The 118903-nt window shown below is 54.3% G+C and overlaps 37 protein-coding genes across 37 annotated transcripts; 19 read left to right on the top strand and 18 right to left on the bottom strand.

Moving 5' to 3' along the window:
* Positions 1-3540: 3540 nt before the first annotated feature.
* Positions 3541-5491, bottom strand: BDZ83DRAFT_8306 (uncharacterized protein). The gene is made up of 2 exons (XM_060515944.1): positions 4274-5491; positions 3541-4211 (listed from the first exon to the last, which is right to left on the bottom strand). Exons 1-2 carry the CDS (start codon positions 5306-5308, stop codon positions 3657-3659), a joined length of 1590 nt encoding a protein of 529 aa, XP_060371931.1. The 5' UTR covers positions 5309-5491; the 3' UTR covers positions 3541-3656.
* Positions 5492-11683: 6192 nt separating this feature from the next.
* Positions 11684-12820, top strand: BDZ83DRAFT_759525 (uncharacterized protein; the record flags this gene model as incomplete). Its single annotated transcript, XM_060515144.1, has 2 exons — positions 11684-11695; positions 11878-12820. The coding sequence occupies 2 exons, from the start codon at positions 11684-11686 to the stop codon at positions 12556-12558; spliced, it is 693 nt and encodes a 230-aa protein (XP_060371930.1). The 3' UTR covers positions 12559-12820.
* A 4506-nt stretch (positions 12821-17326) lies between these two features.
* On the bottom strand, positions 17327-19691 carry BDZ83DRAFT_645837 (uncharacterized protein; the record flags this gene model as incomplete). The annotated part of the gene is made up of 3 exons (XM_060509890.1): positions 17327-17625; positions 17731-19402; positions 19470-19691. The coding sequence occupies 3 exons, from the start codon at positions 19689-19691 to the stop codon at positions 17327-17329; spliced, it is 2193 nt and encodes a 730-aa protein (XP_060371929.1).
* Positions 19692-22413: 2722 nt separating this feature from the next.
* Positions 22414-23921, top strand: BDZ83DRAFT_564304 (aldehyde dehydrogenase; the record flags this gene model as incomplete). The annotated part of the gene is made up of 2 exons (XM_060503626.1): positions 22414-22889; positions 22943-23921. 2 exons carry the CDS (start codon positions 22414-22416, stop codon positions 23919-23921), a joined length of 1455 nt encoding a protein of 484 aa, XP_060371928.1.
* A 1205-nt stretch (positions 23922-25126) lies between these two features.
* On the top strand, positions 25127-26737 carry BDZ83DRAFT_746275 (uncharacterized protein; the record flags this gene model as incomplete). Its single annotated transcript, XM_060513243.1, has 1 exon — positions 25127-26737. One exon carries the CDS (start codon positions 25127-25129, stop codon positions 26735-26737), a length of 1611 nt encoding a protein of 536 aa, XP_060371927.1.
* Positions 26738-26999: 262 nt separating this feature from the next.
* BDZ83DRAFT_746274 (helix-loop-helix DNA-binding domain-containing protein) lies at positions 27000-27546 on the bottom strand (the record flags this gene model as incomplete). Its single annotated transcript, XM_060513242.1, has 3 exons — positions 27000-27048; positions 27104-27302; positions 27435-27546. 3 exons carry the CDS (start codon positions 27544-27546, stop codon positions 27000-27002), a joined length of 360 nt encoding a protein of 119 aa, XP_060371926.1.
* A 402-nt stretch (positions 27547-27948) lies between these two features.
* On the top strand, positions 27949-29472 carry BDZ83DRAFT_658988 (inosine triphosphate pyrophosphatase-like protein). Its single transcript, XM_060511048.1, has one exon. It carries the CDS (start codon positions 28375-28377, stop codon positions 29215-29217), a length of 843 nt encoding a protein of 280 aa, XP_060371925.1. The 5' UTR covers positions 27949-28374; the 3' UTR covers positions 29218-29472.
* Positions 29473-31401: 1929 nt separating this feature from the next.
* Positions 31402-33177, bottom strand: BDZ83DRAFT_564383 (family 47 glycosyl hydrolase; the record flags this gene model as incomplete). Its single annotated transcript, XM_060503634.1, has 1 exon — positions 31402-33177. The coding sequence occupies one exon, from the start codon at positions 33175-33177 to the stop codon at positions 31402-31404; it is 1776 nt and encodes a 591-aa protein (XP_060371924.1).
* A 1190-nt stretch (positions 33178-34367) lies between these two features.
* Positions 34368-35269, top strand: BDZ83DRAFT_563958 (small-subunit processome; the record flags this gene model as incomplete). The annotated part of the gene is made up of 2 exons (XM_060503592.1): positions 34368-34463; positions 34538-35269. The coding sequence occupies 2 exons, from the start codon at positions 34368-34370 to the stop codon at positions 35267-35269; spliced, it is 828 nt and encodes a 275-aa protein (XP_060371923.1).
* A 203-nt stretch (positions 35270-35472) lies between these two features.
* Positions 35473-37679, bottom strand: BDZ83DRAFT_7422 (uncharacterized protein). The gene has a single exon (XM_060513104.1). It carries the CDS (start codon positions 37559-37561, stop codon positions 35675-35677), a length of 1887 nt encoding a protein of 628 aa, XP_060371922.1. The 5' UTR covers positions 37562-37679; the 3' UTR covers positions 35473-35674.
* A 1306-nt stretch (positions 37680-38985) lies between these two features.
* BDZ83DRAFT_714841 (FAD dependent oxidoreductase-like protein) lies at positions 38986-40150 on the top strand (the record flags this gene model as incomplete). Its single annotated transcript, XM_060511676.1, has 3 exons — positions 38986-39008; positions 39063-39670; positions 39729-40150. The coding sequence occupies 3 exons, from the start codon at positions 38986-38988 to the stop codon at positions 40148-40150; spliced, it is 1053 nt and encodes a 350-aa protein (XP_060371921.1).
* A 361-nt stretch (positions 40151-40511) lies between these two features.
* Positions 40512-42685, top strand: BDZ83DRAFT_597015 (uncharacterized protein). Its single transcript, XM_060506881.1, has 9 exons — positions 40512-40850; positions 40918-41004; positions 41071-41238; positions 41296-41667; positions 41720-41799; positions 41859-41872; positions 42023-42115; positions 42176-42297; positions 42356-42685. Exons 1-9 carry the CDS (start codon positions 40683-40685, stop codon positions 42497-42499), a joined length of 1248 nt encoding a protein of 415 aa, XP_060371920.1. The 5' UTR covers positions 40512-40682; the 3' UTR covers positions 42500-42685.
* Positions 42686-43992, bottom strand: BDZ83DRAFT_597008 (cytochrome c oxidase biogenesis protein Cmc1 like-domain-containing protein). Its single transcript, XM_060506880.1, has 2 exons — positions 43519-43992; positions 42686-43294 (listed from the first exon to the last, which is right to left on the bottom strand). Exons 1-2 carry the CDS (start codon positions 43673-43675, stop codon positions 42954-42956), a joined length of 498 nt encoding a protein of 165 aa, XP_060371919.1. The 5' UTR covers positions 43676-43992; the 3' UTR covers positions 42686-42953.
* Positions 43993-48744, bottom strand: BDZ83DRAFT_597006 (uncharacterized protein). The gene is made up of 3 exons (XM_060506879.1): positions 47741-48744; positions 47437-47630; positions 43993-47375 (listed from the first exon to the last, which is right to left on the bottom strand). The coding sequence occupies exons 1-3, from the start codon at positions 48481-48483 to the stop codon at positions 44380-44382; spliced, it is 3933 nt and encodes a 1310-aa protein (XP_060371918.1). The 5' UTR covers positions 48484-48744; the 3' UTR covers positions 43993-44379.
* BDZ83DRAFT_597004 (uncharacterized protein) lies at positions 48745-49231 on the bottom strand. The gene is made up of 2 exons (XM_060506878.1): positions 48925-49231; positions 48745-48861 (listed from the first exon to the last, which is right to left on the bottom strand). The coding sequence occupies exons 1-2, from the start codon at positions 49103-49105 to the stop codon at positions 48764-48766; spliced, it is 279 nt and encodes a 92-aa protein (XP_060371917.1). The 5' UTR covers positions 49106-49231; the 3' UTR covers positions 48745-48763.
* A 551-nt stretch (positions 49232-49782) lies between these two features.
* Positions 49783-51780, top strand: BDZ83DRAFT_7564 (UTP-glucose-1-phosphate uridylyltransferase). The gene is made up of 2 exons (XM_060514738.1): positions 49783-51402; positions 51462-51780. Exons 1-2 carry the CDS (start codon positions 49954-49956, stop codon positions 51528-51530), a joined length of 1518 nt encoding a protein of 505 aa, XP_060371916.1. The 5' UTR covers positions 49783-49953; the 3' UTR covers positions 51531-51780.
* An 844-nt stretch (positions 51781-52624) lies between these two features.
* BDZ83DRAFT_645827 (Lipin/Ned1/Smp2-domain-containing protein) lies at positions 52625-57096 on the top strand (the record flags this gene model as incomplete). The annotated part of the gene is made up of 5 exons (XM_060509889.1): positions 52625-52675; positions 53273-53475; positions 53969-53996; positions 54578-55169; positions 55235-57096. The coding sequence occupies 5 exons, from the start codon at positions 52625-52627 to the stop codon at positions 57094-57096; spliced, it is 2736 nt and encodes a 911-aa protein (XP_060371915.1).
* Positions 57097-57768: 672 nt separating this feature from the next.
* On the bottom strand, positions 57769-58698 carry BDZ83DRAFT_746263 (transcription initiation factor IID, 31kD subunit-domain-containing protein; the record flags this gene model as incomplete). The annotated part of the gene is made up of 1 exon (XM_060513241.1): positions 57769-58698. The coding sequence occupies one exon, from the start codon at positions 58696-58698 to the stop codon at positions 57769-57771; it is 930 nt and encodes a 309-aa protein (XP_060371914.1).
* An 895-nt stretch (positions 58699-59593) lies between these two features.
* BDZ83DRAFT_746262 (histidine biosynthesis trifunctional protein) lies at positions 59594-62258 on the top strand (the record flags this gene model as incomplete). The annotated part of the gene is made up of 2 exons (XM_060513240.1): positions 59594-62006; positions 62065-62258. 2 exons carry the CDS (start codon positions 59594-59596, stop codon positions 62256-62258), a joined length of 2607 nt encoding a protein of 868 aa, XP_060371913.1.
* A 1105-nt stretch (positions 62259-63363) lies between these two features.
* Positions 63364-65044, bottom strand: BDZ83DRAFT_714835 (mitochondrial-processing peptidase subunit beta; the record flags this gene model as incomplete). The annotated part of the gene is made up of 5 exons (XM_060511675.1): positions 63364-63751; positions 63803-64488; positions 64544-64621; positions 64678-64803; positions 64892-65044. The coding sequence occupies 5 exons, from the start codon at positions 65042-65044 to the stop codon at positions 63364-63366; spliced, it is 1431 nt and encodes a 476-aa protein (XP_060371912.1).
* A 764-nt stretch (positions 65045-65808) lies between these two features.
* Positions 65809-68867, top strand: BDZ83DRAFT_564521 (raffinose synthase Sip1; the record flags this gene model as incomplete). Its single annotated transcript, XM_060503647.1, has 6 exons — positions 65809-66467; positions 66578-66776; positions 66830-67043; positions 67112-67384; positions 67432-68568; positions 68635-68867. The coding sequence occupies 6 exons, from the start codon at positions 65809-65811 to the stop codon at positions 68865-68867; spliced, it is 2715 nt and encodes a 904-aa protein (XP_060371911.1).
* Positions 68868-69020: 153 nt separating this feature from the next.
* Positions 69021-70394, bottom strand: BDZ83DRAFT_746259 (uncharacterized protein; the record flags this gene model as incomplete). The annotated part of the gene is made up of 5 exons (XM_060513239.1): positions 69021-69725; positions 69792-69916; positions 70027-70218; positions 70301-70314; positions 70375-70394. The coding sequence occupies 5 exons, from the start codon at positions 70392-70394 to the stop codon at positions 69021-69023; spliced, it is 1056 nt and encodes a 351-aa protein (XP_060371910.1).
* Positions 70395-71914: 1520 nt separating this feature from the next.
* On the bottom strand, positions 71915-72663 carry BDZ83DRAFT_564372 (adenine phosphoribosyltransferase; the record flags this gene model as incomplete). The annotated part of the gene is made up of 2 exons (XM_060503631.1): positions 71915-72060; positions 72138-72663. The coding sequence occupies 2 exons, from the start codon at positions 72661-72663 to the stop codon at positions 71915-71917; spliced, it is 672 nt and encodes a 223-aa protein (XP_060371909.1).
* Positions 72664-77309: 4646 nt separating this feature from the next.
* Positions 77310-78330, top strand: BDZ83DRAFT_7072 (uncharacterized protein). Its single transcript, XM_060511543.1, has 4 exons — positions 77310-77364; positions 77471-77618; positions 77949-78181; positions 78312-78330. Exons 2-3 carry the CDS (start codon positions 77501-77503, stop codon positions 78059-78061), a joined length of 231 nt encoding a protein of 76 aa, XP_060371908.1. The 5' UTR covers positions 77310-77364; positions 77471-77500; the 3' UTR covers positions 78062-78181; positions 78312-78330.
* A 484-nt stretch (positions 78331-78814) lies between these two features.
* Positions 78815-80866, bottom strand: BDZ83DRAFT_563986 (uncharacterized protein; the record flags this gene model as incomplete). Its single annotated transcript, XM_060503594.1, has 4 exons — positions 78815-79391; positions 79451-80104; positions 80168-80391; positions 80477-80866. 4 exons carry the CDS (start codon positions 80864-80866, stop codon positions 78815-78817), a joined length of 1845 nt encoding a protein of 614 aa, XP_060371907.1.
* A 582-nt stretch (positions 80867-81448) lies between these two features.
* Positions 81449-83272, bottom strand: BDZ83DRAFT_596941 (Pex12 amino terminal region-domain-containing protein). Its single transcript, XM_060506877.1, has one exon. It carries the CDS (start codon positions 83095-83097, stop codon positions 81682-81684), a length of 1416 nt encoding a protein of 471 aa, XP_060371906.1. The 5' UTR covers positions 83098-83272; the 3' UTR covers positions 81449-81681.
* Positions 83273-85192: 1920 nt separating this feature from the next.
* Positions 85193-87104, top strand: BDZ83DRAFT_714829 (uncharacterized protein; the record flags this gene model as incomplete). The annotated part of the gene is made up of 3 exons (XM_060511674.1): positions 85193-86128; positions 86177-86460; positions 86519-87104. 3 exons carry the CDS (start codon positions 85193-85195, stop codon positions 87102-87104), a joined length of 1806 nt encoding a protein of 601 aa, XP_060371905.1.
* Positions 87105-87841: 737 nt separating this feature from the next.
* On the top strand, positions 87842-91221 carry BDZ83DRAFT_759501 (importin-beta domain-containing protein; the record flags this gene model as incomplete). The annotated part of the gene is made up of 2 exons (XM_060515143.1): positions 87842-88006; positions 88069-91221. The coding sequence occupies 2 exons, from the start codon at positions 87842-87844 to the stop codon at positions 91024-91026; spliced, it is 3123 nt and encodes a 1040-aa protein (XP_060371904.1). The 3' UTR covers positions 91027-91221.
* A 124-nt stretch (positions 91222-91345) lies between these two features.
* On the bottom strand, positions 91346-92493 carry BDZ83DRAFT_714827 (zinc-binding dehydrogenase; the record flags this gene model as incomplete). The annotated part of the gene is made up of 3 exons (XM_060511673.1): positions 91346-92181; positions 92256-92394; positions 92461-92493. The coding sequence occupies 3 exons, from the start codon at positions 92491-92493 to the stop codon at positions 91346-91348; spliced, it is 1008 nt and encodes a 335-aa protein (XP_060371903.1).
* Positions 92494-94236: 1743 nt separating this feature from the next.
* Positions 94237-96167, top strand: BDZ83DRAFT_6842 (uncharacterized protein). The gene is made up of 2 exons (XM_060511237.1): positions 94237-94792; positions 94854-96167. The coding sequence occupies exons 1-2, from the start codon at positions 94358-94360 to the stop codon at positions 95799-95801; spliced, it is 1383 nt and encodes a 460-aa protein (XP_060371902.1). The 5' UTR covers positions 94237-94357; the 3' UTR covers positions 95802-96167.
* A 39-nt stretch (positions 96168-96206) lies between these two features.
* Positions 96207-97897, top strand: BDZ83DRAFT_596932 (nitrogen permease regulator 2). The gene is made up of 3 exons (XM_060506876.1): positions 96207-96415; positions 96528-97016; positions 97109-97897. The coding sequence occupies exons 1-3, from the start codon at positions 96373-96375 to the stop codon at positions 97873-97875; spliced, it is 1299 nt and encodes a 432-aa protein (XP_060371901.1). The 5' UTR covers positions 96207-96372; the 3' UTR covers positions 97876-97897.
* On the bottom strand, positions 97898-100273 carry BDZ83DRAFT_687187 (tRNA synthetase class I). The gene is made up of 3 exons (XM_060511277.1): positions 99837-100273; positions 99327-99767; positions 97898-99260 (listed from the first exon to the last, which is right to left on the bottom strand). Exons 1-3 carry the CDS (start codon positions 100076-100078, stop codon positions 98036-98038), a joined length of 1908 nt encoding a protein of 635 aa, XP_060371900.1. The 5' UTR covers positions 100079-100273; the 3' UTR covers positions 97898-98035.
* Positions 100274-100583: 310 nt separating this feature from the next.
* On the top strand, positions 100584-101246 carry BDZ83DRAFT_645813 (CybS protein; the record flags this gene model as incomplete). Its single annotated transcript, XM_060509888.1, has 3 exons — positions 100584-100740; positions 100806-100823; positions 100894-101246. 3 exons carry the CDS (start codon positions 100584-100586, stop codon positions 101244-101246), a joined length of 528 nt encoding a protein of 175 aa, XP_060371899.1.
* A 602-nt stretch (positions 101247-101848) lies between these two features.
* BDZ83DRAFT_596926 (uncharacterized protein) lies at positions 101849-104996 on the bottom strand. The gene is made up of 3 exons (XM_060506875.1): positions 104295-104996; positions 103921-104238; positions 101849-103862 (listed from the first exon to the last, which is right to left on the bottom strand). Exons 1-3 carry the CDS (start codon positions 104673-104675, stop codon positions 102042-102044), a joined length of 2520 nt encoding a protein of 839 aa, XP_060371898.1. The 5' UTR covers positions 104676-104996; the 3' UTR covers positions 101849-102041.
* A 2784-nt stretch (positions 104997-107780) lies between these two features.
* On the top strand, positions 107781-109925 carry BDZ83DRAFT_564031 (histone acetyltransferase subunit 3; the record flags this gene model as incomplete). Its single annotated transcript, XM_060503600.1, has 2 exons — positions 107781-108249; positions 108418-109925. The coding sequence occupies 2 exons, from the start codon at positions 107781-107783 to the stop codon at positions 109923-109925; spliced, it is 1977 nt and encodes a 658-aa protein (XP_060371897.1).
* A 1599-nt stretch (positions 109926-111524) lies between these two features.
* On the top strand, positions 111525-114840 carry BDZ83DRAFT_596916 (urease). The gene is made up of 5 exons (XM_060506874.1): positions 111525-111616; positions 111726-111812; positions 111885-113071; positions 113135-114026; positions 114110-114840. Exons 1-5 carry the CDS (start codon positions 111596-111598, stop codon positions 114428-114430), a joined length of 2508 nt encoding a protein of 835 aa, XP_060371896.1. The 5' UTR covers positions 111525-111595; the 3' UTR covers positions 114431-114840.
* A 980-nt stretch (positions 114841-115820) lies between these two features.
* BDZ83DRAFT_787002 (HMG box protein) lies at positions 115821-117660 on the bottom strand (the record flags this gene model as incomplete). The annotated part of the gene is made up of 2 exons (XM_060515656.1): positions 117210-117660; positions 115821-116672 (listed from the first exon to the last, which is right to left on the bottom strand). The coding sequence occupies exons 1-2, from the start codon at positions 117354-117356 to the stop codon at positions 115821-115823; spliced, it is 999 nt and encodes a 332-aa protein (XP_060371895.1). The 5' UTR covers positions 117357-117660.
* Positions 117661-118903: the final 1243 nt, after the last annotated feature.

The raw sequence follows: 118903 nt of genomic DNA, 5'->3' as shown, positions 1-118903 counted from the left end.
TGTCTCCATCCAATTTACCGAATTCCTGGGACGGTTGATGAAGTGTCTCTGCAGACCAGACCGGACGTGGACTCGAGAGGGTGGGGGCTGGAAGAGGAAGAGAGGTTGAAGGCTCCACACCCAAGGCGCGCGAGCAAGGGAACGTTGCGACTAGTGGTCCATGCAGGCCTAGTACCCGTTGCCGTACGGAGACGAAAGAGGGTACGGACTACGGTACGGAGTGCGGAATACGCACGCACCATTACCCGTGATTCGCACCATGGGATGGGCATCCAAGGCACGCCCCCTCCCCCGGCGCGGGCTGGTGTCTGTCTGTCTGTCTGTCTGTCTGTCTTGTGAGCGTGCGGTTTTGTGATGCTTCAAGCAAGCAGGGAGGTTCGTCGCTTCGTCACTCCTTCCGGGCCCCTGGTCACGGTGGTTCCCTCTCCTCTCGCCGAGGGCTTTCTATCTTCCCGGATTCTGGAAAGCAGAGGATCAATCACAGGTCCGCAATCGCATTCCCGTCACACACCCGCACCGGTCAGCATTCTAGGTCAGGATGAGCATCCCATGAGAGCAAAAGAGGGAGGGGGAAGAGATGGGGGGAGGGTGAAGAGAAGATTCCCTCCAACCCGTCAGCCGTTCCCTTTTTTTTTCTTTGCAACATTCGTCAAGGGGAACCCCCCGCTCGATCAGATGAGACGATGGATCATGAATGCGCTCCATGAATGCGATTGAGATTGTGAGATAGCGCGCGCAATCTTCGGGCCCGCACTCGACTACGACGCAAAGACGACCACGACGATGATGATTAAACCTTTCATGGACACCAGGAATTGTGAGACAGCATTAAACCGAAGCGGATTGACCTCCGTCCCCGCGTCAAGCCGGCTGCGAAAAGAGAGAGAGAGAGAGAGAGAGAAAAAGGCGAAGTGATGTTCCACTAGGCTAGACGTAGTCACGTCCGGAGTTGATTGCATAATTCCGGCCCGTCTAACGTTCACTTTTTTCTTATTCACATTCGCCCTATCCACGCTATCCTACCCGATGCCCAATGCTCAATGCCCCCATTGATCGGGGAGGGGACTCTCATCACCCGTCATCATCTTGCCTCGGATCGAACCTATCCCGTCAACGGCCGAGAGCTTGGTTTGCTGCCAGCCCACCGCGCCACTGCCGAGAGGACACACTTTACAACAACGAATTACACGGAACAGCCTCTTGCCCTATTATACACTTTTTTTTATTTATTTTTTTTATCTTTTTTGTACTACACTACCTAAACTTTGCTGTACTGAATGACTTGATTACTTGCTTTAACTTTCTTGGGAGATAGAGATACAGGGTGGTAGGTAAGGTAGTAAAAGACGATCGATGACTTACAGAATCTCATTACCTACTTTACCTGCCACATTTGATCTCCCGGCAAATTCACCCAGGCATCCAGGACAGGACAGGCCCCCGGAGATTCGGAATTTCTCACAGCTTTCCCACTTCACGTGAGTGAGCGTCAGGCTTCAGCGAGCAGCTCGCGAGATTTTGGGAGCAGGACATGGGCAAAATGGGCAACACAATGGGACAAGAAACCTATTTCTCCGGGAAGCCGAAAATGCCAGGTCTTGGCGGCAAAGGTCAACAATCACAGAGTGCGCGGAAGCCGCTCTGCGGGGCCGCCGGCTGGGGTACCCACCACTCGCGGTCTCTTTCACATTCCGCCTCTTTGAGTCTACCTATTGTGTACGGAGCAGGCAGAGACGGAGAGAGAGAGTATCGTCGTCCTGACGTCGCTCCGCCCCCGTCTCCCCATCATCATCATCTCTCTCTGTCTCCCCCTCCTCTCTATCCGTACAGATACACATCAGGGTCCAAAGCGGACCATCACCAAGGCAGCGCGCAGGCAGGCAGGTAGGCAGGCAGGCACTGAGAGTCTGGCAGGCAGAAAAGTGTACCTACTCCGTATCCTACGGGGATGTCCCAGGGAAACATCAATGAGGATCTCTTTCCCTTCTTCTCGTCTCCCATCTTCCCCCACCCGTGTCACCCTTTGCCTGGCGCGCGCCGCCGCCGCCATGCTTGTCCCTGCGATTTTTTTTACTCTGGCCCTGTACGGCGTGCGGTGCCTTGTGTCCCCTTGTCGAAAAGGCACTGCGCTAGATATGCCCCCCTCTGCGACAGTGCGACTAAACCCCCCATAACCTTGCAATGCCTCTTTACGGTTACTGCAAAAAGCTATGGGACTCCTCTCTCTGGAGTCTGACCTCTGTGATCCTCTTTCCCTCTCCTCTCTCTCACTCTTACTCTCTCTGAAGGGCCCCCAGTGATGGGCATCCTTAAACACTTTCTTGCTACGATCCATCCCCCCCCCCCTTCCCCCGTCCCCTTACCCCCCTTGACCCTGAACGGACCCGATATCCACTATCCCGTCTGAAAAGGGTAAAAGTTTCGACTTCTCAGGTTGCGGAAAAGCAGCACGTCGCATCCGGGCCAGAAGGGCCGCAGACACGGCCTGGCTGTGGATGTTAGTCGCTCTACTGCGTACTCATCGTATGAGGACTCGAAGCGGGTTGCTTGAATAGCGTACTTTTCTTGTCGGTGGGGTATCCACCACCCACCCGCGCCGCTGTTGAGGAAAGCCACACCCGCAACCGCAGCGCAGGGCACATCTTTCTTCTCTCCCTCCATGCCATACCATCTGGTCTGCCTTTCCTGGTCTCCGGGTCCTTCATACCCTTCCCACAGCCCAATCACCCTCGTCTTCGCCCGTCCCTCGGCATCGGGGTAGGGGGGAAGAGAGAGAGCACGGACGGGGCGCCCGTTGAAGAGGGCTAGCCCCCCGGGACCCTCCCTCCAGCCCGACATGAGGCATGAACATGGGTTTGATGTGACGAACAAGGCGTGCTAACTCGTCTCTCAACTGTTGTCGTAATTGCTGTTTGGCAGTGGTGTAGCAGTAGAAGAGGAGAACAAGTCGCTTTATTTCTCTTGGCGTATCCTGATGACGATGGCATGAATGGGCCAAAGTACGGATAGATGAGCTGTCTTGCCATTCCATGGTCATGAGACGACTCCGAGCGTAGTCTCGTTACATTGGGCGCGTCGGCGAGTGCGAATGCTGCCTTGGTCCCGAGAACTCGGAAATCCTGCCTGGAGGTAGATGAGTTGTGAGCCTTGCCCCATGCCCACAGTGTCATGACGGGCAGGCGGAATGGACGAAAGATTCGCGATGATGGCGAAGGAAGATCACGACTGATGTAGTTGGCCTCGTGTGCACAGTGATTTAATGCAAGGTAATATTTGATGAGTGTATGTATTTGAATAAATATTGCAAATGGCACAAATGAATATAGACAGTGAAATGTAAATGTACGCGAGATAATGATATGCGGAACCCAGAAGAGCCCTTGCCGCCGGTCGTCCTCCTTCCCCTCCCAGTATGAGAAACCATACGAAATGAGTGGTATCTTTTTCAGCAAAAACAAGAAATCCAAGATCAAGCCAAAAGAAAATTGAATGCAAAATGACAAGGAACAATCTATACGTCGTCTCAGCCGCTTGGGCTCGGGAATAGCATGCTCAGGCCCACCTCATACGAGGCTACCATCGGAAGAAGTGAAGGTCACCATGACTGGTGGTGTTGATGTGTGCGTCGTAGATCTTGTCTGAACCCTGATGATTCTTCAGGCCAACTTGGGCTTGGGTACCATGCGTGCTCTGACGGCCCTAGGCTTCGCTGGCGCTCTTTTCCTGGCAGGCTGCTTGCCCTTGGCCTTGCTGGACGAGGATGCCGCCTCTTCCTCAGGGCTCTCCTCCTCCATCTTGATCTCTACTTGGCGGCCTCGTGGGCGAGCTCTGGCCAACGTCTTGAACATGGGTTCTTCGTCGACACCGTCTTCGGGATCCTCGCCACGGTACTCATATATTTCATCGAGTATCTGTTGTCGCCGCTCTGGGTTCTGCCCTAATTCGACTGTGTCGTCAAGCAGAACAGCGCTGCTTGTGGCGAGGTTCCTCAGGCGGGTTTGCTGCTTCTTCGTTCTCCGCGACTTTCCTGGCTGGGTAGTAGGCTCGGCCGTGTAGCCCGAATCTACCATGCCACGCTCGACTGCCAGGTACTCGACGTCGCTTGCGCCCCACGCCGTTGTTTGTCCACCGCCGAGCTCCTTAAACTTGCGGTGGACCATCTTGAAATAATGCGCATCGACGAAATCGAAAGCCATTTTGAGCTTATGTCTCTGGTACCTTGTTAGTTATGTTGCTCACAAAAAATTAACCCTACACCATGAAGATGACTTACATCTCTGAGTGACCACTCCAGAAAGTTGGATCTTCCTCTCGTCACCTGCATTTGCAAACGTGCAGCAGAGCTTGTCATCCCGAACCTCTCTCTGTGCTCGCCCGCAATGATATCCCACATTCCGTTACCCTTGCCACCTGAAATAATCATGTCCCTTTGACGATGGAAGAGAAAGGCGACGTCTTCAGGGCATTCCGGCTTGACGACAAATTCATCGGGGAGCGAGTTAATATGCGCCATCTCGTCATCGGCAGTCGGCTCTTCAGACGATTCTGCCTCGGACTGTTCCGCTCGACCTCTGACGCGAGGAGATCTTTGGCAACGGCCCGCTGCTTGTTGGCTATTTTGACGGGCTCGGGTAGGCCCCCGAGCGACTTCTGGGCGTTGTATTTGTGTGCTTGGAAGGGCGTATCCCATATAACGTCTCCTGGTAGCTTCAGACTTGAAGGATGTGATATCAGAGTCCTCTACCCAAGTGTGAGTCTGCGGCTGGGCATAGTACTGCGCCTGGGCTTGCGAAGGATGCGGAATTTGTCCCATGGACAGCTCGCCCATGATAGGCTGCGGCTGCATCATTTGCTGCTGGGGTTGAGACATGTAATAGCCGTGGGGTGGCACCTGAGGGGACAAGGAGCCCTGGTCCGATTGAGGTTGCGCGGAAACTGTATAGTTACCAAAGTAGTAGTCTTCGGGAGGTTCGCGTTCGTGCTCAGGTTCTGCTTGGATGTAGTTCATCTCGAAATGACTCTCGGTTGTGGGAGGGTTCATGGCCATCGGGGAGCCAACTTGGCTCTGGGGAGCACTCATGGCAACAGTGTTATGCCAAGCCATCCTGGAGGATCCGGAAGGACTCGACTGGGGCTGCATGGGAGCCATCGCTGATGGGTACTGGGGAAGAGTTGTTGTTTGTTGCATGCAGGGCGAGCCGCCACCAGACACTGGAGTCAACATGTGGGATTCACCGAGTTGCGACTGATGGTTGAAAGTTGTGACCTTGTATCTGTCAGACACACCTGGACGGCTACTCAAGGACATATATATATCGACTTACAGCAAAAGGGGGGCTTCTGAGGTCTGGATAGATTGTGGTTGGAGGCTGTGCCACTGAGGTGCGCCTGCTGGGCATGGGGTCTGATAGTCCGTCTGAATGCATAGTGGTTTGTTCGACGTAGTTCTGGCTCGTCATGATCAAGTGGACGACCAAGAGGAGTTGTGGACAGTCGAGGTAGATGTGGAATGTGAAAGTGAAAGTGTTGAGGTTGTGGAGGGTGGTGTGTAAGTGGCAATGGGGATACTCCAAAGACTTGGATGTAGGCAAGAGCTTGATAGTCTGTGGTTGTGTGAAGCTTGTCTTGTCTTATAAGAGGATGGGAAGGGGGGGAGATGGACGGTAATAAAGAATTCAAAGAGTCACTGAAGTCTGCCTCTCCGTAATTGGACTTGTCAAGTGGGATGGATGAGAAGAGAGCCTCGCGAGGACGAGATGGCCGCGGCCTATTAATGACGAGCGAAGTGGACAGCGATGGTGCCGATCCAAAGGTTTGTATTTTTTTTCGCAAGGGGAGCCTGCCAGTCGAGACGATTTGAACGAGTGCCACTCTCCAGGATAGAAAGCAGCGGGGACCATCGCCAGGGTTCGAGGAAGGGACAGGGGGAAGGATAGTGTACACGAGGTACATGAGGCCGTTGTAGTCTGGAAGGTAAGGTAGGTGTAGGTAGGGTCGGCACACAGACCAAGAGAGCAGGAGGCGAGGAAAGCAGTAGGAGGGGTCAGGCAGGACAGGCAGGGCAGGCACAGCACAGCACAGCACAGAGAAGAGAGAGAGGGACAGCGACAACGATAGAGACAGAACCAGAGGCAGAGACAGACTTGCATGCGGGGGCATGGATGTTGATGGTTCCTCGCAGACGATAGCCGCCCGGGGCTGGTATGTACGGGTACGCAGTAGTGCAACTCTGTAGATGCGGGTCGATTCAGTCGGCCGAGCAGCTCTGGGGCCTTGTCCTGGGGCCCTGGGGGCGTGTGTCTGGAAAGACCAGATAGAGCGAGGGAAAGAGAGAAAAAAGGGCATGGGGCGTGTGTATCCACAACTCCATGGACGGGGGGGGGGGGAAGAGCAGGGGATAGAGCGAAAGATTCTGAGAGGTTACCATTGCCAGCAAGAACCACACCTCACACCTATCTACATACACGACAGAGTAGTGGCAGAGCAGCAGCAGCAGCAGCAGTCCCGATGACATGACAGTCACACTCGCAGATGCAGTCCAGCCCAGTAGGCTGTATCCGTAGCGATGTTACAGCCCACCGGAGCAGAACGTCTCCCAGTCTCCCAGAAACTCGTCCAAGGTACTCCGTAGAGTAGTTTGCTCTGTCTCATCTCTGTCTCTGGCTCTCGTCTGTCTCTTTCCGTGCGGCCGCCTTGCAGCGCCTAAATGGGTGACAGGTGTGGGACGGGTGGGGAAGAGAACGACTGATAGAGCAAGGCTCAGCATAGTTGAGCTTGGGACTGAGTCCGATCCTCTCAGCATAAGATACTAACCTACCATTGCACTTCTCGATTATTTCGAGTTGCCAATGAGAGTGGCGGGGGGCGGAAGTCGGTCGCAGTACAATGCGAAAGGGACAACCGCTTTTTTCTATGGCCTGGCTCATCCGACATTGATACGTCTTTGTTTTTCTGAGAGCCCCTCTGCTTCGACGTCCAGACCTACCAGCATCTTCTCCTCACTCGGCTACCTAGGACTTCGTCAAGTAGAAGGAGGAAAGTTATCGGGCTGATTCGTACTTACGTGAATGGCGCGGACAAGCAGGTAGATGGGGTCTAGAATATATTAAACGTCCATTGGCGATGGAGACGCTCGATATGTGATGCTTCTCGTTCGCGGACGAAGAATCCCGGAGGAGGGGGGGAGATGAACGTTGACCTGCGCCGCATGAGCGGCCTTCTCTGATGGGTCCCAGATCGTACGGGTGCACGGTACACAGCTTGCTCTATCTCTCTCATTTTCTGTAAGGCAGAGCATGTCAGGGGTTAGCATCGGCCATGGGGTCTGATTTGGAGGGAAAAAACACAAATCCTGCGATTCCGCTGCTCTGATTCCCTTGAGCCATGATGAATGTACCTGGATAGGGGCGGGAAGCAATGTCTACCTGAGCCATGATCCTTGATAGCATTGTGTCCTGGTAGTCAGTATCCGAGATGACAGACTTGGGCAACAAGGCGGCATCTGGGAAGTAGTGTAGCACGGAAGCTGTAGCAAAAGAAACGACACGAACACAGACTAACTCATGCTAGGGTTGTGGGATGACTTGCCTCTTTCTTCCCCCATTCACAGTACGAGGACCTGTTGCTTGGGACAACCCCACCAGCCGGAGGTTACAGTGAATGGTAGGGCTCTCGCTGTACTTGTAAAGTGCAGGATCGAATTGGATTTACCGGAGTTGTGTTGTCAAAAAGCAATGTTATCAAGTCTAAATGCTGGAAGGGTATGGTATTTGGTGTGGAAGAAATGCAGACTTGAATTGAAGTGTGGGTGACTGTAACAGGACGGTTGACATTGTGACGTCTGGGGGCTATCAATCTGCATCCGAGTTGCACATTACGCACGCAGTTACGCACGTAAAGGACCCGGATATGCCAAAATTGACGTGGACCATTACAACGGGGTTGCCCCGGGACGGGACTGAGACGGGTTTGCTCCCGTGGTGGATCAGTTGATAGACGAGAAAAGAGGAATCAAATCGATCTTGACGCTAGATTAGTGGTTGAACTCCCTGCTCTTAGTGCATCTCTGTCCGATTGGAGAGAGACGCGGACGGAGTATAGAATCGAGGAAGTCAAGAAGTTTTAGCCATTTTCCGGCGACGGCGGGTAGGGCAATGCGAGTGCCAGTCCGTGAGGTGTGCTAATACGTGTCAAATAGCGACGATGGCGTATGTGGAGTGCAATTGTATAATAAGTTGAAGATATCCGGAGCATAATTCCGGGACCCAGGTAATGAAATGGCCATCAGACTAAAGTAGTTGGAATGTCACGGTAATCAAAGTCGCCAAAAAGGCACAGTACAATAATCAAAAAGAAAATGAAGGAGAATTAAGAGGATGTGCTACACTCGATGTCAGGAGCTGGCGCTGGTCGAGGTTTCGGTTCCGGGTCGAGTTCAAGATGGGGGTTGGTGAAGAGAGAAGAGAGGAAGAGAGGGAAAGCAAAGGATGTGTGAGTGAGGTGAGCATGGACTCTGGACTTCGGGGGTCAAGCCAAAGAGACTCAACAGAGGGCAACGGCCGAGTCCACGGGTGTCATTGCATGAACCATGTGATTGGCTCTATGAACGGCCGCAACGGGGTCGACAACCTGGGAAAGCCGGGGGTAGGAAAAGGCAAGTGGGGACGTTCATCTTGCGGTACGTATCTGGCGTATGCCTGCCTCATTCTCATTCTCTTCCTCATTCTCGTCCAGGTCCTACCTTAGGTGAGTCCTTCTTTCCGTCCCGACTCCCTGCGGCCTTCCTGCCTTCTTGACTTCCTGCTGTGCGGCGTGCCTGCCTTCCATTCGACACATGCGACGTACCGCAGCTGTAGGTACCCAAGTAAGTACCTACCTACCTTACCTTACCGTGCTACCTTACCCGTCTGTCTGCGTGCGTCAACTGTGCCGCCCTCGAGCCGGGTCCGCTCCTTTATCTTCTCCAGTCCAGGCAGATCCAGCTTCCTGGAGTCCAGAATGAAGATAACTGACTCTTCCCGACCGGCGCATTGTTGCCTTGATTTCAATCATCACACGGTCAATGAGTCTAAGAGCTGACATGTGTCCTTACCATCAGGTTCTTTTCCACTTGTGAAAACCTTGACTCAATGATAAGTCAGAAACTTAGAATCTCTCCCGGCGGCACTTCGCAAGGTACCTTACACTGTGACTCTCCTCTCTCGCGTCCGTCACATTTGTCTACTTGCTATCAGTTTCGTGGGCGGGACCCCTACGATAGCTAAGGGTACCGTTGCCGAAATCTGCATTGCCCTAAGGTCTGGTCACCTCAGGCCCTCCCTACGCCAAGAGTCGCGGAACAGAACGGCCAGTGCCCAGCTGCCCCCAGCACCACCAGGTGAGAATCTTGGAGAGACAGGGGTGGTGGGGGTATCCCTAAGATAGACCTCTGATGTTTGGGCGTGTGGGTTTTGAGGCTGCAAATCCTCGGACAAAGCGGGGGCTCAGTTTTCCATAGGACTCGCTTGTCGACCTTTACTCCCCGTCGCTGGGTGTGACCGGGACGCGTCCCGTCAACTTGGAGTCTTGGACATTGTTTGAGTGGGCACCGAATTGGACCACACTGGAGTGGGCTGGAGTCACTGGAAGAACCCGGGCTCTTCAGGATGGAATTGCTTAAACAGTTATCCGAGAACTAGGTACTCGTTGAAATTGCCTTCTTTCTGGACTACCTTGCTCTTCTCTTCCCAGCAAGCAGAGAGACATGCTCATGTCAGGCCATGGCTCTTTAGAAAAAAGAAAAGACTCAGGGGGTTTCCCTTGCCCGTGCAGAACTTGTTGCAGCATCGGTAAACACGCGCCGGTGGAACAAAGCTTTCACATTGTCTCGACCCTCGCCTCCCGCCATGAACTCGAGTCTCCATGTTATTCCCATTCCTTGGCCACGGCGATTATTATGCGATCAAGCCACTGTCGATCAAGGCAAGCATACATACTCCGTACAATGCCAGGCCATGCCCCCTGGTATACGTACTCATCTAAACTAGCATAGTGAAGGCAGTGATGGCATACGGAGCACTCTGCTTTGAACTGGGCAGTCCCCGCAATCTTAATGGACACGGGACCAGCAACTTCATAATGAGGGCGACAGAAGATTGGACAAACGAGCGGGAAGAGGCGGGAACCGTTCGATCTGGAGGGCCCATAAGCATAAGCTGCCGCCCGCCACGATCTGAGATCCATTTCGTGCCACGAGAGGGTCGCCGCATAATCTGGCTGACCGGCACAGACACCATTTTCTTTTGTGAATCCTCGAGTATCCCGCCCGTACCTTCGTACAATGGATGTCTTACCATGGGGATGGAAGTCGAAATTGGGGGGGGGGGCCTCGATCACAGACTCGACTCTGAACTTCTGAAGAACCGGTTGATGCCATGCCTGCCCCCACACAGCGGGCTATCATACGCCTCCCCCCTACCTGGCTTGAAGCTCGTTCGAAAAGGGTGAGTTGCCACAAGGCAAGGGAAGAATGGGCTGACATTGACTGCGATGCATGCAACTCTGAGACCCTCAACCATGCCTTTTGATTGAGCAGGAAAGAACAATAGCCACGTATGGCCGCCGGTGCGAACAAGAGAAGAGGAACGCGACTTCGCTGCAGAGAGGGAGGGGGGAAACGGACGCTGAGCCAATACGCTCAGTTCTCATCTCTTTCGTCGTCAGGGATATCCTTACACGGTACTAGTGCGGACCCGACAGTCTGGTTCGCGCTACTTTAGCGGTCAAAACTGATGGAGCCCACGCTCAGGCGAGGCTATCATTGGATCGCCTCGGAGGCATTTTGTCAGGGCTACCGGGATCCATCCAGAGCCTGAGGCCACAATTACACTTCCTCTTACACCCCCCCCCCCCTTCTTACTTTGAGCATGTACGTACTCCGTACCTACCGTCAACTTCCTTTTTGTTCACCCTACCCCTACTGTGCCTTCTCCACTTCCACGAGCACACCTCACTGGTCAGAAGCCGATCCCATTCTTCGGACTTAGCGCGCGTCTGTTCTTTCGAATTGAAGCTTAAGCACATTCAACCACTCACGGTGTCGCTAGTGACTCCCAGATAAACCATTTTCACTACCAACAAGCGGCCAGACTTCATCACCAACAGCAAACGGTCAACAGAACGCAACTCCTTAACCGCGATATCACACACCCACCCACACTCTTCTAGACTTCCCACGCCGCCGCCTCGAAGCTACCTGTCATCACACGCATTCTCCCACACCACCTGCGCCTTGCTGCAGAAACGTGCCCCAACTCTGTTGCTCCTGGCCGCTCCCTTTCTCGATCCCATGGTTCCAGATGCGGGTACTGTACCGGAAGCCATGACGCATCCTTGATGAGCCAAGTCGAGCTGAACCTGTACGTCCTGCTTTGAGGGGAGAAGACACTGAAGCCGTCCCCGCCTTCGCGTGCCGGCCCTTCCTCGCGTTCTTCAGACCGATGGTACCTTGCAGATCACCGTTCTATGGATAGATGCCGAAATAGAAGGCTGAGGTGCATTCTGATCCCTTGGCCCTTCTAAGCCTCCAGCCTGTGCCACGTTGAGGTTGGAGGAGACCGCTGTGCCGCCTTAGCCTCTCAGTCCCGCTCTCTTCGACATTTCGTTACCATGATATCTCCCATCCGGTTCTAGGGACGACCGCTAGATGAGTACCGAGGTACGGCATCAGAAGCAGGCGATATGCCCGCGAGCCCGAGGTCGACTCTCTCTGCTCATGGTCGCTTTTCGGGTCGTCGACTTTTCCAAAGGAAAACTTTACCGGCCGCAAACAGCCTAATGAGGAACTGTCCGTACCCCCATTCCCTGGAATTTTACGCTCTAAGCGCCCAGGTCGCATAGTTCGTCGCCCCCATTGGCCGTCACTGCCTCATCACGCCGTTGGTCGCGTCTGTCACTGTCCCAGACGCGGTTATGGGCGTCCATATTGATGACCTGGGTCCAAATCAAGCCAACACTGCCTCATCTTCGCCTGGAATTTTGGTTTGCGTTGCATTGCGCATTCTCATGCATTTTGAGCGCTTCCGATCTCTCGGGTCGCGAGGGCAGCTGGTCTCCGGCAAGCGTCCTACTGGATATGCCAGGAAACAGGTATCCACCGCAAAGCATCGTCTGCTAGGGCTTGGTACTGCAAATTGTCCCGGTCCGTCTTCAAGCAAGTCAACACATTCGGGCGGTAAACCAGTATCAAATCAGCCGAGAATAAACGATATCCTTTTGCTGGGACGGGGTGACAAACTGTCTGGACGTGACAGCCTCCATCTTCATGCCAAGCCGTGCTATGGATTCGAAAGCCCTGACCAGATGTGTCCGCACAAGGCACCGAAGCACGCTGAGACTGACAGCGATCTTGCCGCTCGCCATGTGAGCTTTTCGTCCGAGATTTCCAGTGGGCAGTGGTTCGATGACGCTTGCCGTGGCTGCACCGTGCAAATCCGAGACTCCACCGTCCATTGCAATCAACGAAGTCCAACCCCTCCCCCCCTGGACGAGGACTTGCTGGCCATTCCTGGGGCACCATGAGAGAAGCCCGAGGGTACAAGGAGATACACCACGAGACTTCTTCCACTCTCTCAAGGTCTCTCTCGGCCACATGCGGAATAGGACACGCTCCACGCTGGGTTTTTGGGCATCCATTCGGCTTCAAGGGCATGGGCTCTTTGCGGCTAGAAGCGTGTACCATGGAAGTCCGTACTTGGTCCTAAACCTTGGGCAGCTTTCTTCTCACTGAAGAACTGCTCAATCAAAGCAATCACGGTAACTCGTTTTGGGAAAAGGCGCAGCGATGGTAGCTGACAGCTGGGTTGTCGGACGGCCTCGCCCTCCCGTCGGACTCTGATCTGAAATTCCCATAGGCAAGCCCTGCTACACCCACGCGAGGTTTTGATGCACACAAATACTTCCTGGGGGACGGCGCCCTGTATTCGTGGTGTCTACCTGCTCGTCAATGATTGGAGAAACGAGGCAAACCACCCATCTTCAGTGATGGTGGTCCTCTTTAACCTGCTGTCACCATCACCCCCGGCTTCCGCGAATCAAGGACGGCACAACCGGTCCGCGGCGTGACGAGGTTCTGCAGTTGTCATGGATTGCCATTCTCCGGGACTTCGCCGTTCAGGAGAGGGGGTGGACATACTGGAAGCCGTGGTGGTTCTGTGGAAGAGCTGCCACGAGTGGTCCAGTGTGGACAAAGGCGGGCGTTAGGCCCTCCGCCGGTTGCGCCCGTAAGAACATTTTCCTCCATGTCGCATCTGGAACAGCGGCAAAACGGTCCCCGTGGAATGAAAGAAATCCCTTCTGCCCCCCTTTCCAGGGTCCAGCTTTGTGGTTGCTTGGGAATGTCGAAACAGACAATGGTCTGAAAGATTCGCAAAAGGCGCAGCCGCCACCACCAATACCACGACCTCACCCATCTGCAGGATGGGCATACGAAGAGGGGAAGCAAAGCGTCTCGAATCCTTCGGCAATTAATTTCAGCCCCCAATGCTGCTCATCTCTGTCCCGTATCATGTCTCTACCCGAGCCGTTGACTGCGAGGCTACAGCCAACGGCCGTAACGATTGCTCCGGGCGTTTCAAAAGCCGCTGCTGGTGTGCGCTCTCTTGCTACGCCTCTGTGGGGATAATCAGCACTATAATCTGGACAAGAAGCTCGAGTGTACATTACCGGGGAAGCTCTCCCATCCGATCTCGAGTTGTGGGTAGGGCGGTGTTGAGTCAATTTCCAGTCTGGCCCACTCCCAGCACTGAACTGGTCATCACTACGGATACTACCCCTCGTTGAACGAAGATGGCTACTTCGGCACAGTTTGGTGACGGATATTGGATGATGTTGTTCTTGGTACAAGATAACGCCTCGCGAGGCATTCTCTTTCTATTTGGCCTTCTACCTTATAGCTCATTGATCACGTTGTTTTGACTGGTCGTCAATCCGCGAGGCCACAACAGAGGCCCGAAAAGGCGGCCAAGTGCCTGCAAAGCCCCCTCCTTGCTACCCCGGCGACTCCGGGTATCGGCGAAGACGAACTCGCTGCCAAGAAGAAATTTCCATCGGCAATCCAAAAGTGTACAATTTTCGTGGTCGAGTTCAGAAGCTATCGTGAGGGCGTATTAGGGTGCCCAAGTGGTCATCGCCGACAGTCCCCCAGTACATAAGTATTGAGGCCTTTGAGGTCTCTTCCTGCACCCCAATATTTCGGCCGCAGTATTGGAGCTGATGTCGGGGTGCAGGATCCTCTGCTATTTTCTGCAATCCTCCTCTTCCGCATCTACAGCATTCCCGGAGCTGCAGCTGCGCCGCTTCAGCAGTCAAACGGGCACTCTCTTTCAGCTTGTCTGCAGGAACAAGGCATTCAAACCGTCATGTCAACTTCCCGTCGAACTTGTTTCTATTTCGTATTCTATCCTATTCCTATCTTGCGGTAGAAAGCGTCCCAAGTGGCGGAGCGTCGTGCCCCACGCATGAGGCTGTGAAGCCCTTCTGCGTGGGAAAGAAACGCCATTAGCCAACAACACCAACACCCAAATAGCCCCCAACGACTTCCGACAACGCCCAAAGCAGAAGACAGAACAGCCCCTTCGTGCGCCGATCAACGAGAGACGACGGAAGCGCACCAGGACGCTGTCGTCTTCTTCTCTTTTCGTATCCACAAGCATCAAACAAGCGCAGACGTCCCATCAAGTACGTTACACACACTTGAAGCCATGGTTTCCACATCCACTCGACAGCCCCCTTCCTCGCCTTCTTCCTCCACACGATCGAGAATAGTACCCAGACAAGACGCAGCCCGCCTCAATCTAAAGTTAATCCCAGCCGCCACTCCCGCTGCCACGAGCGGCGCAGAACCACGAGAGGAAGAGAGAGAGATAGAGGTATAGGGAACGTTTACCGCAGGCTGTCGGTAAAGTCCATCATGACTGGTTCTTTGTTCGCCAGGCTAGGATCCCATCAGTCTCGGGTAACGTGCAATGATTCGTCCCCTTTTCCATGATGACTCTTTTGCCTGATATTCTGCCTGATATCGATCCCTTCGCCAGACCGAAACGGCCTCGATCACAGGGTCAAGGCCGAGCGAATGAAGATGAGAACACGACGAATCAGAGCAGTAAGACCAACTAGACCAACATCCCCCACGCCCTGGTTCGATTCTCTCGTCACCTCTTGGCTCCCCTTTATTTTGGGAGTGGAAAGTTGACAAAGTAGACGAAAGGTGTGCGTCTAGACCGGGGAAACCTGTCCATTCTTGCCTTCTTATTCGACGGGGAGTGAACAGAAGGCATATCTCTAGTCACTACCATGATGGAGATACCGGGCGAACGCCTTCGTTCTCGTCCAAGCGAACCATACCCCCCCCCCCTTCCCCTTCCCCTTCACCCCATGATGCCATCGTCTCGCCGCCCCTCTAGCCAGCCCTACGATTCCTCTCTCAACGATGAAACAAGCGCCGATGGCGATGTTCCCAACGCCCTCGAGAAAGAAAGATACTTGTCAAGCTTGTACCGATACAAGATACAAAGCCCAGAACCCTCTCCTGGACTCCTTGACTCCTCAATGATACATTACCTCCTTCCAGCAGAGCAGGGCGGAGAAATGTCATAATTGTCAGATACTTGCTTGTCCCTTCCCATCCCCACCGCCGCGCCGTGACGGCCACTTGCGGCCGTCGAACGAAACGTAACGTAAAGGGAAACCTGGCCAGTGTGCCTATACCATTGATCATACATCGTCATCATCAGGCCTGTTGGGCCGTCACATATGCGACCCGCGGCTCTCCAGCGAATAGGAGCTACCTCCGAGTTACTGTCTGAAAAGATTTCAATCTCCCTTTGTCAATGGAGTCCTTTACGAGGAGGGGGTCTAGAGGGAAGAAAGCCCTCGGACTTTTCTCTCGATATCCGCTCCAATGTGACTCTCATCACCTCGTGTGATGATTGGAAATTGATTACTCCCAGGCCCGAGGACCTATCATTGACACGAACATGCCCATCGCCATCATCATCGTGATCATCGTTAGTCCACTTCGTGATCGTGGAGCAGAGCTATGGGATACCATACACCGCCCCCCCCCCCAAATTGCGTTTCTGATAGGGGGATTTGAATAGGGGTCATTGTCGTTGAGTTGTTCGCCTGCTGACGCCCGCTGATGCCTGTGAGCCTCGACGGCACGATTGATTCCCACGTGAAGGTCCAATTGGGGAGGGTATGACCAATGTCTTCCTAACGGAATGTATACAGCCTCGGTGTCAGTGAGGTCACGTTCGCTCAGAGTCCGAAGTAGAACCAAAGGGGACATCATCGGGATACTGAATCATCCCTAGAGGCACATCACAAAACTGGCTCAGTCATCTGTTGTGATTCTGGAGGTGGCATTATGATTTTCCAAGTTGACCATAGTTGCGGTAGAAAACCTTTGTAGTAACACTCGAGGTGTATAGAGGACAGTCGTTACATGAGTAGATGTTGTGTGTTTCATTCCTTTCCAGACAAAGACATCAGGAGCTGTATAGTGTAGCGAAGCATGCCTGAATTAATCTTGTTTATTTCAAAACTCAAACAAAGCTACAGCTAATCACGGCGTTCTTTTGCGCAAAGTGTGTGCCCATGAGAAAGAAACCTACACCTTCACCCGCTATTGCCAATGCTTTGATGATCCCAGAAAGGAGAAAAGAAACCAGACACTAGAGCCTCCGAGGAAAGAAATGAAAACGTACAAGACGACCGCCGAAACCGAAGCCGCAACCCGATGTCGCCTGATCATGTCGTGGAGCTCATGGTCGAATATACGCGTGATTATACCGTCATCAACAGACTATCAACAGACTGTGCTAGGAAACCCGAAATGTAAAAACATGAGGCAATAAGTGTAGTGTACCAACGAGAATCGCTGGTTGGTCGAGAGCTTCCATTCTGGGATACCAATGGCAAAAGCAGGTGTATAAACGTAATGGAAAGATTTCCGTCTTTCGCTGGTCCAAATATATCCGGTTGCAATGCAGTCGCAATGCAGTCGCAATGCAGTCGCAAAGCAGTGATGTCGCGCACCTCGGAGCATGGAAGGATCGCTGAGAGCTGCAAACCAAGTCACTCATCCCCGGACCCCAACGGAGGGGCCCAATACAATGTCTGCCGAAGGGGCATTCACTCACTCCTTTCTGGCAAGCTGTGATCGAGCTGTCCGCCGCTTGTTCGCAGATCTTGAAACTTGCCCCCACGCATGCGTTCTGCCTTCGTTCGTACTCCTGTGGGAATGTTATAATGTAGTGGCTCTCCCATATCATATCTATGGCTACTTCTATGCGCCCTCAAGAGGTTGCACAAAGTTATAATTGAAGTCCAAGAGTCCGTCCAGCATCCAATGCTGTGGGTCAAAGAAATCGTAGTTGGTCTCGCCGTAGCTCATGCCGCTCAGCATGCTGTTGCTGGGTGGTTGACTTCCGATCCCGCCAGAGTTGCCAGGAGTGAGAGCTCCATTGGCAGCGAGCAAGCTGTTCGCTTGGAGTCCTTGGGTTGCCGGCATAAGAGTGCTGTCCAAATGGGTCGATGACGCTGAGGACTCGTTCGCTGAGTCTGGATTAGTAGGTTGTTTCATGGCTATTTCGGGTGGCACGTAGGTCAGTCATCACAGTCACACCGAAGAGAGACGTGGATGCAATGGCTCGAGCACTGGGTGGGAAGGGGATAGAGCTTTATAATTACCATCAATTGAACCTCTTCCTTGGGCTTGGTATTCTTCCCTCCATCGCCAGACAGAGTCAAATACAAGACTCATACTATGGCGGCAGCGCACCTTGAGCTGCAAGGTGTCGTCAATGAGTAGTGGTGAATCGTCGTTATCATAGGAAGCCGTGCTGTTGTTATCGAGTCGAGCTCCGTTCCACATTTGCACCATTAGCTCTGCTAGACGCCACTGCAGGTCGTTGTTCACGACGCTCGTAGCGCGAATGGCGTTGATGGTCTGGTGGAAGAGATTGCGACCACGATCGAAATCAATCGTTTTGGCAAAGAACGACCGCATGAGCTTGAGTAGGGCAAAGCCCGCCGCGATCAACATCTGCTGGATGTAATTCGTCGCATAAAGTAGAATTGTTCCGGGAGAGTTCTGTCCGGGTGATGTGACCTTATCGACCTCAAGGATGTTATCCAAGAAGCTTGTGGTAGCCCTCCAGAGACCCATCAGATCATCAATGTAGCCAGGCGTGGTACTCGAGTCAAAGAAGCCAGCCAGACGCAGATGGAGCGCCGCGGCTCGCATATGTAAGTTGACGATTGGCCCCAGATGCTGCGAGAGGACCGATGCCTGAAGTTCGTTAAAGTCCTTTCTGTAGACTCTCATCAACATGGCTCGATGTTCGTCACCGGCAACCCCACGAGGATCGCTAGCGTTGCTGTACATTTCCTTAGACACCTTGTCGCAGAATCTTTCGACTTGGAGTCTAGCCTCCAATTCGGGCGTCAATCGGAAGGGACCATCTTCGCCTCGTCGAACGGCCAAAGTCCAGTCATACAGGGTCGATGCCGGCTGGCCGTAGCCAGTACCAATAGTCTGAGCTACAATATTGCAAACAGCCCATGTCGACACACGGTCATGCAGTTGCTCTTTGTTGAGGTCGACCGATACTCTAGAGAAGTCTTGACTATGGTTTGGTCTGTGTAGGCCAATGCCCGTCGCAACCTTCATCATAACACCACAAAGAATGTGAGTAGGGTCCGCACTTGTCGTGCTTGTTGGTAGAGGCCAAGTGCATAGCAGACACAGAGCTTTGACGACAAAGTAGCTGCTGGGAACGTCTCCAATGGTTGACCACAGCAATCTGGTCAGCGGTCCAGATATCGATGTCAACAATGTAGTATCTGCGCTATACCGGCGAGCAGCAACCGAAATAATCGACCAAAACAGAAGGGCATGTTGTTGGAAGTACTGATCAGGCGTCTGTTGCGGATTGAGGAATGGCAAGAAAGGGTGGTAGTAGGCGAAGAATTGGCTGAAGAGCTGATTGACTGACTCCTCGGTCAGACGTACGTTCTCCAGCTCGTGGGTGTAGCGTGGTAGGCTGTACGACCCTCCTCTCTTGAGGTGCAACAGCGAGGATACAGCCTCGTCGGAGCCCATTAGAGAAGGGTTTCTAGTGTGTGTGTACACGCTTGTCGCAACCGGGGATTGGAGGTCTTGTTCGTCCTCGTCGACGGTGTAACCCTGATTTTGGGCGCGTGCGATGTTGCGTCGCAACCTGTCGATTTCCTTTTCCATCTCGGCGTGCTTCGACCGCTTGCCTATGCGCTTGAAGTTGGACTCAATCTTACAGGAAAGCTTGAGGCGGTTACACCGTGAACAGCTCTGGAAAGGATCTTGAACAACATCGCATCGCAACTATTGCAGAGGAAGCTTGGTTAGTGGGGTGACTCATGTCATGATTCTGGCCGGTGGGTTGACTCACCTTCTGTTGTCGACACTCGTTACATGCGCGCTTGACGCCGGGCTGGCGCTTTTTGGAATCAGGCTCGCCATTGTCATCGTCGTGACCGGCATTGCTGCCCGGACTGCTATCGAGGGCCATGCTGCTGTGCTTCCTCTTGGGGGGCCCATTGGGCGCATGGCGGGCGCTCATGGGACTTGTGGGCGAGACGGGCGTCGCCCCGCCGGCAGAGACGACGTCCATGCAGGGCACGGGGGACGGACAGTCGCGGTGAGACAAGACAAGACACGGCACAGGCGGGCGCGGGTGACCCCTCCCGGGCCGGGCGTGGCGTGAGGTGCGAACGGAGCTCGCAGGAAGAACTCGGCAATCGGAGATGTCCTGGACGGTGAGCGAGACTCACTGGGGCGGCGGTCCGGTGTCGCGACGTGCGTGTTGGAATTGTTGATGTGAGGTGGGAGCTGGCGCGGCCGAATGCGGAGGCGGGGAAGAAGGTTGATTTTTGACCTGAGGAGCGAGGCAAGATTTGCAGTGGGAAGGTGGAAGGGGACCTCGTTGCGCCTGCCCAGCCGTTGGACTTTTGGAGGGGGACCAACGGGGTGAATGGCTGGGAGATGTCATCCCATTGGCTGGCTCGATCTGCAGTTTCCCCGCCCTTCACCTTCTGTGCTTCTGCAGCGCGCGGGGTGAGTGAGAGAGTCTGTGAGAGCACTGAGCAATTCTGCCAGTTTACACATGACAACTGCCTAACCGGGAAAGGCGCATCGGGAACTCGGACCCGACTTGTACCGGTTCTTGAGTGTTCTTGCTCTTCCAATCTGCCCAGACCGTGCCCGGGCTGCTGTCAGAATAGTGCACAGACAGGCGGGATACTCCCCGGCACCCCAACTTCCAAGCCTCCGACGCAGGAGATAGCAATCCGGACTGACAAAGATAGCCAAAGTCGATATTGACGATACCTGCTGGTCCGATATCGTCCTCTTTCTCTGCCTTTATCCACCCTCACTTTCCCTGCATCTGGAGACCTGTTCCCACGCTGTCCACTGCAAAGGTAGAGTAGCCAAGAGCAAGTCTCCATTCATGACAAGACAGAAAACCCAAAAGTGGAAATCCTAGGTGAAAATTGGGCCGTTAGGCAGGTGAGCACCAGCCTGAGTGGCTGTTCTGAGGTCAAAAGGCGTGGGACTGTGACTAATCACATATTGCGGCCCTGGGATGGGCAAGGTGCAGTGTGCAGTTGCTGCTGCACGCGTTTGGCCTTTCCTTCCAGCCGTGGGCGTGGCAGAAACTCAAGATTAACCTGCCGAAGAAGCTCATGATCAGACGAACACACGTACCTGAACAATTACGTGGAGAGACTGACTCGCCGCTTTCCAGAATCGAAATTGCTTTTCTTCTCTGTCGTCGTTCCCTTCCAATTTCTCAACTGCTCATCTTCAACATCGCCCACATCACATCACCACCGACAAGCTGCAGCAATGCCCGAATCCGAAGCCAAGAAAGCACCTAAACCGCCTGTGAAAGTCGGGCTGGCACTACCCGCCGTCTACCAGGGACGCGGCTCTTACACTGAAAGCTCAAAAGGGGTCCGGGACGTCCAGTTTGTCATGCCGGGATCGCGATTTAAGCAAGGTGGGCGAGGCTTTGTTTCTCGATGCCCGTCGAGTCACTCGGGCAGGTCGGAACTGATCATTCTTGCAGTCGATGTTCTCCAAGTAGACTCAACGGCTACGTCGCAACCCTTTATTGATCCGGCTGTCTTCCAAAAATGGAGTGGCAGGCCTTGATATCTGCGTCGCATCAGGTGTCTCTATAGAAACTCAAGCCCGATCATATCGTATGCACTTTCGGGATCGCGACTGTTCATCACTGTCTTGGCAGAGATGCTTTATCCCGGATCCGAGCGCTAGATGGCTGTTCCGGGACCTTTTTAGGCCCGGCAACAAAGCATGTGCCTCTGCCCGCCGCCATCTGTCAAACTCGAGGCGCTCTAGCAAATAAAGTTGGGGAAAGATGGGCACGCGTGCGCTCCGGTAACTGTGACCGGCATCTCAAAACCCCAGAATTCCTCCCCGCGACTCAATCTCGACCACTCTGGGGTCCGATCCGGTGTCTGGTATTAGGACCATTCGGCTTGAGACCTGCTTGGCCATGATCCACTCTTCAAGGAAGACTGATGAACGTCGGGATTTACGTGGGGCCAAGTCCTCGGATTTGGAGTTGCAATAGTCCCACGTCCGGTCAAATTGGTATTATCGCACAGAGATTCCGCCACAACTTTCATCCCAACTATTGGAATTCAGCCAGCGACGGATAATTTGGATTGGATTTACTGCATCACCGTCACTGTCTTGAGCATGACAGGATTCGCGACTGCAATCAGGACGCTAAAGTCTCACATCTGAACAAAGTCCCAACTTCCAAAGTCCCAATTCTCAAGCACTTCCCGCGAACCCCGTCAGCATGATGCGGGCTATCGGCCGGGGATGCTGCTCGACTGGGCGAGAAGTGTAGTATCCACCCTCCGGGTCCCTGCCCGGGACCGACCCACCATGTCCACTACAACTGGGGTGAAACGGGGGACATAAGCCAGCTTTATACTCAGATTTCAAAGCAATTGGTAGAATTGGTTTCGAAGGATTGAGGGTGAGCATTTCCCTAGTCAGGTCGTCTCAGAGTTTCTCCCCGCGTCCACTTTCCGCGTGCGGGGTTCCGGGCACTAGAGGGCGTGGCGTTGACCATCGGCATATCGAAAAGGGCATGGGTTTGGAATTAACAAAGTGTTCCACGTAGGTCGGGTGGCTACCTTTCACAGCAGTATAAGAATCCAACGCTCAGCCGAATTCATTGGCATCTGATTTTGTTCGAGCCTACCTGCGTACCCCCATTACTTCCATCTGCCTTGCCTCAGTTCCGATACCCCTTTTTAAGAATCTCGGCTCGATTCTCATACTCTCTTCAAGCCATGTCGACGCAAACAAATGGTGACACCCCAGCTGGGGACTACACTGTTCCCTTTTTCCTGGATGGAGAAAAGGTCATCGCAAAAAAGACCTTTGACGTTGTGTCGCCCGCTACCGGAAAGGTCATTCACAAGTGCGGCAGCGCAACTGAGGAAGATGCCTTGGCTGCAGTTGATTCCGCAGCCAAAGCCTTCAAAAGCTGGAAGAAGACTACCCTTGGCCAACGTCAGGAGATATTTCTCAAGGCTGCTGCTATCATGGAGTCTCGGAAAGAGGAATTGGCCCGCGTCATGTCTGAAGAGACGGGTGCTGCCGCAGGCTGGTCAGAATTCATCTTGGGTCTGGGTATTGGCTGCCTCAAAGACGTCGGCGGACGTCTCCTCACCATTCAGGGCTCTCTCCCAACAACCAATGACCCGAACGTGAGCGCAATGGTCCTCAAGGAACCCTACGGAGTCGTCCTCGCCATTGCCCCTTGGTCAGTATATCAGTGATACTTGAAAGTGATTAAAACAGCTAATACCCAAGCAGGAACGCCCCGTATATCCTGGGAGCAAGGTCAATAGCTTTCCCCATCGCCGCTGGCAACACTGCCGTTCTCAAGGCTTCAGAGTTCTCCCCTCGAACCTTGGTTGAGATGGTCTCCTGCTTCCACGAAGCCGGCTTGCCCAAGGGTGTTTTGAATGTGATTGTTCACGAGCCCGCCAACGCTGCTGCAATCACATCATCGCTGATTGCTCACCCTGAGGTCAAGAAGATCAACTTCACCGGCAGCACAGGCGTCGGCCGCATCATCGCAAAGCTGGCAGGTGAGAACCTGAAGCCAGTGCTGCTGGAGCTGGGAGGCAAGGCGCCGGCCATCGTATGGGATGACGCCAACCTCGAGCTGGCCGCAGATCAGTGCGCAGTTGGCTCTTTCCTTCATGGAGGGCAAATCTGCATGAGCACTGAGCGCATCATTGTCCACAAGAAGATTAGTGAGCAATTCCAGTCGAAACTGTCGGCCTCGATCGAAAAGATCTTCCCGTCGCAATCCGATGCGCCTGTGCTCATCAACGCGGTGGCTGTTGAGAAGAACAAGAAGCTTGTCAAGGATGCTGTCGGCAAGGGCGCTGCCCTCGTTGCCGGCGACGTTGATGCTGAGCAGACGTCAAAGACAAGACTGCGGCCCATCGTCATCAAGAACGTCACAACCGACATGGACATTTACAAGACAGAGTCCTTTGGCCCCTCCGTAGCGCTCTTTGAGGTAGAGACCGAGGAAGAGGCAATCAAGCTCGCCAATGACACAGAGTACGGCCTGACATCTGCCGTCTTCACAGAGGATCTGCGGACGGGTCTCCGCTTCGCAAAGGAAATTGAATCGGGCGCCGTCCACATCAACAACATGACTGTCCACGACGAGCCTGGTCTGCCCCACGGCGGCGTCAAGTCGAGCGGGTTTGGCAGGTTCGGCTCCTCTGGGCTGGACGAGTGGGTGAGGACCAAGACGATTACCTACCGGAACTGAAGTTTGGTGGTGTGCTTTTCGTAGCGTTTAGATACCTTGGCCCTGTCCGAATGGAAAGAAGGGGCTTATTCCACGGTTCATTCTGGTTCCGATGCAAATTCCGTGTATCCGTAAACGACTTATTGGCTTCCCTCGCCTAATGCGGCATCATTGTATGACAAAACTGTTACGAATAGAACCACGTGTCTCGGAGAATAGATACTACTTCTTACTTCCCACTATCCCAAAAGTCGATGAGGTGTCAATAGAGTGGCGTTGATCGTTATCAGCCAATGACGATCATGGGGAAGCAGTGCCACGTGAGTGCATAATTGCACTTTGGCTACCTCGTTCCGTTACACGATCGGCACACTTCATCTTTTGCCCCTCCACCCCTCCAGAATATTGGGTGTTCCACGTTCCACAGTCGATCATAGGTGGGAAGCCACATCGGCAATGATTAGAGCCGCGACAACGGAAAGGGGAGTGTTCGCTTGGCGCAGGCAGGTACACAGGGCCATTGCTTGGGTTCGATGGCATATCAATTAAGTTTGAGCCACTGACGGAGAAGGTTTTTAGTGAAATTCGACCGCATGCTGCATGAAAGCAGATGGAACAATGCTGACAGGAATACTTCAACCATTGGACTGCCATCGCGAGTAGGTTTCCTCCCCGCAATTGCAAATCTGGAGTCAGAATTTGAGAGGAATTGCTTGCGGCTTTGTTGCCGTGGATCCAGAAACGGGGATTTTGTCCTGCCGAAGAATTCGCGACATGTCACAATGAATACGACAACTGCACTCCTTGATTCTTAACTCCCCGGGTGCCCTGTGTGTCCCGGAATAGATGTGGTCAGATGTAATAGGACCCTATATCCCCTAACTCCCCTAGTGCCCATGTGATATTCAGGGAAAGCGCACGTTTCCAATGCAAGAAGTGAAGCTGAGCATGAGAGCCGAGTCTCTTATCGTAGGCTTTGTGTTGAGATGCGCCGGCAGTCTGATACCCAAGTGTGTGAATGGGAGCAAAGAAGACGAAATGGAAAGGTCAAAATGCGAGTGATAGCTGTCGTCCGTGCGGACCCTGTCAAGCTTCCGGCGCAATTGACGCTAAGCCCCTTTGGTATGCAAGCTCTCGGGATCCTTGCATCACAAATTCGAGTCGCATCTCGAGAATCTTCAAGGCCGACTAACATTTGCACTCCCGATTGCCAGCAATCCCGTACAATGCTTCCCGCACGGTCTCTCCGACCAGCCTTCCGTGCGGTACCGACCCTCCTCCGAAGCCCGGCAGCGGCACCGAGACCCCAATGCCTCCAGAGACGATGGTACGCCGACAAGAAAGCCGCACCACCACCATCACCGGCCGCCGCCGTCGCCGAAGATGACCTTCCCGACCACCGCAAGCTGGGTGTCCAGCAGGAGCTCTTCACCTCTTCCGTCTACAGCCCCGGTTCCCCGATATTCCTCCCGAACGGCACGCGAATCTTCAACCGGCTGGTCGATTTCCTACGGCGGCAGTACGTCCACTACGGCTTCGACGAGGTCATCACGCCAAATATCTACAAAAAGTCGCTGTGGGAGGTGTCGGGCCATTTACAAAACTATGCCGACGACATGTACACCGTCACCAGCCGCGCGCGCGCCCCCGAGGAGAAGACGAGCTGCTGCAGCGGCTCTCACAGAGACCAGCCTCACGAGGGAGCTAGCGGCGAGCAGGCCACCAGGCAAGCCGAGGGCGAGGACGACGACTACGGCCTCAAGCCCATGAACTGCCCGGGCCACTGCCTCATCTTCGCCTCCAAGAACCGCAGCTACCGCGACCTGCCCATCCGCTACGCCGACTTCAGCCCGCTACACCGCAACGAGATCTCGGGCGCCCTCAGCGGCCTGACGCGCGTGCGCCGCTTCCACCAGGACGATGGCCATGTCTTTTGCCGCCCAATCCAGATCCAGGAGGAGGTTTTCAAGACGCTCGACTTCATGAAGACGGTCTACGGCGCGCTCGGGCTCGAGCAGTTCGACTTTGCTCTCTCAACCAGACCCGCGGACCACTACATTGGCACCGACGCCGAGTGGGCGCGGGCCGAGTCGCAGCTGCGCGACGCGCTGGAGCAGGCAGGGCTGAAGTACACCGTCAAGGAAGGCGACGGCGCCTTTTACGGCCCCAAGATCGATGTGATGCTGCACGACTCGCACGGCAAGTCGCACCAGGCCGGCACAATCCAGCTCGACTTCCAGCTGCCGCAGCGCTTCAACCTCGAGTACCAGGCACCCGCGCCTGCGCTAGAGGCGCAGGGTCTGCCGCTGGACGGCGCCGACGTGTCGGCGGCGGACCTCGAGATGTACGGGCCGGTGCCGCCCGTCATGATCCACCGGGCCATCCTGGGGTCAGTCGAACGCCTGATGGCGCTGCTGATTGAGGAGTACAAGGGCCGGTGGCCGTTCTGGCTGAATCCGCGGCAGTGCGTGATCCTGACCATCAACGACACGGAACCCGTCATGAGCTGGGCGTCCGAGGTAAAGGATATCCTGACGGGCCACGACCGCGTGCGGGACCCGGCGAACCCGCGGCAGCCGCGCCCCACAGGCTTCGCGGTCGAGATCGACGCCAGCGCGCGGTCGCTGGCCAAGAAGCTCAAGGAGGCGAGGGAGAAGCAGCCCGGGTTCATATTGGTGGTGGGCAAGGGCGACGTCGCGGCGAAGCAGGTAACCGTCGAGGCGACGGACGGCCCGGAAAGCTCAGGGGCCGGCGCCTCGAGGGGGGTAAGTAGACAGCAGATGGATCCTCTGGCTTTGCTGGAAAAGATGCAGGAAAAGGTAGCGACGTATCAGTAGACCGCCCATGTATAACAGATGTCGAAATGTACACTATCACTACAACAAACGCCGGCTTAGCGGGTTTTGTATTATAGTCATGATGAACGCAGGCCAAGCCTCCTGCAGCACTATTAGTCGTCCTCTTACGACGACGGACCACTCCCATTCTCACTTCCGTTCCCAAGGTATATCCTCACCGGTCATCCGCAACTCCATGAAACAATCCCATTGAAAGAACAAAAAGTCAACAAGGCAGCACACACATCGCCCTCCCGTTCCATCATCTAGTCCTATTGGAAGTGCTGTTCGCCTGCTGATGGAACAGCGGTCTACAACAGATTTTTAGTACGTGAAAAGATCATCATATTGTCGGGGCTCACTCACCGCTTGTACTTCTCGTCAACCTCGCCGCCGGAACTCTCAATGCGCTCGACCAATTCCTGACGCTGTCTGAGCTGCTCCTTCATAAACTCCACAGTCTTTTTCAAGACGAGACCCTCAGAGCGGCCCTGTCCCTCGAGACCGGGGACCAGCTCCGTCAGGCGATCGAAGCCCTCGCGGATGGCCTGGCGTCGCTTTTGCTCTGCCAGCGAGCAGTACGTGTTAGCGGATTTCGTCAAATGCGCCAAAGGGAGTGAAGGAGACTGTGAAGGAGTGTGCGCGCGCAATGTGTAAAAAGCCATGAAGTTACTAAAAGGGGGAGTTTCCGACGTACCAGACGCGATGTGATTCTGCTTCTTCTCAGCCTCGGTCAGGCGCGGCTTCTCTTCTGGCTGCTCGGCATCCGCGGCCGCTGAAGGAGAATTGGACTTATTTGGGGACGACATGACGGCGGGCACATTCGGATTCTTCCAGCGCAAGCGGATGCAAAGAACGAGGGTGAATTATAAGTGGAAGTGATCCATGTATGACAACAGCTGTCGGTACCTTTACTCGTGGGTTGACGTTGAAGAGAAAAGAGTATGGGGTATACCTGAGTGTATGAGTGAGGGAGTGTGCGTTTCGCACGATCACATGCCGTTTCGCACCGAAGCTCTGAGATCAGATCCCCCTCCAGACTTTCCTCCGCATTGCGATTTGCAGAAAGCCACCACCACCCCTGTCCGGTAAGGTTCCTGCAGCACGTTTGGTTCCGCCCGCAGGGCTGTCTACCTTGGCTGGCACCGCCGGAACAAGAGCTGAACCTGTCCCCCAACGCTCCTTAGAGAAATACATATATGCCTTACCTTACCAATATGCCTTACCTTACCTTTCCTTGCCTAGGTACCTGAGGGTAAGTAGCGTGGTAAGGCAGGCACACGGTAAAGACAGATAAGATAAGCCCAAGGAATCATCACCGCGTGGATCTGGCGGGGTTGGCACGTCCCAAGCCTTCAAGGCTGGGTGACCTCATTGGCATTGGATCGGGATTGATTGCTCATCCAGAAATTCTACAGCTTGCCGGCCCACAATCTGCTATCCGTACGGAGTAGACCTCCTTTCTTTCCGATAGCTGCACTTCAATTCACATCCTTGCGTTACCATACTCTCAAAAGGAACAAATCCAAGATTCATCCAGAACACCCAATTGACACCGAATCTTGTCCAACTTCCGCACAGATCTAGCGCTTCACTCTTCACACAAGACACACCTACACGTCATCACCAACACCACCATGGCCGACGTAAAGACCGCCTCCGACCCTCCACCCGATTACACAAAGGCCACCGAGCACCTCACCCGGCCACGAGCACCCTCCGCCGCAGCCGGCGGTCCCGGCGGCCCACGAGGGCCGCTGCCCCTCAACCTCCCCGTCCTCTCCTACCTCAAAACCAAGCGCGTCATCCTCGCCTCTGCCTCCCCGCGGCGGCGCGCCCTCCTCGCCCAGATCGGCCTCAAGGACCTCGAAATCACACCCTCGACGAAGCCCGAGGACCTCGACAAGTCGGCCTACGGCCCTTACGAGTACGTCTCCGCCACGGCCCGCCAAAAGTGCCTCGACGTCTACGAGACGGCCCTGCAGACGCACCTCGCCTCCATCCCGGACCCGGACCTCGTCATCGCCGCTGACACCGTCATCGTCACCCGCGACGGCCGCGTCCTCGAGAAGCCCCGGAGCGAGGCCGAGCACATCAAGATGCTGCGCCACCTGCGGGATACCCGCGTGCATAGGGTCCTGACGGCCGTGTGCGTCGTCGCGCCGAGGGAGGACGCCAGGTCGCCGGGCTACGAGATTTGCCAGCACACGGAGGAGACCAAGGTCTACTTTGCGCAGGAGGCCAACGGCTTGCCGGACGACGTCATCGAGGCGTACGTCAAGACAAGGGAGGGCGCGGATAAGGCGGGCGGGTACGCCGTGCAGGGCATGGGCGGCATGTTGCTCGTCGAGAAGATTGAGGGCAGTTTCGATAACGTGGTTGGCTTGCCGGTGCGGCAAACGCTGGCGCTGGCGGAGAAGGCCATCTTCAAGCAGGATGAGGAGGAGGTTGCAGAAGACGAAGAAGAGGACCTGATGTGATTTGGTTTGCCCAAAAAAAGAAGAGAGATGGAATAGAGAGACCTGCTACATACCCCCGGCCGCCTTCTCAATACGAGGAGGAAACACATTTAGAGAGGGCGCCAAAAGTTGATGAGATGCCCTGGTTGTTGGCCTTGAAGTTAGATGACGAAATGAGCTTCTTCATCTTTACATATAGCTAAAAGCCGTGTTTACTGCGTAGCAAAAGCTCATAAATTAAAAATAATGAAGCGGGCTCACTTGTCAATCACAAGCAAATAGTACTCATCGGACACTTCCAATGAGTAGCCACATCAGTGAAAGTATTGAGACGAAGTCCTTACTTGCTACAGTGGTTTTCCATCACTCATAGTAACCTAGTCTGGTCTTGTCGACTGCTTTTTCGGATCACCAAGTCAGTAAATCAAATATTCACAAGGGAACTTTGCGAAAATGACCTCTTCCTTAAGAGTACGGTATCTGAGTCCAACGACGTTTACCGCTCCTGCTTCGCGTCCTAATAGAGCCTCTGCCCCCGAAAACCTCGTCATCATCTACAGAATCAGTCATACCCAGCGTAGTGATCTCGCTACAATACTATTGTCAACGGTCTCGCGATATAATTGGGCGCACTCAATCAATCTCACCGACGTAACCATCGCTTTATAAATCATGATTTCTTGCGTTCTCATGCAATTATAATGACTCGGTCTTTAGATTTTGATGAGATTGTGCAGTGTGAGTTATGTCATAAGTTAACAATAGTCATGTCACCCAAATTTAGCTGAGAAATCAGAATAAGACGAACCCTTCCTCTATGGTTCCTCTTGTAGCTAACTAGTACTTCTGTGTAACCGAGGCTTGCAGCTTCCATGCTCTTATGCTTACGTGTTTCCTGCTTCTGTGTTTCCATCACAGTACCATTTGGCATTCAGTGAGAGGTGATTCTTCAGCACCACTCAAACAGAGACTTGCAGACAGCGAATGGCATCAAATCGGCTTGTATCACGTCTCATCTGCCCGGTCCATATACAGAGGGCAAACTAGCCCAAAGCGAAAAGAACAAGGTACCGAGACCATTGGCCTAACTTACTGAAGCTGCCAGCCACCATGTCTGACAACAATGTGGGTGTGGAATCTCAGGGAGACTGTGACTCTAGGGAGAGCTGGCCTGGCATCTTTCTAAGCCCGTCGTCTGCCGATGTAGGATTTCGGTCCGAAATGGCTCTCCAAGATCGATTACGCACCCTGACGATGGCCTTCGTTTCTTACAAAAGTAGCCCTTCTAAGGCCACTTAAATCTAAATTCGAAATTACAACATCGGCTTTCATGAACGTACTACCAAGAATACGTCTAGGCGGTCTTTATTCATGAGCCACAAGGCGAGAATCTGACAAGACGGAGCTGCAGCTCTTACTTCCAGCCGGCACGGGTAGCACAAGAGTCTCGGACGCCGAAAAGCCTCGAGCCCCGAAAAATGCTTTCTGCGGAAACGGGCTGACGGGCGTCACGCGGTTGGCAGGGGGGAACGGCAAGTGGCTGTCTACCCCGGCCCGATATGTAAGGGGTTATCTGGCGGGCAACGGTGAAGAGAGACAGTGATGGCGTCTAAAATAGGTAAGTGTAGGTCAGATGATTCAGAGACATTATCAAGTGCTTGGGTGGTTGTGTAACATATACAGGGCGTTGAGCTGAGGCGGTTGACTTAGTATGGAATGGACATGTTCTTGTGTAACCATCCTGCTAAGACGAAGTATTTATTAAGTCAATTGGCGGGAAGAGAGATTTCATTGCCAGCGTGTAAAATTTTCTTGTCGAAAGGAGGTACAATTAGTGTATAGCTGCAGGGAGTGATGTTGTGTCTTCATCGACATTTGTTCCAGGGCGTACTCGATCGCGACGTAGAGTTCTGGAATGCTCTATATTCAACCTCAAGGCTCTGGTTTTATTGTGTATATCGTTTATTCATGTAAGAAAAAAACTCCTTGACTCCTGGGTCGTATCCAACGCCCTCTGATACGTGCACTGCGGGTATTTGTGGCTCCGAGATATCTGTGATATCATCCGATGCGTGAAGTAGATGCCATCATCGGGTATTGCGTATGCCTGTAACATGCCTCTTGGTATCTTTCCCGAGGTATCGCCTATTAATATTACTAACTGGTTCACCACGTCTCTGCATCATCGTGAGAGCCTTCCTCGCTTCAAGATTTTGTCGGCCGTCTGAGGGGATGAGCCTCCGTGTTGAAAACCCACTCATCCAAGCTCATGAGCTCCGGGTCGGAGAAGATGAGGTAAAAATACTTCAACGTCTCAGCAAAGAAGAAGCTCTCCATGGTATCCTCCTGCCGCGACTGGCTATACGTCACATCGACGACGACGGCGTGGGCGTCGTCGGTCTGCGTAGCCTTTTGCACGGCCTCGAACATGTCCCACGCCATATCCAGCAGGTCCGCCTTACCGGTGACCCGGTACAGCACAAAGAGGCTCTCAATGGCCTCAGGACGCAGGTTGTAGTGAGCGTCGTCGATGCGCCAGAATCCCCTGGGCGCGTGCTGGCTGCTCTGCGCCACCCACTTCTGCTCATCCCACTCGCACACCTCGACGGTGTCGCACTTTACGACCTGGGACTTCTCCGGCATGAGACCGCTCTTGAAGGACTTGTACGCCCAGGCGCAACCCCGCGCGAGCTTGTCGCCGAGTTCGACGTCATCGGGTATGTCAAAGAGCTTGCCCGCCATGGCGAACATGCCGCCGGCGAAGCAGGACAGGTGCTCGAGCTCCGAGATTTGGTCAATCTTGCGGAGCTTCTCGTTGACGATGGCGGTGCCGAGGAGCAGGATGTCGTCCTTTTTCGGCGTCATTGGCCGGTAGAGGAGGTGCCCCTTTGCCGCCTTGGCCGCGCCCCTGTACATCTTCTCATAGGCCGTGTCCAGACCGCCGAGGAGGACGTGCATCTTAGGTAGGTATTCGTAGAGCGAATCGCCGTTTCCACCGAGCTTGAAGACGTTATTGGTCGTCTGGAAGTCATCGCGGACGTTGATAAAGTTGGGCCACATGCCGGGCAGCAGCGTCTCGTCCTGGATTCTGTCAAAGGCCTTCTTGATGCGCTCGATGGCGTCGTAAAACTTGAAATCGCCGGTCAACTGCGCAAGCCTTGTGAACTCGAGGGACATGCTGCCGATGGAGGCTGCGCTCTGGTAAGGGTCCGGTAAGACTTTTCCGGCTCGGAGCTCCTCGAAGCTGAAGCTGTAAGGAGGGAAGCGGTTCGGTGTGTCGAATGCCGCATAGAGCATGTTGGCGAGCTCAGCGGCCTTGTCGAGGAGGACTTGCTCCTCGCTGAGATCGTACGCGGATAAAAGTCCACCGAGGTACCGGACATTTGTCTCGAAAATGTTGCATCTTGTCTCCGTCGCATTGTTCCAGTCAATCGTGCTGATGTATTGGACGGCGTCATTAAAGTCGTCATACATGCCCATCAGCCAAAGAGTGTCGAGAGAGTCAACCAGGGTGGCACCCCATCCGTTGTAGCGATTCTTTCCTCTCAATGAGAGGGGTTGCAGTTCGTCGTAACCCCAAGCGTGCCTGGTGTATGATTGCCAGCTTTTCTTGAAGGCGTTCCGTACTTCGTTGCGACGAGAGGCCATGAGGCCAATGTCGAGGCCGATGTCTCTCTTCTTCAGACTGTCTGACCGGTCCGCGGCGAATTCATATTGTATCTTTGGAAGCGAGAGGGGCTGGCCGTTGGGTAGCCTCGTCATCTCAGCCAGAGGGATTGGATGCTTCTGTGGATGTGTAGACCAGTCATAGCTTGTCCTGATGGGTTTGGCGACATCGTCGTTGATGCTAGGAATTTCCTCAAGCTGCACCGGAGTGTCATTCCGTAGTAGGAGAACTGAGAGGACCACAAAGACGACGAGCAGCGCGAGTACCCGGTAGGTCGGCGGGGAGTGGTTTCGCAACTGGAATTTGGCGACCATATTGGACGAAGAATGGACAAAATCGAGGCAGGAGTGACATGCTGAAGACCAGGGCCGGCGGGAGGAGAAAATAGGCGCGGCAGACATTTTGTAGTAGGAACTGACTGTCGTCACTCGGATATCGACCGTGAGAGGACCTTTGGGGAATTTGGAGCTCCTGTTGCTTCTTGCGGCGCTTGACGTCTCGAAGGTCGGCTGTCACTCTGGTGCGTCCCTTTCCATGAAACACGAGGGGTGACCCATGATTTTGTGCTTGACTGCGTCCTTGGATTGTCTGTGCAAAGGGATTAAGGGGGGGTAGTACTGTACGGATAGAGGGGAGGTAGATCACTCGGACTGTTAACGATTTAATCTATGTATGATGCTACGAGCTAACACGCGATTGGACCTCTTTTCCTTTGGGAGGCTGAGTAGACTTGGTTCGAACTGGAATGACGTTTGGCTAACATCGAGGCTAAGGCAGATAGCTCAGGTCAACTCCACGAATGATGTGCAGCATGGCTCCCTAAAGCGTTGCACAAAATGCTTCCGGAAGAGACAACTGTTTGGGAAGAATCCAAAGCAGAATCCAAAGGGAGGACCACGCATGTCATTATGAATCGTTGACTGGTTCTTAGAGGCCGGATACATGTCCCATTCCAACTGCCTTAAACCTAGATAGAATGCTCACCACGAGTCGTCGCATTCTGACTAGGCAGGTAAGTGGAGGTGACGGCTCAAGCCAACAAGAGCGCGTCGTTTCAAGGCACCTGACATGTTTCAAGGAACGTGGACTTTGGGAGGAAACTGACTGAACTGAGTTGACGTCGGCCGAAGGCGCAGACTGAGTGGAGAATGGGAAGTGGGAAGAAAAGGCGACCTGTGGGGGAGAGTGGCTGAAAACGGCGGTCCCGAATCTGAGACAGTTGGTATACCCCACCGGGCCGAGCTTTTTCGGTCTTTTCCACTTTTTGACGGAAGCAAATTCGGGGGCCCGTAACCATCAGCCACACTCTGGCAAGTCTGTGGCTGGAGCTTTACCTGCACTACCTTGCTTGACCGCCTAAATTTTTCAAATTTCTGCCGCATCCCACCTTGCCCAGGCGGCCCAGGATCGTCGGTGCACTTTCGTCGCCTCAAGGGAACGGCCGACCATCTTTTTTTCGCGAAAAGAGATCCTTTTGGTTGCACAACCTCAACCCGAAGTAACAATGTCTTCTATGCGCAACGCCGTCCAGCGTCGCTCTCACAGGGAGCGCGCTCAGCCTCTGGAGCGCCAACGTTTCGGCCTCCTCGAAAAGCACAAGGTTTGTCGTCTTAGAGGCTCTGCAACAACTGCCCGTCGAGATGGTTTTACTGACTGCTCATTCCTCGTCTACAGGATTACTCCCTCCGTGCCAAAGACTACAACAAGAAGAAGGCAACGATCAAATCCCTCCGCGAAAAGGCCGCCGACCGAAACGAAGATGAATTCTACTTTGGCATGCTCAGCCGCAACTCCATGGGTTCGCGCCTCAAGGACGGCAGGAAATGGTCCGGTACCGTCGCCGGCGACCGCGGCAACAAGGCCATGGATATGGACACGGTGCGGCTGCTCAAGACACAAGATGTCGGTTACATACGCACCACGCGCAATGTCATCTCCAAGGAGGTGAGGCGTCTGGAGGAGCAGATTGTCCTAATTGGCGGCATCGATGCGGCGAACCACAACGGCGACAACGACGACGACCTGGATTCCGACAGCGATGCCGAAGAAAGTGTCAGGAAAGCTACAGGACCGAGAAAGATTGTCTTCCTGGATGCTGCGGAGGCGGAAGCCAAAGCAAAGTCCGCCGAGAAGGCAGCGATGGACCTGGACGACGAGGACGAGGACGAGTTTGAAGGGTTCGATGACGCGGAGGATAACAACGGCGACGAAGATGCCACGGAGAGCAGGGAAAAGCAGCTGGCGCGGTTACGGCTGCAACTACAAAACGCCAAGAAGAAGCTCAAAGTCTTGACCAGGGCGGAGCAGGGCCTCGAGATACAGCGGGCAAAGATGGCCAAGAGTGCGACCTCGGGCGGCACGACGAGAAAGGGCAAGAAGATCATGGTCCGGGCACGCAAGAGGTGAAAGGATTTTTCAAATTCAGCGTCTTTCAAAAGAATGGTTGGCGAACACGAAAAGCATGGTTGAAATTGGTGTTTTTGGTTGTTTTTTAATCGTGTCTTCATTTCAAATCCTAACATTCTGAGCGGCTATGGAGGGATGGAACCTCTCATATGCTTGCTCAGAAAAGTCGTCATGCGATACCCAAGGACACCCCGGAGTATAGATCTACATGTACAAAGAAGGAATATCATCGCTCCCTATCCTATTCCTGGATAGGGACTCATAAGGAAACTCCCATTATTCCATCAACCCCTTAAACCTGTGAGAGACGAAACCAGTACGAGAACAATGCATCAGCTCAAAAGTGGTATCTCATTTCCTTCCCTATCATTCCCGTCTTCATCATTTTTCTCTTTCGCTTGGAGGTCACTTGGACTTGACACCGACGCACCTGGCAAGCCCCTTGACAATGGCAGCAAGGGCTTTGAAGCCAATCGTCAGCAGCCAGACGAGACATTTGAACAGCCCAGCCACGACCTTGAAGAGCGCTCTTAAAGGCCAAGGCAGCCTGTCGCGCGTCTCCTTGCCAACCTGCTCCAGCTTCGCAAAGCTGCTGTCCTGGCTCTCGACGTCAATCTCAAACTCCTCCATCTTACCCCTGCGCGCGGCCGCCGCGGCCCTCTTCTTCTCCTCCCTCTTGCTCAACCGGCTATCGCGGCCGCTGCCGCCGACAGGATCGTGCGGCGCCGGGGGCGGCTCAAAGGTCTCGACCTTTGTGTTCTTCTCGTCCGCCGCCGCGACGAGCATGAGCGCCGCGACGGCAACGTCGACGATGAAGAAGCTGTCAATCTTTGCGGCGATGGCTGTGTCGACCTCGAGGTAGCCGCCGCCCGTGCCGTCGCGCGTCAGCTTGGCGAGGTGCTGCGGCGACTCGTGGTGTTCGAGCGTGTACTCGACCCGGCTCCAGGCGGGCGAGCGCTCAATAGTGACGCAGAAGGGGGTGGCGAGGGCCGGGTGGACAAGGAAGTGTGAACGGGAGTCCTCGTCCCAGACGAGGCGGGCGCACTCCGTCTCGGCCGTCATGATGGCGTTCATGTCGCCCGGCTTATCGAGCGCCATCTTGGCGGCCGCCAGCGGGTACAGGAGGGCGACGAGGCCGTCGTTGGGCGGGTGCTTGCGGGATTCCTCTTCCAGGGTGGTGGTGAGGACTTCCTGCCAGTGTTTGCTCTCGGCGCCTTTGCCGTTGTTATTGTCCTTGTGACCGACGACGCCGGAAAGAATGCTGCTCGCTGACGAGCTTGCCATGGGGTTCGGGGCCTTGTAGACCTTGGCCGGGTCGTGACGGCTGAGGGTGACGTATGCTGATGCAGACGTGGGATCGAGGCGGATGTTGTAAAAGGGCTGTGATGTCGAGGAGAGTGTGTACACGGGTGCGTCCTTCTCCTGGGACAGCTTCATGCAGTACACTCTGCCTTCTGAAGGGGGAGCTTTCCAGCCGTTGGAGACTTTCCACAGGCTCTTCATGTGCTCATTCGATGAGACACTCGGGATGATGGGAGGCTCGATCTGTCTCCTTGGCCATCTCTGCGCTGAGGCTCCGCTCAGGGGACTTCTCATAGGAGGACTCCTGTGTTGGTCATTCTGGCCTTCCGCTTCCTGTGGATTTGGATACCATGTTGTCCGGTTAATCACGGCCCGTGGGATATGAGTTGGGCTTGTTTGCGTGGGGAAGTAGTCTTGTTGGTTGAGAGGCCTTTCCGGGTTATACTGAGGGAAGATGGATCGTAGAGGAGGTTGTTCTTGCGAAGACGACGATGGCTCCTCGGGGAACGGAAGCTTTGCTATCGAGCTCCTGGACCGCGTGCTGTTGTTCCGTACAAGCGTATGTGCTTGTGAGAAGGCGGTGTCTGACCGGGGCGGGATATCGGCAACGGGAGGGGGCCTTTGAATGGGCGATGCCTCCGTGGCCGACGACGCGGGCAGGGCCGGCAGTTCGCGGCTACGCGGCGAGGGCTGTTGATATTGCTGCTGCTGTTGCTGCTGCTGTTCACCTGATGGGGCCTGGCGGATGCTTTGTGGAGTTTGCGATCGCTCAACCGGTGTTTGGACTCTCTGTTGCGGCGTTTGTCTTCCGTGACGCGGTGGAGACGCTTGATCGACGTGGTCAACGCTCTCAGGAGACACAGCCCGGGGCCGCTCACGCGATTCTGATCTTCGAGTTCGAGATGCCGGCCTCCTTATTGTTGGGGGCTTGGAGTTGGGGTTCGGGAAGAGTGAGTACCCTCCAGAGGGGGGCTGTGTCGACGACGACATGCTGGGCTATGCTGGGGCGGATTATCTCGACTCGAATGTTGTCGTGGATTTTTTTTCTCCCCCGGTGTGATAATGATATCCAGATCTGGTCACGAAATATGGGGGAGGGGGGGATGGCCTGAAAGGAATGAAGAACAGGTAGTCCAACTGCTACCGATGCATGATATCCAACCCAGTGGGCACCAAGGCAAACAACAAACAAGTTTATTATTGCTGTACTAGGTAGACAACACAGATGAAAGGAAGAGAAAAGCCGTGTAAACATACGACTACCAACGATACCAAGAGAGTGTATATACGAATTACCTTACTCTCGTTCCCCCCTTTGAAACAGCGGCACTACTGCGCGTGGTACAGGGCGGCAGGTCACCCACGGGATGGCCAGTGTAAGCGCTGGGCTTCTCAACAGACGGGCCGCGGTGAGTGGGTGAACCGTGAAGCCAAAGAGAGGATGGAGGGGCGGCCGAATGGGGGGAAGGATGGTGGTGGTCGAGATGGGTAGACGGAAATAGATTGTGAAAGGTTGCAGGCTGGGCCAATCAGCCAGACCATCACACTGCATTCTAGGCGCCGAGACCAGGGTGGTGAAAGACAGGCGCGCGGGGTTGGTTTAACGGGAGACTTCATGCCATTGGCCAAGCTCCCCAAATTGGCTGGTCACTTTATTGATCTCATTGAACTCTGACCGCCCTTGATGTTCTCTTTGGGCTTGGGGTTCCTGGGGATTTGCGAGAATGCCGACGGTGCAAGGTCTTCGGGCATCGAAGCGAGAATGTAACGCGGGAGACTACCCTGTCCTAGCCGGGGCCGTAGAGGCACCTTGCATCCGCCGATCGTATGGGAAGTGCCCACGTTCCACATGGCTTCGAAAGAGAAAAAATCATCGATCCATCTCTGTTCCGACAAAGGTCAACTTTTTGGTCTAGGAAGTCATAGGTCTGCCCGTGAGACAACTCATAGGTTTCGGTCTTGCGTCTTTTGGGGTGATGAGACGGTCATGAGTAATCCTGCAGGCGGAAGAAACGTTTCCAATGATGGAGGCAGACGTCTTGGGGTAATTTGATTCAGCGCCTAGTTCGAAGGTTGCCGCGAAGCAGCAATGGGTGGTAGAAAGGTGAAGGCGATCGGGCAAAAGACCGGCCGTGGTCGGCTGGCTGACTAGAGATTCTGGCGGTCTCTTTACCGGAGTCCCCGGGCTCGGGCGATGTTTCTGGGGCCGGGCGTCGCCGATACTGTCTCCGATGGTCGGCGCACTCTATTCTTTTGTTGGTGGGCCCGGCATCCGAGTAGGTCGATTTCGCTCCGTGTAAGAAGCCGACTTAGTTTTCATGGTACTACTCGCTCTTTCTGTCATTGATCATTTTGACACGGTTGTCGTACGCTTCCCCCCACCCCCCGTTTTCAGTAGGTACATCGTTCGCGAGATGGCACAAATCGTAGTGATTGGGTAACTAAGCATCCCTCGTTTCTTCAGATTTGGCTGGTCGCTAACACGAGACAGAGCCGGCGTGATCGGGTTGAGCACTGCTGTAAGGCTTCAGCAGGATGGCCACAAAGTAGCAATAGTGGCCAAGGATTTCCCGAGTCCGTTTGAGACCGTTGACAGCAAAGCTTCAATCAACTACACCTCGCAATGGGGCGGCGCTCACAACCGTTGGGTCATACCGGCCAACGACATGGAAAAGCGCGATCATGCGATGGCCCTCAGAACGTTCCAGCACATGGAGTCCCTGGTGAAGAGCAATCCTGAAGCCGGTATTACTTTCATGCCTGGCATTGAATACCTCGATGATCCTCCGGCACAGTATCAAGCTCTCAGCGAGGAAAAGGCCCAGAGCTTGGGACTGGTAGACTTCCGGCTCCTGAACCCGACCGAGTACCCAGATGACAAGGTGAAGTGGGGATGCGAGTACAAGACATGGTGTGTGAACCCCATGATCTACTGCTCCTTCCTCCTTCGCAAGTTCTCCTGGAATGGCGGCCAAATCTTCCGCAGAGAACTCAGTGATGCTCGTGAAGCGTTCTCAATGAAAGAGTTGCCGAACGTGAGACACGTAGCCAACTGCTCTGGTTTCGGATTTGGTGACCCAAAATCATTCATCACGAGAGGTATATCGACCACTGACATCCAACTTACTTTGGCGACTTTGCTGATGAGGTTCTCCAGGTCAAACGTGTGCAGTCGCCAACTTCAGCCCAGCAACAGTGACAAGACAAAATGCTGATGGAACCTGGACGTTTTGCGTGCCTAGAAATTTCCATGGCGGCACGATTGTGGGCGGCACCAAGGAACCTGACAATTGGGACACTGAACCGTCGCCAGAAGTGCGGGAAAAACTCCTCAAACACTTCGCTGCTACATATCCTAAGATCCTTGGGGACGATGGTGAGTTTCGCGTCCTCAAAGATGTCGTAGGCCGACGGCCGACTCGAAAGGGCGGTATGAGGCTGGAAAGAGAAGAGGTGGGAGAGAAGCGCACCATAATCCATGCTTATGGTCTGGGGGGCAGGGGATTCGAGATGTCCTGGGGTGTAGCTGAGGGTGTACTTGAATTATTGGGAGACTCGAAAATCATGCCGCGGCTTTAGATACGAATACACCATGCTAGAGCATCGGTGTAGAAATTGAATACCGAACTTAGACAGCGTCGATTCAGGAAAACTCGATCAATATTTTCTCAATGTACAATCAGAAGTATGCATGGTCATCAAGTGCCATGGAAAGCATGGAAATACGGAGTCAAGCGATATCGGCGAGGCCGTCTGATTGGGCCATTGATGACCTGCCTGAAAGCGAGAGAGCGTTGGAGAGATGGTGCAGCTTCGGCCGGTACCTGCATGGCGTCACCCGGTGCTGCGTGAGTGGTGGAAGTCCTGGCTTGGTAGCATGTCGCAAAAGATAAAAAATAAAAATTCTCAATTGCTGGAGGCAGAGATTCTATTCGCCTGGATGACCAAGAAGAGAAGAGAAGAAATTGGGTTCACCTCACTGACAACTGCCATCCCATGTCCTTGCCCGCCTGTAATTAACGTGCCTACCGAGCCTACCCCGCGCTCCGATAAGCGGTGAAATAATCAGTCCCCTACGGATACAGGACAGAAGAGTCACACACAAGGTGGGATGTTTTTGGAGTCATTGCCCCACACCCAACTTTCATCATCCTCAACCTTCCCGCATCGAACTTTCATAGCTTCCTCTCCTACAACAGCAATCAATTGTGGTCGCAAAAGCTCAATTCAAGTCGCAAACATGGCCCACACTATTCTTCACCTCCGATCCGAGACCAAGGTGTGCAATGATGCTCGAAACCAACATTGACTTTGAGTATTCCGAGATAACTAACTTTTGACGTCAGCCCTTGGAACACAGGAGCGCCCTCACACCCACCACTACTCGCAAGCTGATCGAGGCTGGCTACGAAGTTAGAGTTGAGAGGAGCCCTGTACGTTGTCACTGATCTACTATCCCTCGTTCGTGAGCAACGAATCACTCACCCGACGATACCCAGGTTCGCATCTTTGACGATGCCGAGTTCGAAGCCGCTGGCGCGACCCTTGTGCCCGAATACTCCTGGGAGTCAGCCCCATCAGACGTGATCATCGTCGGTCTCAAGGAGCTTGAGGAGAAGGAGTTCCCTCTCAAGCACGTTCACGTCACATTTCTCCACGTCTACAAGGTATACAAGACCCAATTGAGCTGGATACCACCAGAGAGCTTGCTGACCGAGGCATAGAACCAAGGTGGCTGGGAGAAGACCCTCAGCCGTTTCCCTCGTGGCGGCGGTACCCTTCTCGACTTGGAGTTCTTGGCCAACGAGTCCGGTCGCAGAGTCGCAGCCTTCGGGTTCCACGCTGGTTTCTCTGGCGCTGCTCTTGCTCTCGAGAACTGGGCCTGGCAGCTCACCCACCCTGGCGAGCCCTTCCCCGCCGTCGAGGCGTACCCCAATGAGGATGCTCTCATCGTCGATGTCAAGAAGGCCTTGGACGAAGGTATCGCCAAGGCTGGTCGCAAGCCCAGAGTCATTGTGATTGGTGCTCTTGGACGTTGCGGCTCCGGTGCCGTTGAGATGGCCAAGAGAGCCGGTGTTGAGGATATCGTCCGCTGGGTAAGTCATTCTCAAGTTTGTCATCGCAACACGCACTAACATAGAGCTACAGGATATGGAGGAGACCAAGAACCCCGGTCCTTACAAGGAGATCACAGACGCCGACATTTTCGTCAACTGCATCTACCTCAGGTACGTCTCTTTGGGAACAACTTCAAACTTGAGCTTATACTAACACATGTTTTCCATAGCCAACCTATTCCTCGTATGTTGCTCCCCTTTTTACCCGGTGTCAAGCATCCGTTCGCATGCTCTGCTGAAAAAGAGTAACATGATCAACTCTTCGAGTCATGATCATGAATGCGTTGACACAATGTACGATTGGCGGAGTTGCAAGCTGACCATGCTCTTCTAGCTTTCCTCAACCGCGAGTCTCTTCAGGTCCCCGGTAGAAACCTCAGCGTGATTTGCGATGTTTCTGCTGACACCACCAACCCCCACAACCCGAGTAAGCTACCTTGATACGAATCAATTAACTAGACAATGCTGACAATGCATTCACTCATAGTCCCCGTCTACACTGTGGCTACCACCTTCGACAAGCCCACTGTCCCCGTCGAGGGATTGGAGAACCCTCCCCTGAGCGTCATCTCCATCGACCACCTTCCCTCTTTGTTGCCGAGGGAATCTGTAAGTTTGACAACGTTGAAACAGCATTTGAGACAAGTGTAGCTGACCTCAACGACAGAGCGAGGCCTTCAGCAACGACCTGCTGCCTACCCTCCTGAACCTCAAGGACTGGCGCAACGATTCTGTCTGGGCCCGCGCCGAGAAGCTCTTCCAGGACAAGGTCGCCCTGCTCCCCGCCGAGCTCCAGAAGAGAGAGGCCTAGTGGACCCCTATTCGGTCGTACCTTTGTTTCTAGAATGGAATTTGGCGTTTTCAGGGGTGGAGGATCTTATGAAGAAAAGCGGCATATTCAAGCCGGATGAACGGCCAAGCCGGGTTGCCAGATAGATCCAAAAAGCTTAGATCATGAGTGGACAGACTCGAGAAATGATACACACAGCTAGAGCTAAAAACTTGAGGCTCTTATGCTATCTGTGACAATGACCGCCATCTCTAGGCTTCGGCCCCCCTTTTTAGATTGATATAGTCTACATGGTGTGAAATGTTGTGTGTGTATTTGTACAAGCCGAATGGCCGCGCCATAGAGCAGGGTGTCCCAAACCGTAAATCCAGAACGCCCAACAAATGCATCTCCCTTCCCCTTTTCTTTCGCAACACGGCCAAAATCCGCGCACCTCCCCCGAACGACCTTCTCCCCCATACCAGTGCTCAAGTCATCACCGCCTCTCCTCCGCCGCAACACTCTTCCGATCCCGCGCAGCGTACCCGCCCACGCGCTCGCCCAGCCTCATCTTCTCTTCCTCCTTCCTCCTCGTCTCGGCGTCCTTTTCGGGGAGGCCCCACCACTCGCGGATAAAGTCCTCCTGCTGCGCCTTCTTCACGGCTTTGCGCTCGCGCTCCTTTTGCCGCTCCATGCGCTTGGCAAACCACTCCTCGCGCGCGGCGTCGTGCTCCTGCGGGGTGGCGTGGGCCTTCATGCAGCCGTTCATTGCGCGGAGCTGGGTGCGGCAGACGAAGGAGACGGTGAAGGTGCGGTTTAGGGCGCAGTCTGCAAAGGCTGTTTTTTGTTTTCATCGTTAGCATCTAGATTTTCCGTTTTTTTCTTCTTCTTCTTTACAAGGAAGCTTCTTGAGATGGAGGATTTGTAAGGGAAGGGCTGTGCTTTGCTTCGGGAGAATGGGACTTGAAAGGAGGGCATAATCTTCGGAGAGCTAGAGAGGGAGAGAGAGGAACAGAGGGACAGTTTAAGGTGACTTCTGGGGAAGCTGGGCAAGAACAAACCCTTGATCTCGGGTGCGCAGGCGTTTCGCACGCGCGCGTGGTAAATGTCTCTGATCTGCGCCTCCTGGGAGGCCGAGAGGGGGAGCGGGTTGCGCGAGGGCATCGGCAGGCCCTCGGGGGCGCCGCCGGTCGGGTTCTGAGCCGCCATCGCGGCCATCAATTGACGAGAGGAAGGCGATGGGAAGCGGAAGTGTGTCCGCTCGTTCGGATCGGCCGTCTGGTCGGTCGAGGGATCGGGAAAGAGTTCGAAATGGACGCCGGCGTTTTCGGAAGGTCGGGCGGCTCGGTTTGTTTCTTCCGGGGGAGTTCGTAGAGACGGTCGTCAAACGGCAGCGAGCCTTGGTACTCGATTGAACGTCCCCTATGTACAAGGATAAATCGTGTCACTTTTGTTTCGTTCAATGGTCTGTCGGCAGATTTCCAGAGGGCGGCGGGTTTGCGCGGGTGGTTCGATCTGGGTGGGTAAATCTACAGCTACCCGTTCGTTCCTCTCGCGAAATGTGACCCGTGCTTTCTGACGGAGCTTGCCAATTGAGACTTTCTGCCGCCGCCGGTCGGATTGACCGCCTGCCTTACTTGGTGCCAATGTCAGCGACCAAGCAAGCCTAAACGCAATAGACCTCAAGAAAGCAGCCTCCTGAATAGCATTTGGCGTAAGGAAATTGAGGTATAACAGTGCTCCATGTTATTCTAGACAAGTATCATCTACAACCAGTAGATCGGGTGGGTATCTGGTCATTTTCACTCGATTATCTGGATTCATGACAACATTGCTTTTGGAACGCCTGATCTTTTGTTTTTAATTATTTTTGCAAAACACTACATCGCTTCGGCCGTCTGACCCCAATAGATTCGCTGGATTCACTCGTCTTTCTTGTCTTCTCCGTCGACCTCGCCCTCAGGGGTAGCCTGGTGGAACTCGAGGCTTTCTCGGTTATCCTTGCCTTTCTTCTTCATAGAAAACTTACTGCTCCAGCCAGAAATTCTGCTTTCCTTGGCGTCTCTAGATTTGGCTGGGCCTGCGGACGGGCTACTGGTGACGCTTTCATAGCTTCGTCCAAGTAAACCCTCCTCGCCAAAGTCGTCAATGTCTCCAAAGCTGGATCGATCCGCAGACAAGTTTTTGTCCGAGTTCGTGGTGCTCCCAGGTCCTTTCTTAAAGAGACTCGAGTCCTTGCTTAGACGAGACGAAAGACTGAACTTGCTGGAACTGCCTTTCCTGAAGAGCTTCCTGTAGGCATTCTCCTGGTCCTTGGTATTGGAGTCAGAAAGTGTATTGGACACTGCCCTATCAAGCGTCAGAGACTCCCGGGATTCAGTGACCGACGCCTGTGTGTGGACAGAGAAGGCATCGCGGGACTTTCTGGACTCTGTCGGAGACGCATCGTAGCCTTGCGGCAGGTCTAGGCTGGGCGTGGAAACATCCCTCGTCTTGCCTTTCTCCTTTGCGTCCTTGTCTTTGGCTTTGTCCTTGGCTTTGTCCTTCGATTTTGACTTGTCCTTCTCTTTGCCCGAGTCACTTTCTTTATCCTTACTGCGGAATAGTCCCCCAATAGAGAAGGTCGGCGCTGCTGGGTTCAAGCTCTTGCTCAACAAGGATTTGTTATCTGAGTTCTGTTTGCTGGCTGGTGGTCGGCTGCCAATGACGCCAACCTGACTCGGCGAGACTTGGGGATCGTTCAAGGCCTCATGATCTAGGATTTCGTCCTCGGCTGACGCCAGTGTCGTTTTGAGAGCCGCTGGCGAGCCGTGGAGAGAGGGTCGTCTGGATGGAGTCCGTGACGCCCAACGCCCATCAGCTGGTGACCAAAACCGGTTTCCTCGATCAGCTGGATGATTCCAAATGGATCCGCTGTCGGTGGACGGTCGTGGCAAGTCCGCAGAGGCCATGGAAGCCGGTCTAGGACTGCTTGGATCTCGGTCCGCGTACGAATTCCATGGTATCAGCCTGCGAGCCGATGAAAACATGCTGCGTCCCAGGTTCGATGCACTCGCCGCCTCAAGAGTGTCAGGCCCAGCAGAGTTCCGATTCTGTGTGTAGGATGAGAAGCTAGTTCGGCGTCGATTGGTTCCATCCAGTTCATCGGTCTGCCGAGGGAAGGACTGACTCTGGCCGTGCTTTAGGCTGCCCAACATGGGGCCACCGTCATCAGCAGCTTTAGAGCCTTTAGTTCTGTGCCAATGAATCAAATCCGTGAATCGGTGTCCATTTGCAGCTGGCGATGGCTGTCCCCCGGGCGAGGACGTGATGTCTTTAAGGGACGAGGGATCGCCGTTATCAGGTGCAAAGGGTGGGAAAGCGGTGACATGCGATGATCCTGGGGGGCTAGAGGGAACACTATTCGAGCGTCTGGATGATCCTGGCGACTGAGCATCATCTTCGTAACCCGGAATGAACGGGCTTCTGCGGGAGAGAGAGTCAGGGCTGCTAGGTTCGTCGTCACCCAAGATGCCAGAAGGTAGGAGAGCAGCCGCCGTAGGGCTGAGCGGTGCGTTCCCTGTGAGAGCCCTAATATCAGCGTCGGAGAATTGGTCGCCCCCAAAGGCTTCGCCCCCGGGCATGTCCAGGAAGTGCGAGAACGGGGCTCGACTGGTGAATCCGATCGGAGGATCGAAGGGAGAATCCGAGGCTGAGAAAGGACCCGTAGGCGATGTGACGGTGTTAGGAAGAGCATTTCCGGTGCGGCTTCGACGCTTAATTTGTGCCGAGGCGTTCGGGTCGAATTCGACGCCGGAAGAATTCGCCTGATTGTAGAACTGCATGCTCTGTTGGTTCTGAGCGTAGACTTGGGCATGTAGGACGTGGATGTGACCCTCAAACTGTTGAGCCTTCCTATTCTCCATGATGAGTTGACTCTGAAGTTCTCGGCGCTTCATCTCGAAATCTCTCTTCATTTTCCGGTCGTCCTCTCGCCAAGTGTCGTCTTCCTCGCCACCAGGCAGCTTTCTGCGTGCATCCTCAAGCTCCTTGAGCTGTTCCTTCTTTTCCTTGTATTCGGTCTCGAGTTGGGAATACTCATCTTGCAAGGCAGAGTTCTCCTCGTCCAGGTGCTTGATCTTGAGATCACGGCTCTGCGCAAGACTTTCCTTTTCCGATGCAAACCCGTCGCGAGTTTTGCGCATACTTTTGGCTTCAGCGACACATTTCTCAATGTTATCCATCGCCTTCTTGCGCTTTTCTTGCTTCTCCTTCAACAGGTTCTCCTTCCGCGCCTTCTCCTTGGTGGCCTGTCTCATCTGTTCGCCGGTAGACTTGACCTTTTGCCTCAACTGCGCGGTGTTATCGTCCTTCTCTTTCTGAATCTTCTTTTTCTCCTCCTTTTCCTTTTTCAACCGCTCTTCGAGCTGTCTGAACTCGCTTTCTTCGGTTGCATGTAAGGATGCTGTCTCCACAAACTCCTTCCTCGATCGTTCCAAGGTGTCGGCCAGTTCCTTGAGCGACGCCTCAGGGTGGTCGCTAGGAAAGTCCTTGATTGACGGCTGCTCCTGACTTGCTATGGACGGGGAGTGTCTGCGATTGACAGTGTTGCGTCTCTGGCCGGAAGTACTGTCTCGCGCAGCGGTGGATCCGCCTTCAAGAGACGGTGCCGCTTCGATGGTGGGCACCTGGCTACGACTGCCATTGTCTTCGACGCACGGAGTTTGTCCGGGTCGCGGATCTTGATCTTGGAAACTGTCGGGTAGTCTCGAATTGCCCAGTTCTGGCCGTCCATCGGATCGATAGGTGCGCAGTCTTATAACCTGGCTACCAGCCTGGAAGTTGTTCGGTCCAACGGCAATGACTCGTATATTATAGCAGTGATTGGGCCTCAGACCCGTAACAGTAATAGCCGTCTCCTCCTGCCTCGATTCGCCAACTGTGAAGGTATGTCAGTTTCGTCTTCCATGGACCACCGAACGAGTCGAACAAAGACTGACCATTTACGCCATTGACCTGAATCAGGAATTTCTGCACAGGTCGGTTGTGTGTTGGTCGCGTCCAGTTGAGAGTCGCGGCGTCGGGTCGAATTCCGGCCAAAGATACATCGGGGGCCTCGGGAACGTCCACTCCAAGGATGCTGATGAGATCGGTTGTCGGCTTCCAAAGAGTCTGCCAGGCGCGGTGGAGCAGCCTTCACATTGTCAGGAAAAGGTCGTCACAAGGATCGCACGTGTCGGAAGAAGTGGTAGCAAACAGCAGGATAAGGCGGGGAAGCGGAAGAGGCGCGTGGGTGAAACTGACCAAATGACTGCGGCGAGAGTCACCAGCATACTGGCATGCCGCACAAGCAACTCATCCAGACTCCAATAACGAATACCCTCACGGGTGTAGTGTACGGACCAAGCGAGACAAAGTTGTGCGTAAATGGGAGCGATAACCCAGAATGTTGCAAGGCTGGCGGCGGCCAGAACGAACTTTTGGAAACGGCTATTCGGTCGCTTGAGCCACCAGGCGATGAGGGAGCTTACGAGGAGGAATTTCATGAACAGGGTCCATAACATCGCCGCTGCCAAACGGGAAAGAAAAGAAAGTGGAAGTTGCGGAAGAGTGGAAGAAAAGCGAAGGAGTAAACCTTTCGCTAGTCCTCTCTGGCGCGGTCGGTTGGGAGGAAGGATATGTCGGTCAAGAAGGGAATAAGAAGGAGGGATGAAAATCTCGGCAGTTGTGTTCTCAGCGGCGGCGATGTTGACAAGCCCAGGCACAAGTCGTACTAGCAGTATTGCAGACTCAGACTCAGGCGCTGCTGTTCGGTTCACAGTGGCACTGTCCACCAGTCCCCTGTACCGTGTATCGCGGCTAGCGGCTGATACTGTGTGGATGGGGGCAATTGGGGGGTTACCTGACACTGACACGCAGCCCGGACGGCATGGCAGCGGCCAGCTAGGGGGAAGCTGGTACTGTTCGACGCTGGCGCTGGGGGAGATGGAGGGGCGGTAAGGCAAGTAGTGCCGGCCGCCTCGAAAAGATCGGGATGGGAGGGGCATTGCCGCATTGCATTGGACACCGGCAGGGGTGCAAAAGAGAGGCACGAGAGTCTTTCCCCCGTGAGGCGAATGACGGGCAGAGAGAGAAGGAGTATGCTCTACTATTGTGTGTATGTGTATGTGTGTGTGTAAAATGTACCTAAGTAATGTGCATCGTTAGTGAGTGTGTCTGCCGGAGAGAGTGACAGGAAGGGGGATGACTGAAAATACAAGGTTGATCAAGAATTGACCGGATGTTGTTGATTTATACCTCTAATTCACGGCATGTATTCATTTACAATCATGGTTTCAGCCTCGTGGCATTCGAATGGAAATCAAAGGTTAATTGCCTATATCTTGCAAGGTGCTTGTTCGTCCTTCCTCTAAAGTATGGGGAAGCTGCCTCAATTTCAGCCATCCATGCACCCATTCGAAGGGAGTAGCTAAGAGAGTGCAATGTACCTCTGAGTACTGCGTGAAGCACAATACCCATGAGACAGACCACGATGTCGCTGTCCCATTGAATACTGGTGATGAGGGCTGGCGGCATATAGATCGCCAACGATGAGACTGTGGTGTTGAAGTAGATGGATAGTTGTCTTACTTTGAGCCTTAGGTTCTTGATCTTTGACCTAAGGCGCATGGCACGGCGCCTTCCATTCTCCCACCCGCACAACCGCAACTGCTCGTTTCATTCTCGCAAATCGACAACTTCAAGTATCTAGTAGTGCTGGAAGAGTTGCTACTTGATGAAGTAGTCAGAATACCAAGATCTGGCTTCAGGCATGGAGCGTTTTCTGGTCTTTGGGTCCTAGTGCTCCTCGCTAATGAATTAGATTCACTAGAACTCAAGGATGAACGCCACGTCGCACAGCCCCGATTCCCACACCCGACGTAGCGCACATCGTCGAGGTTCTTACGTGAGCCGAGGGTTCAGCTTCATCATCACCATCAACCCAAAAAGCTCCTACTCGTATCCGATACCCTCCCACGCCACGAACTCTGCCTCTCCCGCCCGCAGGATGCTGCACCTGAAGACGCCCCCGGGGCCATGTGCTGATGTGGCTGGTTATTGAGTGTCCCCTGCAAACGAGTTGGAGTGAGGGGCAACCAGACGAAAGCGACCTATCATGCCCTGAAGACGTCTTGCGGCCTTGGAATGAGGGGGTCCCATCCCACCAAGTCTGAAAGCAACCCGACTTGTCCAATCCATTGTACCGGGCAATTGGCGGGTACCTTGTCATCCCAGCAAGCAGCTCCCACTCCAGCACTATATTTGGACCATTGAGGGGTCCTCGGCGGGGACTACAAGTAAGGTGAGCTATCCTCCTGGCGACCTTGGTTGTTTACTTCCACTCCGCCTTTTGCTTCTCCTATTCATTTCCACTTTGAAACTATAGTGTCTATCAAATCAGCTCGTCTCCTGATCATTTTCTAGCTCCAATTGCCTTGATCGAAAGCTCTTCCATTACGATATCCTCCTGGCCCATCATGGAAGCCATCAAGTCCGCTCTCAACATTGGCTCCAGCAAGCCTGCTGCCACCGAGCCCTCTGCCGAGCAGCTTACCCAGCTCAAGGAGAAGTACACCAAAGCTGGACAGGACCACGTCTTCACCTTCTACGATGACCTTCCTACCTCCGAGAAGGCAACCCTCTTCGAGCAGCTGTCTGGTTTCGATCCCGAGCACATCAACAAGATCACCGACCGCGCTCTGAACCCTCCCAAGACTGAAGAAGATGCATCCACCCAATCCGGCCTCGAGCCGTTGCCCGAGTCTGCCACCGCCAGTATCCTCGATTCCAAGTCCGAAGACATTGAGAAGTGGTACCAGTCAGGCCTCGACCTGATCGGACAGAATAAGGTGGCCGTTGTGCTGATGGCAGGCGGTCAGGGCACCAGACTGGGCAGCTCAGCACCCAAGGGCTGCTACGATATCGGCCTTCCCAGCCAAAAGTCACTCTTCCAGATCCAGGCAGAGCGTATTCGCAAGGTCCAGGAGCTTGCCGCGAAGAAGGCTGGCACCAGCAGCGCTGTCGTGCCGTGGTACGTCATGACCTCCGGCCCCACCCGCGGCCCCACGGAGAAGTACTTCCAGGAGAACAACTACTTTGGCCTGGATAAGGCCAACGTCTTCATCTTTGAGCAGGGCGTGTTGCCTTGCATCTCGAACGAGGGCAAGATTCTGCTAGAGTCTAAGGGGAAGGTTGCCGTTGCCCCTGATGGCAACGGAGGTATCTACCAGGCGCTGGTTGTGTCAGACGTCATGGGCGACATGCGCAAGAGAGGCATTGAGCACATCCACGCCTACTGCGTCGACAATTGTCTTGTAAAGGTCGCCGACCCCGTTTTCATTGGGTTCTCGGCATCCAAGGATGTCGACATCACCACCAAGGTGGTGCGTAAGCGCAATGCCACCGAGTCTGTTGGTTTGATTCTGCTCAAGAACGGCAAGCCTGACGTCGTCGAGTACTCCGAGATTGACAAGGAGACGGCCGAAGCCCAGGACACTAAGCAGCCCGGAGTCCTCAAGTTCCGTGCTGCCAACATTGTCAACCACTACTACTCTTTCCGCTTCCTCGAGAGCATCCCCCAGTGGGCGCACAAGCTGCCCCACCACATTGCGCGCAAGAAGATCCCCTACGCCGACCTCAAGTCCGGCGAGACGGTCAAGCCCGAGAAGCCCAACGGTATCAAGCTGGAGCAGTTTGTCTTTGACGTCTTCCCCATGCTGGATCTCAGCAAGTTCGCCTCCATGGAGGTGAAGCGCGAGGACGAGTTCTCGCCGCTCAAGAATGCCCGCGGCACGGGAGAGGATGACCCCGATACCAGCAAGCGCGACATCATGCTTCAGGGCAAGCGCTGGCTCGAGGCTGCCGGTGCTGTTGTGACCGGTGGGAGCGAGGAGGATGGCGTCGAGGTCTCTCCTCTCTTCAGCTACGTAAGTCGTCACTTTCTTGACATGATGTGCATGCAAAAACTAATCTCTATATTTAACAGGGCGGCGAAGGTCTGGAGAAGCTGAGCAGCAAGGAAGTCAAGGCCCCTGCCGTGTTGGAGATGGAGTGAATATGTAGAGCGTAATGACATGGGATGATAGGCGTTTACGACCGAACCGCGGGTTTCGACAAAATATCCGGGTTGATACCTAGGCTACCTAGGCCAAAGGTTGCACAATGAAATGTGCTGCTTCGAATTCTGGAGCATGTATAAAAGTATTGATTCGTTACCAAGCTGGAATTGGAATGAGTGAAGGATGCTCTCGTGCCTCAGCAACCGACTATGTTTTGAGCAGACTCATTCCGTCTTGGTATGGTTGTTGGTTCTATTGCCTTCACGTGGATGCTTTATTTCTCTCATATTCTATTTGTTATTACCAGAGAAACACCCAGTAGCTTTGGCGAAATAACATCTCCAGGGCGGCCAATCGATAGAAATGCAAATGGGAGGCGTAAAAAGGGAAAGATTGCAGGGCGGGAAGGTTACCTTACCTTGCACCGTTGCCAAGCATTCCGAGCCAGATCTTAGGGGCATCTGGAAATTCCTTAGAGTCGCCTCAAGGTTTGGGTATGCCTGCCAAGGCCCGCCACTGGCGACTTGCAAAAAACTTGCACACTGTGCCCGAGTTCCAGAGAATAGGACTTTTGGCCGCGTGGGAAATTTTGTCTACATTGAGATTGGATGAACGCACACACACCAAAAGAGAGAGGCACATGGAAGAGCCCTTGACTGAGATTTCCCCTTCTGAACTGCGGATATTTACCCGAGAAGCGTCCTCTGTCTTCTGTTTTTATGGAGAACGGGTAATAGAGAAAAGAGGGATACCTGCTCCGTCCGTAGACAAAGGGGAAGAGAAAAGGAGAACATGGGTTGTGATTCATGCGCCCACTTCAACCTTTTGCACAGGTGACCTCGGCTCATCGGCGGGAGCCACCAGATAGACCTGGGGGAGGGAAAGCCTGGGAAGTACGAATACACAGTAGGTAGGTGGGTAGATCCATCTTGACCGGTAACGAACGGAGAAAAGCGCCCGGGTGATGAAGATATGACGGAGGAGGGTGATCAAGCCCAACTTTTTGGAGACGAGAACGGCAGAGGAGAGTACCGTACTCTGTATAGTTAGTTGCCTGGCCTTTTGAGTTGCAGTGACACGAGTGACAGAAATGGTGGGGGAGAACATGGAAGGCGTTTCGTCTGGCCCTCTGTATTATCGGGTGAAGGAGAATCGGTCAGAGACTCTGAGGAGATGGAGGGGTAAAGATTTGGGTTATGACATCAGCAGACAAATAGAGAATCTGACTGGACTGTTTTCCCTCCAGTGGTTTCTTTCTCTCATTTGATGAGGAGGGGGGGGGGGAGGCGACGAACTCAGTCCCCAGCAAACAAGAAAAAAAAAGTGTCACGAGTACTTTTAGTTACACCGCCGAGTCAGGCGGCTGGCCCAGTCTAGGGGGAACAGGAGTGTGGAGTGTCGTATTCATTCTGTGCAAAGTACGACGACTGCTCGCTACCTAAGTGTTTCCATGAGGTAACGTACCCGTAGGCAGACGATTAAATGGGAGAGATTGGTGCTAAAGATGTTGTTTTGTCATTGTGTTTTTGGCCCTGATGCGAACCCTTCGAAGAAAGAAGTCAAGGCAGGAACGAGTAGGCACGGACATAGGGAGGAATGACACCTGAAGAAAGTACACCGTAATTCAATTCTCTTGCGTCCAAATTGAACATGGACTTGCAGGAATGGATTCCTCTACGGAGTACGGAGTACTAAGGTACGGATAACTAGTAGGTAATTACCTAGGCATGCCACCTAGGTAAAGAAGGGCCTCGGCTTAAGGTGGCTCATTATAAGTCAAGCCCACCGGTCCCTTTTTCCTCGTGCCACGGAATGCCAGGCCAGCTCATCGTCCTCGCCCGGTTCTCCTAATGCCGGCAATGGCGGCCATGTTAGCGTCCATGGTCCCTTTTTCGAACCTGAGCCAGGTGAATTGCGGTCCATGCCAGTGAGATTTGTGAGGTGAGTGCGGCGCGCCGCGGTACTAAGGTAGGTAGTAGGTAGTCCTGAGCTGGGCCGACCAGGGGTTGTTTTTTTTCCATTGGGGTGGGTTGGCCGTGGCACTCCTCCCCAAAACGGTGAACGTGGTCCGGGGGTTGTTTTTTGGGGGTTGAAATCTTTTTTTTTTCCTGGTCATGGTAATGGTCATAGGCGGCCGGCCTCCCCTTTTGCTGGGCAGATGCAATCCAATGTCCACCTTCACATGATCCGCGGCAGCCAGCGTTAGGTAAGGCGGGCAAAGGAAAAAAAAAAAAAAGAGCAGCCTTGGCCTGCCGTAGCTTGTTGGGCCCAGCGACCAACAAGCAGGGGTTGGCTGCTGGGCTGCTACTTCCCCCCCCGCCCCTGTCCGCGCCAGGCCCTGCTGCCCCCCGTACCTCACTCACCCTCACACTCCCGTCCAGGTCGCTCCTCAGGATCGCCCGCGAGCGCCGCCCGCCGCCGCCTTTCCTTTTAGCTCCCCGGCCTATGCTACTGCTACTAAGGTACCTTACTGCAGCTGCTGCTGCCGGTCCATGTACGAATAGCCGTCCTTCCCCAAAGGATTCAGCTTCGTCATCTTTGCACCATCCCATCCCATCCTCTCCGAACTGCTGAGTGCGGGCACATACGGATACATATGTACACAGGAAAGGCTGCTTGATCCTCTCTCTTCTATGCCCTTTTCTTGCCCTCCTCCCCTTCGCCTCCGACCCCGCGAACCCCCAAACTCTAATCGTGATTCACTGTTCACTGTACCTATTCTCTTCGACTTAAACAGGCGTCCTTTCTATCTGTGATTCTCTCGGCTCGACCCATCCTCCACGAACGAACGAACGACCACTCCTAGCCCCCTTCCACTCCCTTGCTGTGTGCGCGCGCATCTCTGAACTCAGTCAGCCTCTATCGACTTCCGGATACTCGCACATCACTGTCGCTCTCTCTCGCCCCTCCCACTTCCCTTCCCACCCTCGTCCCCTGCATCCCAATAATAACTATCCACGAGCTTCCCCAACAATTACGCTTTCGCCTCCGCACACCTCGCGGCACAGCTCAACCCAGCTACCCGACTACCGGCTTTGCCTAGGTTCGAGAGACCTCAACATCTCGACTGAGAAAGTCAAACCATTGTCGTCTGTGTCCCTACGTCCCGGCTCGCCTGCTTCAAGATACCCGCCCTCCAACTTGTTGCAAACAGCGACACAACTCCTCAGTCGCCATGCAGTACGTACGGAATCTCAGCGCCTCCGTGTCTTCGACATGGAATTCCATAAACCCAGCAACCCTGAGTGGTGCCATCGATGTCATCGTTATCGAGCGAGAGGACGGCTCTCTCAACTGTTCGCCCTTTCACGTGCGCTTCGGAAAGTTCTCTTTGCTGAGGCCCTACGAGAAGAAGGTCGAGTTCAAGGTCAACGGCGTCAAACAACCCTATTCCATGAAACTCGGCGAGGAAGGAGAGGCCTTCTTCGTCTTCGAAACAAGCGATACTATCCCAAGGGATCTGCAGACTTCGCCTCTGGTCTCGCCAGCGTCGAGTCCTCCCTTGAACCCGGAGAACCCCTCTTCGCCTGGACTCGGGGAGCCAGAGCTTCTAGATCTGGATTCTGAGACTTCGAAGCCTCGACGACCGCCTCCATCTGTCCTGCACGCAGCAACATTCGGACCCGGACCCCATGGTTTGTTCCTCAGTTGCCCTGCCCATATTGATCTTCTACAAGTTAGCAAATGCTAACTGCTATAGGACTAAACACACCTCTATCAACATCTCCCGACCTTTCATCCCACGCACGACTGAGATCGGAAGACTGGGATTCTTCGGCCGCCCAGCGCCCTTATAGCGATGATGTCTTACGCAAATCAGCTCGAACGAGCGACCGAGTGTTCGGCGAAGGCCTGACCGACTTCGCCATGTCCGAGCGATCACAAAGCCCTCCTCCCTTAGCACCCAAAGAAGCGCTGGAACGCGCTCTTATGCTTTCCAAGGAGCTGTCGGCCAACAACATTCCTAGCCATGTGACCGAGAGCGGTGATCTCATGCTTGACATGACTGGATTCAAGAGCAACGAAGAAGACGTGTTCCGCGCCGAGATTCTTGCGCGAAAGATTCTTTCCGAGGAGCTCGAGGGCCCCTATGACATTGGTTCGCTTTTCGGTATGGACGAGCATGGAAATATCTGGATCTACAGCAGCGAGGAGGCCAAGGAGGCTGCGAAGAAGAAGACCATGGAAGCTGGCTACCGCCTCCATTCCGTGATTGCGGCGGATGCTGCGTCCGACCCGGGATACCAGAGCGACGGTAGCGATGTGACTACCACGGTACCACCTCCAAACCACCGAAGGACCGAGTCAGACGCCGGTGCTTCTGGCCTGCACACTCCTCCTACGACGCCTCCTCAGTCGACAGCTGGAGACCCGAACCTGAATTACGCAAAGACACTGAGGTTGACTAGTGATCAGCTGAAAGACCTGTGTCTGAAGCCTGGAGAGAACACCATGAGCTTTACCGTCAACAGGGCAACGTGCCAGGCCAACATGTACTTGTGGAGGCATGAGACGCCCGTTGTCATCTCCGACATTGACGGCACGATTACCAAGTCGGATGCTCTGGGCCACGTTCTCAACATGATTGGCCGTGACTGGACGCACGCCGGAGTAGCCAAACTCTACAGTGACATTGTCGCAAACGGATACAACATCATGTATCTGACCAGTAGATCAGTGGGTCAATCCGATACGACCAGGGCGTATCTCGCCGGTATTCAACAGGGAGAATACCGGGTGCCGCGGGGGCCCACCATTTTGTCGCCCGATCGGACCATGGCCGCACTCCGCCGTGAGGTCTACCTGAGGAAACCCGAGGTTTTCAAGATGGCCACTCTTCGGGATATCCGTAATTTGTACGGCCCTGACCGTACACCCTTCTTTGCTGGATTTGGGAACCGTCTCACGGACCAGATTTCGTACAGGACGGTTGATGTTCCCAAGAAGCGCATCTTTACCATCAACTCAAACGCTGAAGTTTCCCTTGACTTGCTCACGTTGAACAAACTCAAGCTGAGTTACATCAACATTAATGAGGTCGTCGATCACTTCTTCCCTCCCGTCAGCACTCTGGTCAAGGGTGGCGGAGAAGAGTACACGGACTTTTCATATTGGAGGGACACCCCGTTGGATTTGGATGAATTCTCTGCGAGCGATACAGATGACGATAATGAGCAAGCTGATCTGGAAGAAGATGTTGATGATGACGAGGAGATTGGTGATGAGATGGGACAGAGCTACATTTCCCGAGACTCGGTCGACGATTACGGCGACGAACGCGAAAGCATCCTTAGTGGAAGCATTGACGGCGATGACCAGCTGGCCGCCTCCATCCTGGAAGATGACGACGCCGATGACGAAGACGCCGAAGAGGAGGACGACGACGAAGAAGACGAAATGGCTGAGCTCGAAGTCCGGAAACAACGCGAGCGAACTCCTCAGCCCAGCGGCAAGGAAACCAAGTCTTCCACGCCGGCACAAACGATGCTTGTGGAAGATATTGGCGCCGAGTTGATCACTGGGGTAAATCATCTCACCCTTGAAAAAGGCGTGCAGAAATAGTGTGCTAAAAAGGAGGAACAGGCTTCGGTTTACAATCCTAATTTTAAAGCAGGTGCGAACTAATATCTCCGTGTCGATGCGCTTCTCCTGTACAAGATCCGGGAGTTTTCCGATGGCGGCTTGGTGATTACGAGCATGGTTGACGGGACGGGTTTGGGTTTTAGCTTTCAGGAAGGGATGCGTTGCGTTTGCATAGCGGGAGGCGTTTGGACTTTGATATCTCATTTGATAGTGATCTTGCAAAGGACGCTACATCACTCAACTCTGCCATCATCCTGGGTCATGACACTCATGAGATACTTGTGATTGTCTTGATTTTCATCTCTATCGCAGACTAACTATGCATCGAAGTTTTCCAACATACCCAGAATCTGGGCGGCGTCATTCTCTTGGGCTCGTCTCCAGAGAGCCTGTTGTTCCTCGGCCCGACGTTGAAGGCAAGAAATTACATCATTGCGTGTCTCATCGACCACAGACCAAAATATATACCCGTGACAACCTAGGCTTTAGATCCCAATGCTTTCTCTGTTCCCTGAAAAGCCCCTAAACCATAGTATTTTTGGCTGCCGTTACTGCCAATGTCCCTCATTCACCCTGCCATTGAGGTATCTGCCCGTGAACTAAGTCCATCGTGGACTACGAGTGCTCCAATTTGACCGAGTGGCCCAAGTCCTAAGAAGTGCCCTCCATCTCCGCATCCTCGTCCACGTCCTTGCCAAACACGTCCTCCATCGTACCGCCTTCAACGCCATCACCGCCGATATCCTCATCCGCAGTCGCATTCGTCGCCTCGACGCCCTCCATCGCCCCATCACCGCCTGCCGCAGCAGCAGCATCGTCCTCGTCGTCTTCATCTTCGTCCTCGTCCATGCCCGCTTCCTCCCACGCCTCCTTGAGACCCCAGCTCACGCCGCTCAGAACAAAACGCTCGCTCGGCAATCTGAGCCCCCACTCGTTTTGCGCGACCTTGGGCAGCGCCGTCTTGTTGCGCTCGCGCGCGAGCTCCTGCAGCCAGTCCTTGCTGACACCCCCGGCGCCGCCGCCCCCGCGGAACTGGTAGCCCAGCCTGGCGGCGATGGCGAGTTTGACGGCGTTGGCCGTGACGGCGGCGTCGCCTGCCGCGCCGGGGATGGAGCCCGCGCCGCCGCCGCCGCCCGATGCTTTACTGCCGGCTTGAGAGGTGTAGGGGTCCGCCGAAAGGTAGATTGCGTCGGAGAGGATGCTCGAGGTGTGGCGGTAGGCGAAGTCGAGGAGGAGGAGGGGCACGCGGGACTCGTACGAAGTGACGCCCTGGGAGGTGAGGAGGAGTTCTATCATGCGGGAGTCGCGGGGTCGCGGGGCCGAGGCGTTGGGGGCTAGAGGGTTTGATGATTGCTGCTGCTGCTGCTGTTGTTGTTGGCCGCCCTGTTGCGCATTTTGTTGTGATGGCTGTGAGGTTTGTTGGGTGGACGAGGACTGGGTTGGTTGGGTTTGGGACGGGGGTTGGGAGCCTGCTGTTGATGTCGTTGCTGTTGCTTGGGTGTTTGGTGCGGTTTGTGAGGCTGAGGTGCCCGAGGAGGGGGGAACGCCGTTGGTTTGTGGGTCGGCGGATTGCGAAGCCATGATTGCGGTGTCTTGTTCGTGGCGGCTATAGTATTATCGCGTTATGAAATATCAATGGTGGTTTGATGGCGGGATGGCATAATCCCGTTGGGACACCGTTCGAGGATTAACGATCGTCAACGCGACTAACTAGTAGCTGCCGGTGGTGTGCAGATGGTGCGTGATGTTTGGAAAGTCACCGAGACGAATTGATGTAACTCGTAAAATCGTGTGTAAGGCTCGCGGGGGGTCAAATGAGAAGGCGAGGCCGGAAAGTCGGGGGTATCAAGGCTAGGGGAGGTAAGTTGGCTGGTTTGGTCACGGCAAGAGCTACCCGCCTGGCGCGTCGATGGTGAGGACCTGAATTGCCCATGTGCACCTAACCTCAGCTCCGAATTCTTGTCGGGACTTTTGTTGATCCGTTCCATCGCCAGAATCGCGACGCACTGACCACAGCTTAATCCCACATGGACCGGGGTTGTCTGACAAGCAAATCGGCAGGGCGTGGATTGGATGACCTCCAAAAACTTGCATGGAGGGGCAATTCTGCTGCGGTGGTAATTGTTCTGCCCCACCACCACACCCGCCGATGCAGGACATGGCTAGAGTGGTGGTGTCACACTCTGAGGATTTTTTTACTTTTTAGTGGCGGTTCCCTTTCCCTGAATGAATTGAGTCACAGTGGGTTTTCTGCCGTATCTCGATAAACAAGTGACATTCCACTTTCCTCAATTGATCCTTTTGGCAACTTCCTTACCAACAGTTGCCTCATTTTCCAACATTACCCTCCCATTGGGCTCTTTTGACTTTCATGCGAGTGTGAGAGAGAGATAAGAGAGAGCATACAAGATTACCCCTCCCCCTCACACAGACACACACACACACATCCAACAACATATACACAATAAGAACGGCCATGGAAACAACACTACCCTTCCCCTTCCTAATCAGTGTGGCCGTCCCGCCCGGCCTGGCCAAGCTGGATGGCCTCGACCGCGAGCAGGTTTCGATCCTCGGAGCCCCCTTCTTCGAGGCCAACGACCAGACCCTGGACAAGTTTCACAGCTTTCTGAAGCAGCATAACGCAGAGTTCCGCGGCTACTTTGACGTCACGGGCATCTCAGCAAAAGACGATGTAGTCTCCCTGCTCGATGCCGGCGCCCGCATGGTCTTCGTCTCTCCCGAGAACCTCGCCCAGTACGAGGAGTTTGGATCCCGGGTGGGCTCCATTCTCACTACCGATGATGTCACGACGAAGCCCGCCTCCAAGCACGCCGTCCTCGTCAAGGACTTTGATCCTACCCTCTGCAACCTGGGCTCCTTCATTGAGCACTGCAAGGTGGAAAAGCTCCCGAATCTGTTCATCAAGCCCGTGCCCGAGAGCAACCTCGAGCACTTTGTCGATATCGCCAAGCAATGCAACGCCATCCCGGTTCTGCCGTCCGACGGCCTGACGGCCAGCAAGGAGGAGTCCAAGAAGCTTCCCCTTTCCAAGCTCATCGCTTCGTTCTGGAAGTCGGACCGGCCGGATGGCCTGATCCCCACCGTCGTGTGCGACGAGTCTGGCACCGCGATGGGCCTCGCCTACAGCAGTGCAGAGAGCGTCGGAGAGGCCTTGCGGACGAGGGCTGGCGTCTACCAGAGCCGCAAGCGTGGTCTCTGGGTGAAGGGTGCCACGTCCGGTGACACCCAGGAGCTTATCCGCATCGCCCTGGACTGCGATAATGACACGCTCAAGTTCGTCGTCAAGCAGACTGGCGGTTTCTGCCACCTGGAGCAGCACGGCTGCTTCGGTGACCTGAACGGCATCCCTAGACTCGAACAGACGTTGCAGTCTCGCAAGAAGTCAGCGCCCGCGGGCTCTTACACTGCTCGCTTGTTCTCTGACGAGAAGCTTCTGCGAGCCAAGATTATGGAGGAGGCCGAGGAGCTCTGCGACGCAAAGACTCCCCAAGAGGTTGCCTTCGAGGCTGCCGACCTGATTTACTTTGCTCTCACAAAGGCTGTCAGCGCCGGCGTAAGCCTCGCTGACATTGAGAGAAACTTGGATGCCAAGGCATTCAAGGTCAAGAGGAGGACGGGAGATGCCAAGGGCAAGTGGGCTGAGAAGGAGGGCATCAAGACTACCACAGCACCTGCCCCTGCAGCGGCGCCGGCACCGGCACCGGCACCGGCAGCAAAGACTGAGAAGTCTGAGAGAATATCGATGCGCCGCTTCGACTTGTCTAACTCTTCCGCCGCTGAGATCGACGAGGTGCTGAAGCGTCCGTCACAGAAGTCCCCCGACGCCATCCTGAACATTGTCAGGCCCATCATTGACGAGGTCCGCAACGGAGGCGACAAGGCCGTTCTGTCCTACACCCACAAGTTTGAGAAGGCGACATCACTCACCTCCCCTGTGCTCAAGGCACCCTTCCCCAAGGAGGCCATGCAGCTCTCTCCTGAATCAACCAAGGCCATCGATATTTCCTTTGAGAACATTCGCAAGTTCCACGCCGCTCAGAAGGAGGACAAGCCCCTGAAGGTCGAAACCATGCCCGGCGTGGTCTGCAGCCGCTTCTCTCGTCCTATTGAGAGGGTTGGTCTCTACGTCCCTGGTGGTACTGCCGTTCTCCCTTCCACTGCCCTTATGCTCGGTGTCCCCGCCATGGTCGCCGGCTGCCAAAAGATTGTCTTCGCCTCGCCTCCCCGTGCCGACGGCAGCCTCACCCCTGAGATTGTCTACGTCGCCCACAAGGTCGGCGCCGAGAGCATCGTCCTCGCTGGAGGTGCTCAGGCCGTTGCCGCCATGGCGTACGGCACCGAGAGCGTTACAAAGGTCGATAAGATCCTCGGTCCCGGAAACCAGTTCGTCACAGCGGCCAAGATGTACGTCAGCAACGACACCAATGCCGGCGTCAGCATCGACATGCCGGCCGGCCCCTCCGAGGTTCTCGTCATCGCCGATAAGGACTCCAACCCTGCCTTTGTCGCGTCCGACCTGTTGTCACAGGCCGAGCACGGTGTCGACAGTCAAGTCATTCTCATCGCCATTGACCTGAACGAGCAGCAGCTCCAGGCTATCGAGGATGAGCTGCACAACCAGGCCATGGCCCTGCCTCGTGTCGACATTGTCCGCGGCGCCATTGCCCACTCAGTCACCATCCAGGTCAAGACCGTGGACGAGGCCATGCGCATCAGCAACGACTACGCGCCCGAGCACTTGATTCTTCAAATCAACGATGCCGAAAAGGTGACGGAGAAGGTCATGAACGCCGGCTCCGTCTTCATCGGCGAGTGGACCCCCGAGAGTGTCGGCGACTACTCTGCTGGCGTCAACCACTCTTTGCGTAAGTCCTAACCCACATACACGATGAAACATTCTCCGCGACTAACCGATGATCGCAGCGACCTACGGATACGCCAAGCAGTACTCTGGCGTTAACCTCGCCTCCTTTGTGAAGCACATCACCAGCTCGAACCTGACCGCCGAGGGCCTGCGCAACGTCGGCGAGTCGGTCATGCAACTCGCCAAGACGGAGGCCCTCGAGGCTCACCGCAGAGCCGTCGAGATCCGCATCGACCACATGAACCGTAAATAAATGCACTCGGGTTTTGATAAAAGAAAAATGAAGACTATTGGATGAATGGAAGGGGGGTTTTATGATTTTATGTAGTTATACCAAAAATGTCATTGGACATGTAGAGAAAAAAGACGAACCTTCTTACATTGAAATGCAATGCTGAGCATATTCGTGACCTATTTTGTCTCTGAGATGGTGACAAGTATTTCAGACCGTACAATGGCGCCGCCACCCCTTATCGTATTATCCTTCTCTTGACCCGATTGCCCCACGAACCTTTTTATTACACCCGTCCCATTTCAACGTACTTGTCGAGGACTCGCTGGGAGGGGGTGATCATAAAGCAGGATATGACCTGGAACTACGTATCTATAGAGGGACATGATGCCTGCCTGTTCACAACCAAAAGATCAAACTCTAGCTGAGTGAGTGCCTCCTAGGCATGAACACTTCCTCTACAACTGCACAATCAAGCAGGAGACAGGTTTCAATGGTAGAACAGCTTCCAATGTAAATCTGACCTCAAGATGTCGTCTAACTAGCCTAACCCAGGGAGGAGGAAAAGTTGAGTTTACATCAAGGCTGGAAACCCTTATGCGCTGCTGAAGGAGACAGCGATGCCTGGATCCTCAACCGTGGGCTTAACCTTCTCATTCAAGTTTTCCTCGGGACCGCCATTTGTCTTTACTCTAGCTATTTGGTGATGTAACAGGATTTCTGTCATCTTGAGTTGATTACAATGAGCCCAGTCAACAAGACCGTTAGCACCAACTACTACGTCCGCTGGGCCCAGTCTTCTGCTCCTCATCTCAACTCAGATATTAACGCAGAGACGGAAGCGGCAATGTCACCAAGGAGTCTTCTCACAGTAGAAAGCAGGGATGCAATCAGGGCCAGACCTCGTCACCTTACGCGCAACAAGTATCAATTGAGTCCAGGTCTGAACCAATAATGTTGGATGCTTGCAAAAGTACATAGTAAAATTAGGTCGTCAAGGTGCTAAGCTTGCGGTTGTCACAGACATATGAACAAGGGAAGTCTTTATGATACACTAGCCTGCCTGTAACGGTATCTCATACACTCTATACCCTAATCTCCCCGGAAATCGCCAAAAACCACACATTTAGTACTTGGGCTTCATCGTGGCCCTGAGTCTGGAGTAGTCAAAGAGACCCTCGATGCTTCCGACGGCGGAGATGGCAATGTCCTGATCCCAAAGCTTCCTGCTGGCAAAGTCCATAACGTCCTTCTCGGTGATGGCGTCGATGGTGCGCTCAATCTCGGCGGGGCTGGCGCGGCGGCCGGTGGTGACGAGCTGGCGACCAATGTCCTCAGCAATGGCGGTGGTGCCGTCAAGGGAGAGGAGAATGGAGGCCTTGAGCTGGGCCTTGGCGCGCTCGGTCTCGGCCTCACTGACATTGCGGGCAAGGCGCATCCACTCGCGCTGGGCGAAGTAAACGAGATCATCGATGCGGTCGTGCTTGTCGGTGACGAGGTAGATACCCCAGAGACTAGTACATGTTAGAAGCTATTTTCTCCCTTACTTTGTCGACTGTGCTTACCCAGTGTCGCTGTAGCTGGTGGAGAAGCTCATGAAGCTGTTAGCAATATCGTGCTTGTGAACGAAACCGCTGAGCTTGCTGCCCTGGTGAGCGGCGTTGCCGATAGCCTTGTCGTAGTTGCCGACAATGGCCTGGGCGACGAGGGCGGTGTAGTAGTCGTCGTCGTTCCAGCTGACACCCTCAACGGCAATGGCGATGTTGGCGGTGGGGATGTTGTCGTCACGGACACGGACATCAGATCCGATGAAGTCGGCCTTCTGCTTGGACAGGAGGTAGGCCGAGGTCTGGGGGCCGGAAGTCGGGAGGCCGCTGAAGTTCTTCTCGGCGAGCTCGACAAGCTTCTCGTGGGGGATACCACCAGCGCCAACAAGAACCATGCGGTCGGCAGTGTAGTTGTTCTTGATGTAGTTTGTGAGCTCGGTGCGGGTGATGTCACGGATGTTCTCGCGGGGACCAAGGATGGTGCGTCCCAGGGGCTGGTGCTGGAAAGCGGTAGCGTGAAGGTGGTCAAAGACGACCTCCTCCATCTGCTTCTCGACCTCCTCGGACTCGCGGAGAATGACATCGCGCTCACGCTCGATGGCGGACTCCTCGAGCTTGGAGTTCTGGAGAATGTCGGCAAGAATGTCGACGGTCTGGGGAACGTCGGAGTTGAAGGCCTTGGCGAAGTAGACGGTGTTTTCGCGCTATTTCAATGTCAATGGGAGGAAATTTTGATGATTCCGGTCGATGGGAACGAACCGAGGTGTAGGCGTTCAAGTGACCACCCATGTTCTCGATCTCGAGCTCGAGCTGCTGCTGCGTCCGGTTTGTGGTGCCCTAATATTCGCATCAGCAGGTGTATATCATCGCATTGCCGTCGCTGTTTAGCCTACCTTGAAGGCAAGGTGCTCGAGGAAGTGTGCGGTGCCATTGGTCTCGTCGGTCTCAGCCCTTGAGCCGGCGTCAATCCACACGCCGACGGTCGAGGTCTGGGCGAATGGCGAGTAGTCGGTGGCGACCTATATTTCAATCGTCAGATGTAATTCGCGACGCGGTTTTGGAGGTTAATTGAGCCATAGAATGGATGGGTGGATTGGGATTGCGTACCGTCAGTCCATTCTTCAATGTTGTCGTCTGAGTCTTGCCGAAGGGGGTGTTGGAAGGCGTAGCAAAGCCCCGGGTAATAGGGCTCGCTCTGGAAAGAGCAGCCCGGCTTCGCAGCCCCTGCGAGAGGTTCAAAGCTAGTCTCCGGGACGCCATGGCGGAGTTGTGGAGGATGGGGAGTGATATGAGGTGTTTGATGAAATCTTTCGATGAGGTTTCGGCTCAGAAAGCTTTCGCCTTTCGAAAGGCTGTGTGTGCCTTGGAATCGAGGCGCGAAATCGGCTTCCGGAATGCCCCGGCCCAGCAACTGGAGCCAATCAGAAGAGGTACGTAACTAATCTTCGGCCCCAGTATCCTGGCACCACCAGATCCACCGTGTGTTCAATCTATCTATTATTTTGTCATTGACTTATTTTCCCCGGAAGCAGCTGAGAAAACAATCGTCGGAAACCAGATGACACTGGCTTAGAGAAGTCATCCGAGCCTGCCCTCGTGGTATTTTGCAACTCGAGTGTTGTCTTGTCTGGAGTTTACGCTCCATGGCGCAAAGTTGTCCCTTTCCAATCGATGAATCATTCTTCTTTCCCTTTTGTCCGCAAATGCCAATTGGCCAATTAAGCGGATCCTGCCCTGTGCCAGGCGACAGGCGCTCTTGCGTCAAGTCCCAGTCGTGCAGCTGAGACCTTTGGGATGAGCTGTTAGTGCAGCAGGTCGGTCACAGGACTGCCTTTTTGACTTCACTGCAGATGTCAGTCTCAGACTCCTACATAGGATGAAAGCATGTTACAGCATTGCAACTTGAGCAACTGAGCAACAGCCTCTTACACCCCCCACTTCAGTCGCCATCAATAAGATATTCATCAACTATTGCCTCGTCACTTGCACGCTTCCGTTGTGGTTCGTAACCTTATGACATCAAGATGCCATCAGACAATTACAACTTTGCCGAAGTCTTTCAGTCTCTCTTTGTCTCAAAGCAAAAACCAGCCCCACAAACCATCGTCGATACCATGAAGGCCATCATCCAGAGCTACCCGCCTCTTGGGCAGTATACGCAGGTCTCCAATGTTGGCCTTCCTGTCACCGCAGTCCTAGAGATACCTGCTTCGCGTGCAGGCGAATCCTGGGAAGTTGCGGTGTGGCACTCGAGTGATGGAACCGACTGGAGGGAAACTGCTCTTGCTCGCATCGCGGACGAAAACGCCCCGACTACTTTGCAAGCTGTTCCAGATGATACCCGACGGCTCTTTTATTCCGCCCCTATTTCTTTCACTAAATCGTTCCAATTCACTCTTAAGTTCCGACATTCGTCAGACGAGCCATGGAGATGGACTCGCGATGAGCTAGGAGTTGGTGATGGCACTGTGGTGCTCAACTCGAGACCCATTCTTGAGACTGTTTCCGAAAGCATTGGTGACGTCGTGTCTGATCTAAACCCTGCATGGAAAGTGAAGTCAATGATGAGCCAGTGTCCCGGAACTCGGCTTTGGTCGCTTGAAGCTACTATAGATGCCGTTGAGGGAGACGAGTCGAAGTTTGCCGACATATCACTTGGTGTGCCTTGGGGAGGGTTTCTGAGGTAAGTCTGATCTTCAGAGGCTAGCCCACCATCAAGTTTGAAATCGTCTTGAGGACTCATACTCTCATTTTTCAACTTCACCTATCGGCGTGGGATGCTGACAAGAATAGGTGGTTTGCTCTTATCCGTATCTGGACGCCCTGGCTGGCTCCTCGCCATGGCAAGGATTCGTTTCATCTCGACAAAGACGGCGTCCTATGCTCGTTTTTGAACTCCGAGGGCAAGCATCTTGTTTTTCTCGCAGTAAGCGGAGGCAACCATGTTCTACCCGTTTTCCGCCATGGCGAGTCTGGGCAATTGTCTGTTCACGTGCGTCGCTGTGTCCCATTCTGCTGGATGAGTATAATGCTTACTAGTTGCAGGCCCGCAATGATAGCACGAAGCCAGAACCTGCTACCATCTTAGTTGGAACAGGAGACAATTTTGAGAGCGCAAATGCTTGTGTCATGTATCAAGCTAGACAGTACATTCTTCAAGAGAAGAAGGCCAGTGATGAGCTGATAGCCGAAATGAAGGCTATTGAGGAAGGGGTTAAACCAGAGTGGATGGAGAACTGGTATGATGGACTCGGATACTGTAAGTTTGTGAAGTTTCGCACCATCAACTCTCCCTAATCCCCGATTTATGTCTAACGCGCTCCATAGGCACCTGGAATGCTCTTGGGCAACGCCTCACGGACGAAAAGGTCTTTGACGCTGTCGACAAGCTAGCCGAGAATGATATCAAAGTCTCCAGCCTCATCATTGACGACAACTGGCAGACAATCGACTACAGAGGGCATGGCCAGTTTCAGCATGGTTGGTGTGAGTTCGAAGCCGAACCGAAAGCTTTCCCTCAGGGCCTGAAGGCCACCGTGGCGCACATTCGCCAGAAACATCCGCATATCCAGCACATTGCCGTCTGGCACGCTCTTCTAGGTCAGTCGTCTTGTTACATTTCAAAGCACAGAATATGCTGACTGAAGCAGGGTATTGGGCGGGCATTTCGCCGGATGGAAAGATTGCTCAAGAGTACAAGACGATAGAAGTGATCCGGGAGGATGCCGAGCGACGCAATCTACCACTCGGAGGCAAGATGACCGTAGTCGACAAAGACGACGTCGACAGGTTTTACAACGACTTTTACAAATTTCTCGTGGACTGTGGCATCGACGGCGTGAAGACGGACGCCCAGTTCATGACTGACACCTGGGTCTCGGCCAGCGCACGCCGCGAGCTCATTGACGCTTACCTAGATGCTTGGACTATATCCTCTCTCCGCCACTTCAGCATCAAGGCCATCTCCTGCATGTCGCAAACGCCGCAGATCATGTTCTACAACCAGATGCCCCGGCACAGGCCGGCGATCCTCTGCCGCAACTCGGACGACTTCTTCCCCGAAATCCCGGCTTCCCATCCCTGGCACGTCTGGACAAACGCCCACAACAGCCTATTTACGCAGCATCTCAACATCCTACCCGACTGGGACATGTTCCAGACCGTCCACAACTACTCGGGCTTCCACGCCGCGGCGCGCTGCGTTAGCGGAGGTCCCATCTACATCACCGACGTGCCCGGGCAGTATGACCTCGACCTCATCAAGCAGATGACGGGCCCCACGATCCGCGGCAAGACCGTCATCTTCCGGCCCAGCGTCGTCGGCAAGACCATTGACCCCTACACGGGCTATGACGACGATGGCCTACTCAAGATTGGCAGCTACCACGGCGCCGCCGTCACGGGCACCCCGATCCTCGGCGTCTTCAACATCTCCGCGCGCGCCCTGACGGAGATTATCCCGCTCGCCGCCGCCTTCTCCGGCGTCCTGCACTCCATGCGCTACGTCGTTCGGGCGCACTCGTCGGGCAAGGTCAGCAAGCCCGTGTCTTCCGCCTCGGTCGCGTCTTCGTTGACGGTGTCGCTGGACGTGCGCGGATACGACATCTTCACCGCCTACCCGCTCTCCGGGTTTGACAGTGAGACCAAGGGCAAGGTGTGGACTTCCAACTTGGGTCTGGTGGGCAAAATGACTGGCGCGGCGGCCATACTCAACAGCGACTTTATGCTGCGGCATGACGGCAAGGTCGAGCTCAAGACTCGTCTCAAGGCGCTCGGCGTTTTTGGTAAGTCCATGTAAAGTTTCAATAAGAGGAAAAGAGTATGCTTCTGACGAAAGAAACCAACAACAGGTCTGTACATCTCGAAGCTACCAGAGTTGACAATCGAGGATGACTTCCTCGTCACCATCCAGAACTCTGTGATCCCGGTCCACACGGTGTCCCTCAGCAAGGACCACGATTGCGTGCTGGAGATTGACATTGAGAAGGCGTGGCAGGAGATGGGTCTTCATCCAGGCTGGGGCAACGAGGTCGAGATGACGGTTGTGTTTGCCATCGATCACGAGGAGGCCCAGGAAGTGTAGATGTCTCATTTCCAGACTATTCGATGTGTGGCCTTAACCCCTGTTCAGAAGAACCATCAATCAAGAAGAAATAAAACATCCATCTGGTTCAAGATTAGTCTTTCGGATGAGTATCCCCACATACGTATCAGAACTAACAAAGCACGCTCAACTTCACTGCTTCTTCTCCTTGGGCTCAATCCCCAACTTCTTCGCCTCAAAAGCAACCGTATCAGCAATATCCTCCCTCAAGCTCCGACTCTTCGCCTCCCACCCAAAGTACTTCCGCGCCCTCTCCGCCTTGCTCTTTGAATTAAACCCCCACGTCGCGTTTGCCTTGCCATCGCTCTGCAGCACCTCCTTCATCGTCGCCTCCTTGGTCAGCGCCGCCGGCAGGAACCCCTGCTTGAAAGCCTCCTCCGCAACCCACCCCGCAACCTCGCGCCACGCGTGCGTCCCGCTCTCAACAAAGTAATACGCCCGCGGGCCCAGGATCTCCGGGTCGGCGTTCTTGGACGCGTCTTGCGTCGCCTCCGTGAGCGCGACGAAGAGCCGCGAGAGGTCGTGCACGTGGACGTTGTCCCACTCGGCTTTGCCCGGCGCCACGATGGGGGCGAAGCCCTTTTCCAGCGTGGCCTGCGCGAGGGAGGGCACCTGGATCGAGCGCTGGTTCGTCGGGCCGCGGCCGCGGCCGTAGATTGTGGGCGGGCCGACAATGGCGGTGCGGACGCTGGGGGAGTTGCTGCCGAGGACAATCTTGTCAATGTCGCGGTGGACGGCGTCGTAGGGGAGGGAGAGGATGCGGTCAATGTCGCGGATGTCGTGGTAGTCTTGGTCTGGGAGGGGGGCCTCGCCGTAGCGTTTGTTCCTCATGTCGTACTATGGTTGGGGTGTTAGTGGCCATTTGCCTAGATCTTGGAAGAAGAATTTCTCTCTATGTCTCACCCATTGCAGGATACCGGTACCCGAGATGTGAAGCCAGAAGCCCGGCTTCTCAGGCGTGTGTCCCTCTGCCAGCCCCTTTGCGATGGCCTTTGCGGATGGCTCATCATCAGCAGACCCAGCGGTGTCTAAGTCCCTCATTGTTAGCTCCTCATCCCATCTCATTTTCGCGCTCCAGTCAACGGCACTTTTCCTGAAATATGTTGAAGAGAGAGGCTTGGAACGGATGGCAACATACGAATAACTACATCAGCAGTAGCCGCCTCCGTTTCGATTACGCTCGCGTCTTCCAAGCCGCCGAGTACTATGCGGACCTTGGGGAACGCCTTCTTCACGGGAGCGGCGCGCTCTTCATTGCGCACGAGTAGCGTGTATTCGAATTCCGGGTGTTTCTCGTAGAGTGCGTAAAAGGCGTCGCCGCCGATATAGCCTGAGCTTTTGTGTTAGGAACAAGATCAAACAATTCATCGGCTTCGGACATTTGCACGTTGGAAAGAAAGGTCACTTCGTACCGGTGACGCCCGTCCTGAGTTAAATATGAGCTTTGTCACTTTTGTGAGAGCATGAAAACTATGGGCATACTTACAGAAAGATTTTGACAGTCATGTTAGATGTCTCGTCAATTGAGCAATAACTGTGTCTGGTGAGAAGCTGTAATGTCGAAAGGCAATAAGATGTTGCAAAAGAGTCTACAAATATGAAGAAGTATGCCCGTCTCGTAGCTTATAAACTCCAAGCAACCCCGCCTCCATTGGGCGTCGTTCCTCCCAGAGTTCAAGACAGCTTATTAATTCCACGCAGAAACCGCTTAGCAACCACGTTCCGTGCAACGCACGCCGTGGCTCCCCCAACAAGACAGCTATCCCAATTTGGTGACAGTCAAGTACGATCCAAATATGGATGTCTACAAACATGGGAGCTTACCCGCTCGTGCCCGCCTAGTTGCCGTTCTCGCGCGTAGCAATGCAGTGGGGTCATCCCGAATAACTGCACCTAGAAGCAATTGAGGGGTTTGCGGTCGACAGGTTGTGACATCATGGATCAGCACGCCGTTTCTCTCTCTCTTTGGTGGCGCCTTTGTCCCGCCTTTTTTTTTGCTGCTTAAACTGCGAGCTGGTTGGAGCTTGTCAAAGTCGTAATGGTTGTGTTGTATTGTGCTGGTAGATCCGGGTTGACGATCCGTGGAATGGTCTGGTTCCTCAGCCCCCCGCTTCTCTTGCTGCCCGCATACGGGCATCGCCAACGGAACTCGGGACTAAAAGCAGCCTTTATTAGCCTGGAAGAAGAGTGTGTATCTTATCAGAGAGATACAGGATCTTGAAGTGAAGTCAGGGGTCAGTTCCTCGAGAGAGCTTCTTGCACAAGTTCGGCTAAGTATGCAGGCGAGGGACTGAGAATAAACTGGGGTCATCTTCAGAATCTCAAGGGGTTCATGTACTGTTGATGTGGCTCACAAAGAATCTGTTGATGCTGCTCCCATCTTCTCAGTCTAGCTTGCAGGAGTTGCTGCACAAACATACCATTCCTCCTGATCCGAACGAATCAACCTTTACTTACACGACTTATACGACCCCGCGGACTGGCTGCCGCAATGTCTAAGACATGCACATCAAGCATCCTGATGAGAGTACGCCTTCAAGAGTACCTCCCACTTCGAGGCACGTAGATTGAGTACAGCACATTGACAAAGTCTGATACTGGTGTTTGCTCATCATTATATTCAAGGGCGTTCGCGTTGTTGTTAAGAACTCGAACGCGCTCATTTGACTACGGATTCGAGTCCGAGTCTTTTCATCTCATTTCGTCTATATGTTGTCATCTCTCCAATCAGTTTGCCATCCAACTTTTTGTAACCCAAAACGCCGGCGCGATGTCACTTTTCACGCGTGTCCTTGTGTAAGGAAATCGAAATAGATCAGGTTCCGAGGAAACAGACCACTTTCCGTTGACTTCGACACCTCTTTTGGTTGATATCAAAGCCAGTCATCCCACGGCAGGTATCTATGTACTTTCGAGAGCGTAGGCCGTGCCAAGTTGAATCGGAGACAACAGCCCGCCCATCGAAGATATGTGCTGATCATCGGGCTTCTATGAAAGGCCCATATGGCACACTCCGATAATATCGTTTATGCGTCTTCGAGGAGGATGACGGTCTTGTTGTCGCCGAGCTTCTCACGGCCGTTCAGACCGGGGATTTCCAAGATGAAGAGGTAGCCGACAATCTCGCCGCCGAGCTGCTTGATGAGGTCGGCCGCAGCCTTTGCGGAACCACCTGTCTCGTGTTAGTGGACCTGTACAATCCATTTTCGGGGGAATGATGCGCATTTCGGCACAGAGCATGTAGCTTACCAGTAGCAATGATGTCGTCGACGACCAGAACCTTCTGGCCAGGCTTGATGGCATCCTGCTGCATCTGGAAGAAGTCGGAGCCGTACTCCTTCTGGTACTCGGCGGTAACGCACGGGCCGGGCAGCTTGCCTTGCTTGCGCACCGGGGCGAAGCCGGTGCCGAGACGGAGGGCCATGCCGGGGCCAAAGAGGAAACCGCGGGCGTCGAGACCGACAATGACGTCGGGAAGAGTCGGGAAAGCCTCCTTGACCTGCAACTCAAGGGCGTCGCCGAGAGTCTGGTGAACGGTGGGGTCGAGGAAGAGGGGCATGATGTCGACAAAGTCGATTCCCTTGATGGGGAAATCAGCAAAGTGACGCAGAGCGCCCGTGAGCTTCACCTTCCCACTGGCGAGTTCGGAGGAGGCGGCGGAGGCGGCGGCGGGCTGTCGTCCCTGGGCATCTTGAGGGTGGACGGGGTGGGCGGCCAAAGGGTTGATTGTAGCCGCAGAGGCGTCGTTTGAGAGGGGGAGTTGTTCGGAGGACATTGTGAAGAGAGGAGAGGGGAGGAACAGGCGGGTTAAGAAGGTCTTCTGGGCGGGTTGGAAAGCAATGATATGAGTCTGTCTGTATCAAGTTTGGCAGAAGAAAATTTTGGGGTCGGATCCCGGAGAACAGACTGAGTGTGAGCGAGAGAGGAGGGGTGTGGGACACGAACAAGTGGCAGGTGGTAAAAAAACGACGGTAAGGTTAGGATGGCTAGCACGCAAAGGTAGACAGGGTGCTGAGGGTACGTGGAGATTGTATTGGAGCTGCTAAGACAACGGAGTTACTAGGTACCGGTTCCTTATTCTGACCGAGGGGTCATGGAGGGGTGAGGAGGTGTGCGTGTGTGCCGGTGTGTGGAAGGTATCCGTACTTCGTACCCGTCGGGACTGAAGTGAGGTGTGTGAGAAAAGAGTGTGGGAAAGAGAATGGCAGGCTAGTCCAGCTCGGCTGGCCGGGGGTGGAGAGTAAGACAAGGCATGAAATCACGAAAGCAGGCTGGCAGACGGCGTGCAGGAAGGTCAATAAGATACCTTAGGTACAGAGCATCAACTGTGTACGGGCAGGGGTCATGGAGGTAGCAGAGGCGGGAAGAAAAAAATAAGGAAGAAAAAATCTACTAGAGCGACTGGGTAGCGTAGACTCTGGAGAGTGGTGAGAGTGAGAGTGAGAGTGAACGCGCACCATCGATTAGGAAGTGGAGAGTTGTGATACGGGTAGGGTGTCACTACGTGTGGTGCGAAGTGGGCAGGTCGATTCCAACTTGCCCAAGAGTGGTCCGCCGCGAAAATGACAGCGATGAGGGTACATGGCCAAGCTGGTCCAAGGCTTGATAGGAAAAGCTCATTTAAGGCGCTTCGGGATATGCCTTAGATAGGATGGCGAGCGTCCATTATCTTTGCTTTTCCTTTGTCTCTCCTGACTCCCGAGCCCTGCCTCTTGATGCGTTCTCTGCCTTTCTATTGCCGCCCAACTTGGCAAGCCCATTGCATTGAAACATATGGCTCATTGGATTTTATGTTGACTCGGAGATACCTCAGAGAGGTGCCGTGGTTTCCGCAGATGAGTGACCAATAGATGCTGGGAAACACTTGATTCCTTTCTGGGCTGTTTCTCGTCTCTTAGGTCGCGCGATATCGTATCTGGCTGTAATAGCAAATGGTAAGCCCGCAACGGCGCAGGTGGGAGGTGGGATGTCTTTCAGCCAAAATTGATTGCCCCTCCATCGCAGCAGCAACGACCCCTCCATATCCCAAGGCAGGGGACCTTGGACCGTGGACGAACGGACCAGGGAGCGCAAGAAGCAGTTCCCCACCATGCCACCACCTCCGAGAAAGGGACCGTGACACAAGCTGTCTCTGTCTCACCCTCGCCAGGCAGCCCAGCACAAACGCAAGGAAGCCTCTGGATGTTGCATGGCACGTTATCATCCGAGCCGTGAATCAATGATAGCGGTATCCCTTGTCTTCTCCTTCTTGCTGTGGCCGTTTCCCTCGTCAAGAACGGGCATGCGCATAGATATCATGTCATGGCTCTGAAGGGGGTGAGCTAGTTTTCGGTGTGTAGCTTCGTCAAGCGCCGCAGGGAAACCTGTCTAGGTAGGCAGTCTGCAGGTCGACGACATGAACTCGGTTGTGAATGTGGTTTGCTCTGACGAAGTACCAGAACCGGAAGACATTTAGCCTTGGACCAGGGCCCTTGTCTTTTCCCTGTCCGACACCGATGAAGAGGAGCGCAGCGATGAATGGCGAATGTGGTGCAGTGTCCCGCATGCGCCTGTTGGTGGCACAAACATGCCGTGCTATTTCATCACCACAATCCCCGTACGGGCTCGTACGGGTACCGCGAAGCAGAGCAGGCACGGTTCGAAGTTCGAACAACCCGGAGGGCTGTCAACGGCTTTGTTGCAAATGCAGCTTGCGCCATACCGAAGTTGCAGCGACGGTGGTCCTCAGTGCTGGCAGCGAGAATAGCACTGCTGTTGATTTCTGTGGATCATGCTACCTTCCAGGTTAGTTATTGAAGCTTGAAGTAGGTAGGGTCCTGAAGACCCGATGATACCGGAAATATCTCAGCTCGTTTCAAACGTCCGAATTACCGTGCTTTGGGTGAACAAGTCAAGGGTGTATAGTAGGAGGCGCGAACGTTCTGATGTGGAGCAGGTGAGCTGTCAATATGGCAGAGCAGGCCGAGGGGCACCATCAGGCACCCAGCGGAAGAGGTACTATGAGGTAAGTACCTTCGCAGGGGAAATAGAGGAAAGGGAGAGTATCTTACCTGTTGGTAACAATCCTGAAGTGTTAACTTGCATAAGTAGGTAGGAGCGTTCTTGCCTATCTTCCCAGCCCTAGGCATCCAAGGTAAGGAAAGGTAAGAAGGAACCTGCCTCACAAGATTATACTCATCCATGACAAGCAGGAACCAACTGCCTCAAGGCTCATGGGCTCTTTCCTGCTCCATTTGGTCTTGAGGCAGGTACCTAGTCACTTGGAATTTTCACCAAGGCAAAGGTACCACGAGATTTCTTTGCTACGGGAAGGTACTGTTGCCTAAGATAGGTAGAGACTTTTCGAACTTGCTCCTTCAAACGGCCCCCATCTCACGTCAAACGGGCCGCTTGAGGCGAACTGCGGCAAACAGCTGTTCCTCTAGGTACTCCACCCATTTTCTGAGGTAGAACATGCCATTTCTGCTCCTATTTTGCTTCTAGATGCATTCGGCCCATGCATTATTACTGTTTTTCTGCAAAGCCAATTATAGAGTACAGGCACTACAAGGTCGACCCAATGTCTTGGCCGTACTTTCCTGGGTTACCGATTACCGTCCTCTCCAGCCAAGTGAGAGTGTGGCAGTCAACACAAAACGACCTCCCATATCCATATCGGTGCACTTATACAGCATACCTCGCTAGACCACTTTGCTCAGGTCCAAGAGTGCTCAAACCTGTGCCAAACCGGAGCGATTAAGTCATCGCGGCAGATGTCCAGGAGTGCTCCTACGTGCTATGCCTGCACCCACAACTTGTACTTGTACTTACTTAACTTACTTGATTCTGTTGAGGGCTTACATATCACAGCCCACTTGTCCGGCAACTGTCTGACAGGCAACATGGTTCTGCGTCTCCGAGTGTATGAGCTTCAGCCACCAGTAACGATGGGGGTCCTAACGCTGTGCCATTCCGTCAACTATCAACTTCCACCCCACCCATTACGTCGAGAGGTCTCGCCCGTTCACTATTCCCATCGAGCCAAAACGTTCCGAGACAGACAAACCGCCGCCGCAACATCCTGCTATCACTTCGCATTGAGTCACGGCCGCGGCCAGGGTCGCTGTCGAATCACACTTCAAAGGTCCCCTGTGAACGACATGTGCCCCCGCGCTCTCGACAGGAAACGAGCCGTGTCACTTGGGATATCCCGTTGATCTCAAGCGCCAATGCATACTGAGATCCAAGCAGCCGCCGACTCATCCCACTACCACACCACAATGTCGACCATACATACATCCTGCCAAATGAGACTCGACACCTCAGTGAACCAGTGCATAGAACCAAAGTATCCGTATACCTATATCTGCCTCTGCCAGGACATACGAAGAACTCGGCCCTGGCATGTACGGGTCCATTTTCTTGGCAACCCCATCATATCCTGTCCGAATGTTTCGTGACCATCTTATCCGATCATTTCCGCCCAGCCGTCCGTTATCCTGGAACCTTCCTTTCCGATTCCTAGCATGTCACTGATGGCCCAGTCTGGAACCCGAGCTTCCATCCTTCTTCCCGTCAGCTTTTGAAGATCTTCATCCGTATTTTCGCCTTGAGCTTGGGGAATCTTGTGAACAGTGTACCTGATCGATAGAGTCTGGATCGCAACCGCTGCTGCCGTTGTCTCCACCGCATCAACACACTAGCAGCCCGTCCTACAATCATCCGATGCCGATATAGATGCCAAGTGGTAAACTACCTTATAACACACGAAAGAATCACTGTCTATAACCACAATACATGCACAGACATGTAGCGTCCCATCCCAAGTCGGAAGCTATTCCGCCAAACGTATTTAAACAGTGCCAACCCTGGCCCTTCTGCTGAGTGGCCGAAACCAACATCTTTGTTGTCATCGATTCGCCATCGGGCCCCGTTCAAGCCAAGGACGAGACGCGGCCTCCCCACGGACGGTGGGACTCGATTTCATCGGGCGGCTCGGACAGAGATGCCAGCCGTCCTCTTCTGGGTTCTTTGGAACTCATATGCCTCTGTAGGATGCTAAGGACAATTGCCTTTCCCAACGAAACATGGCGGGCTCTCTCGGTCAGCCGGTAGTCATCAGGAATTCCCTGCAACAGACCAACATTGTGAGTTTGGAACAAACTGTGGAAGCACTTCCTATACGAGCCGGGGATTATCATAGCCGCAACATGAGACGGGAAGCTTCACATGCCCGGGGCCAGCGGCGACCAAAGTTGGGTGCATTAGCGGCGTCCAAAACGCTCCGGCACAGGTGGAAACGGGCCCGTCGACGCAACCTTACGGGAGCAGGTTTTTGTAACCGGATGCCTTATTAACGGCCTTTACCCTTTCCATTTGGCCTTGGAGAAGCTTGATGATGCCGTAGCTCCGGCGCCGCTAGCGGGTAGTCGATGCCAATGAGTCAGTCTTTCATGGTCGACCATCGAGCGACCTATCCCTCACCGCTACTGTCCGAGTCTGGTATCATTGGCTCCGTGATCTGAAGAAAGAAGAAAGAGGCCTAAGAGAAAAATATGCAACTGTGGGTGACTATTTGCTGACGTCTCTCAACTTTTTTGTAGGGAAGATACAGTCAGAGACTATCCGGGTCGATGTCCTATTCGTGCCAGGTGGCGTTGGTATTCCTGATGGGTGTTGGCCGGCTGCAATCAGCCCCCATTCCAACTCGCCCGGGGAAAGCGGCTGTCCGTGGACCAATTCTGCGCGCTGGTGAGGTTTCTTTGCTTTTGTACCCCCTCTGCCTGTCAGGCAATGTCGTCGTCCCGCAGACGCAACCACGGTTACCGCTGTGGCCGGCCCTACCCCAAAATCGGAATGAAGCTTGCGGTCTCCATGGGTTCTCTCGGGACTCTACAAAGACCGCTCAGCGGCTTCAGTTTCCTTTCGTGGGCAGAGCGAGCCGCACCAGAGCTTGACCGAGTCGCGGTGCTTGGGATGAAGAGGGTGTCGACCGCGTGTGTCATGGCTCCAAGACGGGAGAGTATGGTGGTAGGACGGCATCATGCAGGTAGCCGATTTCGATTTTGACGGCGCCAATAGGATTCCCAGATGCCCGATTAAGCAAGGATCTTTGGAGACAAGAAGCAGACTGCGCGACTCAAGGGCTTTGGCAGTATCGCGTTTTCTCTTTTTCCAACTGTACACTGATTTAGTTTACTCTGCAAGTAGACAGTTACTCTTATCAATTCGCCTTTTATCTTCCTGCACATCATTCGTAATCACCAAGAAGGTCAGGTCAAGTCACCAAAGTGATTGTTGAGTCGTCTAACATGGTAATCAATCATCTCTACGTATTAACATTGAATTCCTTCCTCTACCCGCCAAATAGAAGGGTAAAATCCGAACTTTCGTAACAATCATGCCAAGGAAGGGACTGATGAGTTTTGGTATCTCTAAATCTAGTGAAACTTGGAAAAAAACGTGAGCGAGCATGGGGTATTAAAAAAGAGGAGGAAACGTGACATGGAATGAAAGGGGTATCTTTCTTGGTTCTTTCCGCACCAATAGCCAAAAAAGCAGACGCGGCAAGAACCAAAGGAAAAGAACAACATGTACGCCTATGCGAAAGAGAAGGAAAGTTGTTCGTTATCCATCCAAGAAAGAAAGAGAAAAAAAGAGTCGTACGCCGCTTTCTCTCATTCTTCGTTTTTATCGCCTGATGCTGAGAGAGGAATAGGTAACCCAGGATGCCGTGTAACACACGCTGGAAAGGGTGTGGCCTCTGATCGAAACATAGATTTGCTCAATGATTTCGGGTAACGCCTCTGCAATGGAGGAAACAGTTTGATGTGACGGTGATAAGATAGGCTGATATCGGTATGTAGGAGCCGAAGAGAGAACAAGCGGGAACTGGACGAGGTTGGGGTCGAGGGCGTTTTGCGTGTGATTGTTCCGCTTGCATTCTATCAGTGAAATTGCAGCCGGATAATGGAGAAAAACATGTTCTGCAGGACATGGAACATGACAGCCACGCTCGTCGGGAGCAGCTCCGGCCACACGGCGAGGTCGAGCTTGCCCTCCATACCGACATCGACGCCGAAGAACCAGCTGATGAGTCCGCGGACGATGACTGAGGCGACGAGCTCGCAGGCCCAGGTGACGGACGAGGCCCAGAAGGTGAGACGGAAGTCGTAGTCGTAGTCGTCGCCCGTCACTTTCCCGTCAAAGGCAAAGTACGGGTAGACGTCCTTGTTGGGCCCAAAGTGCAGGACCAGCACGCTGCCGAGGAAGGCGGCCATGGAGACGTTTTCGGCGAGGAAGCGGATGAAGACGTTGCGGGTGCAAACTTTTTGGTACGAGGCGTAGGACTGGTCCGTGAAATTCAGAGCGACGGTGATGCGGTGATAGAGGCGGGACATTGTGAGCGGGGTGAGGATGATGAGGGTGCTGCTGGAGAGGATCTGGAGGTAGATGAACTGCTCCGGGGAGCGGAGGCGCGCGTATAGAGCGCGGACGTAGGTTTGGTAGGTGAGCATGAAGTATCTGGATGGCTGATGTCAGTTCGATGTTGGATCACTCTTGCTCAGACAAGAAGTACTCACAGTTTGAAGACCCAGCTCAGGGGGTAGCTCCCCACTCGTTCGCCCTCGCGAATACCCAGAAGCCAGCCCGTGAGGACATCAAGCAGGTGAACCGTAATGATCCAGCTGTAGACGTACACGATGGTCTCCAAGTTGTTGTGAGGCAGCGTGCGCAGGTAAATCTCGGCGTAGGCCTCTCCTATGACGTACGCCATGAGCCCGACAAAAAGGGCCAAGCAGAACCAGATGAAGCGGACGAAGCTGGCGGGCAGCCACCTACGGCGCATCCTAACGCCGCGCATATTGCGAGACTGCTCAGCGGCGACCTGGAGCGTCGCGTCCGGGTCGAAGGCGTCGCTGCTGAGATTCGGCCGCCGGCGGTTATCGCGACGGGGAATACTCCCTTCGGCCTCACCAGTCCACCAGGACGTGGTGAAGATGCGTTGGGTCTCGGAGAGCGACTGACGCAGCTTCAGGTGGCGCTGGGAGGTGAGGAGGATGCAGAAGGCAATGGCAACTGGCATAGCCATGACGATGAAGGTCCAGGAGATCCAGGCCGTGTTGTGGGCGGTGAGGAAGCGCGTCTCTGGGACCAGATAGATGGGGATTGGGACTGCTATCGAGATAAGGGCGATGATAGACATCGTAACGGGAAAGCCAAAGGACTGCGGCCACCTGCGTTTGAGTGTAAGTATGTCTAGGTGCTTCTAAGGAGCGTGAAAGGGGGTCCTGACGTACCAGTTCAAGCTGTACAGGTTGAAGACCTTGGTGATCCATATCAGAGCCGTAATGTTGTAGAAACCGTAGTACACGAAGAGAAAGAACCAAAAGTTGATCTGTACTCTTGCTTCTCCGTGGCCGGGTATCTTACGCCCAGACCCTGGCAGGGGATCACTTCGATCATCGTCATCTTCGCCGGGAAAGGAGTACTTTGGGAACGGTATCGCACACCATGCAATAGCCTAGGTTTCCCTCCCGTGTTAGTCCCAATCACTCGCCAACTCTTCGATCCGTCCGACCCATTGTCAGGAGAATTGCTAAACATACCAGAACAGCAGGCATCAGCACCAAGACTCCATACCGACTCCACCATACGTCGACAACGCCCTTGACGGCACTCTGCTTCGGTTCGACCCAGACGTTGGAGATCTTGCGCCAGGTGCGCGCCCACGCGCCCAACTCTTCCCAGTCGCCGCCCCTAGCAGCATCATTATCGTGGTTCTCGAGCCCCGAGGCAGACAGAAGCGCGCCGTAGCCGACGTATACGCTTCCACGGTTATTAGACGTAAACAAGCCGAGGGTGCTCGAGCGGCGGCGGCGGCCGGGGACGTCGGATCGCGGGGGTACGGCGCGGAAACGGCCCAACAGAGGGGAGGCGTCGCTCGTGAGGCGGGTGCGGGACTCGTTGCCTTGGGTGAATTGGAAGAAGCTCGGCATCGCTTGGATTTGTAAGGTTTGGTGGGTAGGTCTGCTATATTTGCGACATTTGGGGTGTGTTGTTGTTGTTTTGTTTCTTCGGCCGAGGGGGAAAGACTCGTCGTGTGCTTTTTCTTCTTTGATTCCCAACTTTACTTCAACGCAGTTTCTATGTTCTTCGGGGAATTCGGGGAAAAGAGGCTGTAAACCCGTCTACTACGTTGTTGTCTCGAAACGCTGCGCTGAATTACACAAATGCGCAAAGGCGGATCTCGAATGTGTCGTTTGGGCGTCGGGAGCTCATGGTGTGAGGTGAAGGAATCCCGGACAACCATCCTGTGTTAATTGGGATTTCAGTGCGCTTATGACGCTAAGGCCGCCATGTGCCTGGGACGGTCCCTGGAATCTTGGTGGGCATGGCGGATCCAACGTCCTTGTGCAGCGGGCGCTAGCGCGCATTGAGCGGAGCATGGAGTGCGTTGGCAGTGGGGGCTTCGGCCACGTTCTGCCCCCGATGCGCCCCCGGCCCCGGACGATGGCGTATGAGGACGGATGCATCAATCATTCGCATACTAGACGGAACAGGGGAGATGAGTTTGCAATGCGATGTTAAGATGATAAGACGATAAAGCCTTGCATTCGTGACTGTCTAGGGATTGGATTACTACCGCATATCGATCCATGTCTAAGGACTCTGAGCAACTCCTTGCGTATGCGTATTGATGATCGCTTGCTTGTGCTATCCTCGGATGAGGACGCTACGTAAAAAGAGGAAGATCTCATGATGCCCGTGCTAAGTCGTGCAATAGTGCACAATGTGGCTATGTATAGCCTCTTTACTCATCCTGGTCCATTGTCTCCTCGAACCCTTCTGAGTCGCCAGTATCGGTATCGTCAGAATACTCTTTATCCTGAGAAACATCAATAAACTCGGTGCTGTTCATGCCTTCGCCTTCCTCGCTATCAGCGCTGCCCTCCGTGCCGATTTCACTCTGAGAATCCTTGGCATCATCTAGAAAGGCCACAACTTTGGCAGTTGGTGACTTCTTTGGTGGCTCTAATACGTCGCCGCTCCATGGCTTGCACTCTTTGACGAGCTCACCACACTTGAGACACGTCCAGCCTTCACCTTCTTCGCGCTCTAGACGAGTTGCAATGCAGACAAAGCAGTAAATGCAGCCGCAAGGAATAGTCTCGTAAGGATTGGTGATATCGGTTTGGGATGAGCCGATAACACCACTTGATGCGGCCGCTGCCATGATCTCGGTTTCTGTGCTCGCAAGGGCGTTCTGATCCTGATAGCATATGGCGCATGTGCGTTCGGGCAAGAAGCCCAATTCACCATTTGCCGACTTATCTTCGTCTCCCTTTGTGGTGATGATCTCTTTCGTCTTGCGCCATGTCCTTGAAATCCATCTCCTCCACCGGTTGATGCCAACAAGCGGCAGTATGAATAGCAGAAACTCCGTGAAAGCGTGCCAAACAAGTTGTCGGTTGAGGTACTCAAAAGAGACCTCTCGGCTCACCTGACTGGTCGGTGGAGCCAGGCGCATTCGTAAGACTCTATCGAGAAGGGTGCGATATCTTCCCTGCAGTAGAAAGACGAGAAACGAAACAAAGGCTGCTCCAGCGTGGAGCGTCGTTATTCGAGACGTCAGCCGCGACAATCTTTGGAGTCGAGGGTTGGGCTCGTCGCTGTACCCATCGTCGTTTTCGAGCAACCAGTTCTCCCACTTCTCCCAGCCGTATTTCCCAAATACGGTGGCCAATCCATATAGTGACTTCTGCCACCTAGATGGCGCAACAAGGACGGATCCATCTTTGCGCGCATCCGTGTATTTCAGATTCTGTAGAGCTGCCCCATACGTCGCGTCGTTGTCCCAGACTGTCAACTTGAAGAGGATGGCGCGGAGTGCAAGAAGGATCTCGGCAGACCAGTCGTCTTTCAGGTGGCCGCCAGCAAAGTACTTGAGTGCATCGCCAACCTGGCCGCGAAGCAACTCCAACAGTTCGTCATCGAGTAATTCTGCGTCAACTTGTCCGACTCGGAAGGCGGGACGAGTGCCGTCTTGCGTTGATATCGAGTCCCATGCTGAACCGAGGCGACTGAAAGGGAATGGCAAACGATCAATCTGGGCACGGGCGCGCGAGGTATCGCGCTGGGCGGCGAGTCGTGCTGCGTTATCGGCTTCGCGGGCTTGTCGTCGTGCTGCCAGGCGCTGCTGCGCTTGCGCAAAGTTGGTCGATGTCATCTGGGCGGCATTGGGTGGTGGAAGGTGGTGGTGAGGTGCAAATTGCGATGCATCACACCTCTTCCCCCAAAGTGGCTGATGATAAGGTGACGGGAGGTCTGGTACCTCAAGAGTGTGAAGTGGAGGAAAAGCCGAGGTCCGCTCTGCTCACCTGCATCGGCTGCCACCAAACCCGCTGCGCTGGGCAAGTCTCCGAGGCCCCTGCCTGCCGCGGACAAGCTGGGGATTATTACCTGAACCACGACCTAGGCGGGAGTGGCCTGAGCCGAGAATCGGCCGGAGGCTGGAGTCTGACGTCCCGGGGCGCCCGTGCAATTCCAGTAGGGGTCCCCTGTCCGCCTTGTACGACCACGGCTTCCTGAACCCCCGACTCTTATTCATTACCTTACCAAAGCAACTCTAGGTACTTTGAGCAAGTTGATTGTGGTCTTACAAACCAGTATACATCTCTGTCATGCTGTTTACTGATTGCTCTGCAGACGCGATGCAGAAGACAGGCTTACATCAGACGGTGTGTCACCAACCTGGACCCCTGTACAACCTCAGAGCGGGAGGAGGTTGAGTGCTTGAGATGAACGTGCCTCAACCACCGACCCTTGCCGCCATAGGGACGGAACTCTACCGCAGACGGTCGTCGTCTCCGCATATCTGCCATCACTGAAGGTTGTCGACATGAACACGAACGGACATACCCGACACGTCATGCGCCATTCTATAGCACTGTGCTAAGGCGGGGAGGTGACCCTTGCCGTACCCGCAGACGTCTTCGCAGCTTTGGGGTGTGACAAGAGGGAGAGAAGAAGGGAATCTTGCATTCGATTCGTCAACGTCCGGCCACCACAGCTGCAGCATCAGGTCAAGCTTATGTCGACTAGCGCCAACAAACCCATCTTCTCGGCCTTACAAGTCTGAGAGGCTTGCAAGGCATTCTCAGGGCTTTCTTCGCTTGTCAGATTCTGGCCCTGTTGTCTCCAGCGGTTTGCGATTACCCTGAGTTAACATCTTGAAATCCATCTCTCTCACGCGGAGCTAATCTGACCGCCGGAGTTGAGCGAGGCCAATGACGCACATCTCGTGGTTTGGCCGTGTATGAAGCCTTCATCACATCTCATCGTCGATGGTAACGTTACTCAGCAACCAGAAGCCCGTTCAACCTCAGTATACACAGCGCGCCGGGTCCGACTTGACCGTACTATACAAGCTTTCAAAACTTGTTGATCAAGGGCTACAGCCGACGAGAAGCTCGCCTATCAAGACGAGATCAATCTTTCTGTTAGCGTTCTAGGTGGGAAGAGTAAGGAGTAGAGGACCAACTTCGTGCCTTGCGCTAGAAGCTTCCACCAAACATCGCTGCCTACTCAAACCTGCTTGAGATGCAATGAGAGCCTATCTCTGGCCGGACTCAATATCAGGACAACTGAAAACACTATTTCTTGGGTCGATAGACGGGTAGAGCGGGAGGCTCAGACCAGACATCGTGCAGCGGACTTGCTAGGAACCGTATACCTGCATGAAGGCATTCCTAATTAGGAAAAAGTGTACACCCTAAGCATCCTCTGCCCAATCGACCGGGACGCAGGCGTGGCTCAACAAGGCTTCGACGTAACCTGGCCCATACCCAGCCTCTCACAGTGGTGCTTACCAAGATGCTTCTATTTTCACTCATCGCTTCAGAGTCACTCACTCACCGCGCTTTTTTGTGGCTCCAGCTCCAAGAACAGTGTCCGAAGAGGCTCGGAGCACAGCAAAGTGGCGGACGGCTCGGATAACAAGCGCATATTGAGAATTACGGAATCTTTTCTGTTATGTCATCTCTCTTCACCCATTCTCTTCCCCGGTCGATGTTTTGCTTGCCCAGATTGGGCTGGTCAAGATGTGAACGTAACATTGAGGCATCCGGTTTATCGACAGGGGCAGAGACAATTAAGGGTTCGTCCATCGTCAGTTGTCGAGGCACAGATTTACATAAACACCAGCAGCGGCTTCCTTGGCCTTGGACGATCTAAACACAGAGAAGCAATCTGGCATATGAAAGAAGATCAGATTCTCCTACACAACCGATCACGACGTCACACCAAACTCATTACGGCTCACGATGGAGCTCACACCAAACACCAGCCCAAGGGAAGCCAATAGCCCGGGGGATACGCAGCAACGTGCTGGAGCCGCCAAATCAAAAGCCACCATTAGAGCATCTCTCGCTTGTGTACCCTGTCGATCAAAGCACGTCAAGTGTGACTCGGCTTTGCCAACCTGCCTAAGATGCCGCTTGGAGGAGAAGACCTGCTACTACGCAAAGTCTCGCCGAGGCATTCGGGATGCCAAGAAACGCAGCCTCATCAATGATCCTATCGCACCTCCTTCAGTCTCTCCGGACTCGCCAGTCTCCTTCCCATCTCCCGAGGTGGCGAGCTTCGATATTCCCATCCATGTAGTTGACAAGCTACCCTATGGATGGTCTCTAGCCAGGAGCTCTCATCTTCCTGACTTGAATACCGCGTCACCGACTTCGCTGCTCTTCGACCTTTACTTCACCAACTTTCACGATACCCATCCGTGGCTCCTGCCCAGACACCAACTTCTGAGTCGTATTCGATCCAATCCTGATCCTTTCCATTTCCTCACAAGCTGCATCACGTACGTGGGATCGCTCTACTCAAATGCTGTTTCATCAGAGGAACTTCGAGAGAAAGCATTCAGTCTCGCAAGTGGCAGCTTGCCGATGACTTGCTGGACAGTACAGGGCCTTCTCGTTCTCAGTGTTGCCGCTTTTGGAGAGGGTCGATTGGACTTATGCGCGGGGTGGATGGACGCTGCGACTCAGATGGCCCTCGATCTCGGCATGCAAGACAAGTCGTTTGCAGATGCCGCAGGTGATCCTTTCGTCGCAGAGAGCTCACGGAGGACCTACTGGGCACTATACTGGCAAGGCAACATGCGAGCAATGCGCGAGGACTCGCCAACCTTCATGTTGTCTGGTGTTGTCGCAACGACTGAACTGCCATGTGAAGAATGGGAATATCAGTCAGGGGTAAGTCACTATTACCACCAATCTGATATTAGTACTAACAAAGACCAGGAGATTCCACAACCGTTGTCTCTGAAGAAGTACAACGCAAGAGATCCTATGGATGAAAGGAGCTATTCGTCGTGGACGTATCTCATTGATCTGTGCCGGTTGAGCACAGAGTTGATACTCCCTATGCCAACACTGCCACTAGGACTTTTGACTGAAACCATCGATAGAGCCGACTCCAGATTGGTTAGTTGGCTCATCAACCTACCTAAATGGAAACAACAGTTGGTGGACTCGGGAGGTGCAGTCGACATGGTTCTGTTTCACGCAATGGCGTACGCCCATAGGTGAGTCTGCTTCGTCCATAAAGTATTCCAAGTCTCCGTGATACTAATCGAAAGACAGCCTGAGGATCAAGATGCAACTACCCATGGAAGCGTCGGGATTTGGCATTCGGGACCTGCTCACACTTGGCCCGCTCTTCAAAGCTCGTAACATGCCCTTCCCTCGGATGCCGCGATGCTCCAGCTCGTCTTATCCATGGCTCGAATGTTCAACCGCCCTACAGGCTGGCCTCGCAACTATTGGTCTCTTCAATTTCTCGCTCCCGCCGGCCCGATACAGCCCTGCGTGCATCATTGGATTACGAAGGGCCGCTCTCGCACTGCTCGATGCGAGAATGTACGGCGGATCAGATTCACCGGCTCTGCGTGAGAAGCTTGATCTCCTGCTCGGCGTACTCAAGGTTGCCGGAGAGATGTGGCCCATCGCAAAAAGCGTTGGCAATGAAGTCAGCGAAGTGTTGAGAGAGCTTAATGTGACCAGCAATCGTGACAGCGTCACTCAGCTGGATTCATGCATGGATGCTTTCATCACCGACATGTCAACCTCTGCGGTGGCTCCAGATTCTGACGTGTTTTCATTTCCTGAGCCAAGAACAGTGGAAGAGATGTTCAACTGGAGTACTGGAATCGCGAACATGGGATTGTGAGATGATGATGTCGATAGAATTATGAGCAAGGTACCGGTACCTGATTATCTCTCGGGGACGCTCTCAGTGAGGCCCAGATACACAGTAGTGAAATGACAAAAAATGATTGGTAGTCATCGGATTGTTCTAGAAAGGCTTGGTTTTCGTGTTTGGTTTCTACAGCGCTTAAATATCCCTGAGTTAATGACATAGTTTTCCCATTGTAATTCACGATAAGCCTCATTCATCTGCACCTGAGGATCATTCTGTCCTGGCTATAGACAGAGGCAAGACGCTACTGGCGCAACAGTTCAAGCAAAGCTTGTGGCACACACTCAGGGCGGATGTTCGTTGTGTGAATATTGTCGCATTGCGAGAAGCACATGCTTCTTCTCTTGGCCATGTGGGATGTCAATGTGCAGGTAACCTTATTTCGCCTTGTAAGGTGTGTCGTCAGGACGGGAGAGTTTGTCAGGGCGCTTGGAGTGACATCCTACGCTTTCCAACAGCGAACAGCGCCCATGCTTCTCAAACGCCCCACTACCCCGCGATGGACGGCCCTCTAGGTACGCCAGTGCCCCGCCACAGCGATAAGAGGGCCCTGGGTCTAAATTTCCAACCGCCTTCTTCGTGCCTCACCACGCCGCCTACTCGGATACGAGACTACAGCCTCTCGACACCAACAACAACCCGGACTTCCTTGGGATCGAAACGACTGCGGTATATACGCCTTGGTCGCTCATCAAGAAGATCACAACATGAGCTTCGCGATCGAGGTGCCCGGCGATGCCAACCCCCTCAGCCTGCAGGAGCTCTGCCGCGTTCTCGAATCCGCGACGTCGGCCGACTATGCGCGCAGACAGGCCGCTGGGCAACAACTGACATCATGGGAAACGGAGAAGGGATACTTCTCTTCCCTTCAGGTATGCAAATCCACCCTTTGTGTACGGTATGATCACGCAACGTACTGACGCGCCGTCTTTAGACCGTTTTCCTCGATAAGTCCCTTCCTCACGAGCTTCGATTCCTAGCCGTCATTCAGCTTAAGAACGGCATCGACAAGTACTGGCGCCTGCTCCCACACGTTAAGGGTGGACTGGATCCGGAAGAGAAGAATGTCGTTCGGCAACGCTTGTTCCAGGGCACGCTCGAAGAGGAGGAGACAGGACTGTCGCTGCACAACTCCCTCGTCACCGCTAAAGTCATTAGGATTGACTACCCGCAGCACTGGCCGGAAGCACTTTCGCAAATCATCGGACTGGTCAGGTCCTCAAAGAATGGCAACCAGCAGCATCTTTATGGTTCTCTCCAGATCCTCCTTCGCGTTGTGAAGGAGCTGGGCACCGCTCGCCTCAGAAGATCCCAAACCGCCCTCCAATCTGTCACCCCCGAAATGGTCTACTTGTTGGGGGAGATTTATACCGAAAAGTCAGCAGTCTGGGTTGATTATCTCACGAATGGTCGTGGCGAAGAGGATGCGGCCGATGCGGCTATGCTCAACAGTCTCATCTCTCTCAAGACAATTCGACGGTTGCTCGTGGTAGGCTATGAGGCTCCTCATAACGACAAGACAGTCGAGCAGTTTTGGACCGTGTCCCAAAATCACTTTGGACAATTTCTTGGCTTTGTGAGCCACGACTCCCCAGTTCCGGCACCCTATCAAGATACGGTAGGAAAGCACCTCTTGCAGTTTACAAAGCTGCATATCGACATGTCGGAGGCGCATCCCGCCAGTTTCGCCGTTCTACCGAACTCTTTACCCTTGGTCCACGCCTACTGGGATCTCGTTGCGAAGTTTGCTGAAGTCTTTGAAAAGTCAGGTGGCATTCGGCAGTCTTCCGGTGATTCGGGCCCGTCAGAGTCAAAGTCAAAGGTCGAGGGGCCCTTGCTTGAAAGACTGGCGCTAAGGGGCCTACTGCTTATGAGAGCGTGCTTGAGAATTGCATTCTATCCCAAGCAGACATTCAAGTTCCGGAGTGCGGAAGCTAAGAAGGACGAAAACGACGCTGTTGCGCTCATCAAGCAAGAGCTTCTCAAGGATGATTTCGTGGTCCAGATGGCAAACATCATCATCACACATCTCTTCGTCTTCAGGAAGGCCGATCTCGATGCATGGGAAGAAGACCCTGAGGAGTGGGAGCAACAGGAACAGAGTGAGGGCAACGCTTATGAGTGGGAAGTCCGCCCCTGCGCTGAGAAGCTCTTCCTTGACTTGCTTGTCAACTTTAAGGACCTCATGATACCACCTCTACTTTCTTACTTCCAAACCGCGTCAAACTCACAGTCAGATATCGCTACAAAGGAGGCAGTGTATACGGCTATGGGCTTGGCTGCACCCAACGTCATGAACGCTTTCGATTTTGACAGTCTCCTTGTCTCGACTGTTCTCCAAGATGTGCAGCAACAAGGGCCCCTGTATAAGGTTCTCCGCAGACGCATCGCGATCATGGTCAGTCAATGGGTTACGGTCAAGATTGCCGACAATAGTAGACCACTCATCTACGAAATGTTCCGCCACTTTCTCAATCCCGCGGACCCGAACAACGACATTGTCGTCAGAATCACAGCCGCGCGTCAGCTGCGGTGGATTGTGGACGAGCTTGCCTTCAGCGCAGAGGCTTTCCTGCCCTATGCAGCTGATGTGCTTAATGAGCTACTTCAGCTCATCCAAAATGTCGACGTGGACGAGACCAAGCTTGCCGTGCTGGAGTCCATGCGTATCTTGGTTACGAGACTAGAAAATTACGTCTCTCAGTTTGCAGACTTTATCATGTCAAGCCTCCCAAGCATTTGGGAAAACTCTGGAACAGAAGAGTACATGATTAAGCAAGCCATCATCGCCATCTTTGCCGCGCTGGTTATGTCCATGGGCAGCGACTCTCAGAGGTATCATCACCTGATGGTCCCGTTGCTGTCAGAAGCAGCCAAACCGGGCTCCGACCTACACACGTACCTGATCGACGAGGCATTGGAGCTATGGAACTCTGTTCTCATGCAAAGCAACCCGCCCTTATCCGCCGATATCATGAGCATCGCCGAATTATCACTTCCCCTGTTGGAGTATCAGACGGAGACTGCGGCCCAGGCATTGTCCGTGGTTGAATCCTACATCCTCCTTGGTACACAGGCCGTTATGGAGGATAGACTGCGGCGTCCGTTTTTGGTCGCTCTATCAGGCGTTCTCGACTCTAGAAGCCGAGAGCAGGTCAGACTCGGCACTGTGTGCATTGAGTACCTGATCCGGGCCGCCTCTGAGCTCGGCGGAACCCAGGTGATTATGCAGGATCTTCTCGAACTTGGTTTCTTGAAGAAGATCATGGAGGCTCTCCATGATGCTTGGGAGGCACACCAAACGACCGGACCGAACAGGAAGGTCAGCAAGCTCAATACGATAACAGAACGCGACTACTTCGCAATTCTCTCACGACTCCTTATTGCCGACCCGACACTCTTCGTCACCATGCTCACATCCTTCGGGCCACTGGAACAGGTCTGGTCCTGGCTCAGCGGCGAATGGTTCCTTCACCTCGATGGGCTGGACCATCTTCCTAGGCAGAAGTTGTCCCTCCTGGCCCTGGCGCGTCTGATGGAGCTCCCGCAGCCCATGCAAAACCTCACACTGAGCAAGTTGCAAGACTATTTCACGCTCTGGGTGGGCACCATTGCCGAGCTCCAGGACGGTACGATGGACGGCACCGACTCGCTCATCTGGGGTGAACTCGAGCCCACGGATTACGATACGCCCAAGAGCATCAAGGAGACGGAGTTTGGCGCCAAGGACCCCGTGCACACGATCAACGCCATGAGGTTCGTCAAGGAGAGGCTGCAAGATGTCGCCCAGCGCTCCGGTGGCGAACAACAGTTTGAGCAGGAGTGGGCAGTCAATGTGGACAAGGACATTTTGCAGAAGTTTTGGTCGTTGACCCAGATTACGGGCGCATAGGGAGCCAGTGCTGCAGTTGCTGCGTTTGCGTGAGCTGGTCGTTAGGACTGAGCTGTAATAGACGGGGAAACATGGGAATGATTATGATTCTATGATGAGGCGGTCAGATAGAGAGAGAAGTGCTCATGGCGCATCTCCTGGCAATGGCAAATGTGAATACAAGAACGATTTGAAGCCTAATGGCCGAAGCACCCGTTTAAATGGAACGAGGGGTTTATCAAATACTTGCATTGGTGGCATAAGCGACTAATCCAAAAGCTGATCTAGATATGCCTCGCTCTAATCGCCAAGAAAACGACACTCTCACAGCAACATTGTTCTACAACTTGCTTTGGCCGTCCTGCGGGATCTTAACAACGACCTTACCCCAGGTCCCCCGGCTCCCCAGAGCAATAAGCGCGTCCGGAATGCGCTCGAGCCCGACAAACTCCTCGTCAGTGAACTCTGTGCCGCGCAGCTTTCCCTCGGACACGAGCTTCATGATGCCCTTCCACACCTCGACGACGGTCTCCTTCTCCTTGACGGCGTACTGGCCCCAAAAGATGCCGACGAGGCTGATGTTCTTGAGGAGCACCTTGTTCATGGCCACCTTTTCAATCTTGCCCGCCGCGAAGCCGATGATGAGGATGCGGCCGTTCCAGGCCGTGCATTTGGTGCTGGCGTCGACCATGCCGACGGGGTCGTAGACGATGTCGACGCCGCGGCCGCCGGGCGTAAGGGCTTTTACTTGAGCGGGCCAGTCGGCCTCGCGGTAGTCGACGACGTGGTCCGCGCCAAAGGCCTTCGCGACGTCGAGCTTGCGCGGGGTGGAGGCCGTGGCGATGACGGTGGCGCCGAAGGCCTTTGCGACTTGTACGGCGGCGAGGCCAACGCCGCCGGCCGCGGCGTGGACGAGGACGATGTCGCCGGGCTTCACGCCGGCACGGACAACGAGGGCGCCGTAGGAGGTGGGCGCGGTGATGAAGAGGCCGGCGGCCTCGGTGTAGGACCAGCCGTCTGGGATGGGGAGGAGCTCCTTTTCGCGGGCGACGCACTGGGAGGCGAAGGCGCCCTGGGTGGCGCCGAAGACGCGGGCGCCGACGGGGTATTTTGCGTTTGAGGAGGGGGCTTTGAGGACGATGCCTGCGAATTCACAGCCCGATGTCCAGGGAAAGGCTGGGGTCTCTCGTTTTAGTATGTTATACTGATATATTGTACAGTGAGTTTGGGAAAGGAGGGGATGAACCCACGAGGTTGAGTCTGGTATTTTCCTTGGATTTGGAGAATGTCAAAAAAGTTGGCGGCCGTGGCGTGGACTTGGATGAGGTACTCGTCATCCTTCTTGGGGATGGGGTCTGGGAGATCCGTCACGCGGAGCTCCTTGGGTGACTTTTGGTTCATTAGATTGAGTGTTCGTTTGTGTGAGAGTCGTTCGTGAATGCTTATGATGCTCACCTTGACATATTCCTTGATCTGAATGCCGCGCATTGTGACAAATGGATGTTTACTGTGACTATCTGGCACTCTAGGTAGGCAAGGGACTAGATCTGAGACGAATTGAAGCCTAAGTGTGATGTAAAGCTGGACGAAGTTTGTACGTAAGAAACTCCTGCAAAAACCGGATGAGATGGAAGATGGCGATATTGAGTTTGTATGAATCTAAGATTGAGGATATGAGCTTTCGTTAGTCCCGAGCTTCTCTAGGTATTGCTACCCCGGACTGGGGGTCATGGAGACGCCGAGGAGGGGGGAGCCGAGGCAACGTCTGCGGCCCCTCGTTGGCTGAATTTGGGGCCTTTTCGGTGTGCGAATTCCGGGGATGTGGAGGAGGCTCGGTGAGCAGCAGAGAGACATGGCCCAAGCGCCTACATTAGAGTCCAAGATCTAAGTACCTACTCCGAGATGCAGATTAGAGGTTCTTTGGTAATCAGAGGGATGCAACCCAATGGCATCAGCTATTGTCGTCATGTTCGCTACAACTGTGGCGTGTCGATGGCCCTAGTTGATGAACTGCTTGAAATACCTAGGTAGTTGCTTATTCTCTGCGCATCTGATCGAGGTCGTATCTGTATCTGCGCTGTCCACACTCCGTACCCATGGACTACCTGAGTTGTCATCGACGACTTCACATTTGTGAACGTTCGATTGAATGAGGCTGCTCCTTTACTCGAGGGTAGGCACACTTCCAAAATTGACCACAAAACTTTCCCTTCAAGAGGGTAGGTATCCCAGCTCCAACCCCTTGTGGATGGAGGCCGCATTGCTCTCGCGCTATTTGATGCCGAGTTGTATCGCCATCGTGAATCAGAGGTAGAAGTCGATGGATGACAATGGAAGAGGTGACTGTGCGACCTGAGGCTACTTTTAAGTTGGGGTCGTCCAGGGTGGCCGGTCGCTTTCCGCGTGGGAATTGAGGGACGTGGAATTCAATACAGGTGATACTGGCAATGCGGCTTGGTCAATCATCGCGGGCGAGCATTGATCTCTTCCCCAATAGAATCATTCCTCTGCCCTAGATGTCAGAGATAGTAGAGTGCCAATGTAGTTCCTTCTGATCGTCTTGCGTCAAATGGAAGGCAACACGCCAGCAGCAGAGACGTCGACTTTGACGGCGCTGTCAAAAGTGACCTTCCATTAGCTGAGAACCCCCTGTAGGTATGTTGCACCTTCCGCTCCCACCGGCGTTAGCGCGCTGCGGCAAAAGGTGCCTAATTCGACCTGTTCCGTTCGGGAGGTACCTGCTAATGGGACGGACTGCCATCCTTGAGGTGAGCCCAGGCTGCCAGGACCACGAGTCACCACCTAAAGTATCGACGCCGCACAGCGACAGCACCTTCAGTGGGCACGGCCCAGCGCTAACCGTAGTTATCTTACTCTCCCGCTCCATTGCGTAAGGAAGGTATTGGATCCGTTCCGCCGCACCTCGTAGAACTGGCCCATGCTTGCTTCTGGGTACCTCATCGCCTCCAACTCAGTGCTGCTGCTGCTGGTTGCTGGCTGTTGCCCCTCCCCGACGCCATCATTGGAGCCCACCTACCGTCACCAACGACACAAACACCCAATCCTGCGCAGCTCCCCTCCGGCCACCTACCTTATTCCACCTGCCTAACTGACTTCCACCTTGCCCCAGCTTGGCCTCGCATTCGGTCGTCTTGTCCACATACTCCCAACAACTTCTTTCTTTCCCTCCGACATCTCACGCCTTTGCCTCTCCTCCACCCCTCCGAGCCATTCTCAGGCCTTCCAGAGACCAAGTCGTCGTCATATACTAGGTACACATCCAGACATTGCCTGACTACCAAGCACCTCCACCGATCGCGCCCACGCACCCGCACCCGCAACACACGAGGTCATGGCCGACAACGCAGAGGGCACCGCCGATGCCCAGGTCACCTTCAAGGTGAAGACGGGCCAGGATAGCAACCATACTATCACCATGTCTGAATCTGCCTCTGTACTCGACCTCAAGACCAAATTGGCCGGCGAAGATTTCGAGAACGTTCCCGTCGAGCGCCAGCGTCTTATCTACTCTGGTCGCGTAATGAAGAACGACGACACACTCGCCACCTACAAGATCAAGCCCAACAACACCATTCACATGGTCAAAAGCGCAGCCAGCAACCCAGCCCCCCAGCCCGCAGCTTCAGCCTCCACGCCTGCCGCGCCCGCCGTGCCTTCTAACATGGCTGCAGGCACTGCGAACAACATTCTCGCTGGCCTGACCGGAGCCAGATACGCCGGACACATCAACCTGCCCAGTCGCGAGACATTTGGAGCTGACGGAGGAGTAAGTTTCCTAGAGTGTCGCGGCGAGTCTTGCGTGGCATAAACTAATCTTACGTTTCCAGATGGGTGCCCCGCCATCCGACGACCAGTTGGCCCAGATGCTCTCCGATCCCTCCATGCTCCAGACCATGAACGCTGCCCTCGACAACCCCGACTTCATCAACTACATGATTCAGAGCAACCCACACCTGCGCAATGTCCCCAACGCACGAGAGATCATCCAGTCGCCATTCATGCGCCAGATGATGACCAACCCAGACATGCTTCGCAATGTCATGAGAATGCAGCGCAACATGGCCGGCGGAGGCGGCAACGCTGCCTTCCCTGCGCCTGGCGCCACCGACACGACTCCAGCGGAAGCTGCGGCTGCCGGCGGCAACACGGGTCAGCCCCCCAACCCATTCGGCTTCCCCGCGGGTTTTCCAGGCTTCGGCGGCGGCGCTGGTGGAATGGGCATGGAGGGACTTGGTGATCTCAGTGCGCTCTTTGGCCCTGGCAGTCCGTTTGCGCCTCAGCAACCCGGTGCTCAAGGTGCAGCTCCTGGTGCGGGTGCGGCGACTGGCGATAATGCCCAGACTACAGCTGGTGCCGGAGCTACTGGAACGACAGGCACCGCAGCGGGTGGACAGGGCGCAAACGCTACATCGAGTCCACCCCCGGCCAACCCCTTTGCTGCCCTGTTTGCTCCCCCTCCTTACGCAGCTCAGGGCCAAGCTCAGAGTCAAGGCCAAGGCCAGGCACCCGCAAACCCCTTGGGCGCCTCTCCCTTTGGTCAGATCAACCCAGAGATGATGCAGCAGATGATGAGCATGTGGGGTCTCGGTGCAGGCGGTGGTGCTGGTGGAGGCTCTCCGGCTCCCCCGGACAACCGTCCTCCTGAGGAGCGTTATGCCGAGCAACTGCGCCAGCTCAACGATATGGGCTTTTTTGACTTTGATAGGAATGTAGCTGCCCTTCGTCGCAGCGGTGGCAGCGTGCAAGGCGCTATTGAGCATCTTCTGAGTGGTTGATTAATGACTTGAGATGCATGACCGGGGAGGCAGAGGGAGAGAGAGTAGAGTAGTAGCAGGAAGCGTCTCAAGAGGACGCATGACTTAATGGCCTGTGAACAGGATACGGAGGAGAGTACATACCATACCTAGTTGTCACGCACTTTGGTTCTGGCAGTTTCCGAGGCGATATGGAAATTAACCAGGCATGATGTTTATGAAAGCTCACAACCCAATTTCTCGGATTCTCTCGTGACGAAAGACCATGTGAAGCCTTGTTATCAAGGAGTTAGAACCCTAGAGAGCGTTCATTAATATGGCCAATGATATTTGTTCAGGTCAAGCAAGCATCTTGTTTCGCGCATGATTTGAAAGTGGTGGCTTGATTGGATGGTCGTTCTCAAGCTCCGGCGCGATACGGCTTAGATCGGCCCCGGGTGACTGAGATGTACCGGCCCAGAAATCGCGGCGCCGTAGCGTCTACAGGCCAAGAAACTCGACTCACTACCAACCTCAAACCGTGGTTCATGGCTTGAGTCTATCAGCCTTCTTCCACAACAACGTGTTCGGATAAGGATAAGATGTAGCGAAAATGATTCAAGGAATCTTCTATGCTAGGTTCTTTCCCAAGGAGGGTATGTATTCTCTTTTGTTTTTGCAAGAGGCCACGATGCGCTCGCTCATTTCAGGCGCGCGGAAGGGGCCTCACTCGACCACACCTCACTCAAACTAACCACTACGATTTAGGTCCACACATCGTGGCCCAGTCGCCGCCGGGCTGCATCACCACGCCTTCGTCCCCCAGCGCCGGCACGTCGCCGGCCGCTATGAAGCCGCCGCTCATCGACTGGGAGGTGATGCAAGAGTACATTGTGCCGCGCAAGGCCTTTTTCAACCGGTACATGACGGTGCAGGACCCGGAGGGCAAGTACGCGGTGTTGGGGTTCCCCGTGCTGATCCCGCACCAAAAGTACCAGCGCAACGAGTTCATCTTCAACTTTGGGCTGGTGCTGGACGCCGACGCGGACTTGGCGCAGTATGAGCCCGTTGTGCGGCGGTTGGCGGTCACGTTCAAGGAGATGGAGAAGCAGAATGAGTACTTGAGCCAGGAGGGAAGCGGTGGAGGGGGAGGGGGAGCAGGAGCGGCTGGAATGAGGGAGAGGAGGCCGATTGAGAGTTTGTTGGAGATTGTCAAGGAGGATTTGAATAACTATGGCGAGTGCATGATTCCAGTTGGTAAGTCACATCCCTTTTTCTCCCTCCCCCGTTCTGCACATGGCCAATATCTTGAGACCAAAAACAACACTGACCGCGGATGGCCCAAAAAGACGACGCAAACACCATCAATATGAAGCTCTTCCCGCACCACGCCAGCCCGCCCCAGGTCCGCGGCTGGCACGTCCCCGTCGCCAAGATGAAGTTTGCTGAAATCGTCGACCAGACCTGGGACCTAACGATGCAAAAAGTCGTCGCGCACATTGACGGCGTAAACGACGTCCGCCGCATCGCCTGGCTCGCTGACGTCTCGCTCGACCTCGCCACGCTCGCCCTGCGCCACCTGCTCTACTACGACACCGTCCTGCTGCTCGACATGTTCTTCTTCGGCAGCTGCTACGCGCCCCGCCCAGGAATCCACGACTTCGTCGCGGACAGGGATGGGATCGTGGACGAGTGCGCGGCGTACGTGTGCATCCACGCCCGGCAGCGCGTGAGCAACTTCATGCTCATCAAGCTCATGACGAGCTTCTGTGTCGGGAAGAGCGTGATGGAGTGGCTGCGCGCACACCAGGAGGCCGGGTTCGACGTGCTGCGGTACGTGGACGTCAGGCGGCTGGTGCAGTTTGGCGTCATCAAGGGGTGCTTGTACCGCGTGCACAAGTACGTCGTGTCTAAGCAGTACCTCGCGGGCTTGGCGACGGGCCAGGCGCGGCCTAGGGCTGGCGGCGGGGGAGGGGACGCGCTGCAGGTGTATACGGACGGGTGTCACTCGTTTGATCAGATTATTACGGAGAAGAACCTTACGGATGGGGAGATTATGGAGAAGCTCAAGGCTTTGCCGGTGCCGAGCGGGGATTTGACTGTGTTTTATCGTTGAGAGTGTTTCTTTGGGAAGCGAAGATGTTGTCATGAGCATGGTGGTTTTACATTGTTCTAAGTTTTTGGTAGTGTACAGGTCATTGTACAGATATTTGCACATGGTATCGGGTGTGATACATCAAAACATTTCAGAGACGAGGACCGTGACAGCCTCCCCTTTACTCACGCGACTTGCCCTCCTCGAACGCTTGCTGCCGCTCGCTCTTCTTGGGGAACTTGATGTCCGGGTTATTCGCAACGGTGACCTCCTCCTCCTCGGCGGCCAGCTTCTCCTTGACCATCTGCTCCAGCTCGCGACGCGACAGCTTACGGCCCTCGGCCGCGGCGAGCTCCTTGAGCTGCTGCATCAGCACGCGCGTCTTGCCCTTGAAGGGTTCGCCCGGGTACGCCTTGCCGCTGTCCTGCCACTCCTTGTCGCTGACGACTTCGATGATGCGGACGTTGTGCTTGCCCTTGCGAATGATGAGCACACGGCCGTCAATGAGGAACTTGGGCACGTCCTGCGGGTACCAGAGCTTGACGGGTGTCCAGTCGAGGTTTCCCGGGACGAGACCGCGCATGTCCTTGCCGGGCGCGGCGGCGACGTAGGCGCCCTGGGCGCGGGCGATGCGGTGGCCCTCGCTGACGGAAGTGGCGAGACCTGCGGCGTAGAGGATGCGGGCGATGCCTTGGTTGTATATGAGGTTTTCGGGGAGCTGCATGTCCATCTTGGGCGCGTTGTTGAGGGTCGTCGGGTGGCCTTCCACGGCCTTGTAGGGGGCCACGGTGTTGTCCTGTCCCGCCGTCTCGGGTGAGGCGCCGGCGAATTGGGTGCCGGATCCCTTGCTGTACATAAACTGGTGTTGCTGCTGCTCCCTGATGGCGACGTCGGCGCCGTGGACGAGCGAGAGGACCTCGAAGGCGAGGGTGTGCTGCGCGACGCGCGCGGGCGGGTTCTTTGCGTGGTCGACCATGAGCTTCTCGATGTTGGCGGTGGGCAGGAAGGTGAAGAGCTTGAGGAGCCTCTCAACCTCGGTGTCGGACCGCCTGGCGAAGTAGCCGTAGAGGTCAAAGGCGCTCGTCATAAAGGGGTCGAGCCAGACGGCGTTGCCGGCGCTCTTACCAAACTTCGCGCCCGCGCTGTCTGTGAGAAGAGGTACCGTAAAGCCAATAGGATCGTCTCGCCAGGTCTCGGGCATGCGCATATTGGGGTTCTCCTCGGACGCGCGGATCGTCTTAACGGCCTCGATGCCCGTAACGATGTTTCCGAACTGATCTGAGCCTCCAATTTGCATCTGGACGCCGAGCTTAGAGTACAGGTGCCAAAAGTCCCATCCTTGCATCAAGGGGTAGGTGAATTCTGCGAGGGACATGCCGTCGCCCTTTTCCATCTTGTTCTTGACTCTAGACAGGGGGTCAGCAACTCTGTCGAAAAAGGGGTGGGGGGACTTCTCCCATGTGAAAACTCACGTATCGCGGCCGAGCATGGGCCCTATCCGCATGAAGCGGCCCAGTCTCTTCATAACATCGTACAATGGCAAACTCTGCCACCACATGTTGTTGTTCACGAGATGCCTCTTGGCCGCCCAGTCCGCCTCGTGGCCGTACTTCCGCCCCAGAGCTTCCACGTTTGCCCAAATCTTCTTCAGCTGGTAGTGGATCTTTGTAATGTTCATCGAGACCTCGCTGTTCGCCATGACCTCGCGCGTCTTCAATCGGTCCGTCGGGTCGCCTATCCTGCCCGTCGCGCCTCCGACAAGCGACACTGCGGTGTAACCGTTGAGGTACATCCAGAAAAGGGGCATAAATGGGAGCAAGTGGCCAACATGGAGAGACGCCGCCGTGGGATCGACGCCGACGTATGCGCCTATTCGTTTGGTCCGCAAAAGTTCTTTGACCTGTGGTGTGCGCCTTGATTTTGTTCAGTTCAGCAACATGATCTCGAGCAGCGACAGCAAAAGGGGGGGCATCTCGACTCACCCTGCGACGTCCTTGACGTAACCTCGCTCCTCAAACACATCCCAAATATTTTGAATCTCCCCCTGCTCAATCGCCGTAGCGCGTCTTGCCCACTCCTCCTCTCCTGTCTTGCGCTTCTCCACGACCTTTTGTGATACCCATCTCGCTTGATTTTGTCTGAAATGGGCTACTGGAAGTGCGGCGCATCGAACGCAAATGTTGCGCCGTAATTCGGGGAGGCGAGCCACCAATGTCGACGACATGATGAATAAGGTGTGATGTTGATTACAATGTCGATATTTATGAATGCATTGAAAAAAGAGCGGCAAGGGAAACTTCAGCACTGGACGGGAGTCTGAGGATGTTGAAAACCAACCCTGCCAGCTACTAGAATGACTGACACAGGCCAGCCAGAGCTGTCGCGCAACTGATCCCACTCCGAGCTCCAAAAATTTCCCTTATCGCATCGCCGATAAGACTCGTCGCGCATGTACGTTGGCCCGATGGCCGGCTCATGCCGACTTTCTTCGTCGACAGAAATCACGTGGAGCCATCGGGGTCTCATCAGCCAATCACAACCCTTCCAATGTCAGACGCCCGTCTTCGAGATCCGGAACCTGTGCCTACCCTCGGCTAAGTGGACATCATCGATTCCGGCACTCTGAGCCTAGCACTCCTTCTCAACTCCCAAGCCTCCAAACAACGACATCCCGCCTCCCTCCACCTGCGAATACCAATTGAACCGCCCGTGAACTACCAGCGATCACCATGGCATCGATTGTGCGACCTACTCTTCTCCGGCAAACCGCCACGGCGGCCCGTATGGCCCAGGTCACCCCGATCCGTTCCGCCTTCGTCAAGAACTCGTCAAGAGTCGCCGCCTTCCACACAACCGCCAAGAGGGATCTGTTGCCTGTCGGTCCTCGTACGTCGCAATCACCTTGCATGTTATACATTTACAATTGAAGCATGGCTAACCTATCACTGCAGAGGTCATTCAGGGTGGAGGTACGAAACCCCACGTGAAAGTCAAAACTTCGAAAAAACGCAAGACATCCTAACCCGTGATAACCTCTAGTGAACGACCCTGCCCCCGTCCCTCCCCCGAGTCCCGCCCACGGCTCCTACCACTGGAGCTTCGACCGTATCCTTGCTGCCGGCCTCGTCCCCATCACCATCGCCCCCTTCGCCGCCGGCTCCCTGAACCCGACGACCGACGCCGTCCTCTGCGCCATGATCCTCATCCACTCCCACACCGGCTTCCAGAACATCATCATCGACTACGTCCCCACCAAGCACTACCCCAAGTCGCGCAAGGCGACCATGTGGGGTCTCAACGTCGTCACTGCACTGGTCGGCCTGGGCCTGTACGAGTTCGAGACCAGTGACGTCGGTGTCACCGAGGCTGTCGCGCGTCTGTGGAAGGCTTAATTTGGGGGGAGACGGGAGAGAGGTGTCTTTTTGTCCTGTTTGACAGCAAATAAAAGGCTGGTCATCTGGGAATAATATCCGATTGAGGATGCGACAGGGGAGGCGGAGACGTCATGCTAGGATACCAGTACCAGAGAAATGGCGCTGAAGTCGGCTTACTGTATGTGATTGGGGGGCGCCAGGGTTTAGAATTGGGACGGCCAGTGTATAATCACCAGTCTAGGCAAAATTGTATTCTTTGTCAACGAAGCTGGTGCGGCAATTCTGCAAGTGAACTAAATGTGAGTGGGCTTTAGGACGACAGAGCTTAAATGTTTATCCGAGACAGATGAGGCGTTCGATCTCAGGCAGATCAAATCATTGCCATGCGGTGGGTAAGGGTGGAAGCAATCAACGGAGAAAATGGACTGAACAAGTAATCGCAATGACCACCTGCTAGAGATCAAGGTTTCTTGTGCAGATTTTGCATGTCTCAGCGAAATCTTTAGGAGTCTAATATCGTATCGAGGTGGAACTTTCATATATCGTCGCGAAAAGTCCCTGAGAAACAAGTTCAATGTTGAAATCACCAAACTCGGATCAAACATGCACTTGGTCAACGTTGAAGTATTTCAATAATTATCATTTTCAAGAAATTAATCATACGCTAAATCATATTCGGATCACATGTCTCGAACCAATACTTTCCATCCAGCAGCCGCACAATACACGGCCGTACTTACGCCACCCAGCCTACTCATCAATCCTCGTTTTTGTCTCGATCACATTTCTTCCCGAAGCACAATTCTCCTACACTCAAAGGGAGAAACTTGTGATTTCAGAACCTCCCATATGATCCATCTCAGGGGTCGGAGGTGGAAGGTTCTCAACCTTGGTGTTGATCCAGCACGACGCATACATGTTGACGCGATCAATGCAGGCTCCGTCCGTACGAGCTCCGACCCTCTTTGGCGAGAAGCCGTGGGCCTCAAAGACCTTGACGTACCAAGGGCTCAGCGCCGATGAGCGAAGCAGCACCCGGCCGCCCATCTTCAGGGCACGGTTGAGCTTGGTGATCTGCGCCGCCGCTGCCGGGGCGCCGGGGTCGAACCAGTCCATGCTGTCCATGATGACGGCGACGGTCAGCGTGCCGGGGGTGATGCGGTTGATGACCTCGTCAATCTCGTCCGTGTGGATGCGCAGGCCGTCAAAAGCGTTGGGGCGCGAGAGCTTGGCGTGGGCCTTTTCCGAGAGGTAGTCTGGGTGGCACCGCCTCGTGAAGTCGCCCGTCATGCAGACGTGGTAATACGGGTTGTTGGCGGCGATGTGCGTCTGCTCGGCCACGGGGTCCAGGGTGTCGACCATGTAGCGCCAGATGGCGTGAGAGCGGACCTTGCGGGCGGTCGGTGAGGGTCCCTTGACGGCCTCGCTCTCAGCGTGGTCGTTTTCGATCATGGCTAGCTGGTTCTTGGGGACGCCGAGGGCCGCCCAGAGGAAGCTCTCCTGGCTGACGACGAGCTTGCAGACGAGCTTGGACAGCAGGGCGGGGCGGATCTTGGTGCGCCAGACCTCGCGCTGCTCGTTGAGAGTCTTGGTAGACAGAAGCTCCTTGACGGCGGCGCGGCAGCCGAATACGCGTGAGATCCAGCGGAAGACGCGGATGGCGTGGCGGGAGCCGCCAGTGTCGTAGAGACCATAGCCCTTTGTGTTGGTGAAGACGTGGACATTGTTGAGCCAGTACTGGAATGCGCGGCTGGAGAGGTGGGGGGAGAGCTTGTTCAGGAGCAGCGAGCGGAAGTCCGGGTGCTTTCCCTCACCGAACAGCTTCCAGAAGTCCTCGTAGGGAAGAGCAGTATAAGAGGCAACCTTGAGCTCGAGGAGATGGTTCTGGGTAGGGTTCAAGTCGACAGCGTGGATTCTGGCAGGGCTCTGCATTGCGTAGGAGAGGATGTTGTCGCCGGCGCTGGTGATTGCCAGGACCACGTCGTCAGAGCCGAGCTTCAGAAGGTGCTCGTCCACTCTCGAGTCTTCCCATGTAAACGCGTAGATGTACTCGTCGTTGAACTGAGTGTGTTTCTGAAGCTGATCGTCGTAGTAGATGCGCCAGTGGTGGTTCTGGTAGAAGAAAGAAGGCAGCGGTAGGCTCGCGGACAGGTTTTGGATGGCTGCCATGAAAGCCTTGGAACGAATCTCGGGGGCTGATCGATCAATGGCGCGGGTGAGAGCATCGCCCGCGTTCGCAGGCAACAGGTATGGTGATTCTGTAGCAAGGGCATCGATCTTCTCGATGATCTCATGCGGCAGACTGGTAGCAGAAAAGGGCTTCTTGTGGCATCCAACCCAGATGTAGTATGGAATGTGGCCGAGACTGTAGTTACGAGTGTTGATGTTCAGGACACTGCCAAACTTGTACTCGAGATAGTCGCGGCGGCTAGCCTCGAGGCCAACGCGGTCAAGGTCGAACCAAGCGCGCCAAAAGGTCCTAAAGAACCAGTTGACGTGACGCCCAACCAGTCCACCAGTGAAGTTGCGGAAGGAGAAGTCGGTCTTGGACTGGACGTAGAAGTCAATTACTCCCATGACGCCATCTGGAGACAGAAGCGATGTAAGAGATTCGATAACGGAGTAGTAGTCGGGCTGTTGGGTAGATGGTCAGTTATAGTGATTTCAAAGGAGACTTCTTTGGATAACTAACGATCATAGACAAGCTGTAAGACATGGTGATGAGATCCGCACCGCCGTGCTCAGCACGCTTCTGAGAGAAGTAGCTTAGGACAGGTGAGCGAGGAGGGACGCGATTACTTGGGAGATCATTTTCATAATCTTCCAGTCGGAACTTCCTCGCGTCCTCACAAACAACCTTAACATTGTTCCAGCCAAGGCGTTTGAAGCGCTGTCGGGCGACCTCGCATAGAGACGGGGAGAAGTCCACGAGGTAGACGCTTGTGAAGAATTCGGGCACATTGACAAAGCTAGACATAGCCTCAATGTTCCATCCTGTTCCTCCACCAACCTATTCATTGTCAGTCGAGCGTCGAAAGACGTGGTGTGGATGCTCAGACGACTTACATCAACCCATACTCGCTTAGCCTTGTTGCCCTTTTTGGGGCCTTTGGCCTTCAGCTGTGCTGCAACGAGCGCAAGCATGTCCTCTCTGCCTTGCAGGAGGACCTTCCTGGTAGCATCATATGCGCCGGCTTGCTTGTTGTAGAAGCTCTCTAGGGCATCCTGCTGGTTGCCCTTCTTGTCGCCATTGTGCGGCTTGATGAAGCAGGAGTAAAAGAAGAGCAGGAAAGACTTGAAGAGCCCGGGTGCCTCCAGGCTTTCCGCATCATTCTTTGAAAGAAGCTTGGAAAAGAGCAAGCCGCTGAGGGCTACTGCACTTAGTCCAGCAAAGGTAGTCTTGAGATCAAGGTCGAGGGGCAAAATGTTACCACCAAGAGAAGCCATGGTATTCTCTCATTGCTCGGGGCTAAGTGAAGGATGCGTTGAAGCTGTTTGGAGACTCTTGGCAAATTGAATTGTTGAAGAAACCGTATACGTTGAAGAAGGAGAGCAATAGGCAGCATCTTCCGCTTAGAAAAAGGACAGCAGCGCTATATAGACTTCTACACAAAACAGCTGCGTTATATTCCGATGGTCGCTCGGCCGGACATCTTGTACGATGTACATTAGATAGCGTTAGACAATATGCTGGAGATTGAGGTAGCATCTACGTGAGTTGTTCTCAAAGCGTGCAACGAAACGCTGATACCATAACCGCAGTGTTCAGGAGAAGATCGTGGTTGAGGCCTAGGACCCTGAAAGAGGGAGAACCCCACCATGAGCTTCTCAATTGAGCCAACCCCGCCAGCTCGTTGTCGAGCTCCTAGCGCGGCCGCGTGGGTGAGGTAAAACACGGGTTGTCCATGCCAGCGCCTGTGGGCCAAGTCGTGTCGACCAATGGCCAGAGCACATGGGCAAACCATCTGGACATCAGCCTCTTGTGCTCATAGAATGGAATTCGCCAGAGCCAACACGCCTGCGCCAATCCTCTGTTAGTTTAATGGCACGGGAGGTTGCGAGACATATCAGTCCTTTTGCTTCCGTTCCCATGGGGTATTGGGTCGGTAATGCGTGGGGACAATGACATCGCCTTTACCTTGAACTCCCATGCATTCATTGCCTGTGACGAAGGCTTTAGTGTTCTCATCAGCGGACATGACACCTAGAAGCCAATTACTTGAGAAGTCAGCTAATTAGATGTCATTTCGACTCTGTTCAAAGTTCGAGGAGGTTCATGTTCATGACGAATTTCTGGAATCAAGTTAAGCGAGTGATTACTCTGTGAGTATCACAATGTGGATGATTTCAGTGAACAAGGCTCGTGCGAATGAATGCTAGCTTTCCAGACTGGCTCCGAAGCCACTCAATCGATGCACGACAGATCGTCCGTTCGAACCAAACTAGGAAACTACTTGTTCTCATGCATAAATCAGAACGTAGTGTGTCGGTATGTGCAGACCACAGATTGTCTGGGGTTGGGTGAGTACCATGCGATGCCAATGAGAGAAGCGCCCCAGAGCACATGGCTCCATCGACCACCCCTCAGGGGCTCATAGACATCCTCATCCCGCGAGAATCCCTAATCTCTTGTGGAGATTCATGCTACTTTGATAATCATCCAAAGGGTATTGAGAGAGGAGTTTGAGTTCCGCCCTTGGGCACTACCGACTCAACCAGACGTGATAGCCGGTTTTCCTTAAGCCATCTACGAACGCGTAGCCACGCCGGCCATTGTTGGCTTGTTTTTGCACTCGCGAGAAGCGCTTGATGTTCCTCATACTGATGTGTAGCAACCCTGCCATGGGCCTCAATTCCGTCTGCTCCGTCGCTCGTAACCCGGGTCATTGTCGGCCCATGGGGAGGTCTCTGGCCGAAATAATACCGCCCGTGGCAGTACTTCCGATGTTGACATTCGTGACCAAATAAGCCAAAAGTGTAATGAGAAGCTTTGATGATTTTTCTTGGCAGATAGATTGAATAAGCATCAGCAATTACCAATGTACAACTTTTGCCCTTGGAAGTGAGAGAGAACTGTGAAGTTGGGGCTGCTCTTTTGCTTTTCCCAGGCCTGGTGAGATGCACTGTCTAAATCGCCATATAGGTCTGTATCGCACAGTATACTCAATGCACTTTCGCTTCTTGGGAACAATAGGATCTCATCTAGCAGCATTAGAACACGTACAGAAGGTCACGGTGGTGTTAATTCGGTTATCAAAGGATCCGAATCTAGACTTACTGGCTTAGGAGACTTTATGACGTACGCATACCTAGATGTACTTATCGTACTTTGGTGAACGGGGTCTATCACACCTAGAAGTGGTGCTTTTCGGGGTAGTCTGCTTGCAAGACCATGGAGCGTCATAACCATGGCCCGAGACATAGAACGAGAACGAATTTAGATCCAGTTTTACTTCCATGAGAAGACGTTTGAAGGACGAACGAGGATGAACTTCTCGGCAAAATTGGAGTCCTTCACCAGGTTTGTCCACGGGCTGCATTATTAGAGAAAGTAAGATCTGAGAGACGCCGTCTCTTCGAACAGACTACCTTCATTGATAAACTTGCCTCAAGGTAGATTAGGTAGTCCTGATTGATAAATGGACCATATGCAAGTAAGCAAGGCAAACATAGTTCTCCCATTTGGTTGATCATCCTACCCATCGAGATCGTCAAACTTCTTAGATAGGGAACCATGTCCGTGTGCAGGAGCCTTCTTTCCTGTAAACCTGGCCGTGTTTGCCCTCGTATTCACGCTTTTCTCAAGCTTATCTCACGTTCCATCGTAATCAAATCACCGCTCTAGCCACTTCCTTTGATTTTGGTGGTCGATGACGGCATAGTATGATATCAGCATTGTTGCCTACCTGTGATCATTTGTTTATGTGTTCTGGTGTTATGAGAGAGTATAGCATTTCACTACAAGCTCCGGGAGTAACGGTGACTAAGATAATACTGTTAAGAGAGAATTCAACCTACCTCACATAGATGGCAAGACGAGGAGTCACGTCATGGCCGTAGACCAATACTTTATTAACCTAAGGAAGAGGGTATCTAGATCTTGATCCTTTTGATGGGATGCAAGATGCCGGTTTCGTGAGATGGCAGTTGATGGAGTCAAGTCACTAAAGCTTACCTGGTCCTGGTGCTTTCCTTAGGTAAGGTACCCGGTTCACAGAGGCACTTCCCATTTTGGCGCTGACGGAGCACTTTCCACATGTACCTTCCCCCAGACTTCCGCGGCTAACCCCAGGGTGCGTGCAACAGGCGAGCTCGGGCGATTCGACCCATACTTCCGCGACCGGTGACCAATCCAGTAAGCAGGTTAGGCGTACCTTACCGATACAGGGCGGCGCGATCTCGAGCGCCATTCAGTTGACACTTGACATCAAAGGCCCAACCTTCACTTTGACATATCAGATCCATCTCAACCCTCGACAAGGACGACGCGCAAGATCCGACATCATCAAAAGCCATCCCAAACCTGCGAGCGCCCATCACAGGCTGCCCGCGATGCCGCCTGCTGCGAGCCAAAAGGGCACCGGCAAGAAAGCCGGGCCCGGTGCTATGCGACAGCGCAGCCGCAACACGACCCCGAGCTCCGTCGTGCCCTCCGCCAGCTTGCCCCCTATCGAAGCTGTCGACACCGAATATCTCGAGCTACGTGTCGAGCAGTTCCGTAATCTCAACTACGATGACCTCGTAGACCAAGGCGCCTCCAATGCCGTCATGCCTGACTCCAAGAGTCTTGATGGCATGATTGCCCGCTTGCAGCGCCTGCAGGAAACCATCGACCGACGCAGCAATTTCTGCGATAGGGGTATGCGCATATTAGCCAGCACGCGCAAGCAATACGTCGACGTCGACGAGTCTGCTGAACCCGCCGCGAAGGCCGAGGGGGACGGCAAGAAGACGGGCAAGACCAACAAGAAGAAGAGAAAGGCGGCCGATACCCTGGCACCACCCCAGGAAGGGGGAGTCGGTAGGTCACTACCCTTCTTTGGCCCTGTGCGGTCTAGTGCTCTTTCACGCTTTTTCTTGGTTTGTTCGTGGGGCGTAGGTTGCTCACCGAAAGCTCACCTCGTCACCGCGCGACTAACCTGGATTCCTCGTATTTAAATTCGAGTACTGACCTCGCCTGCTACCACAGAGCGATCATCCCCGCTTAGGGAATCCACTAAACCACGAAAGCTTTCGCGCGACTCGGCCAGTTCTTCCCTGTCACCCGTCGCGCCTGCAACACCATCAGCAATGGAAGTCGACGAGAAGAAGAAGAAAAAAGAAGAGGCCGAAGAGGAGGAAGAGGAGGAGGAGGAGAGTTCGGAAGACGAGGGCGCGCCACCCAAAAAGGCCCAACCCGCTGCGCACACCTTTGGCGACGATCCTTCCACCTTCCCCGACCCGACCGTCTACGAAATTCGCTCGACACACCCAGGTATGCCAGAGGATGAATTGAAGGAGATATTCTCTGTCGCCGTCTTTCCTAAGACTGATCTGGCGGATCTCATTGCTGGCGATCCTCCCGACAAGGACTTTAGTAGTGCCAAGCCCACGAACCAGATCAGCTTTTCGACCTTCTCGACGTACATGGAACCCTACTTCCGACCTTTTGCTGAAGAAGACCTTGGCTTTCTTCGAGAGCGCGGTGATCGCGTTACGCCTTTCCACATGCCTAAGAGAGGCAAGAAGCACTACACTGAGATCTGGCAAGAGGAGGATGGTGCCATGGCACTCGATAAACCTCAAGGTGCGCGCGAACACTTGGCGCCCAACCAGGCTCGCGGCACAATTGACAACATGGACGATGAGGTTGCCGAGACCGATAAACTCTCTGTCGGCCCCTTGTTGTCGCGGTTGATGCAAGCGATGCGACCCGAGAACCGACCCCAGGCGGACGAAGAGAAAGCACCCAACGGCGTCACGAATGGAGATACTGTCATGAATGGCGGCAGCGTCAACGGAGAAAATGGAGATACACAGCAGAGCTTCGTCGATGATAAGGCCCCGCCGACTGTGCCGCCTGCATCTTTCATGCCCGAGTCGAACTCCGAGGCATGGAAGAAGGCTTCGCATCCAAAGCTGGAGTATACCCAGGTCGACGAACGGATCAAGCAGGAATTGAAGCACATTGGCTTTCTTCCCCAGGAAGGTAACTTCGAGACAGAGTACGATGGCGCATTCGACGACGAGGTGGCAGCACGGCTGCGATTGCTGCAAGGCCGCCTTCGGGAGCAAATGCTCATCAACGGCGCTCGCAAGTCTCGACTCACAGAGCTCGTCAAGGAGCGCATGGCGCATCAAGAATACCAGACCATTCTGGAGGATCTCGACACACAAGTGCAGGCTGCCTATCTCAAGCGAACCCGTACAATGGGCAAGAGCAAGAAGAACAAGAGACCTGGCGGTGCTGGAGGCGGCAGCCACGCGGTTGGCGGTGCGGCTGGCATGGCAAGACCGGGCATCGGCGACATGACGAAGACCCTGATGGAGCGCCGGAAGCGCTGGATCGATACCATTGGATCTGTATTCGACGACGAGAGCCTTGGCAAGGTGCCGCGTGGCTCGGATCCCGAATCCTCCATCTTCAAAGCTCCTGTCATGGCTGATCTGATGAAGAGAGAGAAGTCGCAGTGGGACGAAGAGGTCGAGGAGGAGTAAGGTGTTCAGCTCACCCGGCTGAGGAAAATGGGATGATTGTCAATATGTCATGAATAGCACTGTTACATGTTTTGGTATTCTGGGTTCTCGGTTTTGGGAGGTAAAACTTTGGAGTGTCAGTCAGCCTTTGGACTGGACTCGGTGGACGGCGTTAGGAACAACATAGAGGACTGGATGCGATGAGGTCTCGCTCTGGAGTTGATGAGGCTAGCTTGTAGCCAGATCAATACTTGGTTGTATTAATGAAGAAACTGAGATACCAACATTTCCCCTGGTCTTGTTAGGCCACAATCGCCATCAACCGGATCACAGCAACTAGGTTTCTCCGGGTACCTAGATGCCTTTCTTGAAGTCTCATAAGTTGGCAGACAACGTTACTCTAAGGCGAGGCGGGATAAGCTTACCCAGTCCTCGCTTTCTCCGAAACGTCGGAGGCAGACTAGATAGACACGATTCTCACCAACCAAGATGTAATATCTGATCTCCAGCGTGTCGCGCTTGACAGTTCGGGCATAGTCATCCGGCGCATTTGAGCCTGCTCGCATCTATACCGCCACTGCTCAACATCACACAATGGATACTCGCAAGATCTCTCGATATAGACCACCCGAGCTACGGTGCCCTCCTCACCGGTCTCGAAAGCGCCTCTGTTCACGTCGCCATTGCAGAGCGAGGTTACGACATACAGACAAATCTTCTTGGCATCCTGCCCCACCTCGGCTTCTTCTCGCAATGGGCACCTTCTCACACGCGCCGCGTCGAGGGCTTCATTTTCGTGAGATGGGCGCAATTCTTTGTGTGGGCTCTGTCCTGCGCGTTGGCCTGTAGACTGCTCGGGAGGAGGAACGAGCTTGCTGAGGCAGCGGTTTTTACGAGTTTCATCTTTCTTCAAGCTGCGAAGATTTGGGTACGTATGGAATGTCTAGCTAAGGTAGTGTGGGAGTTTACGAAGATCTGAACAGTTGCTGACTTGTCATAGTACCGTATATTGGAAACCGTCCCTAGAGATGAGTGGCGGTATGCGTTTGCGTACTAAGTTGTAGCATTCAATCCAATTTTGTCCTCACCAAACAATGTAGGATTCATTAGGAACCTCAAATTTGAGAGGTCAATTTCTGATCACGACTGGAGTCACGAGACCAACTTCTCGTGATGAGGCGTACAGACTACAGACCTCCCCACGATGTTGTACCGGCACTTGCAGCGGCCCGGTGGAACAGCATGGGAGTTTACATACGATTCTGCAGGTGGTTCATATGGAAGTTTTCTTGGTTAGCTTATCGCCTAAAATTGGACGTAATGCCTATTAGACAAACAAGAGCCTTGTATTGGTCCGCGGAAGGTTTGGCAGTCACTTATTCAGGGACCTTCCTTGTGCGGGGTAGTGGAGGGCCAATCAAGCCTCCATTTGGGGGGGACGTATCCCAAGCGGCCGGGCCTTATCATCATCCCACCTTTTTCGCAGGTGGCCGCCGGTCCAGGCCCGTGGGCGGCGCAAACGGCCGCTTCCTCACTATCGAAGACGGCCACCTACCTGTAATGTCTAACTACCCTTTTGGCGCCAGCGAGTCCTTCTAAACCCGTAATCTGTAATTTTTCTCTCACCAACACCTACAACTGCTCATGAAGACGATTTTATCTGGCCGAGAGTCACCAACAATCTTGCCAGGATGCATCTCGTTCCCAAGGAGGTTTGTACTTTTTGTCCATTGTGCCCGAAGTTTCCCTCTTACACATCCCTGTCGCCTTGGCAGGATTTTGTAGAGACAGCAGTGTTAACGCGGCACGTCGTGATTGTAGCTCGATAAGCTCCTCATCTCTCAATTAGGCTCCCTGGCTCAACGGCGGCTTGCCCGGGGCGTCAAGTTGAACCACTCTGAAGCAACGGTATGAATACCTTCTTTTGCGGTGCTATCACTGCACTCAGAGTTCGTATGCACTAACACGACTCAACCGCAGGCACTCATCGCCAGCAACTTGCAAGAGCTCATCCGCGATGGCAACCACACCGTGGCTGATCTCATGAGCTTGGGTGCCACCATGCTGGGGAGGAGGCATGTGCTCCCCACAGTCTGCAGTACCCTTCATGAGATTCAGGTCGAGGGCACCTTTCCCTCAGGGACCTACCTCGTGACTGTCCACAACCCCATCGCGACGGACGATGGTGACCTGGCGCGCGCCTTATACGGCAGCTTTCTCCCCGTGCCCAGCAACGACCTCTTCTCGATGCCCGAAGTCGCGGCGTACGAGCCCAAGAAGGCACCTGGCGCCGTCGTCACCGCGGTGCGCAAGGTCGCGCTCAACGAGAAGCGCAACCGCATCAGGCTCAGAGTGAAGAGCAAGGGGGACCGCCCTATCCAGGTCGGCTCGCACTACCACTTCATCGAGACAAATCCGCAGCTCGAGTTTGACCGTGAGAAGTCGTACGGCTACCGGTTGGATATCCCCGCCGGAACCTCGGTCCGTTTCGAGCCTGGTGATGTGAAGACGGTGACGCTCGTCGAAATTGGAGGCCACAAGGTCATCCGCGGCGGCAACAAGCTCGCTTCAGGGGGCGTCGAGCTCTGGCGCGCAAAGGAGATTGTGGAGAAGCTTCAACTGGCCGGGTTCGCCCATGCACCAGAGCCCGAGGCCATCATGAACTTCGCCGAGGTCTACCAGATGGAGAGGGCGGCGTACGCGACAATGTTCGGTCCCACCGTGGACGACCTGGTCCGGCTCGGCACCACCGATCTCTGGATCAAGGTGGAGAAGGACTTCACTGTATACGGCGACGAGTGTAAGTTTGGCGGCGGCAAGACGTTGAGAGAAGGTATGGGCCAGGCAACAGGCCGGCCGGATTCGGAATCTCTGGATTTGGTCGTCACCAACGCCCTCATTGTTGACTGGACGGGCATCTACAAGGCCGACATTGGTGTTAAAGATGGTATGATTGTGGCTATCGGAAAGGCGGGTAATCCGGACGTCATGGACGGCGTGACGCCTAACATGATCGTCGGTAGCTGTACAGATGTCGTCGCTGGCGAGGGCAAGATTATCACCGCCGGCGGCGTTGACAGTCACATCCACTTCATCTGCCCGCAACAAGCAAACGAGGCCGTCGCGTCAGGCATCACCACCATGCTTGGAGGTGGTACAGGACCAAGGTGAGAGAGCAATCCTATGAACAGCAAGTCAGCTTGTTCCGTCGACTGACCAACCTTCTATAGTGCCGGCACGTGCGCCACAACATGTACGCCCGGCAAGAACTACATGCGCGAGATGCTTCAAGCGTGCGACACGTTGCCTCTGAACATTGGTATCACGGGTAAGGGCAACGACTCGGCACCGGAGGCCCTGCGGGACCAGGTCATCGCCGGCGCCTGCGGCCTTAAGCTCCACGAGGACTGGGGCACCACGCCCGCGGCCATCGATACGTGCCTCAGTGTCTGCGACGAGCTCGACGTGCAGTGCCTCATCCACACCGACACGCTTAACGAGTCGGGCTTCGTCGAGTCCACCATCATCGCCTTTGCCGGCCGCACCATCCACACGTACCACACCGAGGGCGCTGGTGGTGGCCACGCACCCGATATCATATCCGTCGTCGAGCACCCCAACGTCCTGCCGTCGTCGACGAACCCGACCCGGCCCTACACCCGCAACACCCTGGACGAGCACCTCGATATGCTCATGGTCTGCCACCACCTCTCCAAGAACATTCCCGAGGACGTCGCCTTTGCTGAGTCGCGCATCCGCGCCGAGACCATCGCCGCCGAGGACGTGCTCCACGACCTGGGCGCCATCAGCATGATGTCGTCCGACTCGCAGGCCATGGGCCGCTGCGGCGAGGTCGTCCTCCGCACCTGGAACACGGCGCACAAGAACAAGGTCCAGCGCGGGTTCCTGCCCGAGGACGAAGGTACGGGCGCCGACAACTTCCGCGTCAAGCGCTACGTGAGCAAGTACACTATCAACCCGGCCGTCGCACAGGGGTTCGGCCATCTGGTGGGCAGCATCGAGGTCGGCAAGCTTGCGGACCTGGTGGTGTGGGACCCGGCGTGGTTCGGCACGAAGCCCAACCTGGTCATCAAGAGCGGTCTCATTGCGTCAGCACAAATGGTAAGTCTCCCTCACTCACTTGATCTCTTATGGCCCATCAAGAAAAAGAAGAAGAAAAGCATCAACTGACCATTCCCTCACAGGGCGACCCCAACGCCTCTATCCCGACAGTCCAACCCATCATCGCGCGCCCCATGTTCGCGCCCCTCGTGCCGGCCTCGTCGGTGCTCTTCGTCTCGGCCGCCTCCATCGCCTCGGGGGCCATCGCGTCGTACGGCCTCCGGAAGCGCGTCGAGGCCGTCAAGGGGTGCCGCACGGTCGGCAAGAAGGACATGCGCTTCAACGACAGCATGCCGCGGATGAGGGTCGATCCGGAGAGCTACAGCGTCGAGGCGGACGGCGAGGTGTGTACCGCCGAGCCGTCTGATACGCTTCCCTTGACGCAGGCGTTCTACGTCTACTGAGCGTGATGATGATGACGGCGGCGGACTTTTCTGGTGTTGATGGGATGGACATCAGAATGGGTGTTTGAGAGGTTTGGCGTTGATGAGAAGATGAAAGTAGGAAGAGAGGGCACGTCGTAGTGAGGGGGAAGGGAAGAAACATTTCAGAGCATAGCGGCATACGGGCGGGTAGTTGGGATGGGATATTGGGCCGCTTATTATTAATGACATATGAGAGAAGCTACCTTGCCCTATGAAAGGCTTTAAAAAGCAATAACAACAGCGTTTTCTATTTCATTACTAAAACCAGAACAGTAGAAGGACGCAGTACAGTGCCAGAGTGTTATGAGGGGCGGTTAAGAAAGTCTCGGCTGTCGTTCTGATAGAGTAATGCCAACACCTCTCGTTTCCAGGGTTCCCCCCCCCCCCCCCAAAAGCCTAAAAGGATCGACGGACAGATTCGACCCACGCGTTGCATTTACGTGTCTCGATGCTGTGTATAAACCGTATGTGCAGCGTATTCAAAATAGAATGATGGGTACCTGAATCGATTGCCCACTTGTCGATTCGTGAGCTCACAGGGAGTAAATCTACCAGCCTACTATCAATAACTCGAAGGGATACATATGTACATGCTACTTCATACTGCAAAAAAGGTAATTACGTTCAGAGGTACTGCCAAAGTGCGAGCGTTTCTGCGTACTCAGGTGCCTAGAATAAATTTGAACATCAAATATAGATCAACTTGGCAGTTGGGACGTAATTGAGTTCTTCGATTCTTGTCTGTCCACCTTACTGGCCCTGTGTAGGCCAAGGTGAACACTATTCTCCATCGACTTCCTTCCGCATACCTTACCTAGGTTGGTCCCTAAAGTCATTTTCTCAAGAGAAGATGCGCCCCAAGCTTCACAATGCATTTCACAATCATCAGAGGCAAACAGCGTCAATGTGAAGATCAATATTGTTTGATTCTGTCATGTCCGTCATTATACATACAGGACTAACTGGAAAACAAGCAAAGCCAGCCCAAACCGAAAGCCCATTGGATCCATAAACCGCCCGCCTCAAGTTTGGGGGGGGGGGGGGGGGTTTGTATTCCTTTCTCTCTCTCTCACACGTGTTGTACCCGTTGGAAAAACCGTCCCAAAACCACACGCCTTGTGAAATCATACACACCGCGTTGCGCGCGCAGTAGGCACACGCAACGACAGAGGACCGAAGTAGATGTGGTCCTTCCTTTTTGTTCCTCCAGTCCAGAACCTCACACCCCTGTGTATATCTGCGCCAACATAGGGACAGTGAAGGGGTAAGGATCGACGACGAGCCGCCGCGCAACGAGGTATCATCTTTGCAAAAACCCAGAAACCTAGAAACAAGAAAAAAAGAGGAGGGGTTGAAAGAAGCACAATGCTTAGTTCTTGCCCTTCTTCGCTCTGCTCTTCTTGGCAGGCTCCGCTGACTCGGTGGCGTCAGCGGCCTTGGTGGATGTGCGGCGACGCTTCTTGTCAGGGCTCGCGGGAGTGGCGGCAGCCTTGGCCTCGGGCTCAGCAGCAGGAGTGGCAGTCTTGCGCTTGCGGGTAGAGGCGGGCTTCTTGGGGGTCTTGACGGGGGCAGGGACTTCCTCCTCCTCTTCCTCTTCACCAGGAGCATCGACGGTGTTGGCCTGGTTGAGCTGCTCGGCGATGGCATCCTCAACATCGGGGACAACATCAACAGGGTTGATCTGGATGTTGTGCTCCTCGGCATACTTGAGAGCGGAATCGTCGTCCATGTTTCTGGCCTCAAGGTTGCCACCCTGCTTGTAGGAGTGAACACGAGCCTGGTAGAGGCGGAGGTTATACTGGTAGGCGTTGTTCCAGCCGGCCTTCTCCTGAAGGTTCATGGCCTTCCAGCGACGCTGGCCCTCTTCCTGAACAGCACCCTTGGGAGCGGCATCACCGAGGTCGTTGGCAATGATGGGACGGGCGGTCTGCATGTACAGGAAGTAGGGGGTCAGGGGGCGCTTGGGAGCATTGGGGTCGTGGGTGCGCTTCTTGCGCTCCTTCTTCTCCTCAACAGGGGCAGGGTGGTAGGCAACGCCGGGCTGGAGACCAAGGGCCAGGGGAGCGATGCTCTGGGCAGCATGCTCCAAGGTGTTCAGAGGGTGGTCAATGCCCGGGATGGCCTCGTGTGCAGACTCGCCGAGAAGCAGGCTGGTCTGGCGGTAGTAGTCCTCGGAGAAGTTCTTGATCAACTCCAGGATAGTGATGAGGCGCTGGTGAACCTGGAATGGGTGTTAGCATTCTGTCCGACCAGATGCGCTTGAGCAAATAGTAAGATGCGTAAAGTAGCAGGGAACGTGGAGTGGGAAATGGGCGGCCAAGCTTAGCTGAGCTGAGCTGAGCTTGAAGAGCTTCTGTGGGTCACAGCTTCCGCGGTAGACGCGGGGTCACATTGGGCCATGTAAACAAAATGAGCATTCTGACGCAGCGTGTTTTCCCAGTGCCATTTCCTCGGAGCACATTTGGCTGATCAAATGCAAATGTGCCCGTCTTGTATTTCGCGGTGCCAGGTGAATCTCTGGATAGCAAGCACACAAGCACGCGCGGCTGACAGACAGTTCACGCCGAGAAACGCGTCGGAGAAATAGCAAGACAACCAGATGCTTGGATAGCAGAAGCCAGTGAAGAAGCTGGCGCGATATCGACCCCGGGATAGCCAGCTGGGCCGTGGTGAAGCGGGGAGTGAAGTTGAGAAAACATAGTGGTGTAGAATCGAGGTTTTGAGGGGATGGTGGGATGGTGGGAAGGGTATATCTTACCGAGTCGCGGACGCGAATGAAACCCTCGACATCAATGTGTCTTTGGGGGATCTGGAGGGGCTGCACGGGCTGAGCAGGCGCGACAGGAACGGCAGCGACGGGAGCGCTGGGGGTGGCGGCGAGGGCCTTCTTTGAGGGGCGAGGCATTGTGATGGTTGTGTTTTTGGTGGTTGTGGTGAGGTAGAGAGGATTTAGGGCCGATGGGCGCTGTAAATCAAGTGCTGCTCTGACGCGACGATGGCGAGAAGCAGAAAAGGTGTGCTGGTGTTTGGTGGAGGTTTTTTTTTTTTTCTGGCACTCGCAAAGTGGCGCAACGTTGGGAGGGAAGGGCGGTTGGGATTTGGGGGGTTTGGTGCCTGGGAAAGTGAAGAAATGGGGGGAAAAGAGGGAAGGGAATGGGAGGTTGGGGGGAGGGCCTGAGCCGAATATGTAGTGCAGACGGGGTGGGAGGGGTTTGGGAGTGATTTGGCACCTTTCCGGGGGGGCCAAGTGGGAAGGGGAAGAGGGGAATAGAGAAAAAAAAAATATTCAGGCACTTCGCTCTTGCCCGCCCCAAAAAAAAAAAGCGAACTGGGCGAGTTTTGGGGGGCCTGCTCTGTCCCCCCTCTCTTTCACCCAAAGTATTCCCATTCTCTTGCCCTGTCCTTTTTCTCCCCTCCCCCCCCAAGGCCCCAGCAGCAGCAGTAGCAGCAGGCGATTCAGCCCACAGCTTGCACGTTTATTCCCCCTCTTTCCCGGTCTTCCACCTTGTTGGCGGTGATGTCGCTTCAGAGGTTGCCCGTGCCGCCAGACAGGTAAACCGTTAACCACAACTGCCCTCCCGCGTGCCTCTCGGGCGGGAGGTACAAAGTCTCCACGTCTGCCGTCTCCCAAGGTACTGAGGTGCGTACCTTAGCTTAGGTTCCATATCTACACTGGTGCCACCTAATGCAAACCTTGGTTCTCATATGCCCACACTCTCTCTGCGCCAATATTGAATATCCTCTGAGCCTCTGAGCCTCTGAGCCTTGAGGTAAGGTACCTACCTCAGCAGCTCACCTAGGTACCTTTGGCACCTTCCCTCAATCACATCATGCGACGCGTAAAAGAATAAATAAAAAAAAAGTGCCCGGTACCCCTGCAACACCCAAGGGGATGCATCCACCTCAGCGCTGCTAATCAGTAATGGAAAACGAAAAAGTCCCTCCAGCCTGGCCCGATCAGTCTCGCCCACATCAGCGCTTCTGGCCAAGCCAGCTGGAAAGGTTATGCCACCTCGGCATCATCCTTTTGTGCACAAATGTGGTAAGCACATTGCCTCCACCAGACTTCCATTCGTAAACTCCCAGGGCAGCTCAGGGCTTTCAGCGTTTTCCACTGCGAATGACGGCCGACGGGACACTTTAATCCACTCCGCCAGGGCAATGAAGCAAAATAGGCGACCACTTTCGCGCAAAGAGATGATACAGCGCCAGCCCACTCAGCATCTGCCACCAAGAAAAGAGGCATGACAGTGTGACTATTTGAGCACACAAGAGAGGCCACATGTCATCCATACCTACCTACCTACCTTACCTTTACGCAGTAGGTACGGTCTACAAACTTTTCCTCTGCGTCCCGCCATTCCACTCCTCATTCCCTTAGGTTACCTTGCCTCACCGAAAAAAAGGTACCTACAAAAAGGTATCGCTGGCCATCAACTCCCCTCTCGGCAT

This window comes from Colletotrichum acutatum, assembly GCF_030867785.1.
Source record: "Colletotrichum acutatum strain CBS 112980 chromosome Unknown BDZ83scaffold_1, whole genome shotgun sequence".
Classification (NCBI taxonomy): Eukaryota; Fungi; Ascomycota; class Sordariomycetes; order Glomerellales; family Glomerellaceae; genus Colletotrichum; species Colletotrichum acutatum.
The sequence above is the reverse complement of the archived record's forward strand: the minus strand, read 5'-3'. Positions and strand labels throughout refer to the sequence as shown.

Coding starts and splice junctions, on each gene's coding strand:
- BDZ83DRAFT_8306 (XM_060515944.1), bottom strand. CDS start 5,308: ATGTCCTTGAGTAGCCGTCCAGGTGTGTCTGACAGATACAAGGTCACA. Junction 4,212..4,273: donor TGGAGTGGTCACTCAGAGAT/GTAAGTCATCTT, acceptor ACAAGGTACCAG/AGACATAAGCTCAAAATGGC.
- BDZ83DRAFT_658988 (XM_060511048.1), top strand. CDS start 28,375: ATGGCCGACGTAAAGACCGCCTCCGACCCTCCACCCGATTACACAAAG.
- BDZ83DRAFT_7422 (XM_060513104.1), bottom strand. CDS start 37,561: ATGTCGTCGTCGACACAGCCCCCCTCTGGAGGGTACTCACTCTTCCCG.
- BDZ83DRAFT_597015 (XM_060506881.1), top strand. CDS start 40,683: ATGTTTTTGGAGTCATTGCCCCACACCCAACTTTCATCATCCTCAACC. Junction 40,851..40,917: donor ACCTCCGATCCGAGACCAAG/GTGTGCAATGAT, acceptor TTTTGACGTCAG/CCCTTGGAACACAGGAGCGC. Junction 41,668..41,719: donor TTGAGGATATCGTCCGCTGG/GTAAGTCATTCT, acceptor ATAGAGCTACAG/GATATGGAGGAGACCAAGAA.
- BDZ83DRAFT_597008 (XM_060506880.1), bottom strand. CDS start 43,675: ATGGCCGCGATGGCGGCTCAGAACCCGACCGGCGGCGCCCCCGAGGGC. Junction 43,295..43,518: donor CTGCGCACCCGAGATCAAGG/GTTTGTTCTTGC, acceptor AACAAAAAACAG/CCTTTGCAGACTGCGCCCTA.
- BDZ83DRAFT_597006 (XM_060506879.1), bottom strand. CDS start 48,483: ATGCCCCTCCCATCCCGATCTTTTCGAGGCGGCCGGCACTACTTGCCT. Junction 47,631..47,740: donor ACTCTCGCCGCAGTCATTTG/GTCAGTTTCACC, acceptor GACAATGTGAAG/GCTGCTCCACCGCGCCTGGC. Junction 47,376..47,436: donor TCAGGTCAATGGCGTAAATG/GTCAGTCTTTGT, acceptor ATACCTTCACAG/TTGGCGAATCGAGGCAGGAG.
- BDZ83DRAFT_597004 (XM_060506878.1), bottom strand. CDS start 49,105: ATGCGCCTTAGGTCAAAGATCAAGAACCTAAGGCTCAAAGTAAGACAA. Junction 48,862..48,924: donor GCTTCACGCAGTACTCAGAG/GTACATTGCACT, acceptor AAATTGAGGCAG/CTTCCCCATACTTTAGAGGA.
- BDZ83DRAFT_7564 (XM_060514738.1), top strand. CDS start 49,954: ATGGAAGCCATCAAGTCCGCTCTCAACATTGGCTCCAGCAAGCCTGCT. Junction 51,403..51,461: donor TCTCTCCTCTCTTCAGCTAC/GTAAGTCGTCAC, acceptor TATATTTAACAG/GGCGGCGAAGGTCTGGAGAA.
- BDZ83DRAFT_7072 (XM_060511543.1), top strand. CDS start 77,501: ATGTCCTATTCGTGCCAGGTGGCGTTGGTATTCCTGATGGGTGTTGGC. Junction 77,619..77,948: donor TGGACCAATTCTGCGCGCTG/GTGAGGTTTCTT, acceptor CGGCGCCAATAG/GATTCCCAGATGCCCGATTA.
- BDZ83DRAFT_596941 (XM_060506877.1), bottom strand. CDS start 83,097: ATGACATCGACCAACTTTGCGCAAGCGCAGCAGCGCCTGGCAGCACGA.
- BDZ83DRAFT_6842 (XM_060511237.1), top strand. CDS start 94,358: ATGGCCGACAACGCAGAGGGCACCGCCGATGCCCAGGTCACCTTCAAG. Junction 94,793..94,853: donor CATTTGGAGCTGACGGAGGA/GTAAGTTTCCTA, acceptor TTACGTTTCCAG/ATGGGTGCCCCGCCATCCGA.
- BDZ83DRAFT_596932 (XM_060506876.1), top strand. CDS start 96,373: ATGATTCAAGGAATCTTCTATGCTAGGTTCTTTCCCAAGGAGG. Junction 96,416..96,527: donor TAGGTTCTTTCCCAAGGAGG/GTATGTATTCTC, acceptor ACTACGATTTAG/GTCCACACATCGTGGCCCAG. Junction 97,017..97,108: donor CGAGTGCATGATTCCAGTTG/GTAAGTCACATC, acceptor TGGCCCAAAAAG/ACGACGCAAACACCATCAAT.
- BDZ83DRAFT_687187 (XM_060511277.1), bottom strand. CDS start 100,078: ATGTCGTCGACATTGGTGGCTCGCCTCCCCGAATTACGGCGCAACATT. Junction 99,768..99,836: donor TACGTCAAGGACGTCGCAGG/GTGAGTCGAGAT, acceptor AACAAAATCAAG/GCGCACACCACAGGTCAAAG. Junction 99,261..99,326: donor CCCATGCTCGGCCGCGATAC/GTGAGTTTTCAC, acceptor CCCCCTGTCTAG/AGTCAAGAACAAGATGGAAA.
- BDZ83DRAFT_596926 (XM_060506875.1), bottom strand. CDS start 104,675: ATGGCTTCTCTTGGTGGTAACATTTTGCCCCTCGACCTTGATCTCAAG. Junction 104,239..104,294: donor CTAAGCGAGTATGGGTTGAT/GTAAGTCGTCTG, acceptor GACAATGAATAG/GTTGGTGGAGGAACAGGATG. Junction 103,863..103,920: donor CTTACAGCTTGTCTATGATC/GTTAGTTATCCA, acceptor TCTACCCAACAG/CCCGACTACTACTCCGTTAT.
- BDZ83DRAFT_596916 (XM_060506874.1), top strand. CDS start 111,596: ATGCATCTCGTTCCCAAGGAG. Junction 111,617..111,725: donor TGCATCTCGTTCCCAAGGAG/GTTTGTACTTTT, acceptor TCGTGATTGTAG/CTCGATAAGCTCCTCATCTC. Junction 113,072..113,134: donor GGAGGTGGTACAGGACCAAG/GTGAGAGAGCAA, acceptor AACCTTCTATAG/TGCCGGCACGTGCGCCACAA.